The 106,850-nt window shown below is 39.8% G+C and overlaps 1 protein-coding gene and 1 pseudogene across 1 annotated transcript in view; one reads left to right on the top strand and one right to left on the bottom strand.

The window, feature by feature from the left end:
- Positions 1-11,172: 11,172 nt before the first annotated feature.
- On the bottom strand, positions 11,173-96,985 carry LOC127429593 (zinc finger protein neuro-d4-like; annotated as a pseudogene).
- A 4,046-nt stretch (positions 96,986-101,031) lies between these two features.
- Positions 101,032-106,850, top strand: part of LOC127429550 (zinc finger FYVE domain-containing protein 1-like) — a 24,371-nt gene continuing 18,552 nt past the window's right edge. The window contains exons 1-2 of the mRNA XM_051678664.1: positions 101,032-101,221; positions 103,283-103,787. Coding sequence (XP_051534624.1) covers positions 101,108-101,221; positions 103,283-103,787 — 619 coding nt within the window. The 5' untranslated portion in view covers positions 101,032-101,107. The remainder of the gene's footprint in view (positions 101,222-103,282; positions 103,788-106,850) is intronic.

The raw sequence follows: 106,850 nt of genomic DNA, 5'->3' as shown, positions 1-106,850 counted from the left end.
TTTATTGCAAACGGGGTTAGATTTGAGTGGTTTGGTAAATGTGAATGTGGTATTAAAAGGGCTGACTTATTGTGGTTGGTTTGCTCAGGAATTGTGGAATTCAGATTTGAGTTTATATCAACCAAAAATTCAAAAAAATCTGTTATTATTTAATGACTCTCATGTTGTTCCAAACCTGTATGACTTAATTTCTTCAGTGCAACACAAAAGTTGTATCCTTTTTTCTGTACAATGAAAGTGAAGGGTGACTGAGGTTCACATTCTGCATTCAGAACAAAGAATGTGATAAGATTTGGAACATGAGGGTAAGTCAGTAATGATTGAATTTTACATTTTGGGTGAACTATCTCTTTAAAAAAAGGAAATTGAGCATTCATGCACACTCAAACAAACGGAAAGTGAGAACTGTATGTATGAACAGTTTTTTCATTATTAACAATGTTGATATTTTAATAATGTATTAAGTATTAAGACTATGCAGTGATAAAATAAAAAGATAAACAAAAAATAATACAAATAGTGCGCACAAATAGAATGTTTACTGGTTAGTTAATTGCTTTTCTTCAGAACAGGCAGGCAGAAGGTGCAAATATCTGTTTCACAATTCACCCTTCCAATTAAAAACACAGCTTTACAGTACAGTGTGTCTTCTAGATTGCATGTCATGTACCAAGAAGTCTAGCTGTAGGATATAGTGCTGTGTTTTATATTACGAAGAGTACAGCCTAGTTTTGAAACAGAGATCCAGCGAATCTGTGCTTCCTAGTATCCAAGCTGAAAACATCTGTTGACCAATTTGTTTGTCAACATTAAACCGAGTTAAAAAAAGAAAAAAAAAAAGGATCTTACATTATTATAGCTAAACTGAAAAACAGTGAAATACTGTATACTGCTTGATTGTGGCTAGGATGGGTAAATCTCAGAAACGTGTGGGTCATATTTCACCCCAAAACAATCAAAATAAAAAATAACGAATTCAAATAGTTATGCATTTTGAAGATGTTTTTTGTTTTGTTTTTGGCATTCTGACATTTTCATGACTAGGATACGCACATTTCCCCCTCAAAATTTTAATTACTGTAATAAAATAATAATAATCTCATTCTCATAACTGTAATATAATGTGAAAAAAAAAAAAATAGTTCCCAGTAGTGTAATAAAAAAGTAAAAAAAAAAAAAAAAAAAAAAAAAATCAGGCATTATTAAAATCAGCATAAATAACATTTTGTGCAAGAAATACCTGCATGATGTGTACTTACAATTGTGCTTTACAATCAACTTACCTCACAAGTCAACTAATATAAAAATATTATGAAATTCTTAATGGTTCTAAAAATGTTCTTCATTTTATTAGTGTTATATACAGTATATATATATATATATATATATATATATATATATATATATATATATATATATATATATATATAAAATGTCATTTTGGAGTGAAGTATGACCCTTATGTTTCCTTTTTGTGAGATTCACCAAAGTATTTTAGGGTTCCTTTACAGAAAACATCACAGAAGACAAAATCTGATAATAGTACATCTTTAATTTCCTGCTTGTCAAAATGGACAGAAATAAAACAAAGGACATTCTTTAAAATGGATCACTGAGCAGCAGCCATCACAGCCACTCAGTTCCATGTAGGACCACCCATTTCAAGTTCAAAGAAAACAGCTGTATAACTCAGTCCTGAGTCAGAACACACTTTTTTTCTCCATACATCGGTTTTATTTTACAATGAACAGTAACTTACAAGAAAGGAAAACACTCACACGTCCTCTCACACTAGAGTATCTTTTTGTGTGTTAGTAGGGGAAATAAAAAGAAAAAATCTGCAAGCAAATATCACAGCACAACAATATACAGGTAGAGAAGACCCTGTGAAATCAGTGAGACAAAGAGAGAGACAGATGGACAAAAAGAGCACAGATCTCAACTGAGGCTGGATGGAGGACTCTAAATTGGTCCTAGTTGAAATGATTACCATTTGAAACATTTTGGTAAAAAAAAAAAAATAAATAAAAAAACTATGAATGCAAAATTTGTGACACTGCATAACAAGTTTATGTGCCCATGCTCCCTCATCCCGCATAACATAACTCTTACTCTCACATTACTAAGAATACAATCACATCATTTATGACTCCACCCCTTGTCAATAAAGGCCAGTCAGTGTATTAACACTTATTTTCATACAAATCAATCACAGCCCCTCACTCAAACTGGTGGGACGTGAAAAATCATGACAATCGTTTGATGTTCTAGAAAATACTACAGAACATGAAGGTTCGTTTCTAACCAAACATCTCACCAAGGCAGACAACACATTTTTTTACCCCTCTCAACAAGGGTTATGAATTTATAATTTCTCATTTTATTTGTAATTTGTGTGAAAGAGAATAAAAGTCATTGTTGTTGTAGGGCCTCTCGTGTTCATTTCACCAGAAAAGTGGCACGATTCGCACAACAAGCCACACAACACCCCCCCCCCCCACCCCCATTGCATTGCAAAAATGCAGATATAGTAATGTGATTCTATGAGATCAGGTTTGCCAAAGCCACAGTGTTTTGGCTTCGGAAAGTTAACGTACAAATGGCTTACTTGTAGCTGTTTCTGCACATTAAATGGGAATAGGAGAACAGAATCAACACATTCCATTTGTAATTATTGTGTATCGACATCAGCACATGCAATGTGTCTACAATTTCATCTCTGTAATTGCTTAAATTTCACTATGAAAATGCTCTAAGAATGCCCTCACACAAACAATCACACAAACTGTGCAAAATAGTCGTAAGTACAACAAGGAGATCTGTGAAAATAACTGTAGTTGGTTTAACAGAGAAATCAAAATATCAAAATGTGAAATCAAGACTATTTCTACTGAAGACGAAACACTTCTACAACTCTTTTTAAAAGAATTTAAAATATTGCCTAATGTACATATCTGGCTTTATAGTTAACAATGGTGTAGTGCTTGTTAAAACCATAAATTTGAAAACTATACAAAAATAGAAATAACCCAATAACATGGATTAATATTACACTAACTGCGTAGAAAAGGCTGTTTTCACATTTTAATACATTAACGCACATGGAACATTTCACTTGAGTTTATAACATGGACTGATTCTGAAAAGACAGTGCACTTATCTATTTACAGCAAATGTCACGCAACTTAAAGCTCAAGGACTCGAAGTAGAGAAAATGGCAGGCAGTCTTTTCAGTTAGGCCACGGATAAGAGGGGACTTTGGGTATAAAACAGTCACCTCAGCACAATCTCTCACACACACATGCTGCAATCCCCAAAACACTCCTCTGGATTGATTTTGACATTTTTTCTTCTTTTAAGCAGGCTGCAGTAGCAAGTCTCTGAACAGAAAGCAGACTTACAGATAGCTCATTCTACAAAAGAGGCGCAAAATTTTCTTGCCACAAAAAAAGGAAAAATGCCCCTCCAGAGAGACCAGAAATAAAAATGTCTTCAAGCTAGGAAATCAAAACTTGAGAATTACAGTGGCATCTGAAAGCATCAGAAATTTCACAAACTCCTCCCCTTTAACACTCCGCTCACTACAGTCTGTTGTTTACAGCTTCAAAGTTCCACAAGAGTTTTAAAGCGCACATACATACAGACGCAACTTCCCCAGAGAGGGTCACAAACACAAAAAAGTTATTGCAGATTAAGTGTGCTTTCTTCGATTTTTTTGTCCTTAAATTATTTCTTTAAAAACAATACTATTACAACATGCAAGCAAGTCATCATAAAAAAAGAGAACAATCGAACATTTAACGCCCTGTTTTTAAAACAAGGACAGACATTGCCCGATAAATATACACTCTTACAAATGCACCCTGACTGAGAGGGAATTTTTATGTTGGCTTTTTCAGAAGGAATAGGAAGAGGTCGTGGGGAGCATGTTGGAAGTAGCCTACAGAAGAAATCAGCAGATTATTTAATCTAAATTTCTTTCTTTTCAATTATTATTCGGAGCAAGTTTGACTCTGGATGATAGGCATGCACCTCAAACCTTCTTAATAAAAGGATATCTATGCATGAATACAACAATATGTTGCAGAAATAAGACTTAATTCCCTTAGTCAAAAGTTATTGACTTAGACACGGACTAAGTTTGTGATATATCAGTAATTTGAAACCTTTCAATTTAGAGTGATGTGTTAAATTGCCAGCCTGATCTCATGTAAATTACGTGACTGTGGCGACATTTTCGCAAAATGATATTACGTGGTTCCTTACACATTATGCTACTGTGGCAGTTCCAAGGTGAAATTTACACAGAGTGGTGATAAAAGCGAGTAAAATTTTCTCCCAAACATATGAGGTTTTTAAGGTTAATGCTCTATTGAGTTTTAAATTAACAAAGCCTACTTCCCTACCCTAAACCTTAAACCTAACCGATAGTGTCAGAAAAAGCAAACGAGACATGACAAATGCAATTGCTGAAGTAACCACATCATTTTGTTGAGTTTCTTTGACACTTTCAGCTCATGTGTCAACTTGTCTTGCATGCTCTTCAATATAGATGTGCATGGATAGTCGACATTCGGTAAACAGTTCAACGTGCCTCTATTTCAATAGCACAGTCACTATTCTATAATTCTACACATGCAATAGAGGTCTTTAACCCGAGCCGAACTCTACGAGTTCCGACAAACTGTCTGGTTTTCCGACGGGGTTTGGGTCAGTTTTTCAAGTATAGGGCGAGTTAGGGGCTGTTCAAACGTGCTTTTGTGTGCGTCTGCACTGATTTTCTATATATTGTTAACACACGCTGGACGGACGTCTTTGACTGTTCATCGAATCTTGCTGTTTTTTCTTTCAGCGTCTCCTTTGCCGCATTTTTAGACACAGATTAAAGTTAAAAAGAACTTTCATTTTTATAAATGCATCTCAAAACGCCTGCATTGTGCTGTGTTCTGAAGAAGTTCAGGTTGCAAAGAGGAATTTATAGGACTGTTACACCATTTAACGTGATTACAGGTTGTTTTGAACTGAGGAAAGTTTCAGGGCTTGGTTTTAGGAATTGTAATTTATCATTTGAGGATCTATGAATTGTGCTATTTAGCCTCATTGGTCACTGTGCACTTTATTTGCGTAGTGTTTGAGGAAATTCCATTGCAATAAACGTTAGTTATTCCCGCATCCCGACGGAAAAACGATTAACCTTTTGTGAAACCTTGCAGTTTACCAAATGTTAAAAACAGTAACCGTGCACATCCCTACTTTTCAAGACTCAAACTAGTGCAACACTCTGTCAGATAAGCAATCACACAATAGCAAAAAGTAAGTGTGATAATCTGCTGTTCCCTATCTGTCACTCACTCGATATTGTGTCGATGTAGTGACACTAGGGGTCACTCTTGGGAGCCCAAAACACCTCTGGTCTTTGATAAAAGGCCAATGAAAATTGGCGAGTGGTATTTGCATGCCACTCCCCTGGACATATGGGTATAAAAGGAGCTGGTATGCAACCAATCTTCGGAGCCGAACGGTCATGCTCATTGAGCTGAATTCTCATGACTGTTCATTCACCTCTGCTGTATCTGACGGCGCATTTCAGCGGCTTTTCCCTCCTCTGCACTGGTGGCCTGCAGAGAACACCCCTGGGCGCTTCGGCAGAAAAAAGAGAGTATATTTTTCTGAAAGAGTATATTTCTCTAAAAGAGCGGCACACACGGAACATCTTTTTAAAGACGCGTCTTTTTAATGATGTCTTTCCGATTGTGTGTTATTCCGGGTTGCGGTCGTTACCTCTCAACTTCAGATGGTCACGATCGCTGTCTTTCTTGTCTGGGCGCGACCCACATGGTGGCAGCATTCGTGGATGGTTCATGTTCTCACTGCGAGAACATGACCATGGCAACATTGCGGTCACAGCTTGCTTTCATAAGAAAAGTCCGCCGGCTCATCTCACTGCGAGTTTGACCTCTTGTTTGGAGCCTGCGAAGCTGATGAGCTCTTGAGCGCAGCATCGGAGAGCGGGCTTGTCCAGTCGGATGCAGAAGCCTCAGCTGGGCTCCCCCCTTCGGGGTCAATTGCCCAGTCACAGGCTGATGCAGAGATGACAGACATGCTTTCCCGGGCAGCCACGAGCGTCGGGCTAGAGTGGAACCCTCCGCTCTCCCCTGAACCCTCGTGGCTCGACGATTGGTTCCTGGGCTCGCGGCACTGCTCAAAGCAGCCACGCCCCACTCCAGTGCCTTTCTTCCCGGAAGTGCACGAGGGGCTGACAAAATCGTGGGAGGCACCTTTTACTGCCCGGTCCTGATTTCTCAGTTCCCTCGCCCTCACTACCCTCGATGGCGGGGCGGCCAGGGGCTATACGGCGATTCCCCCGGTGGATAAGGCGCTTACGGTGCACCTATGCCCACAGAGCGCTGCAACCTGGCATGGACACCCTAAGCTCCCGTCCAAGCCCTGTAGGTTCACGTCGTCCCTGACGGCCAAAGCCTATAGCGCTGCTGGACAAGCCGCCTCTGCCCTGCACACCATGGCTCTCCTGCAGGTCCACCAAGCCAAGGCACTAAAATAACTGCATGAGGGTAGTCCGCCCCAGATCTGATGCAGGAACTGTGCTCGGCGACCGACCTCGCTCTCCGAGCGACGAAGGTCACGGCGCGGTCTCTCGGGCGGACAGTGTCCACATTAGTGGTCCAGCAGCGCCACCTTTGGGTCAACCTAGTCGAGATGGGTGAGGCCGACAAGACACGGTTCCTTCCTGCCCCCATCTCCCAGGCTGGCCTATTCGGCGACACCGTCGAGGACTTTGCCCAGCAGTTCTCGACGGTGAAGCAGCAGACGGAGGCTATCCGGCATATCCTGCCCCGGCGCGGCTCAAGATCCCACACCCCGTCTGCCCATCACCAAGGGCGTCCCCCTGCGGTGACTGCACCGGCTCTGCTGCAGCCCGCCCCTTCGGCCCGGAGCCCACCGCAGGAAGCAGACACCACCCGTCTCATGGCTGGCCGCTAAGAACCCACGAAGGTCATCAAAGCGCCCCTGAGACGGGCGACCCAGGATAGATGAAACCCATTGCATTGGAGCTGGTAGTAAGACCACTCCATCCCCCGGTGGAGGGCCGGGTGGAGAATCTTTTGTTGCCTTTTTATTTGATTTCACCACATGCCCAAGTGGCTGTGGTACCCAACAGTTCAGCAAAACAGTTCAGTTTCCTCCTTCCCTGGGTCACATACCCAGTGTGCACGGTCGTCATCACGACCACCGTCCACGGGTTTTTCCTTGCAGGATTGGCACTCCAGCGGCGGTCTCCCCACCCCTGTGCGCCCAGCTGTGGCACACATCCGCCCCCAATGTGACAGTCTCCATGGGTTATGAGGACAGGCCTCTTCCTCCCCCATCCCAGGCTGTTCCGGGGGTGGTCACAAGGAGCCAGGTAAGTGCTTCGATGTCCCTAGACTCAGCACGGCCACAACATGGTGTGGCACCTCGATCTCCGCCCTGCTGCGAGGCCCCTCCTGCCGGTATGTCCGACAACGTTGTCCCTTTGGTCCCCCTTGCACGGAACTTGGATGCGTGGCTTGCGCTTTCCAATCCATCACGATGGCTGGTCCGAACCGTCCGACTCGGCTACGCGATTCAGTTTGACAGGCGTCCGCCCAGGTTCAGAGGTATCCACTTCACCTTGTTGAAGGATGAAAACGCTGCTACCTTGCGTGCGGAAAGATCGCTACCCTCCTACGGATGGGTGCGATAGACCCTGTCCCTTCGGCCGAGATGAAGAAGGGTTTTTACAGCCCCTACTTCATCATACCAAAAAAGGCGGTGGGTTGTGGCCAATCTTGGACCTGCAAGTACGGAACCAGGCTTTACACAGACTCCCGTTCAAGATGCTGACGCAAAAACGCATTATGGCGAGCGGTCTGCGCTCTCGTTGTATGTCACAACTCGCCCACCGTCTCCTCCTCTGGAGTCAGCAGCACTTCAAGCCGCTGCGAGCCACTCACATCCAGGGAGACCTCAACACTATAGCGGACGCACTGTCACAGCAGGTTACCCTCAGGGGAGAGTGGAGACTCTATCCTCAGGTGGTCCAGCTGATCTGGAGTCGATTCGGACAGGCACAGGTAGACCTGTTCACCTCCCAAGAATCCTCCCACTGCCCACTCTGGTACGCCCTGACCGAGGCTCCTCTCGGCATAGACGCGCTGGCTCACAGCTGGCTTCCTGGCCTACGCAAATATGTGTTTCCCCCAGTGAGCCTACTTGCACAGACTCTGTGCAAGGTCAGGGAGGACGAGGAGCAGGTCATCCTGGTAGCACCCTACTGGCCCACCCAGACGTGGTTCTCGGACCTCACGCTCCTCATGACAGCCCCCCCATGGCGAATTCCCCTGAGGAAGGATCTTCTTTCTCAGGGGCAGGGCACCATCTGGCACCCGCGACCAGACCTCTGGAATCTCCATGTCTGACCCCTGGATGGGACGTGGAAGACCTAAGCGGTCTACCACCCGCGGTGGTAGACACGATCACTCAGTCTAGGGCCCTCTCTATGAGGCGTGTATGCCTTTAAGTGGCGTCTGTTCGCTAAGTGGTGTTATTCCCAATGGGAAGACCCCCAGAGATGCGCAGTCAGATCGGTGCTTTCCTACCTGCAGGAGAGGTTGGAAGGGTGGCTGTCCCCTTCCACCTTGAAGGTGTACGTTGCTACTATAGCAGCACACCACGACACAGTGGATGGTAAGTCCTTAGGGAAGCACGACCTGATCATCAGGTTCCTGAGAGGCACCAGGAGGCTGAACCCCTCCAGACCGTGCCTCGTTCCCTCATGGGACCTCTCTGTAGTTCTTCAGGGTCTACAGAGAGCCCCCTTTGAGCCTTTGCAGTCAGCTGGGCTTAAGGCACTCTCCTTGAAGACTGCCCTCCTAACTGCGCTCACTTCCATCAAGAGGGTAGGAGACCTGCAAGCGTTCTCTGTCAGCGAAACGTGCCTGGAATTTGGTCCGGGCTACTCTCACGTGATCTTGAGACCCCGACCGGGCTATGTGCCCAAGGTTCCCACGACCCTTTTTAGGGACCAGGTGGTGAACCTGCGAATGCTGCCCCAGGAGGAGGCAGACCCAGCCCTGTCATTGCTGTGTCCGGTGTGCGCTTTACGCAACTATTTGGATCGCACACAGAGCTTTAGGATCTCTGAGCAGCACTTTGTCTGCTTTGGCGCACAGCAGAAAGGAAGCGCTGTCTCCAAGCAGAGGATCGCCCACTGGCTCATTGATGCCATAGCTATGGCATATCACGCCCAGGACGTGCCGCCCCCGGTAGGGCTACGAGCCCATTCTACCAGGGGTGTAGCTGCCTCCTGGGCCCTGGCCAGGGGTGCCTCTCTAACAGACATTTGCAGAGCAGTGGGCTGGGCAACACCCAACACCTTGGGTGTTGCCCAGCCCACTGCTCTGCAAATCCGGAGGTTGTAACCGGTTTCGTCCCAAGTAGTGGCACGCAATACAAGCGGATAAGCCTGGGATAGCCGGCCGGGTGTATCGCATGCACATAGCGCCTTTCACTTCCTCTGAGCTGAAGACGTGCGCCATTAATTCCCAGTAGTGTTCACAAACTATGTTCCCTGGTTGACTTCCTCCGAGCCCTGTGGCAGTCGAGTGTTCGAAGAGACTCGCTGCCGGCCCAGTACACGTGCTAACTAAGAGCCTTGTTCTGGGGTAGGTGCTCCACATGTGGTGGTTCCCTGTAAGGTAACCTCATGCGATGTATATCTTCCGCTAATTCCTTTCCCTGTTGGTAAACTGCATCTTCCTTGGGCAGAGCCCCCTCTACCACAGTCTCCATGTTTGTAGTAACTCCTCCCCCATTGGGTAGGATCTACCATGAGACTCTCCACATGGTCGGCAAGACCATGTGATGTATTTTTCCACTTAAATATCCCCCTCTCTCTTTGGGCGAGGTGTGGTCTCCGCGGTGTCCTCCCCTTGGGAGGGACACCCCCCAACTAGACCTGGCGGCCCAGTCAGATAATCCCCCTTGTTTTTTAGGGAGTGGGAAAAAAGAAGGGGAAAAGAGGCCACGACTGAGTTAGCCTGTCTCTATCTTTTGGGTAGTCGACTTGTCCCCAAAGGGCCGTTCGACACTCATAACTATGTTGGGGGAGGTTACGTGTTGGCCTGGTGCGCTGGCTACGAGGCACACAGTCGTCTGCCCGTCACACATCGCCAGTTCATGTAACACAGTTCAGCCAGTTGCGCCGTTTTGTATAGGGACCCCTAGTGTCACTACATTGACACAACGTCGAGTGAGTGACAGATAGGGAATGTCCTGGTTACTTGCGTAACCTCCGTTCCCTGATGGAGGGAATGAGACGTTGTGTCCCTCCTGCCACAATGCTGAACTACCCACTGAAATGGCCGGACCTTGTCTCGGCTCCTCAGCATAAAACCTGAATGAGTGGTTGCATACCAGCTCCTTTTATACCCATATGTCCGGGGGACTGGCATGCAAATACCACTCGCCAATTTTCATTGGCCTTTTATCAAAGACCAGAGGTGTTTCGGGCTCCCAAGAGTGACCCCTCATGTCACTACATCGACACAATGTCTCGTTCTCTCCATCAGGGAACGGAGGTTACGCAAGTAACCAGGACGTTTTACTTGTGATTTGTATGAAAGGACATAAAAGCTATTACTGTTGTAGCTCCTCTAGTGTTCATTTCACCAGGAAAGTGCAGCAATAAATAATACAAGGCACGTAAAATTCATTTTACAAAAATGCAGGTATAGTAAGGGGATTCTATGAGACCATGTTGCAAAATTGTGGGTAATTTGAAAAAACAAACAAAAAAAAAACAAATGATATTTTAGTAAGGGTAACTAAAAGTTATACCCTGAGGGGTTATTAATCATTGAAGAATTAATTAAACGTTCCAACATAAGTCTAATAGCAAGAATAAGGGCAAATTCAATAACTAAACATGATCAAATTACATGCTGGTGTCTGCTCCGGAACAATAATGCAAAAAAATCAATGGTACGTTGATACCACTTTTCCTCATCACAGCTAAACAAATCAAAAGCTGTGGTGAGATCATGAGAAAAAATCATCTCACTTGCAGTTGGTGCATCATATAATGATGTCATAGAGACTCCTCCTACTGAAGTGCCCCAAGCAAAATGTCTCCTCAATAACAAACAAATTGGCACTACTTGTCTAACCACAGTTGAAAGAGTTAGGCAAGCAGAAAACCCCTCAGTTCCATGCAGGAACGAGTTCTTTGGAGGGACTGTCAGGAAAGGTCTGGTGTTAATGGTTCCAGGTTGAACCCTACATCTTCATTGCAGTTACCAAACAGGCAATGGGCAGATGGAAAAGTTTTTTTTTTTTTTCTCTTTGATGATGGAGGAGTCTCTTTGGATCTGTGATGGTGGGATAGAGGAGGATGAGACTGGTAGGGTGAAGTAGGGCATGGAGATTAGGTTAGTGTGATGTAGGCAGATGCTTTTTCCTTTAGCTGGCGCAGACACAGATGGCAACTCCAGCTTCCTGCAATGGAAAAGCCTCAAATGTCATAAAGCAGAAAGAGGCATACACAATATATTTGGACAAAGTCAAATACACTATTTAAAGATGAAGTGTCTATTCTTTTTTTTTTCTTTCTTTTTTTTTGTTTTTTTGTTAAAGTACTTAATGTTCAGAGATAATGTTATGTAAGTCATTCATAGGTTGATTTCCCCAAAATATATAAGTGCTGTGGTGCTATCAAAATACTGCTCTGTTTGTTCAAGGATCCCGACCAGTCCAACACAGCAACAATGGCTCAACCATTGGTGTCACTTTGAGATGGGACTATCTGTATGTTGACCAATAGAAGATGGTGGAGTGTTAGGGAAAGCTGTTTGAAAACAGTTATTACTTTCACATTTCCATTTGGTGATACTTATGACGCAGAAATAACACACTTCACCTTTAAGTTGCAGTTCTTGTACTTAAACAATAAATACAAATTATATATACAGTATATATATATATATATATATATATATATATATATATATATATATATATATATAGTGTTGAAGTCAGAAGTTTACATACACTTCGGTTGAAGTCTTTAAAACTAATTTTTTAACCACTCCTCAGATTTCATATTAGCAAATTAGCAAAAATGACCATAGTTCTGTCAAGTCATTTAGGACATCTACTTTGTGCATGACATGAGTAATGTTTCCAACATTTGTTTACAGACAGATTGTTTCACTTTTAATTGACTATATCACAGTTCTAGTGGGTCAGAAGATTCATACACTTACTTACACTTAAAGGCACAAGTTAACTGTGCCTTTAAGCAGCTTGGAAAATTCCAGAAAATTATGTCAAGCCTTTAAGCAAGTAGCCAATTAGATTCTGATAGGCTAATCTGAGTCAATTGGAGGTGTACCTGTGGATGTATTTTAAGGCCTACCTTCAAACTCAGTGCCTCTTTGCTTGATATCATGGGAAAATCAAAAGAAATCAGCCAAGACCTAATTAAAAAAAATTGTAGACCTCCACAAGTCTGGTTCATCCTTCCATTGATCATGGTATAATAGTGGGGGGTTGTACTTGCTTGTTTTGATTATTGGGGCGGGGTTACCTCCCCCATATCCCCCCAGAATTTACGCCCCTGCTTGGGAGCAATTTCCAAACACCTGAAGGTACCACGTTCATCTGTACAAACAATAGTACGCAAGTATAAACAACATGGGACCACGCAGCCATCATACCGCTCAGGAAGGAGATGCATTCTGTCTCCTAGAGATGAACATAGTTTGGTGCGAAAAGTGTAATTCAATCCCAGAACAATTGAAAAGGACCTTGGGAAGATGCTGGAGGAAACAGGTAGGCAAGTATCTATTTCCACAGTAAAACGAGTCCTATATCGACATAACCTGAAAGGCTGCTCAGCAAGGAAGAAGCCACTTCTCCAAAACCACCATAAAAAAGCCAGACTACAGTTTGCAAGTGCACATGGGGACAAAGATCTTACTTTTTGGAGAAATGTCCTCTGGTCTGATGAAACAAAAATGTAACTGTTTGACCATCGTTATGTTTGGAGGCTTGCAAGCCAAAAAACACCATCCCAACCGTGAAGCATGGGGGTGCCAGCATCATGTTGTGGGGGTGCTTTGCTGCAGGAGACACTGGTGCACATCACAAAATAGATGGCATCACGAGGAAGGAAAATTATGTGGATATATTGAAGCAACATCTCAAGACATCAGCCAGGAAATTAAAGATTGGTCGCAAATGGGTCTTCCAAATGGACAATGACCCCAAGCATGCCTCCAAAGTTGAGGCAAAATGGCTTAAGGACAACAAAGTCAAGGTATTATAGTGGCCATCACAAAGCCCTGACCTCAGTCCGATATGAAATGTGTGGACAGAACTGAAAAAGCGTGTGCGAACAAGGAGGCCTACAAACCTGACTCAGTTACACCAGTTCTGTCTGGAGGAATGGGCCAAAATTCCAGCAACTTATTGTGAGAAGCTTGTGGAAGTCTTCCCAAAACATTTGACCCAAGTTCAACAATTTAAAGGCAATGCTATCAAATACTACAAAGTGTATGCAAACTTATGACCCACTGGGAATGTGATGAAAGAAATAAAAGCTGAAATAAATAATTATCTCTACTATTATTCTGACATTTCACATTCTTAAAATAAAGTAGTGATCCTAAATGACCTAAGACAGGGAATGTTTTCTACTGTGAAATACAGAGTTTAAATGTATTTGACAAAGATGTATGTAAACTTCTGTCTTGTATATATAGTATATAAAATAGTATAAATATAAATGGTGTTTCTTCAACTTGGGCACATTTAAAACATTTTCATATTCACTTTAGTTTCGCTTTTTCACTTTTTTTTTTCTGAAAGTCATTAAAATTCCCACCACAGTGTCATTTCCAGCATATCTCGAATTTTGCATAGTCTTTTTTATATTTTATTTTATCCCCTTTTTCTCCCCAGTTTGGAATGCCCAATTCCCACTACTTAATAGGTTGTGGTGGTGCTGTGGTTACTCACCCCAATCCAGGTGGCAGAGGACAAGTCTCAGTTGCCTCTGCTTCTGAGACAGTCAATCCACACATCTTATCACATGGCTCGCTGTGCATGACACCGTGGAGACTCACAGCATGGAGGCTCATGCTACTCTCCGCAATCCATGCACAACTTACCACACACCCCATTGAGAGTGACAAACACTAATCATGATCACGAGGAGGTTACCCCATGTGACTATACCCTCCCTTGCAACCAGGCCATTTTGGTTGCTTAGGAGACCTGGCTGGAGTCATTCAGCACGCCCTGGATTTGAACTCGTGACTCCAGGGGTGGTAGTCAGCATCAGTACTCACTGAGCTACCCAGGCCCCCTTTTGCCTAGTCTTTAACAGAATTCTGCAGTGGAAATTACGGTGATTGAAATAACATTTTTAAGGACTTTTAAATAAAAATGGTCGACTGCTTTGTATTACTAAGGCTAATTTCATAGCTAACATTTTAAGTATCCTAGATACACTCACAATTAAATTATATTTTCACACTTTTTGCATAATTACAGTCTGACCCAAAATAAAGCCCCCCCCCCCATTAAATGATGAAGGCCTGCTAAAAAGTTTCCAAGTCAGTTTTAATGTATGTGACCTTCACATAACAAAATGAGTTCAAGAGAAAAAGTTTAATTCTGTTATTTTTTATAATAATCAACCCCTGGGCATGAAAGTGCAGTAAAAACAACACCAAAAGGTAAAATACAGATAGCACATACCCTCCGGAGGCTCCGCCATGGGGGGACTTAGACAGTACATATGATACCCTCTGTCACAATCGTCACAGAATAAAAGCTGATCCTGCAAAAATAATGCAAGTTGATCCTTGTATGCATATTTCCCCAAATGCCAGATCTGGGGTTTGGATTAAATAACTCAGAAACACAAAAAAGGAATGCATTGGAAAGGAAAGCTATTTGGCAGGGGATCCTTACGTCATTCTCTGATGTACCACACAAGCTGCACGATTTGCACTCGATGCACTGCCAGCGGTAGGTCCGCACTGCTGCCGTCATGTTGACGGTGAACTGCAGGCATGACGGATGCCCTACAAGGAAAAAAAGAAAATTAATAAAACCATTCCTAAGCCAAGGAGAGCTAAGAAAGGGTTTGGTCGCACCTGATCGGCCGCAGTCCGCACAAGAAATGAGATCTTCTGGACAGCCAGTTTTCTTAGAGCCTCCTAGACAGAAGTCACAGTAGCCGTTGGGGATGACAGAGCCATCAGCTGCTTTTTTGGCTGCAATGAGACATAGAAATGCAAAACTTAAAAAAAAGGGAACATACACTCACTGGCCACTTTATGAGGTACACCTGTACATCTACTTATTCATGCAATTATCTAATCAGCCAATCGTGTGGCAGCAGTATAATGTATAAAATCATGCAAATATGGGTCAGGAGCTTCAGTTGTTAACATCAACCATCAGAATGGGGAAAAAATGTGATCTCAGTGATTTAGACCGTGGCATGATTGTTGGTGCCAAACAGGCTGGTTTGAGTATTTCTGTAACTGCTGATCTCCTGGAATTTTCACATGCAACAGTCTCTAGAGTGTATAGAGAATGGTGCAAAAAACAAAAAACAACCAAATGAGCGTCAGTTCTGTGGACGAAAACGCCTTGTTGAAGAGAGGTCAGTGGATCCACACTGGATCGAGCTGATAGAAAGTCTACTGTAACTCAGATAACCACTCTGTACAACTGTAGTGTGCAGAATAGCATCTCAGAATGCACAACATGTCGAACCTTGAGGCAAATGGGCTACAACAGCAGAAGACAACATCGGGTTCCACTTCTGTCAGCCAAGAACAGAAAGCTAAGGCTGCAGTGGGCCTACAATTTGTGTACCTCAGCAGAAATCCAGATTTGTCAGACCAAGCGATGTTTTTCAAATCGTCTACTGTTCAGTTTTGGTGAGCCTGTCCCTACTGCAGCCTCAGTTTCCTGTTCCTAGCTGACAGTAGTGGTACTCGGATGGGTCTTCTGCTGCTGTTGCCCATCCGCCTCAATGTTCGATGTGTTGTACGTTCAGAAATGCTTTCACGCATAGCACTGTTGTAATGTGTGTTTATTTGGGTTACAGTCACCTTCCTGTCAGCTTGGACCAGTCTGGCCATTCTCCTCTGACCTCTGTCATTAACAAGCCGTTTTCGCCCACAGAACTGCCACTCGCTGGATGTTTTTCATTTTTCGCACCATTCTCTGTACACTACAGACTGTTGTGCGTGAAAATCACAGGAGATCAGCAGTTACAGAAATCCTCAAACCAGCCCGTCTGGCACCAACAATCATGTCACGGTCTAAATCACTGAGATCACATTTTTTCCCCATTCTGATGGTTGATGTGAACATTAACTGAAGCTCCTGACCCATAATCGTATGAATAAGTAGATGTACAGGTGTACCTAAAAAGTGGCTGGTGAGTGTATACTGTAAGTTTAGTACTTAGGAGCTTGTTTGCACCAACAATCATGCCACGGTCTAAGTCACTGAGATCACATTGTTCCCCATTCTGATGGTCGATGTGAACATTAACTGAAGCTCCCATATCTACATGATTTTATACATTACACTGCTGCCAAATCATTGGCTGATTAGATAATCGCATGAATAAGTAGATGTACAGGTGTACCTAATAATGTGGCTGAGTGATACTGTAAGTTTAGTACTTAAGAGTTTGTTTAAATCCCTAACCATAAGTATGAGCAATAGTTATAGTGATGCTTGCTTTAGCAAACAGCACTGCGTAGAGCTGCTTATAGGATCCCTGCTGAATTGTGTAGTGGGTTTTCTGTCCATATGTTTCCTTTCACAATGGTATATGGGCCTGCTGAAGCATGCAGGTGGTGAATGCTGCATGGAGTAGAGAGGGGTGGGGGGGGACATGTGCTCTCCACTGGGAGAACTGGAGGTCTGTTAAATATTGTCACAGTAAGAGAGGGGAACTGCTGTGCGACAAGAGACAAATACACAGCAGGAGACTGGTGTATATAATTAACAAGTAAGACAAGGATGTCGCCAGTTTGCCCAGTTACTGCGCAACTCTCAGATCAGTCTGTATTCATGGCTGAATGAATCTGTCTGTCAGAGGGATGAATTAAAAACTGCACGGTGAGACTAAGAGAAGAGGATTTTGAGTGCACAAATGTGTGTTTGTGTACATGTAAGTGGAGTTCAAAATTCTGGGATCATATTGAAAATCTGGGATTCAAAATCTAGTTTACACCTGGAAATACTGTATACCAGCTTGATCCAAAGAAAATTACATGAATGTGCTGACTTTTTGCTAAATTATATTATGTGGTTCAATACATGTATTGCAGCAGTTCCAAAATGAAATGTCCACTGTGTGGCACTAAAAGGGAATTATATTTTCTCACAATGAGGTTTTGGAGGTTGGTGCTCTATTGAGTTTGAAATCAACAAAACTTACCTCCTTACCCTAAACCTTAAACCTATCCTACAGTGTCATAAAAAGCAAATGTGAGATGAAAAACGCAACTGCAGAAGCAACCACGTCATTTTGTGCTCCTATGTCACTTTCAACTCATGTCTTGACTTGCGTGCTCTTTAGGACTCGTACCCCAGTCCTATCCATTGCAAGTGCAACACTTTATCAGTTGAGCTAATATGCATATGCAATTTAATTGTGCTTGAACAAGCTCATAAATGTAGTTGGTTATGTGATGCAAATGTTAAAATTAGGGCTGTCAATCAATTCATTTTTTAAATCAAATTAATTACATGGTATGCTGATTAATTAATAGAATTAATCGCAATTAATCGCATATATATTTTTGCTGAAAAAGCCCCTCAAATAACAATAATTCAATATATAATGATTAAATAATTATAAATAGTTGTATTTAAATAATTATAAATAAAATATATACAGTATATTTTAAAATAATAATAATAATTCAGATAAATAAAATGCAATAAATTACTGTGACAGTCAAGTAAAGCATTAAAAAAGATGATACAAAAAGTGGCCTTAAAAGCATTTTTCTAGTGTTCATCTGCAATACTTGCAGCGAGCCATAAAAAAAGTGCAAAAATGTAGGTACAGTAACGTGGTTCTATGAGACCAGATTGAAATAAACAGAAAGTTTAAGGAATTTTATACATTTAAAACAAAGAAACGCTATGACAAACAATGAGTAAAAATATTTGGGATTATGCACTACTGTATTTCTAGGTCCCTAACCAAATGGAAGACAAATTTATGAGCTTGACCATGTTAATTCCCTGGTACAAAAGGTCAGATTTCCTTGCTTCCACTGAAACACACATCTCAGTATTTTGGACCACTCTCAAATCATGCTGAATGATGGATAATTTTTGTTTTTCCATGCCAGCTCGAGTGCATGCTGTGATTAAAGCAAAAGGGGCACATGCCAAAAACTAAGAAATGCTGAAATTCATATAGATTTTTCTATTGAACTTCTCAATTTGAATGTATATACTTAAATATAATTTGTAATAAAGGATTTTTAATTAAATCCGAAAAATTTGGTCTCAGAATTTTTGACCCCACTGTATGTAGTAAAAAAAATATGCATTATGCAACCGTACAACATAACACACACACACACACACACACACACACAAACATAATCAGGAGCTGGTGTGTAACTCTGCCGGGTGATTTTGGAAAGCTCTGGCCCTCTCCAGCGAGGTCATTAATCCACTCCATCCTCTAGAGATCAAATCATTGGGGGAGGGGTGTGTGTGTGTGTGTGTGTGTGTGTGTGTGTGTGTGTGTGTGTTAGAGAGAGTTAGGAGGAATCTGTGCTGTTTTATTCTCTAATCTCTAGAGAAAAAGAGAGAAAGAGAGAGAGGGATGTAGAGGGAGAGAGAAAACGCCTCTGATCATTATAAGAGAGGACGTATAAAAAAATCCAGTGCAGTGGTCACTGTAACAACCTCAGCATCCAGCATCAACGCACACACAAATAATCATAAATTACAAATGCAAGGTTGAGAGGGGAAGAAAAAATAACTCGGGCTCTAAAGGAGAACAGAACAACTGGACCGAATTAGTTTCTAATTCAAGAGAGCATAAAAACATAGACTGTGTAGTGCAATCATGCCACTCATGGTCTATAGCCGTGCATCTCAGTGGAAGGCATTAGGGGCAGTACTTCTAGCCATAGCGGGGGGCCCAGTGTACTCTGACGCTGTCCATGGTCCTTGAACATGCTGCAGTGTCTCCATCTACTTTACAAAGCTGCAAGCATGTGATTAATCCAGCAGAGCCACTTTTAACTATCAACTATTTTGACTATAAATCCTGGTGTACTTTGCAGATTATTCTGACCAAGAACAGCCCACTTAAACCGATCGATATATAAAAGGACCAACTACAGTTGGCTTTTTTGTGACATGTAAGGGCCAACCTGGTCCCATAGAATCACTTTACTATACCTAATTTTTTGCAAAAAGATTTTTACGTGGCTCATTGTAGGCATCAAGCCACTTTCCTGCTACAATGAACAACAGAGGCGCTACAACAATGACTTGTATTCCCTTTCACACCAATCACAACTGAAACAGTGATTATCAGTTCATAAACACTTTTTACCATGTTCCTTACAAAATGCTATCTTCATTGACATCAAAACACTTTTACAATAGTGCATGATTTGTGAGGTAGTACTTATTAATGTTTGCATTACATAACCAATTATATTTAAAACCTTGATTAAGCGTGATCAAATGGTGCAGCAGCTCAACTGACAGAGAGTTGCGCTTGCGATGCAAAGGACCAGTGTATGAGTGCTGAAGAGCATACAAGTCGACACGTGAGCCGAAAGTATGGTCATGGAAGCACAAATTGGTTTCTTCAGCAACTGCATTTTTCATTTCACATTTACTTTTTATGACACTATCGGTTAGGGTTAGGTTTCAGGTTTATGGTAGGGAGGTGGGTTTTGTTGATTTAAAACTCGATAGAGCATTAACCTTAAAAACCTCATATGTTTGGGAGAAAATTTATCTCACATTCAGCGGCACACATTTCACCTCGGAACTGCCACAGCACGTGTAAGGAACCACGTAATATCATTTTGCAAAAATTACGTCACAGTCACTTTTTTTCATGATAACAGGCAAGTAGTCAGGGCCATTTCTAGCTATTAGTGGTATAAGCGACCACTTAGGGCCCCTGAGCCACCAGGGGGCCCTCAAAGCAAGGTCTTTTTTTATTTGTATTTATTTATTTATTTTAAATATACAAAAAGCTGTGAGTAAGACCCAGGCAGCTGTTTTGGCTAAATTAGACAGTTATTGGGGGCCCCCTTGTGGCCAGAGGGGGAAGGGAAAATGTAACTGCAAGAAGAGAGTTGTAGCTAGATGTGATAGGGGCCTCTAAATAGGATTTTGCTTAGGGCCCCCATATGCTTAGAAACGGCCCTGCTGGTAGAGGCAGGAAAATTTAAAATTTCCATGCAACAAAGAGATGCAGTGTTCTCTACAGTTGGGAAAATGAAGACTCTGAAGAAATCAGTATACTGTAAATCAAAAACAGCAACTAGTTCTTTCATAAAAGTACTTATCCACAGTTTTCCTGAGCAACCACTGGGTGGCGCTATGATGATTCTAATTGCCTGTTTTAGGTTTCTGGTCTGGAAAAGTAAGATCTACAGAAACAAGTGACCCAGAAAGAGAATAACAACCATTTAAGTTTTACATTTTTTGGAGTAATAATTAGGCTCAACTTGTGCAGTTGTTGGCTGTCATAACAACTCAAAATACTTAATGATATCAACATAGCTAACCTCGGATCATCGCTTCATGTCATCTACACACTCAGGTGAGGCCCTGTCAATAAAAAATGGTCATCTCGAATCTGTGAAGTATCGGCACTATACAGCCACTTGTTTTTTGAAAATTTTCAAAAATGTAATACCTTAAATTTTTACATTACCCACAAAGAATATACACTGATGCAAGTGGAAACACTGTAGACCGGAAAGTGAAAACAATCCAATCACGGAACACATCCGCGTTCTGGAAAAAGGTGGAATTTAGCAGCCTGGTACTTAATAAACATGACTTTGTTTCCTAGCAGACAGATAAAAACCTGTGCACCCTGACTCCTGGATATTGCATTGTGGTGAGCAGGGTGTGGCCAAGTGGCATCTGGGCAGAGTGAGGCCAAGGAGATAAGTGGTCAACCTGTGCACCACACTGGTCTCCAGCAGTTCCAGTGAGGAGCGGCAGGAGTATTTAAGGAGAAGAGACAGTGGCAGATGGGGAGAGAGAGATGCATGGAACTGCGTGTGTGTCGACGTTATTTGTGCTGCTGAAGAGCAATATGTGTGAGAGACTTTTGAAAAGCAAACCTCTGTGTGTTGATGTGGTTCGTTATGTGTGACACAGAAAAGTGAACAGCGTTTGTGAAATTAAAGTCTTGCGTTGGAGTGTTCACCCGGTCCCCACTTCCTCCTTCCATAGAAAGGCAGAGGTCTGCCACATGCATTTGGCAGACAATTATACTGGCGCTTGTGGTTCTGGAAAGCATTGTGCAAGATATGCATCAGATGGTCAATCAATTATCCAGACTAGCATTCAACAAGCATCCAGTACACACTTGCCATGCTAAATTTTCATTTCATGAAATATGCAAAGACAACTATAAGTATGCAACTACAATATAAATAAGTATAAGTCAGTTGATTCTGCAGTGCTATAAAAAATAGCTCAGTTTGTTTGAGCATCCCGACCAGCCCAACACAGCATCACTGGCTTGACCAGTAGCTTGAGTTTGGGGCGGAACTATCTGTTTTGTTTTGTTTTGTTTTGTTTTTGGCCAATGGACATCATCAACCAACATCATTATTATTGCAATTCATTTGGTGATGCGAGTGGAACAGAAATGACACATTACACATTTAATTTGATCAAATATATAATTAAATGTATAATCTAATTGTAGCAAATACACTAAGGTTATGAAAAATGCAATTCAATAGCATACGGATTAAGAAATGCAAGTAAGGACTAATCCAGTCTGTTTTCTAAAAGTTTGTATACATAAAACAAAAGGCAAAAAAAAAAAAAAATCTATTCTCTCAAAAGCAGACTGTGCTCTTTATTCCCTGTGGAGCGTTAAAACACACATGCTCATACAAGCACACAAACATTTTACACCTAATCACAAAGCACTCAAATACTTCCCTCTGTCTCACATGGACACATAAAAAAAAATAAAAAATAAAACACACACACAACATGTATGTTTACCAAAAGGCTCAAAACCCTGGAGAGTGAATCAGCAGTTTCTAACATGGCTGTGAATGTGAGAGCGGGACTGCACAGTAGCCCGCCTGACTCAAGGAAAAGCCTATCAGTGATTAAAAGCATGCAGTCGTGGGGGGCCTGGGTAGCTTAGCCAGTAAAGACACTGACTACCACACATGGAGTCGCAAGTTCGAATCCAGGGCGTGCTGAGTGACTCCAGTCAGGCTTCCTAAGCAACCAATTGGCCCGGTTGCTAGGGTGGATAGAGTCATGTTGGGTTAACCTCCTCGTGGTCGCTATAATGTGATTCTCACTCTCAGTGGGGCGCGTAGTTAGTTGTGCGTGGATGCCGCAGAGAATAGCGTGAGCCTCCACACATGCTAGGTCTCTGCAATAACGCCCTCAACAAGCCATGTGATAAGACACGGGGATTGACGGTCTCAGACACAGAGGCAACTGAGATTCGTCCTCTGCCACCTGGATTGAGGCGAGTCACTATGCCACCATGAGGACTTAGAGCGCATTGGGAATTGGGCATTCCAAATTGGGGAGAAAAGGGGAGAAAATCAATCCTGGCTTCTCACACACACACACACACACACACATACACTGGTGGCCAAAAGTTTGGAATAATGTACAGATTTTGCTGTTTCGGAAGGAAATTGGTACTTTAATTCACCAAAGTGGCATTCAACTGATCACAAAGTATAGTCAGGACATTACTGATGTAAAAAACAGCACCATCACTATTTGAAAAAAGTCATTTTTGATCAAATCTAGACAGGCCCCATTTCCAGCAGCCATCACTCCAACACTTTATCCTTGAGTAATCATGCCAAATTGCTAATTTGGTACTAGAAAATCACTTGCCATTATATCAAACACAGTTGAAAGCTATTTGGTTCGTTAAATGAAGCTTAACATTGTCTTTGTGTTTGTTTTTGAGTTGCCACAGTATGCAATAGACTGGTATGTCTTAAGGTCAATATTAGATCAAAAATGGGGGAAAAAAAGAATCAGCTTTCTCTTGAAACTCATCAGTCAATCATTGTTTTGAGGAATGAAGGCTATACAATGCTTGAAATTGCCAGAAAACTGAAGATTTCATACAAAGGTATACACTACAGTCTTCTAAGACAAAGGATAACTGGCTCTAACAAGCACAGAAAGAGATGTGGAAGGCCAGATGTACAACTAAACAAGAGGATAAGTACATCAGAGTCTCTAGTTTGAGAAATAGACGCCTCACATGTCCTCAGCTGACAGCTTCATTGAATTCTACCCACTCAACACCAGTTTCATGTACAACAGTAAAGAGAAGACTCAGGGGTGCAGGCCTTATGGGAAGAATTGCAAAGAAAAAGCCACTTTTGAAACAGAAAAACAAAAAGAAAGGGTTAGAGTGGGCAAAGAAACAAACATTGGACAACAGATAATTGGAAAAGAGTTTCATGGATCTTAACCCCATTGAGTTTTGTGGGATCAGCTAGACTGTAAGGTGTGTGAGAAGTGCCCGACAAGACAGCCACATCTATGGCAAGTGCTACAGGAAGCGTGGGGTGAAATGTCACCTGAGTATCTGGACAAACTGACAGCTGGAATGCCAAGGATCTGCAAAGCTGTCATTGCTGCACGTGGAGGACTTTTTGATGAGAACACTTTGAAGAAGTCTGAGAAGTTCTGAATTTTTTTCAAATTATAATAGTAATTTTTCACATTATTAATGTCCTGACTATACATTGTGATCAGTTTAATGCCACTTTGGTGAATAAAAGTAACAATTTCTTTCCATAAGAGCAAAATCTGTACATTATTACAAACCTATATGGACATTAAAAAGGAAATCAGGAGGTGAAAAAGAAAAGAAAACAGATGCTCTATTCCAAAACCTAGTGAGCTGCCGATGCAGCTCGATCTTTGATGAGTCTCCCAAGCGAAGCATTGTTTGTACAGGTGCATCTCAATAAATTAGAATGTCGTGGAAAAGTTCATTTATTTCAGTAATTCAACTCAAATTGTGAAACTCGTGTATTAAATAAATTCAATGCACACAGACTGAAGTAGTTTAAGTCTTTGGTTCTTTTAATTGTGATGATTTTGGCTCACATTTAACAAAAACCCACCAATTCACTATCTCAAAAAATTAGAATACATCATAAGACCAATTAAAAAAAACATTTTTAGTGAATTGTTGGCCTTCTGGAAAATATGTTCATTTACTGTATATATACTCAATACTTGGTAGGGGCTCCTTTTGTTTTAATTACTGCCTCAATTCGGCGTGGCATGGCGGTGATCAGTTTGTGGCACTGCTGAGGTGGTATGGAAGCCCAAGTTTCTTTGACAGTGGCCTTCAGCTCATCTGCATTTTTTGGTCTCTTGTTTCTCATTTTCCTCTTGACAATACCCCATAGATTCTCTATGGGGTTCAGGTCTGGTGAGTTTGCAGGCCAGTCAAGCACACCAACACCATGGTCATTTAACCAACTTTTGGTGCTTTTGGCAGTGTGGGCAGGTGCCAAATCCTGCTGGAAAATGAAATCAGCATCTTTAAAAAGCTGGTCAGCAGAAGGAAGCATGAAGTGCTCCAAAATTTCTTGCTAAACGGGTGCAGTGACTTTGGTTTTCAAAAAACACAATGGACCAACACCAGCAGATGACATTGCACCCCAAATCATCACAGACTGTGGAAACTTAACACTGGACTTCAAGCAACTTGGGCTATGAGCTTCTCCACCCTTCCTTCAGACTCTAGGACCTTGGTTTCCAAATGAAATACAAAACTTGCTCTCATCTGAAAAGAGGACTTTGGACCACTGGGCAACAGTCCAGTTCTTCTTCTCCTTAGCCCAGGTAAGACACCTCTGACGTTGTCTGTGGTTCAGGAGTGGCTTAACAGAGGAATAAGACAACTGTAGCCAAATTCCTTGACACGTCTGTGTGTGGTGGCTCTTGATGCCTTGACCCCAGCCTCAGTCCATTCCTTGTGAAGTTCTCCCAAATTCTTGAATCGATTTTGCTTGACAATCCTCATAAGGCTGCGGTTCTCTCGGTTGGTTGTGCATCTTTTTCTTCCACACTTTTTCCTTCCACTCAACTTTCTGTTAACATGCTTGGATACAGCACTCTGTGAACAGCCAGCTTCTTTGGCAATGAATGTTTGTGGCTTACCCTCCTTGTGAAGGGTGTCAATGATTGTCTTCTGGACAACTGTCAGATCAGCAGTCTTCCCCATGATTGTGTAGCCTAGTGAACCAAACTGAGAGACCATTTTGAAGGCTCAGGAAACCTTTGCAGGTGTTTTGAGTTGATTAGCTGATTGGCATGTCACCATATTCTAATTTTTTGAGATAGTGAATTGGTGGGTTTTTGTTAAATGTGAGCCAAAATCATCACAATTAAAAGAACCAAAGACTTAAACTACTTCAGTCTGTGTGCATTGAATTTATTTAATACACGAGTTTCACAATTTGAGTTGAATTACTGAAATAAATGAACTTTTCCATGACATTCTAATTTATTGAGATGCACCTGTATGTAGAACATTCCAAAACAGTCGCTTATGAAGTTCTTCCAACTTGGTTAGCATGCTACCTTAGGCCACATTTTGAAAATGCATTGATATTAATACAGTTACACCACTCATCCACACAGGAACAATCGCAAACCCTTGACATTTAATCTCATGCAGGATATGAATAACAGAATTCAATATTTACTAGCTAAAACTATAATTCTAGCAATAGGACACTACCAGTGAAAATGCTAATTCTTGATATAAGTACATTTGCACTAGTAAAAAGGTTGAATTTAGTACAAAATTCTTGATATTAAAAATGATGTAATTACTAATGCAAATATAATAACTGATATCAAAAATATAGAGAAGTAATTTCATCCCTGATATCAAGAATTAGCATTTTAACTAGTGAAAATGTAATTGTTGATATCTGCAAGTATAACTCATATCCTGTACGTGATTAAATGGCGAAAGGGCTTGGGATACAGCAACAGTGTTTTTCCTCCACCAAAAACAGAGACTTTCAAAAACCTTGTCCATAATTGCCTAGCAGTGAAAACACTGACGTTAGAAACTGAAAATGGATGAATGTGAATGAGGCCTTACAAAGCAGAAGCCTATGTAGCAGTAGACAGCAATGCAGCTCACTAGGTTTGGTACAGAGCCATATTTCTCAAAAATAAAAAAAATAAAAAATAAAATAAAATAAAATAAAAATAAAAATTTATATATATATATATATATATATATATATATATATATATATATATATATATATATATATATATACTACCATTCAAAAGTTTAGGGTCACTTTATTTTTTATTTTTTTCACATTTTAGAATAATAGTAAAGTCATCACAACTATGGAATAATAGAAATTGAAATATGGGAATTATGTTGTGACTAAAAAATCCAAAATAAATCAAAACTGTGTTATATTTTAGCATCTTCAAAGTGGCCACCTTTTGCCTAGATTTTGCAGAAATGTACTCTTGGCATTTTCTCAACCAACTTCTTGAGGTATCACACTGGGATGCTTTTTAAACAGTATTGAAGGAGTTCCCATCTATGTTGGGCACGTAGTGGCTGCTTTTCTTAATTATTCGGTCCAAGTGTTACGTTGGCATAATTATATTTTTGTCTACAAAACTAATTTCAAACATTTAAGCATACGCCTTCAGATCAAAAGGTTTTTAAGATCATGAAAAACTTTTCTGGCAAGTGACCCAAAACTTTTGAACGGTAGTGTGTATATATATATATATATATATATATATATAAGAGGGTAAGAGACAGACATAAGAGTTTCTTTCCTATCTCTTCCTACCTCCCTATCTCTTTCCCAATGCAGCATTTGTCCAATTACTGGGAGAATACAGGCAGAACAGCACACTTCACAGCTTTCAAGTGTGTCTGCAGTCTCATGGGAATTGAAAGAGAGAGATAGGAAGAGGAATCCTCAAATACCCCTCTTCCCTTATCATCTTTCTCTCTCACTTTCTATCTGAGAAACATACTTCTCTTGCTCTCTCTGCACTTCTTCCAAACGATTCTATAGTGACACGATTCTATTTCAACTAGATCACACATTTCTAATTAGGACACAAATTAGTTGGAAGAGAGAGCGCAGCCCCTGTCTCACCGAAGTATCACCGCCACAGGAAGTACTCTTAAGCACCTGTTCCCATATCCAGCACTCCATAAAAACATGAATAGTCTTCATGAGGCCATCAAACTAGAATCATGCGAAGGTATTTCACAGCACCCCTCAGACTAATAAAGAAGATTCAAATCCATAGGAGTGTCACCACATGCCTGATCTAATTTGTGTACATCACTGTGACTGTGAAATAAGGGTTACATTAAAGCTTGAGGCAGAGACAGATACTTAAAATAGTAAAACAGAGAAGTCAAGCAGTGAGTGAATCACCAATAGACAGCATTCTGCTAGTACATCTTGAAGGATTATTCCAAGTTAAACACAAGTAAAGCTCTATAGAAAGCATCTAAGCCATGCGTCGATTCAACATGTTACTTCCGAATTTAGTGTATATACAGACTGATATTTACAGATAGCAATAGAAAGACTATATATATACTGTATGTAGGTGGATGAACAAACTTCTGGTTATGCATTACTGTTGTAATTCCTGTGAACATACTTGGGTGATAGTTACGTCATGCCCTTTTCTGGATTACATGCGTGTGTCATACGCAGCTTATCAGGTTTACCAGGTTTGAAAGGTAAGATTTCACACAGACAATTTTGATAAACCTTTCTATTACGCCAGTCCAATGCAAACATGTAAAATTTTTAAGTGTTATGGCAATTTTAAAATTGATGCATGATAGCCCCACTGATGTCTACTGTAAGTACATTACTGTGCACACATTTTTTGCATGTTTTACAAACTGAGCAACAAGTCGATATAACTTTCTCTGGTAATCAGCATGTCACAGATGCTGCAAATAGAACTTAACTTATATTTAACCCAGAATATTGATATAGCGTATACCCTGACTTATTCTACAGAAAACCTCACAAATTAGAGTCTCCTAAACGATACTAGCTTTAAAATAGTACATAATATGAGGGACCTCATTACGTTTTGCTGCAGTGTGGATGAATGTGGATTTTATGCAAACAAATTACACATGAGAGAACATATATACAAACCCACCCCAGAGCTCAGTTTTATTACTGGTACATCTTCGCCTCATCAGTCTTTTTTGAGGGTGTCCACATTATGCACCTCAGTTCTTGACCATGATAAATGGGGCAGGCTCCTGTTTTTAATAAACCCCTTTATCAAGCTACCACAGACACATACACACATATCCATGTATGGATACGCATAAACAAATGCATTTGCACTGTTGGACTAAAGACAGACCGATATATTGGCAAGGCAGATTAATTGGCCGATATCTGGCCATTTTGAGATTAGAGATCTTTCTACCAAAAGATTTGTCAATCGATATTGCACATTTTCTATCAAATATAAGAACATCTATCTATCTATCTATCTATCTATCTATCTATCTATCTATATATCTGTCTATCTGTCTGTCTATCTGTCTGTCTGTCTGTTTGTTTTCTCTTTTCTCTTGATCAGCATCAGTAAAAGAAAAACATCAGTTATATTCAACCACTCACCAATCATCATATATCACCATATTTCTTACCTAATCCAAAATGCTAATATATATGAGGAAAGAAAATGCTTTGCAGTAGTACATGGGCCTCAGTTGCTTGTCCAGCAGGCCGAGTTGCATAACAGACCTTAAACAGAATGACATTGCTAAGGGAGAATAGGATGAGCTTTTGGTGCATAATACAACCTGATCTATGGTTGTGGTGCAGTCAGTCCGACCTGCACAAACACACACACATACACACAAACCATGGCTGACATAAAGCTCTCATCAAAGCAAAAGTATGGAGCATAAGATACACAAAGAGTTTCACACAGCCCAACACATATTTCCAACTGATTGTTTGAATCAACTGCATTATCACACCATTCTTTGAATTTGCACACAAAAGCAAGCTAATTTAAAACTGCACTCAATTGTGCATTCAAATGCAAGTGGTAAAAACACATCAGTGTGGCTTTTCCACACACCAGTGGGATTTCAGAGAACAGATGGAAACTGTAAATATTTCTAATTAATATTCTCACTAGAGAACCCTGAGATTATGGATTCAAAACCATCTCTTTTGATACTGTATACAACTTATGATACCTCTAACATAATATTTGTACTCTGTCCCTAATGTAACAAAGTGTGTAATGTTTTAAATAACAGAGTTAATAACCATTTCCTATTCTAGCTAAATGTATAACTATAAGTAAGCCATTCATAGGTTGATTTTTACCCGAAAAGTATAAACAAAGTGGCTCTGTGGCACTATCAAAACATTCCTCTGTTTGCTTAAGCATCCCAACCAGCCAACATAGCAACATAGAGTGCAACAGTCAGGTTAGAAGTAAAAAAAATCCCATTAATTATTTTTCCATAGGGGAAATTATTTTTAATGATAACTTGTAAACCTTTAAAGACAGACCTAGCATGACCTCCAAGGTTGTTAGTCAATGATACAGTATATGCTTCTGTTGAAGTTATTAGTCCGTGTTATTTCAACTTAATTTAAGAAAACATGAACATATTTATTAACTAAATTTGTGGTGAACTACACTACCCATGATCCTGCAGAAAAAGATTTACCAAGAAGAGAATCATGTCAAAGTGCACCTAAAGTGCTTGGCAGCAATCGAGTCCCTACACTTTCAGACTTATATATTTTTAGATATTTGAATAATTTGCAATAAACGTAAAATATATTTAAATTTGTTAACGTTATTCACAATGCTTCCTGTGATTGTAGTTTCATGAAAGACAATAAGTACACAGGGGAGAATTCACACAACTGTGCCACTTTTGCGAGTGGTATTTTAGTGCAAAAAACCTTTGTCTTACACACTAACCACTCACAATCTTGTTTAAGTAGGCGCAAACAGCTCTGAAATTGCGTTGCACTTGAGTATTTCATTGTCATTCCTTTCTGTGCAAACACATCTCCTTTCTATGTACTGTAAATTAGGCTTATTATAGATTGCGCTTCATTCACACAAAAAAAATTACTGGACGCAATTTACATCACACTATTAATCATGTGGTAAAATGAATTTTGTTTAAAAGAAATGTTTGTGTACATTTCTATCCAGCATATCAACAGTAATTCATCAAACAATAATCAAATGATGGAGAAGAGCGTTATATCCTGGCATAGCAGTGTATCCAGATGTGCGGTGTAGTCAAGCGCACTGTCGCCATGTTAAAGGGATGATTCAGGTGTCTGCCTCCCACTGACGCTACACAGTCCCGGCAGTGTCAGATAACGGTGGTCTGCTGCATCATCCACTATACAGTGGACAGAATCAGATGGCAAGATTGGAATTGTGCATTGCCTGATCTGCATAATTCCTTTAGTGAATCGGCTGCTAAACCAGCGCAGACAGAGCATGCAAATAACATGCACTTTTATTGGGCTCTATTAATTCTTAGTGAATTCCCCCCACAGACTTGTACCTTCATCTTGTTGTCCAATTTTAAAAAGAAATTCTTGCTTCAAATCAATGTTTGTAATGTTGTGATTCACCTCGCAGCTGGTTGGTTTGGTCCATGGCTTAGAACTCCTTTGTGAAGGATTTTAAATAATAATGGGGAAAACACTTACGGAACTAAGATGGCTGAAAAAGTGGGAGGGCACTGTTGAGTTTTGGGCGAGACTATCTTTTTCTCCGACTAATAGAAGACGTTTTTGCGAATCTTGTTTAAAAACAGTCATTATTTTTGCAACTCAGTTTGCTGACACTATTGGCACAGAAAATACACACCAAGTATTTGCATTTTTAAAAGAAGGTTATATGAGATGTATATGCACATATTAGCTTGTTTTCTCTTAAGGTGTTAATGCAGCAAAAGCAAATTGTATTTAGAATTTCATAAATAGAAAATAATTACAACAGTAGTTCTCTGGAACTAGATAGTTTTTTTTTAGCATGTACTGTATATATGTACATTTAAGAAGAACAGAGAGCAAAATAGAAACGAGTGGGTATTGAGGTTATCCTGATGGAGCCTAAATTGCAGTCTAGCCAAACAGCCCTCGGCCCTGTTCTTAATACAGAATAGCAAATGAGGCAGAACATAGTATCACTCAATCAACTCTCTGCTGTGTCTGGCCTCATACAGTATATATGCTGAATTCACAAAGTCTCTCTCTTCTCTCTCTCTCTCTCTCTCTCTCTCTGTTTCTATCTGTCTCTCTCTCAGATTTAATGAACCTTTCCCACCCCTCTGTCCTCAAACCTAGAAAAACTCCAAACTCCATTGCCTCCTCCCCTCTTCTTCCTGCACTCGATGTACATATAACAACATATTTTTTATACAGGGAGTCTGTCTTGCCAGTCTCCATGGCAACACCATCACTAGGCAACGGCCACTGCTCTTCCTGCTTTGTTGCGATGCAGATAGGAGTGCAACTGTGACAGGTAGTGACTGAGGCCTAGTGGAGCATAGACAAGAGACAGGTAAACTCATATGGAGAGGTTTTACAATTTGGCAACATTTGCTTGATGCTGCGTGGTGGATAATTATTTAAAGGTGTTTTTAATAAGGCCTTATTGAAACCTATAACATGTCCTGTGATTTTCATCATGCATTTAAAAACAAACAAACACACATGATATTACCCTTTTTTTCTTCTTTTTTTTCGGAAATGGTACCATAGTAATACCGATCATTGGGCATTGATCTAATTAATGATGTTAATACCATTCCAACATTTAAAAATACCTTTTAATACCATGGTACGTCAATATGGTAATCATTCAGTGCAATGAAATACACCGATCAGCCACAACATTAAAACCACCTGCCTAATATTGTGTAGGTCCCCCTCGTGCTGCCAAAACAGCACCAACCCGCATCTCAGAATAGCATTCTGAGATGCTATACTTCTCACCACAATTGTACAGAGTGGTTATCTGAGTTACTGTAGACTTTGTTAGTTCAAACCAGTCTGGCCATTCTCCACTGACCTCTCTCATCAACAAGGCATTTCCGTCCGCAGAACTGCCGCTCACTGGATGTTTTTTGTTTCTGGCACCATTCAGAGTAAACTCTAGAAGCTGCTTTGTGTGAAAATCCCATGGTTCGTGGTGAATTTCACTACACCATGATACAATCAGTGTGCTTTTTTCAAGGGTAATCTTAAATCACATATTCAAATGTACAATATAATATAATATAATATTCATTTAAATAATATTCATTTAAATAAAATTATAATATAATACTATACATGTTAGATGTAGACATATTAATTAGTAATTCCCAGTTTGTGGTATTTTAAACAACATGTTAAATTCCAATGAACTGTCAATGGGATAAAGCCTCTTTGAGACACAGTGCTTTCATAATGCCTGATTTTAAACAAGATCCTGATACTGAGAGCCTGATTTTTCCCATCAGTATATTACAATTGACTGTGTGGATGCTTTTGATAAATTCAGCCTCCACTTGTTCCCAGGTGTGCTGATATGCCATTATTATTTGTGGTTCCTTGATTTAGCCTCACAATCACGATTCCTCTCATTTATACAGCATGAGTGAGTTCATCTAAAGAACGAGTCATTCTGAGATTTTTCAAAGCCATTTGCTTACCAGCCATAATCACCGCAATTGTTCATCAAAAGAATGTGTGATTACTGACGTGCTTGTGTATATGTTACATGAGGAGCAGAGAAACAGAAGTAAAAAAATGTGAAGAGGGAACAGAAATAAACCAGACCTTGTGAAATTTAGGAATTAATATAGTATAAAACATCATTTATCAATGGCGAAATGTATACACAGATCTATTTTTTTATTTTGTTGTCTGCAATGCTGATCCTAAATGCTGCTTTTAAAGCTACCACCAAACTGTGAAATTACTATGAAAATAATCAGGAAAAAAGTGTATATTTAAAATATTTACAAATGAGAATAGTCAGAGGACAAGATTAGAAAAGTTAAACTAAATGTGTCATGACACTTAAATGTATCTTGTATGTCACCATTCCAATTATTGGCCATATGTCGCAAAGTTTGGGAGCTTGTCCAATTATCATATAGAGAAACTGGACTTCCAGGTGGCACAAAAATACATTGATTGAAAGCCTAATTGCCAATAAACAATCAGTTGCTTTTTTCAATGCATATAGGGCTCATAATGTTCTCATAAGTGTAGCATCCAGGTGGGACCCAAAATGATGTGTTTAGAGTTTCTTGTTCAACAAACATCAATCATTTCTCTGCTTAAATTAATGGTACATGTATCTGCTATAGCCACCAACTGAAGCAAGGTTTTGTGGGCTGTGTGTCTATGGAATCTTATTATAATGTAGTTCAGGATTTCCACCCTTTTTAGACAATGAATTTACATTAGTTTTCCAGTTGTTTGTGATTATTAGATATCATACCATTTCAGTGAAAATTGCTGGGTTTATTTATTTTTGTATCTCAGGTACCAATCTTTTGAATTAATGAATTTAAACGACTAATTAAATGTATCAAATAAAGACCTCAATAGACTGATCAACACTGATCATCATGCTTATCATGCTGGCAGACAGGCATGGTTTTCTCTACACAAGCACTACAAAGAGCAACTTTTAACCGAGGAAATATTTTAAAGCAGTTCAAATCTAAAAAAAATCATGGGGCAATGACTTGACACTATAAAGTATATATATATATATCACGGTCTGTGAGTTCGCCGGTATGTTCTGTTTGCTTTGGTTGTCTTTCCCTCGTGTATGTCAGGTGCCACCGGCATATGTAATCAGTGTTTCTATGGGGAAAGTATATACAGTATATGTGTGTATATATATATATATATATGCAGCTCTGGAAAAACACAAACATTTCATCCACACAACAATCATCCATGCGATTATCTAATCAGCACCTTTAATGTGGCAGTAGTGCAGTGCATAAAATCATGCAGATACGGGTCAGAAGTTTCAGTTAATATTCACATCAACCATCAGAATGGGGAAAAAATGTGATCTCAGTGATTTGGAGAGTGGCATGATTGTTGGTGCCAGATGGGCTGGTTTGAGTATTTCTGTAACTGCTGATCTCCTGGGATTTTCATGCACAACAGTCTCTAGAATTTACTCCAAATGGTGCCAAAAACAAAAAACATCCAGTGAGCGGCAGTTCTGTGGACAGAAACGCCTTGTTGATGAGAGAGGTCAATGGAGAATGGCCAGACTGATTCAAACCGACAAAGTCTACGGTAACTCAGATAACCGCTCTGTACAATTGTGGTGAGAAGAATAGCATCTCAGAATGTTTTTCTGAAATGTGGGTTGGCGCTGTTTTGGCGGCACAAGGGGGACATACACAATATTAGGCAGGTGGTTTTAATGTTGTGGCTGATTGGTGTATGTACATATATATATATATATATATATATATATATATATATACACACACATACTCTACTTGTTTTCTGGGCCTTCAAGTAAATAAAGGTAATGTAAATAAAGTAACATGTATAAAGAAAAAAATGTAAGTCTCATTAAAAGTTGAATTTCTTGAAAAATAAATGTTGGCATAAGTAGTTTGCAATAATATTTGATTAATATTTCTTAAAAAACGATAAGCATTAAAACTATTTTGTTTTTTAAATATTATTAAATGAAAAAATAAAAGTTTGTCCACCAAATAAAATTTAGATAAACATTAAACAAAAAGGACCTCATAAGGACAGACCTTTGTGTGTGTGAAGTTTAAAAATAAAGCCTCTTTGAGACACAATGCTTTTCATAATGCTTTTTTTAAACAAAATCCTGATACAGAGAGCCTGATTTTTCCCATTCAGCCTCCACTTGTTCCCAGGTGTACTGATCTGCCATTATTATTTGTGGTTCCTTGATTCAGCCTCACAATCACAAGGCTGAATCAATGAAAAATAAAATCTGATATTTTAACATTTTTATAAAAAGGCACATTTTGTTCAGGTCAAATGAAATAACCTTAAAAAAATTATTGATATTTCTGACAGAAAAATTAATGATACAACAAACATATATATATATATTTTTTAACCTTGAACAATGTTTGAAAACTATTTAAGGTGCATGGAAAAGTATTTTAATACCTTTTATTTGATTTTTACACCACTTGACATTTTCAAGACATTAAACCATTTTATTTTTTATTTATTTATTTTTTATGAGACCAACATAGACACAAATGTTTTTAAAAAACAAAAACGTGACTTTTTTTTTTTTAAACTAGATTTTTAAAAGATTTCTAATTTTTATCACCTCGGACAAACTTATTTGTCAACGACCCATATTCACTATAGTAATTTCCATGACGTTTCCATGACTTTTATTAATTTAAATTTTATAGATTTGATTGATTTCAATGACTTTTCTGAGCCTGGAAAAGTCGCTATTTTAAAATTCTATTATATTCCCAGGTTGTCCATGACTGTGGAAGCCCTGCACACCATGTTGATTTGATCGAACAAGCTTGACAGATGTGTTATTTTACATTTTTATTCACTAAAGAAATTTAAACATACCCAGAGTAGTATGTAATATATATTTTATTTTTACACAGATCACATCATTGCCACATTTTTTTAATGAAATTTTAGGGAAAGCTGTGCAATCTTAAAGCAATTGCCACTGGAATATAGAGAGCAAACAAACAGCCAGAAAGACAGATGAAATCTGACCTTCACCACAATGAACAACAACCCCCCACCACCACCACTACAAAAAACACCAGCACCCCTCCAACTGTCTGCCTGCTGACCCTCTGTCTCCATAAACCTGAGTCTGAATCTCAATCTACACTCCAGGGCCAGAAATGGGTGCACCATGTGTGTGTATGTGTGTATGTACATGTGGGAGAGAATTTTATCTAGAACTCCCGAATCACAAAATCCAATTTTCAGGTGCACGTCTAGAGGGTCAACTTCAAATGCAAACACCAGCCCCTCTACCCTTCTCCCTCCATACTGACACCAGTGCACAGACAGCATCCCTCCCCCACACCTCGCTGGATGGCCCCCAATACCCCCCACCTCCACCCGACTAGCACCACCACCACCACAACACTATACAAAAAAGAATATGAGCAGGCATGAATTTTAATGCAGTCGCTCATCTCTGCCAAGCATGCTGAATTTTGCAGAGGAAATAAATAAAATGTGGAAAAAATACAAAGGAATGATAGATGAATCTTAAATCAAACAGAAAGAGAAAGAGATAGGAGAGAGTGTAAAAAAATAGAGTTGGAAAGACAAAGGTGATGGAAAACAAAGACAGAGAAAGGGATGACTATGAAAAAGTTATTCGTATGTAAAGTGCATACAATACATACATTTCCAGTGTCATCTAGTCTTCAGAGGATTTGTACATCTCTAAAGTTTTCATTCTTCAAAAAGGTGTACATTGTAGATGCTGTCAGTAAGGGATGAAATTTGGGATATTCATGATATCGAAAATTTTGCTTCTGATATAAAATTAAGCAACATTTTGGGGGGAATTTACAAATAATGAACTATGCCCGAAAAAAGCTAACATGCCCACAGAATCTGTGATGAGTGCAATTTGCACACGCAATTCTGATTGGTTCTGAGTGCTATATACCGAAGAATGCAGCTGTCAGGTTTGGTTGAGGAAATGGCAGGACTCAAACACAGAGTAGCGATACAAAAATATAACAAAAACAAACAAAAACTACCCTGAAGGGGGAAAAACACATTCGAGGGCAACAAACCAGCTGACGGGCTGGGCTGGAGCAGGGCTGGAATAAGACAAACCGGACAGGACAGGAACCGACTGACAGACACCTAACCCCGGTTAGGAGTCTGTCAGTCGGTTCCTGTTCCTGTTCCTGTCCTGTCCGGACAGGCTCAAGACAAAAACCACAATGGGGTTAAATAGGGAAGGAAACAAGGAGATAATGAGGAGGGCAAGTGAAAACAATCAACTAATAATCAGACAGATATCAAGGCAAACGAGAGGGCAGGGGAATGAGAAAACACAAACCCAAGTGCATTCACACAGCACGAGACAAAACACAAGTGCCTGGATTCAGCCACAGAGTAAATAAATCAAACCAACCATAAAACAGACATAAAACAGGTACATGTCAAGGCTCTGCCACAAAGTGGGAAAAAAAACCAAAACTAACGGCAGAACCCTGACAGCAGCAGACCACAGCGATCTGGCACGTTCTATTGGGACAGTACAGCATCACTCCACTACTGTGATCCAGACACTTGAATCATCTATTTAACACACTGAAAGTGCACCTGACAACACCGCACATCTGCATATATGTCCGGTTATAATGCCCTTTGCATATAGATGCTAAATGTATCCAATCATCTCTTTTAAATAAAATGTTACATTTCAAATTAAACTTTACGCTTGCTTTCCTCAGGCAGGAATAGCATGATGTTAATTGTGGTGGGCAAATAGCATTGAGTTTTGTGAATAACGATCAATCTATAATGAGCCCAATTTACATAGAAAGGAGGTGCGTTTGCATGGAAAGGAATGACAATGACTCATTATATACAGTATAACTAATTAAATACTCAATATGCAGCGCTATTTTAGCGCTGATTGCGCCTGCTTAGAACTAGATTGCGGATAGTTGGTGAATACGCAGGTTTTTGCACTGAAATATGCAATGAATTCACCCCTGTGAGTATTGTGACAATTTTAATGCACTTTTTATGTGCCCACTAAGTTTCCTTAAGACTGTTTCATCAGATTAGTTTTGGGATTCTTCTTGCGATTCGATAGTAGGAGAGTATTAATGTTAGACAGAGATGTTTTAAAAAGCATCTCTGATTTAACAGTAGCAAAAATGGCATTAGACTTGGCAATATAATTTATTTGCATGCATGCTTCAGTTTCAACTGTCTGTTTTAATGAATCTACTGAATCAACTGTGATTCGATTCATTTGCGCCATCACTCAAGACTGTTCATGGAAGTCTCACCGTGGCATTTTACATACATTAAAAGCTTAAGTAAAGTAAATGTAGGTAAATAATGTCATTTATTACAATGTGTTGTTATATAGGTGCATATGGTTAAATAATTAAATATAATTTTCCTTGTGTACATTTAGTGAGCACAGTGTGGAAAAAAGGTTGAAAAATATTGAATAAATATCATATTTATCACCAGAACTACTGTGATTACATTTATATTTTACATTTCGGTATCTATCAAAATGTGTGAAAATTAATATTTGTTAGAACTACACTTTACGTACGAATACCTACGGATACTAACGAGATCACGCTGGAAAAAGCAATGTAAAAAGGGATGAATTCCCAGACTCGGGGCAGAAAGACAGGATAGAAGAATAGAAAAAGACAGAGAAGAGGGAGAGAGAACAGGAGAGGTAAAATCTCATCTCTTGTGAGAATAATCTGTCATTTATCAAACTGATAGAAAAGAGAGAAGCGAGGAGAGAGGGGTAGCAGTAAAACAAAATAAACGGAGAGGCTAGGAATTTTGGATTTGGTCTGGCTCCAATTCTTTCTTCTCCATCTTGAGTTGCGCAGCTCTAGTTATAATGCCTACGTCTAGATCTTTCTCATTTGGTCTAAATATTGCATGAATAATGCATGGGCCTAGGATTCATTAAAACCCCTCTTATTACTAATATTGCTCATGGTGTAAAATGGGAATGTGGGGTGTGTGTGAAATGAGAAACTGGGAGGGAAGGGGGAAAACGAATCGTCTTGCATATGCTATCGCTCGTGCCTTGTCTGAAAATCCACATTTTAACACACCCATTATTTTCTGCTCTTTTCCTTCTAACCAGTTTTCCAACAGAAAAGCCAGTGGCTGTAAGGGGTAAACAAAACGATGGGCAGGCCAATTCACCTAAGCACTAAGCCAGATAACTCTGGAAGGCAAATAGGCATGATTTCACAAGGACACTGCAATGAGGTCATTGTTACCTTGTCTTTGTCAGACAAAAGGCTGCAGACTGTACACTGCAAAGCCATAAACAAAGGGAGCAAGATCTTATACTGATTATGTCACATGACTTCAACATGTTACTGTGTGACTCCTTTTTGTAATGCATGTCTGTGAGATAGCTAAAACCCCTTTTCCACCAAAACGGTGCAGATGCTGGTGCCGGAGCTAGTGCGTGGGATGTACGGACCTCTCTCAGAATAAACCTGTATGCAGTATACTGTATACTGCATATCCTAATATTTGTAACAAACAAATATGTGCATCCCAGTGTTGTTTACAAGTCTTTTGCTATGTTCATGTTGTGTCTGAATTACCATAATTACAAGATGACAAACCAGAAATTCTTCTCTGACCTGTTAAAGTCTTTGAACTCAGATATTACTTGTTTCATAATGCCAAATAGATCCACGCAGCTTTGTTGTTGATGACAGCCAAATACTTAATTACTATGTCCATTCACCCCAATACCTGGAGGCTGATCACACTGTGAATTCACGTCAATACATACAGAAATTCGAATTACTGCCCACAGTGGCTGAAGCTGGAAGTGTTGTTGAATGTATGGGCAATGAAATGTCCACAGAGTGGCGCTAAAAGCAAATCATTTTTTAGTTGTAAATTATGTGATACAGTCAGCAGAAATGCATATTTTTTTAACTCGACCCCCTAACCTAAGGGTGGGGAACATCAGGCAACATTCGGAAGCAACACGTCGATTTTCCGTTATATCATGTTAAAAATTGTAACTGTAGCGGGTGCTGCCATTTTGGTCCTTTTTACATGCCATCATGAAGTGAGAGAAGTCATAGCTTTCAGAAAATTCTCAGTTTACCACTTGTAACTGTAATTTGATAAAGACGTGAACAGTTTTAACAGGCCGTAAACTAGTAATTACAGTAATTCCAGCATCATGTGAATGCAGCATTTCTCCTAGTTTTGAAAACATATTTTAACACCCAAAGTAATTTCATACTGAATTTATAACTTCAGTCAAAAGTTATTTCAAATATATAACCAATAAAAATTCAGATCAATCAAATCACACAAATGATATTGGTAAATAAAAGCATTTTATTTCAGATAGATGGGGAAAATAAAGTGTCTGGAGTTGCACAACAAAAAAGGGAAAGAAATTAGAACCAAAACAGTCAACTGAAGGTGCGTCGGGTTGCAACACGCTTCATCAGGCATATCCAGTGTCGATAGCTTTTTTTATTATAATGGGAGAAATCTAGTTTTGTCACATCACTTTAGCTAGTTGTTGGTGTTTTGAAATCTTTATGTCGTGATGGCATTATCCCACCACAAGCAGGTTTAAGGGGACAATTTGGAGCCAATGTGTGCAGCCCAGACAGTGGAAATGCGTGGAACTCTGCCAGATTGGGCACCAGCACCATGTCAGTGGAAAAGGGTATGAGAGTGGATAAATAATGTTAGAATAGCGGTACTCTATGGGTTGTGTTATGAGTGCGTAATACGTGGCTGATGCTGGGCTCACGTTTGTGGTTGTTCTTGCGCTGAAAGGGCAATGTGTGCCGTTCTGAGTCTTCCTCACCCTCCTCGTCTGCCAGGTGTGTGTGAGTGTAGTGATAACTCAAACCTGGGCGGTTCTTATAGCGCTTCCCACAAACTAAATATGAACAAACACACAAGCAAACAAAGAGACTGTCACATGACATGATTCCAGGACTCTTAACAGTAATATAAATCATATAATTACAATTACAATAGTATTAACAGTTTTTTAATTACAAAGAACTCCTCCTTACATAAACTAATAACACATTAATTACATATTATCACAAAGTAATTACTAAGATAATGTAATATGGACACTATATAGTGTGACTTATAATAAAGTGATTAAAAATGGTGATCAGTTGCAGGAAGTATGATACACAGTTTCCTTGATATTTTCATATACATTTTAACCTGAATTATTATGTTGAAAAAAGACATGTACCTGTATCTATAAATGCCTGCATGATTGTATACATTTTTCTTTTTCTCACGATGGCTTTGATAATGAATATAGAGTTCTACTTTGTGTTACACACATATGCTGACAGTTATACTCACTGTCACACACATATGGCTTGTCTCTGTCCTCTAGGGATGCTGGTTCCTGTCTCTTCCTCATCCCTCCGACACCACATGCCTAGGCACATCAAAACAGCACACATAAACATGCACACAGATCAATCTGCAGTTGGCAACCAGTCTCTTGTACACAGGTGTTGCTAGAGAACCATCGCTATTTTGGCTTTGTGGAGCCCCCCAACGCACTTCCTTCTTCAAGCTTCAAGCAAATCCTCTTAAACAGCATTAATTACACCTCACACACAATTATCACAGCATCTCTTCTATACACTGCATGATAATTATGTGTGGTATGTGAGATGTTAGAGGAAGTAGTGTGCCCCAATTAACAGCACAGAAGGTGGGACATTTTAGGGACAAGAGCTAAGGCATTTCCAGGCAAAGTTCTGTTTGTTCTCCTTTCATGCATTTCTGCTAGACTAGACAACTGCAATTTGCATGTATTAAGCTGGATTGGCTAGACTACTGAAACTTGCATGCATTTCTGCAGGGGTTGTGCACCATTTAGAATTGAGAATGCCTTTTAAGTTCCATTTAAGGCAGCAAACGGGATGATGAATTGTAATTCGAATATGAATTGAAGTAGTATTAATAAAATGGAATGATACTCAAATAAATGTATATACAGTAAATGCTTGTAGTTTTTAAGTGTAGTTTTTAATAATACATTTAATTTTAACAGAACAGAATGAGTTACCAATAAACATGTAATCATACACAAAACATATGTGGTATTTCTAACACTTTAAACTTAGTTTCAATTTGTTAACATAAGTAAATGCATTAGGTAAATAAACAGTACTGTGCAAAAGTCTTAGGCACATTTGTCTTAAGATGGTTATTTATATTTTCAGCTTTAGTGTGTCAATAGGAAATATACATTTTAGACTCCCAAACATTTCTTTTGCAAATAGAACAGAAGTACAGGGAGCCCTGCAACAGGTGGCATGGTCCCCACAGAGCTCCCCACTGAATACTGAGTCAGTCTGACTCAATTGAGACAGCCTAAATAGATAGAAGAACTGTGGTGAATTCTCCAAGAAGCTTGGAACATCCTATCTGCCAACAACCAAGAAAAACTGTATCCAGGTGTACCTAGGAGAATTGTTGCTGTTTTGAAGGCAAAGGTGGTCACAACGAATATTGATTTAGATTTTTTATGTTTACTGGACTTTGAATGACGTTAATTGATAAATGAAAACGATTTATGACACTATGTTTGAAGACATCCTCACTATGCAACATTTTTCCCAAGTGCCTAAAACTTTTGCACAGTACTGTAAATGTATTAACAATATTTTTACAACATTTGTAAATGTTGGTTGTACAAAACTACAACTGTTCATTGTGAGTTTATAATGCTTTAAATAATGTTAAAATATCCCATTTTACTTTTAAATATTTCTTAATATTGGCTGAAATTAACATAAACCAAAATTAATTCATGTTATAAAAGTATTCTTTATTGATAGTTCATGTTATACTTATGTAGTTAACTATTGTTAACAAATATCACCTTACTGTAAAGTGTTAGCGTTATTATATAGGTTAGGTTAATAATCAATGTTTGAAATTTAACCTATAGAAATTGGTAATATTATATTTATATATACACACACACACACACACACACACACACACACACACACACACACATATAGTATACAGAATATATATACATACATATATATACAGGTGCATCTCAATAAATTAGAATGTCATGGAAAAGTTCATTTATTTCAGTAATTCAACTCAAATTGTGAAACTTGTGTATTAAATAAATTCAGTGCACACAGACTGAAGTAGTTCAAGTCTTTGGTTCTTTTAATTGTGATGATTTTGGCTCACATTTAACAAAAACCCACCAATTCACTATCTCAACAAATTAGAATATATCATAAGACCAATAAAAAAACATTTTTAGTGAATTGTTGGCCTTCTGGAAAGTATGTTCATTTACTGTATATGTACTCAATACTTGGTAGGCGCTCCTTTTGCTTTAATTACTGCCTCAATTCGGCGTGGCATGGAGGTGATCAGTTTGTGGCACTGCTGAGGTGGTATGGAAGCCCAGGTTTCTTTGACAGTGGCCTTCAGCTCATCTGCATTTTTTGGTCTCTTGTTTCTCATTTTCCTCTTGACAATACCCCATAGATTCTCTATGGGGTTCAGGTCTGGTGAGTTTGCTGGCCAGTCAAGCACACCAACACCATGGTCATTTAACCAACTTTTGGTGCTTTTGGCAGTGTGGGCAGGTGCCAAATCCTGCTGGAAAATGCTGAAAAAGCTGGTCAGCAGAAGGAAGCATGAAGTGCTCCAAAATTTCTTGGTAAACGGGTGCAGTGACTTTGGTTTTCAAAAAACACAATGGACCAACACCAGCAGATGACATTGCACCCCAAATCATCACAGACTGTGGAAACTTAACACTGGACTTCAAGCAACTTGGGCTATGAGCTTCTCCACCCTTCCTCCAGACTCTAGGACCTTGGTTTCCAAATGAAAATACAAAACTTGCTCTCATCTGAAAAGAGGACTTTGGACCACTGGGCAACAGTCCAGTTCTTCTTCTCCTTAGCCCAGGTAAGACGCTGTTTGTGGTTCAGGAGTGGCTTAACAAGAGGAATACGACAACTGTAGCCAAATTCCTTGACATGTCTGTGTGTTGTGGCTCTTGATGCCTTGACCCCAGCCTCAGTCCATTCCTTGTGAAGTTCACACAAATTCTTCTATTGGTTTTGCTTGACAATCCTCATAAGGCTGCGGTTCTCTCGATTGGTTGTGCATCTTTTTCTTCCACACTTTTTCCTTCCACTCAACTTTCTGTTAACATGCTTGGATACAGCACTCTGTGAACAGCCAGCTTCTTTGGCAATGAATGTTTGTGGCTTACCCTCCTTGTGAAGGGTGTCAATGATTGTCTTCTGGACAACTGTCGGATCAGCAGTCTTCCCCATGATTGTGTAGCCTAGTGAACCAAAGTGAGAGACCATTTTGAAGGCTCAGGAAACCTTTGCAGGTGTTTTGAGTTGATTAGCTGATTGGCATGTCACCATATTCTAATTTTTTGAGATAGTGAATTGGTGGGTTTTTGTTAAATGTGAGCCAAAATCATCACAATTAAAAGAGCCGAAGGCTTAAACTACTTCAGTCTGTGTGCATTGAATTTATTTAGTACACGATTTTCACAATTTGAGTTGAATTACTGAAATAAATGAACTTTTCCATGACATTCTAATTTATTGAGATGCACCTGTATATATATATATATATATATAGTTGTGCTCAAAAGTTTGCATACCCTTGGAGAATTGGTAATATATGTACCATTTTTAAAGAAAGCATGAGTGAGCAGGCAAAACACATTTCTTTTATTTCGTATGGGATTCATATTCAACTGTAGGTTATAACAGAATGGCACAATCATAAAACAAAACATGGCAACAAAGAATAAAATGAAATGACCCCTGTTCAAAAGTCTGCATACTCTTAGTTCTTAATACTGTGTATTGCCCCCCTTTAGCATCAATGACAGCGTGCAGTCTTTTGTAATAGTTGTCTGTGAGGCCCCAAATTCTTGCAGGTGGTATAGCTGCCCATTCGTCTTGGCAAAATGCCTCCAGGTCATGCAAAGTCTTTGGTCGTCTTGCATGAACCGCACGTTTGAGATCTCCCCAGAGTGGCTCGATGATATTAAGGTCAGGAGACTGTGATGGCCACTCCAGAACCTTCATCTTTTTCTGCTGTAACCACTGGAGGGTCATCTTGGCCTTGTGCTTAGGGTCATTGTCGTGCTGGAAAGTCCAAGAGCGTCCCATGCGCAGCTTTCGTGCAGAAGAATGCAAATTGTCTGCCAGTATTTTCTGATAACATGCTGCATTCATCTTGCCATCAATTTTCACAAGATTCCTCGTGCCTTTAGAGCTCACACACCCCCAAAGCATCAGTGAGCCACCACCATGCTTCACAGTGGGGATGGTATTCTTTTCACTATAGGCCTTGTTGACCCCTCTCCAAACATAGCGCTTATGGCTGTGACCGTAAAGCTCAATTTTGGTCTCGTCACTCCAAATTACAGTGTGCCAGAAGCTGTGAGGTGTGACAAGGTATTGTCGGGCATATTGTAACCGCGCTTTTTTGTGGCATTGCCGCAATAAAGGCTTCTTTCTGGCAGCTTGACCATGCAGCTCATTTTTGTTCAAGTATCATCGTATTGTGCTCCTTGAAACAACCAAACCGTCTTTTTACAGAGCAGCCTGTATTTCTCCTGAGGTTACCTGTGGGTTTTTCTTTGTATCCCGAACAATTCTTCTGGCAGTTGTGGCTGAAATCTTTCTTGGTCTACCTGACCTTGGCTTGGTATCAAGAGATCCCCGTATTTTCCACTTCTTAATAAGTGATTGAACAGTACTGACTGGCATTTTCAAGGCTTTGGATATCTTTTTATATCCTTTTCCATCTTTATAAAGATCTATTACCTTGTTACGCAGGTCTTTTGACAGTTCTTTTCTGCTCCCCATGGTTCAGTATCTAGCCTGCTCAGTGCATCCACGTGAGAGCTAACAAACTCATTGACTATTTATACACAGACACTAATTGCAATTTAAAAAGCCACAGGTGTGGGAAATTAACCTTTAATTGCCATTTAAAGCTGTGAGTGTCACCTTGTGTGTCTGTAACAAGGCCAAACATTCAAGGGTATGTAAACTTTTGATCAGGGCCATTTGGGTGATTTCTGTTATCATTATGATTTAAAAAGGAGCGAAACAACTATGTGATGATAAATGGCTTAATATGATCACTATCCTTAAATAAAATATATTTATTATAAATTATATCCTTTTTTTGCATGATCAGTCATATTTTCAAAATCAATGCCAAAATGTCACAATTTCTGCCAGGGTATGCAAACGTTTGAGCAGAACTGTATATTTAATATATGTCTGCTTTTTTATTTTTTATATATGTCTCTCTATATATACTGTATACACATTTATATTTTTTGTTGGCTGTGTTTATTATTTTGCCAGTACTGAACTTTGTTTAGAAAACAATTTCTAATCAGTTGAGAGAAAAATGTGTTCTGCATATCAGAGCTTAATTAGGAATAATTAGCCAGAATAAATGATGTAATTACATTGTGTCACAAATTTTATTTTGGATTAATAAAAGTCCTCTTTTGTGTGCCAATTTTGAAATTCTTTAAATTGCAATTCAGTAAATTTCTCTTCTTGTCATTTCAATTTCAATCCCACAATTAAATTATACTGTATATCAACTCTTGTTATTTACCATATAACATATTTAAATGTATACCCCTAATAAAAAATAAAAATAAAAAAGAAGTCTAATTTCACTCAAGCACCCAGTATCCTAACTATAAATCAGCAATTTGTACAGTTGTCCTTGTTCAGGTTGTGATCATTCATGGCTACTGCAACTTGTATGCATTTGTGCACAAAACCACACATCTTTTGATTCAAGCCTTTTGTGTGTGGGATTATAATTAAAGATCATCTAGTCATGTTTTCTGTGAGCTATCACACTATCAGGTGATGTCTTTAAAGTGGAATTAAAGGATGTTTTTCATGGGTGTAGGTAAGGAGCAGCTTTGAATATCAACACAAAGCCACTGGGGATGCAATGATGAAAGATGCGCAAGGATCAAACCTAGATAGATCAATGGCTGATGAGTTACAATAACCTGCTTTGTTCAGACACTAGCCTTGAGGAAATAGGAATACTAGATAAAACAAAGACCCCATGGGGATGACTGCAAATCTACAGGTCTGACATAAAACACAATGCTAATAATGCATAACCTCAAATGTGTGTTTTAGGCCTAATCGCTCCCTAGTGTGTGTGTGGGAAATCAGCCTGCCAAAATCCATATGAGTTTGTTGAACATTTAACTTTAAAACCATTGGTTTCACATTAAATTAGCAACTGCAGGTCCAAGCAAATGTTGATGTTGATGAAAGTATTTTACCCGTCCTTTGGTGCGGTTCTTGCGTTTGGGCATGTCCTCCTCCATCTCCTCCACATCCAACTCTTGAGGAAAATCCCCCACCAGCAGCTTCTGTAAACACAAGTAAAAACCGGCACATTTGAAAAAGATTGCACTACACTTGAATCTCAAATGAGCTCGTGAAAGAAAGAGAAGTGGGATGATAACAGGCCCTTAGAAAATAAAATCAATCTAAGAGAAGTAACATGTTTTATATCTGTTTGCTATAGACACTAGTATGTAATAGCACAAAGCAATGCATGCCATGTTACCCAGCGCACAGCGGATTAGAGTTAACTGAATAAACACACAGGAGAACCAGTGCCTAACAATCTTAAAGGCCTAGATGACAACAGCACATAAAAGACAGCAATTTGTCACAATAAAAAAGTAAAGTGCAAAGACAAGACTATTTGAAGAGCCATTGTCACAGACACTAACAACAATAGGACAAAACATCTGAGAAAGAAGGGAACAGAAACCAATCAAAAGATTTTTTTCTGCTGTTTTGTTTAAGAATGGTGTAATAATTCCATTTGCACTGAAAAGTATTTATTAGTGAGTCACGTGACGCCATGCGAGGATCGGATGTGTGAACGGCGAGCTCTGTGCCCTTTGCTAGTTTTAATACCTTTTAATGACATAAACCGGTGATATTTGATACACTCTGTTCCATAACTGTTCTAGGAGGACAATATGTCAAAGAATACAAAATCCTCGGGCTCTGGAGACATTAAAAGACACTTACGTGCTCAGGCTGACACCCCTTAGAAGGCCGCAGACCAGGGAGTCGATTAGGTCGGAGAGTTGCGGGAAATGCAGCAAGTGATGTTGAACATGTCGGCAATGCTGACGAAGGTCATTGCTGACTTGGAGGATCTTGCTGTGATATGAAAAGTGGAATTAAAGAATGTTTTTCATGGGTTTAGGTAAGGAGCAGCTTTGAATATCAACACAAAGCCGATCAATCGATCACTGCCATGGAGGCGAAATTTACTGATGTGGTCACAAGAGTGGGGGATGTCGAGAAAAGGATAGATTATCTGGAGTTATCGTGGAGGGAATTATCTGCTAATCCGCTAGCAACCAAGGTGGATTTGGAGTGTGTCTGGGAGAAGTTGGAGGACATGAAAAACCATAGCTGGCGGAATAACGTCCATATCGTGGGAGTCCCGGAGGGAGTAGAAGGACAGAATATGGTGGAATTCCTGGACGGGCTCTTTCCGAGTCTGCTCGACATAGCAGGCCATAAGCTGGAAATTGAGCAAGCTCACAGGGTTCTGGCTTGGCGATCCGCTGAGGGAGAAAATTCTGGCCAAATTTCTGAGATCATCAGATAAAGATCTTGTGTTACATGAGGCTAGAAGTAAAGGAAGGCTTTCTTGGAAGAACCATTGCATTTTCTTGTTCCCAGATTTTGCGAACTCGACAAGAGAGAAACGTGATCTATTCAAGGAATGCAAGAAACTTTTACATCAACAAAAGGTCGCTTTTGCACTGATATTCCCAGCCAAATTGAAAATAGACACTAAGGATGGCCATAAAACATTCACATGCCCACAGCAAGCGATGTCCTTCATAAAGTCTATGGAGTGAGTGGGTCATGTTGTGGTGCTCACGTTTTGGCCGGTTGGACCGGCTCACTGAACATTCGCTTGACTGTATGAAGATTCTGCGCGCTCTATTAGTGTTAGTTCCATATAGCGGCTGGAGTTTATTTTGTAGAGCAACACATCTTCGGGACGGTTTTGTGGATGAATCTACATGCTCTTTGTGCTTATTCGGCTGAAGTTTATTTTGTGGAGCATTTCTTGGAAAGTCATTGAAGTGAGTAAACAATTTGCTTGTACTCATGTTGCGGCCGAATGGACCGGCTCACTGAACATTCGTTTGACTGTCTGAAGAATCTGCATGCTCTTTTTGTGCTTGAGTTTATTTTGTAGAATAATACACCTTTAGGACAGTTTTATGGATGAAGCTACACGCTCTTTGTGTTTATTCTGCCTATTGGCTGGAGTTTTTTTTATAGATTATCTTGTGCTGTGTAATACTGTCTCAAAATTTTTTTATAGAATCACCAGACTTGGCAAAGTTGTCACAGAGGTTCTCATAGGCGTTCATGGACTGTTTGAGTTTGGAGGGATGGACGCCAGCTGGCGCTGTCGTGTGCTGGGTTAATGCACATGTTTTTTTTTCTGTTTGTTTGGTTCTAGGGAATATTCGGGGTTTGAATGTTGCACTAATGTTGGAATGTGGTCTTTATAATCCTGTTTTTGACACACAATCTATTTCTGTGCTGGTTCCGCATAGTGGCTAGAGTTTATTTTGTAGAGCAACACACCTTCTGGATGGTTTTGTGGATGAATCTACATGCTCTTTGTGCTTATTTGGCTGGAGTTTATTTTGTGGAGTATTTCTGGCAAAGTCATTGGAGTGAGTAAGTTATTTGCTTACACTCATATTGCAGCCGAATGGGCCGGCTCACTGAACATCCGCTTGACAGTTTGAGGAACCTGCACGTTTTTTTTGTGTGCTGGTGCCGCCTATCAGCTGGAGTTTATTTTGTGGAGCATTTCTTGGAAAATCATTGGAGTGAGTAAGTCATTTGCTTGTACTCATGTTGCAGCCAAATGGACCAGCTCACTGAACATTCGTTTGACTGTCTGAAGAATCTGCACACTCTTTTAGAGTTGAGTTTATTTTGTACAATAATACACCTTCAGGACAGTTTTATGGATGAAGCTACATGCTCTTTGTGTTTATTCTGCCTATTGGCTGGAGTTTTTTTATAGATTATCTTGTGCTGTGTAATTCTGTCTCAAGAAATTTGTGTAGAATCACTGGACTTGAGCAATCTGACGGCAAAGTTGTCGCAGAGGTTCTCATAGGCATTCATGGACTGTATGAGTTTGGAGGGATGGACGCCAGCTGGCGCTGTCATGCACGGGTTTAATGCACATGTTTTTCTTTTTCTCTTTGTTTGGTTCTGGGGAATGTTCGGGGTTTGACTGTTGCACTAATGTTGGAATGTGGTCTTGGTAATCCTGTTTTTGACACACAATCTATTTTTTCTTACATGTCAAAATGTCAAATGTTAATATGAGTGGATTGTCTATCTCCACGTGGAATGTGAATGAGTTGGGGCACCCCATAAAAAGAAGGAAGGTTATTTCTCTTATTAAGCGTAAGAAATATGATATAGTGTTTCTTCAACAAATGCACCTTTCCCTGCAGGAAGCTGAAAAATTTGGAAAGATATGGGGTGGGCATTTTTTTTAGTGCTGGCTCGAGTAAGAGCAGGGCAGTCATTACACTGATAAGTAAACATCTACATTTCAAATGTCTCAAACAGAATAAAGATACATTAGGAAGAGTCATTATTGTTTTAGCTGAAATTCAGGGAAAAGTCTTATTCTGGCAAATATATATGCGTCTAACGTTGATGATCAGGGCTTTTTTATAGGTCTTGAAAGGATGTTGCAAGCTGCTGGCACCCCTCATGATATAATACTGGGAGAAGACTTTAATCTTTTTATGGACTCAGTCCTTGATTATAGTGAAGCAAAAGTGTGCAAGCCCCTAGAGCAACAGTGACGCTTCACAGGACGTGTAAAAATCTTGGTCTTACAGATATTTGGAGACTTTTGAACCCATCTGGTAGGGACTATACATTTTTTTCTTCAATCCATTAGATTTACACTAGAATAGACTAGAATAGATAGAAGTCCCTCATTTCATCTGTTGTTGATTGCTCAACTGGAAACATTTTAGTCTTAGATCACGCCCTGGTGTCTTTAGAGGTGTTGCCACATACGGAGAAAAAGAAATCATATAGTTGCCGCTTTAATGTATCCCTTTTGCAAAATCCTGAATTCCAACAAATGCTAAAGGCTGAAATCAATGTCTATATGGAGACCAACTGGTCCTCAGTATCCTCTGTGGGCATGGCTTGGGAGGCACTTAAGGCGGTTCTTAGGGGAGACTTTCAGAGACCATCATACAGTATGCCTCATTCACCAAAAAATCCAAAGCACAAGAACTCGTGGAATTGGAGGGGAATTGTCACAGTCACCGTTGTTCTAAGGACTCTTATTTTTAAATAGTTTTTGTCTTGTCATTAGTTTCCCCAAACTACATTTCCCAGGATGCACTGCCCTCATCACAGCCATCTGTTCCCCATCTCCCTCACCTGTTCTCCATTCTCTCATCAGCACCTTTTTGTATAAATATCCTCTAGTTTTGTTCCATGATTGTCAGTTCTTGTTCATTGTTGCATGTCTAAATGTTACCACAAATGACTGTCTCGTTTTGTTACCATCATCATCATCTTCTTTGTATTCTCATCTTCTTTTGATTGTGGATTAAAGGATTGCTGCACTTAGATCCTTCTCCCTAGCCTCATCTATACAAAATGTGACAGAAGAACTGACCTACAAAAATGGATCTAGCGGCTGTCAGGATTCTCCTCCTTGAGCAAGGGGACTGTCCAGTTGAGGATCATGTCTGTGACTTTCTTGAACTGGCAAATTTAGTGCACTATGATGAGCACTCTCTAGTGATTTACTTCTGGGTCGGTCTGAATAGTGCACTAAAGGAACTAATTCCTCTGGCTGATCCTCACTGGACACTCTGTGAGTATATGGAGAAGGTTCTAGAACTTTGCGGTTACCCTTACACTGTGGGATATGGCAGGAACCCCGGGCCAAAACCTGCAACCAAGCCTCCCACGGCTCCTTGCTCCAAGCCTCCCATGGCTCCTTGCTCCAAGCCTCCCACGGCTCCTTGCTCCAAGCCTCCCAGGGCTCCTTGCTCCAAGCCTCCCAGGGCTCCTTCCTCCAAGCCTTCCACAGCTCCTCCCTCCAAGCCTTCCACGGTTAACGAGCCAGCGCCCATGCCTGCCACGGTTAATGAGCCAGCGCCCATGCCTGCCACTGTTAAGGAGCTAGAGCCAATGCCTGTAGCCTCGACCGTCCCAGAGCCAATGCCTGTAGCCTCGCCCATCCCAGAGCCAGTGCCTGTAGCCTCGCCCGTCCCAGCACCAGTGCCTGTAGCCTCGCCCATGCCCAGAGCCAGTGCCTGTAGCCCCATCTGTCCCAGAGCCTGCTCTCGTGGAGCTAACAGCCCTAGAATGTATTTCCACACATGTGCCCACCCCGAGCACCCTTCCTCCTCCGCTGGTTCTGTCCAGCCCCTCTACTCCACTGGTTTCGTCCAGCATCATCGACTCACTGGTTCCATCCAGCACCCTTGCCCTTCCTCCTCCGCTGGTTCCGTCCAGTACCCTGGCCCTTTCTCCTCCGCTGGCTCCACCCAGGACATCGGCTCCTCCTTCTTCTGATCAGCCGGTTCCCTCCAAGTTACTGGCTTGACCATTGCCCCTGGGGACTTCCCAGACTATGGGATCTGTTGACCCTCCAACTCCACCTTGGCCGTCCGATCCCTCAGTGTCACCTCGGCTCTGCGTCCCCTCGTCTCCGCTGTGGTCCTCCAGACTATCAGCATCACTGGGGTTCCTCGTCCCTCCAGCTCCGCATTGGTCCATCGGTCACCTTCCATGGCTCTGCCTCCCATGGCTCCATCCCTCGAGCCTTCCATGACTCCGCCTCCCTTGGCTCCACCCCAAGCCTTCCCTGGCCCAGCCTTCCTTGGCTCCATCCCTCGAGCCTTCCATGGCTCCACCCCTCGAGCCTTCCATGGCTCCGCCTCCCATTACTCTGCCTTCCATGGCTCCACCCTTTGAGCCTCTCATGGCTCCACCTTCCATGACTCTGCCTTCCATGGCTCCACCTCCCATGGCCCTGCCCCTCGAGCCTCCCACAGCCTCGTCCCTCGAGCCTCCCACAGCCTCCCAGGCCTCCCGATCCTGTCCCTGCACTGCGGCCACCTCCCAGGCCTCCTGACTCTACTCCTGTCCTATGGTCACCTCCCTGGCCTCCTGATCATCCCCAGACTCCTCCCTGGCCACAGGATCATCCGCCAATCCTTCCTGGACTCCATAATCTTCTTCCTGGATCCTCCTCTTCACCTGTTTCCTCCACCTTTAGGTGCCAGGAGTCGCCTTTTAAGGGGGGACTCTTATTTTTAAATAGTTTTTGTCTTGTCATTAGTTTCCCCAAACTACATTTCCCAGGATGCACTGCCCTCATCACAGCCATCTGTTCCCCATCTCCCTCACCTGTTCTCCATTCCCTAATCAGCACCTTTTTAACCCTCTAGTTATGTTCCATGATTGTCAGTTCTTGTTTGTTGTTGCATGGCTAAATGTTACCACAAATGACTGTCTTGTTTTGTTACCATCATTATCATCATCTTTGTATTCTCGCCTTCTTTTGATTGTGGATTAAAGGATTGCTGCACTTAGATACTGCTCTATAGCCTCATCTATACAAAACGTGACAGGGATATTAAAAGTGCCGAGACAGAGCTGAGGCGCCAAATGTCGCCTAATGGCCTCAGAGAATTGACCCGATTGAAATACAGATATAATACTATTTTGTAGCGGAAGGTGGAGTTTTGGCTATTCAGGGCAGGACAGTCATACTTTGAGTTGGGGGACAAAGCTGGGAAGCTTTTGGCTAGATATATAAAACAGAAAGAGTCTTTTTCTACCATTCCCTCAGTGAAATCTGCTGGTGGTGAAATATTTACCTTGGCCATTGATATTAATAATGCTTTTAAAGAATTCTATCTTGATCTCTACAGTTCCATGTCTTCGTCTACTGATGAAGATATTAGAAACTTTGTGGAACCATTAGAACTTCATAAACTGACGACTGAGCAATAAGTCTGAGATAACCTTGGACGAGCTTTGAAAGGTAATAAAAGCCTTTCCTACAGGCAAGGCTCTGGGGCCAGATGGCTTTGCCGCTTAATTTTTTAGATCTTATGCTACAGAACTGTCTCTTAACATCTCACTTGATGCCAAAAAGGCATTTGATATGATAGAATGGGATTATCTTTTTAATATTTTGGAAATATATGGGTTCGGAATACTTTTATTGGATGGATTAAGTTATTTTGTAGACACCCGGTAGGGGCGGTACAAACAAATTGATTAATTTCAGATTATTTTACTCTGGATAGGGGCACCCAGCAGGGTTGCTCTCTTTCCCCATTATTGTTCTGTCTTGCCCTGGAACCATTAGCAGCCGCGAAAAGAAAGTAAGATGATTTTCCAGGGGTGGTGGTGGGAGGTGTGGCGCATAAGCTTTTGCTTTATGCAGATGATATTTAGGGGCCTGGGTAGCTCAGTGGTAAAATACGCTGGCTACCACCCCTGGAGTTCGCTAGTTCGAATCCCAGGGCGTGCTGAGTGACTCCAGCCAGGTCTCCTAAGCAACCAAATTAGCCCGGTTGCTAGAGAGGGTAGAGTCACATGGGGTAACCTCCTAGTGGTCGGTATAATGTGGTTTGTTCTCGGTGGGGCGCATGGTGAATTGAGCATGGTTGCCGTGGTGGATGGCGTGAAGCCTCCACACGCACTATGTCTCCGTGGCAACGCGCTCAACAAGCCACGTGATAAGATGCGCGGGTTGACTGTCTCAGATGCGGAGGCAACTGGGATTCATTCTCCGCCACCCGGACTGAGGCGAATCACTACACAACCACAAGGACTTAGAGCGCATTGTGAATTGGGCATTCCAAATTGGGAGAAAAAGGGGAAAAATCCCAAAAAAAATAAATAAATAAATAAACATATATGCAGATGATATTTTATTATTCGTCTCTAACCCTACTAGATCTATGCCTTGCCTCCACAGAATTATTCATTCCTTTTCTAAGTTCTCAGAATACAGAGTCAATTGGTCTAAATCCAAAGCTTTGGCTCTGACAGTGTACTGCCTAATAACGGCTTTTCAGCCAGGCGCCTTCCAGTGGCCCAAACAGGGCATTAAGTATTTGGGCATTTTATTCCCAGCAAATTTGTGTGATTTAGTTAGAGTTAATTTTGACCCTTTAATAAAAATGCTTGAGCGATGTGGGCAGGTGGGCTCCATTACATTTATCTATGATTGGGAAGGTTAATGTTATTAAAATTAATTGTATTCCAAAATTCAACTACCTGCTACAATATCTCCCTGTAGATGTCCCTCTTCATTTGGAATGGTAAACGTCCCAGATTACATTTCAATAAGTTACATAGGCCTACCCAAGATTTTGTTTTATTATTATGCATTCAGTCTCAGACATTTGGCTCATTGGTCGCTTCCACCTGAGAGAGCCCCTCCCTGGTTTTTTATTGAACAGGAAGTTCTTGCCCCTATTTCGCCATTGCAGAGTCTTTCTATTAAACTAATCGGAGAAGTTAAGTTGCACCCCGTTATCTCGCATTTGCACTAGGTATGGACAAAAGTGTTTAATTCGGACATCTATTTAAATGTTGCTTCAAGCATATGGCTGGGCCCAAAATTATGTATTAATAAATCCTGACCCCAGCTTAGCTGGGATATGTGAAAAAAAAAGAATTTCACTGTATATGTGCAAATGTATAATGTGTGATAAATAAATAAAATTATCAATTAAAATTATTAATTATTAATTATTAATTAATAAAAATTATTAATTATTAATTATTATTAATCCCCTTTCTGCTGGTCAGAGTGGATTGTGAGGGAGGTTAATAAACTCGGTGACCTATAGGAGAGTGGAGTGTTGAGATCCTTTGAAAATATGGTTCAACATTTTAGGATTCCCAGATCTCAGTTCTTTAGGTAGTTACAGCTGTGGCACCTGCTCTGTGCCATTTCTGGGAGTAGCATACACCCCCCTAAAGCGGCAGATACTCTGGGAGTGGTGATTACTGCTTTTGGAAAAGGTCATGAGGCATCAGTGTATGACTCCCTGCTAATTCAGAGTCTGGGGAACGGAGCTTCAACTTCTCTCAAGAGACTATGGGAGAAAGATTTAAACTTGGTATTGGAGGAGGGAGTTTGGGCTAGGATTCTAAAAAATATCAAGTTTACATCTAGAGATGCAAGAGTGTGCCTTATGCAATTTAAGATTTTACATTGATTCTATTGGACCCCCTCTAGATTGTATAGGCTTGGTCTTAAAGACACACCCATCTGCTGGCAATACCAATCAGAAGATGGGGACACAACCCATGTTTTTTGGTGGTGTTTTAAGATCCAAGAATTTTGGTTGAGGGTTCAGAGCTTTATGTGTGAAGTATTGGACACTCAATTTTCATTTTGCCCCAGATTCTGTATCTTAGGTGATGGGGCGGTCATTAATATAGTGGATAGACACCCCTGGTGTCGCGAGTTCGAATCCAGGGCGTGCTGAGTGACTCCAGCCAGGTCTCTTAAGCAACCAAATTGGCCCGGTTGCTAGGGAGGGTAGAGTCACATGGGGTAACCTCCTCGTGGTCACCATAATGTGGTTCACTTTCGGTGGTGCACGTGGTGAGTTATGCGTGGATGCCGCGGAGAATAGCGTGAAGCCTCCACACGTGCTATGTCTCCGTGGTAACGCGCTCAACAAGCCAGGTGATAAGATGTGCGGATTGACTGTCTCAGACGTGAAGGCAACTGAGATTCGTCCTCCGCCACTCGGATTGAGGCAAGCCACTATGCCACCATAAGGACTTAGAGCACATTGGGAATTGGGCATTCCAAATTGGGGAGAAAAAGGGGTGAAAATCGAAAAAAATAAATAAATATAGGGGATTGATATATAAAAAGTTGGGTCCTAGCCGGAGTTATGATCAGCAGACGAATCATTCTTAGGGGATGGAAGTCAGCTGGAGCACCCTCAATTCAGGAGTGCTGCACAGAGATGGGCAGGGTGGCGGCATTCGAGGAGGTGACATATAGAAGTCTGGGCAAATGGGATTTGTTTAATAGGAAGTGGGGTAGATATTTGGCCTTTTTGAAGGGTTCTCAGCGAGGGGCAGTGGAGAGGAATTTGTAGTTTTAAATGTTTTAAAACATGTTTTTTGAAAGTCTACTTATGTTTGTTTATTTAATTTGTGAATGGAATCAATAAAAATTGTTAATAACAAAAAAAAAAAATTATTATTGGTGCTTGCTAAGGCAAGTATCACACAGAGTTAGGGATTTGAACAAACCTTTAACCCGAAGTATTAAACTTCATTGTGTAAACTATGGCACACCTTTTGTGCTACAGACATAAATGATACCTCAAATCAAGTGGCTTGTTGAGAAGAGGTCTGTTATAACATTTCCAAGTGACTGAATATAAGATTTTTCCTTGTGGATTATTATTTATTTTATTTATTTACAATTTGTAAGAATACATGTCATATGCAAAGCTTAGGACTCAGTGTGCCTGCAGCTGTACAGCTGTACACACTGTTCTTACCATGAGCACTCCAACTTAACAGAATATTTCAGCAATCTTGACGTGTCCAGTATTTCTGTCAGCTGTGTGGAATCAGAACTAGCAATGCCAGATTCACAAATTCTTTTGAGTCGGTTCTTTTCAGTGAATTGGCCAAACGGGTTAGCAAAATTATTTGAATTGATTTGTAATTTAGACAGATTCATTCAGTCTGCTCCCTCAACGAAATCATTTGGAACGGTTTCTCACTCAGTAAAACAGTATCGGATACGAGAATAAACAGAGTGTTGGATGAAGTGGATATTTACCAACAGTCAGTTGAAGCAAAATGCCACTACTAGAGCTGCAACTAGTGCTGTGTCATGTGAATAAGGGAAAATATTGCTTTTTTTTAGTATTTTAAAACTTGTAGAAATGAAAGTAACATTGACAAGATAGCAACATTTACCCACTGAGGTCAGCTACTTTCTCAAAAAAATGCTGCCATGTTCCTTTTTACCATTCAGACATGTTCGGTTTAACTCTGAATGGCTTCTAAGTCTTTTAGAAATGGTTTAGCCATACTTAAAATATTCAAAAATGTGTAAAAATGCTTCTCTCAATGTCACAAGAATTTAATGGTTTAGTGCTGTTTTTGCCAAAAAATGTCAGTTTTACCCGATGATGAAATCCTGCAGGTGCCCCTAACTATAGCAGTACCATGGTACTGCGATAGTATCAGATTGTAATACCATGGTAATTTTATAAACACTATGGTACTGAATGACCTTATTCATGTACCATCATATTTTCAAGTCACTCCAAGGTCCTTTAAAGATACTACTACCATGGTAAATGTAAAAAAAAAAAAAAAAAAACTGTATTATCGAGGTAATATGTCCAGATGTGTTAAGGCCAAGGAGAATTGTCAATGGAGCTGGAACTGGTAACTGATAAGTTGGCTGTAAGCTGGCTCCAAGTGATTGGGAATTAGCTCCCAAGGGTCAAGGAGAGAAACATTTCCAGATAGAACCTGGACAACCATAAACCATTTGTCTGAGGATTTGGGGAAGTTAGCCAATTATAAAAGACAGTCTTCTTGGGTGTACAAATTTGTGGAGGAGTGAAGGTAGCAGGGGGCCACACCATTAGCTGTGTTTTGAGTTTAATTCTAGCAGTTAGTGTTGGAGCAGAGGCGTAGCCAATCTGAGCAAAGGCGTAACGTGAGAATTTGCAGAGGACTTGTAACAAACTGGAAAAAACAGGTAGGTCGGTAAGGAGTTTGTTACAGTAGTCTAACTATGAAATGTCCAGAGCTTGAATGAGGAAAACTGCACAACTGCACAGATGGTGCAGGAGTGAAATAATGAGACTTTTTGTACTGGGGTGCCCAGTATCGCATATGGTTAATTTCTCACCTTACATTATAAGCTAGATTTTTACATTTTCTGAAGAAAATTTGAGTGGTGCTTACCTGTGCAAAACTCGACCATAGTGTTGTGGGTGGTTGCCAGGGTGTTTGCAACAGAATCTCATGACAACTTGTAATAATTTGCATGAGAAGGCAAAAAACAAACACAAATGTATGTCATTAACCTGTATTACACTTCCCTTGTCACATTTCAAACCCTGATGTTTTCTTCATTCTGTTGTACACAAAAGGTATTTTCCTATTAAAATCATGGTTGAAGTTAGGGATTTGGGTAAGAGGTTTAGACTTTCCATGGTTAGGTTTAGCGACTGGGGTGTATGGCGCGCTTAAACCTAAACTACACCCTAAAGCTAACCATGATTTTAAAGGGATAGTTCACCCAAAAATGAAAATTCTCTCATTATTTACTCACCCTCATGATACCCCACGTGTGTATGACTTTCTTTCTTCACCAGAACACATTTGAAGAAAAATAGAACATTTTCTCAGCTCAGTATGTCTTAAAGGAATAGTTCACCCAAAAATGAAAATTATGTTCATTGTTTACTCACCCTCAGCGATATCCCAGGTGTGTCTGACTTTCTTTCTTCACCAGAACAGAATTTGAAGACAAATAGAAAAATTTCATTTCAGGCTCAGTAGGTCCTCTAAACAATGCAAGTGGATGGTGACTCCGATTTTTTGAAGCTCCAAATTTCACAGACAGGTGCAGCATAAACGTTATCCATATGACTCCAGTCTGTTAAATGAATGTTCTTCTGAAGTGCACACGATCACTTATTGCTGTGAAAAAGATACAATATTTAAATACATTTTTAAACTGTAAATCATTCGATTCCAGTACATCTCTGTAACGCGCGCTCATGCGCGTGATGACGTAAGCTCGTTGTTGCCGTTACGAAACACGCGAAGAACTGACGCAAGAAGCGCATCGCTGTTTACAATAGAAACTTAGCACAGAGCACGGACCACGTGCTGTCACAGTAGCTTGATAATTTTAGTGTGATGTGTGTGTGAGTTATTTGGAGATCATGTATTAATCTGTTTCATATTACTCTGACAATGGTTGTGTTTATGCGGCGCTGATGGATCGTCAACCGAGTGGAGGATGTGAGATTACGTCTGTATCATGGCAATCAGGATAATACGTCATCGACAAGAGTCCAGCAGTGGACTCCACGCCTCTCGTGAAGCTATACCAGGAGCAATGATTTAGAGTGTCAAAAGTACTTAAATATTTAAGTACTTTTGCACACCAAATCATTGCAACTGGTATCGCTTTACGAGAGGCATTCATTTAACTGCTGGAGTCATATCGATGACATATTATCCTGACTGCCATAATACAGACGTAATCGAATGTCCTCCATTCGGTTGACGGTCCATCAAGCGCCGTTCACAAACCACACCAATTGTCAAAACAATATAAAACAGATTAAAACATAATTTCCAAATAATTTATTCACATATTGTTTTGAAACAAGTTCTAGCTGTGACAGCATGTGTCTGTGCTCTGTGCAAGTTTCTAACTTGTAAACAATGACGACGCTTCCTACCTCCGTCCTTCGCGTGTCGCGTGACCGTACCAACGAGCTTACGTCATCCCTCGCATGAGCGCACGTCACAGAGATGTACTGGAAGCGAACGATTTGTAGTTTAAAAATGTATATAAGTATTGTATGTGTTTCTCAGCAAATAATCAATCGTTTGCACTTCAGAAGACACTTTATTTAGTTGACTGGAGTCGTATCGATATCGTTTGATGCTGACTCTCAATATGCAATTTGGAGCCATCAAAAAATCGGAGTCACCATTCACTTGCATTGTTTAGAGGACCTACTGAGCCTGAAATGAAATCTTTCTAAATGTCTTCAAATGTGTTCTGGTGAAGAAAGAAAGTCATACACACCTGGGATATCGCGAGGGTGAGTAAACAATGAAATAATTTTCATTTTTGGGTGAACTATCGCTTTAACTGAAATTTCACTGTTGTGTACCACAGAAGAAAGAGAAACATCAGGGTTTTGAACGTGTTCTTACGAGTTTTGTTACTTTTAACCCCAAACCCCAGTCCTAAACCTAACCATAAAGTCTAATCCCTTACCCAATCCCTAAACCCAAGTATGAGCAGTAAGAATAGTGCTGCTTGCCTTAGCAAGAAAAACAATACAACTGTACTTAAAATATGTGGTTGCATACAGTGTGAGAAGGGAACATAGGTAGAAGGGAGGCACACAGGTTTCTAGTTCCTGCAGGAGCCCGAGGCAATGCAAGCAGCAGGATCACAGTTCCATTCCCACAGAACGAAGCTCTCTAAAGAGTCACTCTTTTTTATTTATTTATTTTTTTATCCCCTTTTCTCCCAATTTGGAATGCCCAATTAGTAGGTCCTCGTGGTGGCACCATTACACACCTCAGTCCGGGTGACGGAGGACAAGTCTCAGTTGCCTCCGCTTCTGAGACAGTCAATCCACACATCTTATGACGTGGCTTGTTGTGCATGACAAAGTGGAGACTCACAGCATGTGGAGACTCATGCTACTCTCCGTGATCCATGCACAACTTACCACACGCACATTTGAGAGCGAGAACCCCTAATCGCGACCACGAGGAGGTTACCCCATGTGATTCTACCCTCCCTAGCAACCGGGCCAATTTGGTTGCTTAGGAGACCTGGCTGGAGTCACTCAGCACGCCCTAGATTCGAACTCGCGACTCCAGGGGTGGTAGTCAGTGTAAATACTCGCTGAGCTACCCAGGCCCCCCTAAAGTGTCACTCGTAATTAAAGTGCTAATTGGTGAGCTGTCCACCCCTGGGTGGCTGCCATATTGTGTGCAAAACTGAGACAGTGGAGAGACCAGTGATAGCTCTATCAGCTGATGGACTGATTCATTAGGATCTACACAATCAAACATGTATACCTGCTTACCTCAAGTTGTTACATATGTCTAACTCCTCTCCGCAAAATCAGTACTACAGCTTTGTCAAACATACTCACATACTCGCACAGACACATAAACAGTTAAACACACACTCAAACTCACAAGCAGACACACACTTTGTGGTTAACAAGAAACTCTGCCAGTGGGGGCAAGTCAGCCCTAGAGGGATTTGTGTCACTGCCAAAAAAAGACACAAATACCATAGAGAAAATCGCAAGGGAAGAGGAGAGAGAGAATGAGGGAGTGAGAAAGAGTAAAAGACAAAAAGACTGTGGTAGAAAGAAGACAGAAAGATTAAATGGAGTTGTGGCAAGAGCATTTGTGTGTACTTCAGGGTTAAGTTTGGTAAAATAACTCTATTTTCTTTACAGTAGAGTGTATGTTTTAAGATTCCGGAGAGAACAAGGATAGTTTTGGAGACATTTTACCTGGCACTCGCTCATGGGTTCCTCTTCCTTGGTCTCAACCTTCTTATCAAGCAGTTCTCCACTGAGGAGAGACTCTAGCACTGGACCCTCAGGAACACCCCCTTCCTTCTTTAGGGCTGCCTCATAGTCTAAACACACACACACACAGCCACTTAGACCTGAATACGTATCTCAATAATGACACAAACAGTCTAGATTAAGTTGACATAAACATAGTTAAAGGAAAAGTTCACCTAAAAATGAAAATTCTGTCAGACTGCCTACACTCATATTGTCCTGAATCCACATGAATTTCTTTCTTGTTCAGAACACTACAGGTAAAATTTTAATGAATATATTGACCCATCTATTTAATATAATGGTACTTGATCTGTTAGCATATCAAACAATTCAAAAAGTTTAAACTCGCATGTACCCGCGTGCCACTGTGAATGAACGTGCATCAGATATCAAAATAAAAAATAAAAAAAGACTTAAATTCTGTATTGTTTCTCACCAAAACTTTTTTGACAGATTTTTTATTTTTGGGTGTCCTATTACTTTAATATGACTGAATATCTTTGATAAAATTATGCTACACCAAAGAAAGTAATATGAAAGAAAGTGTATACATGAAGTCATTAACAAACATTGACATAAAAAAAAAGAAAAAGATAAAAAAAAAGATCAATTAATTATTTTAAAAACTATTTCACCTTAAAGTTCTTACATTTTGGGTTGTTTCTCACCAAAACAACCCAAAAACCAAAATCGTATGCCTTTAAATAAGACGCATGAGTCACATGGACTACTTTTGGGCCCCTTTTTAGCTTGAAAGTGAGGCACAATCCACTGCCATTGTATTGAAAGATGGGCTGTAATGTCCATTAAAACATCTTATTTGTGTTGATCTTAAGAAAGAACGTTATACTGGTTTGAAATCACATGAGGGTGAGTAAATAGAAAGATCAGACACTTCCAATCTGAGCATGCTACACAATTTCTTGTCCAGGCTCTTGTTATATCTAGACTGGACTACTGCAATGCTCTTCTGGTAGAACTTCCTGCATGTACAGTCAAACCTCTGCCGTTGATTCACAATGCAGCGGCTCGATTGGTCTTCAACAAACCCAAGAGAGCACACATCACACCTCGACTTCATCGAACTGTCTGGTTGCCGATGGTTGCTTGCATGAAGTTCTAGGCACTTTTTCTCCCTTACAGAACAACAACTGGCTCCACACACCCTATCTGTACACTCGAAACTTCAAGTATACATGCCCTCCAAAAGTTTACAATCAGTGGGTGAGTGGTGACTTGTGGTGCCATCTTATAGTTGCCCAAAATCACTTTCCTGGAACTTCACTTTAACTGTTCCTAACTGGTGGAATGACTTACCAAACCCCACCCGAGCAGCTAAATCTCTAGTCATTTTCAAGAAACATCTAGAGACGCATCTCTTTCGTGAGCATTGACTCAATCCTACTAATATTGTCTTCTTTCTTCTTTTTAAAAAATAATCTGTTAATTCTTTCACCACTGTCCCTCACCTTCCTCTCTATGTGTGCTTCTCTGAGCAATTTGCAACATTGTATTATAGCACTTCTCTTATTACTGCCTCCGTAGGATAAATTGCTTCTGTTGCATTCCTCATTTGTAAGTCACTTTGGATGAAAAACTAAATGAATTTTTAATTTTTTAATGAACTATTTCTTTAATTCCTCAGTTTTTTGTAAATATCATTAAATGGCTCTCACCGATCTTAAACTCGATGGGTCCAAGACGTGGATCCTCTAAGATGTTTAACCGTCTCTTCTTTCTCCAACAACGTGCAGGATAAGTATAAAGCTGCCCTGGAGCAACACCTGGGTCAGACAAAACCAGAGGCAGTTATGTAAAACAGCATAAATATTGTCTCTAGCTTAAGCTTACAGCACAAACCTTAGATGAAAATCACATGTGCAGTACCATAAACACACACCTGGCCCTCGGTGGGTCTTCTCCATCCATATGTAGCAGTTACTCTGTGCTACGCCTGTTTGGGAGTCGAGGAATGGCAGACGCATGGAGCGTTCAGCGCAAAGTCGAGCATTATAACTGCGGCAGTGCTCGATGGCCTCACGGTAGAACTCCTCACCAAGGCTGGAAACAATACAAAAGATGAGAACATGCTTTTTTCACAGACATAAATGAACAAATATTGGATTAATTTTACTGCTCAACAATTAAGGAAAACTATAACCTTTGCTAATTAAATTTCCAGGCATTTGGTGCTATAAGCAGAGAACTTTTTGAACTCAAATTTAAGTATTCAAGTTAATTATAATTACAGTGTGGTAAGTAAATGAAGAGTGAATTGGATTCTTGGCTGGCATCTGCATGGGAATCATAAGTTTTATTTCCATCAAAGTTCAAAGCTCTGTTATGTGTGAATAATAAATTTATTAGAAATTCAATAAAGAATAATAGACATGAGGAGTTGTTTTGCAGGAAATGGGATGATATGAAGATGAATTTAATTATTATTTGACATTTTAATAATATGTGACGATAATTTGGCCTACACAGTAAGAAAAATATGTTTGTCAAGTAACCCAAAAATGTGCTTCATGAGGAATCATACATTAAATTAATTGGTTTAATTACTTTCAGAAAGTGATGTTTAAAAACACTGCACCATGAGAACATTGGTGAGCATTTATTGTTCATGTGAAAAAAGCAGAGTCAACCGTTCTGTCCTCAGGAGCATGTTTGCATGCTTAAAACTGGCAGGACAAAGGTACTGAACAGTGGTTTTACTGCTGAGACTGCAGTGAGATACCCTGCTCAGCAAACTGCTGTATATTTAAAACTCTTTTAAGATTAGGATGACACTTTATATAATTCTCATCACTAAGTCATTAGCAAATATTGTGTAATGCTTAACAGATCAGTAGTTTATTTACATTCAGATATTAAATATGTGGTTTTTTATCTGTCATATTTTTAAGTATGTGGATGTATTAACTAATGATCTAGTACACATTCTATAATTTAAGTAAGGGAATAATAAGTAATGGAATTGGATAATGTACAGTCAACCTGTTATTATTGCAAAATAAACCCTGACAGGGTGATCAGGATCTTGTATCTTTACATTACTGTACATTATCCGGCTTATGACTATTTACCGAATAAAGAAATAAAGAAATGGACATGACATGAAATTGATTTGAGCTGAATTTATTTTATTATGTCAAAAGAAGAAAAAAAACAGCGTTTTTTTACAGAAATATTTGACCCCAGAATTCCACACTTTGCCTCAGAAAAAAAAAAAAAAAAAACTCCAGTGAGTCGTGTAATTAGGTTTTACATTTACACTCACAAAGCACTTTATTAGGTACACCTGTACCCCTACTTATTCATGCGATTATCTAATCAGCCAATCTTGTGGAAGCAGTACAATGCATAAAATCAAGCAGATACGGGTCAGGAGCTACAGTTAATGTTCACATTAACCATCAGAATGGGGACAAAAATGTGATCTAAATGTTTTCGATCGTGGCATGATTATTGGTGCCAGATGGGCTGGTTTGAGTATTTCTGTAACTGCTGATCGCCTGGGATTTTCATATGCAACAGTCTCTAGAATTTACTCCAAATGGTGCCAAAAACAAAAAACATACAGTGAGAGGCAGTTCTGTGGACGAAAATGCCTTGTTGATGAGAGAGGTCAACAGAGAATGGCCAGACTGGTTTGAGTTGACAGAAAGGCTACGGTAACTCAGATAACCACTCTGTACAATTGTATTTAGAAGAATAGCATCTCAGAATGCACAACAAGTCGAACCTTGAGGGGGATGGGCTACAACAACAGAAAACCCTGCACGTCGGGCACTTTATTAAGACTGTTGTGTTCCTAATAAAGTGCTTAGTGAGTTTTTATAGTTAATACAGTATATGGCAACACTTTACAATAAGGTTGTATTTGTTAACATTACTTCAATAAATTAGTTAATATAAAACAATGAACAATACTTTTAAAGCACTTATTAATCTTGGTTAATGTTAATTTTGACATACAGTATAGGCTACTAATATATAGTAATTTTTTTTTATTTAAAAGTTGTATATGTAAATATTAGTCAATGCGCTATAAACTGTTATGAACAAACAATGAACTATTGTATTTTCATAAATTAACATAACCAAGATTAATACATTCTGTAGAAAATATTTTTTATTGTTAGTTTGTTAACTACTGTCAATGAATAAAACCTTATTTTAAAGTACTAACTAACTAACTAACTAACTAAATAAATACATTGCTACCAAATTAAGTGTAAATATTTTTGATTCAGATCAAGTTTATTCAGCTTTGAAGTTCAAACTGAGCTTTTTTCCCATTGTTAATACAAGGAAAGATCAAAAGAGCAGAAATAGGAGATGCTTAAAGAGTCTTGACAATACTCTCTTCAGCCTTGCTTTCCCTCAATTGCTTTTCTTCTTTCTTTTCTTTATTTGTGCAAATCATGCAACAGGCTACATAAATAACTGCAATTTTCTTTCTATGCACTATGATTTTGATTTCATTTTGATAGTTTCAGAGGAAATTAGAGTATAAGCTATTGTAAAAATTAGCCCAATCTAACTATTGGTGATACCACTAAGGGGAAAGGAGACCAGTGAAACAGAAGAGAGCTTTGGGATATAGTCAGATTGGTTTCAGCAGATGTGACAATCGTTTCTTTCGCTGTAATCAAAACCACTGGGTCTGTAAGCAAGAGTGAGGAATGGGGAAAAATTGCATCATGCAACAATGACTGCATCCCTGAAACAAGCCTGGATAACAAATGGACAGAGGCTTGAGGTGATGTTGATGATGTAATTGTAAACCCATTGTGATTGGTGAACTCATCCATTTCCCACTGCAGGGCAATGAAGCCCAGTGGCTCAACACTAACAACTCAGGCTCTCTGAAATAAATAACCCTCATTTCCAAACAAAACTGTGGTGACCAAACCAAAACCAGACCAAATAATAATTCTGTCACAAATTTGTTTATCACACATCACTTTCTGTCCAATTTGGTCCATATTTGAATAAAACAAGGAAATGCAATCTACAAGGGGGCGTTACAAACTGCTATTTCAGTATTGGTTGGAATCCATCCTCAATATGTGTGCTGAAAAACATTTAAGTTTGAAGGGGGAGTAAATTACAGAGCATGGAATGTCATATGCTCAGGTGCACCAGAGGGGAAATATTAAGTCCTGTGGTGAAGTGCTGCAGGCTCCATTAAAACACCTCTACACTCAGCAGATACTCAGCCTGCAGTCAGTGCTACACAATGAACCAGAAATATCTAAAGATCAGTGTGTGAGAAACAACAAATTTGGAGTCTCTGTGTTTACATGAGCAAACTGTGATTGAGAGAAAAAAAAAAACTGTTCACATGATGTTTGAAGAAGTCTCTGTTATCTGTCATTTCTGAAAGGGTTTCTGATCAGACTTTGTTTTAAACAGAATACTTTGTATTGGTCATCTCTTCATTGAACAATGTGCTGGGGATCCAACAGATTGTTCAATGAAAGTTCAAGAGAGTCGGGCATTAAACAGCATCTCCCTCAAGAATTTCATGGCGGTGCTTGTTTTCATGTAAAGTGTAAAAATCCAATGAGCACAATAAAAAAGCAAACTTTAATCCCCAAAACATACTCTAAGCAAGTACGTGAATGCAAATGCTTCTAGCTATGCGAGCTTGATTTTCAGTGTCTTTGCATTCATAACACAATGCAAGTGCACACTGCATACTGTACTTCGCATTGCCACAAGGGGTGCTGTAGCAGGCATTAGTCCTTTTTTACGGTCAGTTTTCTCTTTCAGGTCGATAACTGTAATGGCAAAGAAACAGTTTGGCTGATCTTGCGGAGTAAGATATTTAAACTGTTGACATGTTTATATCTAGACTGAAAAACAATATTTTGTGGTGAAGTAAATATAGCAGAAAATATTTAGTACTTTCTATATTGAGTTAGTTAGTTCAAGCGTAAACTTGAAAATATTAAGTAAATTCTGCATTTGAACTCAATTCAAACATGTGAAAATTAATACTCTAGCTTACAGGTAAATATATTTTATGATTGTTTGTTAACAGGGGGCCTGGGTAGCTCAGCGAGTACTGATGCTGACTACCACCCCTGGAGTCACAAGTTCGAATCCAGGTCATGCTGAGTGATTCCAGCCAGGTCTCCTAAGCAACCAAATTGGCCCGGTTGCTAGGGAGGGTAGATTCACATGGGGTAACCTCCTCTTGGTCGTTATAATGTGGTTTGCTCTTGGTGGGGCGCGTGGCGAGTTGTGCGTGGATGTCACGCTATGTCTCTGCGGTAGCACGCTCAACAAGCCACATGATAAGATGCACGGATTGACAGTCTCAGACACAGAGGCAACTGAGATTCATCCTCCACCACCCAGATTGAGGCAAGTCACTACACCACCATGAGGATTTAGAGTGCATTGGCAGTTGGACATTCCAAATTGGGGAGAAAAAGGGAGAAAAAAAAAAAAAAAGAAGATGATTGTTTGTTAACTTTACAATGCGTCATCAAGTATCAGTCCTATATCAACCTTGTCATATTTATTTGCTGATTTTTATAAATTTCACAGGTAAATAAGCTGGTGTTCCCAGCATGCACTGGACTTGAATAATTAATGAGCTTGCATGGTTTCACTGTTTGCAGTACGCACGCATGCTCACACACGCACTGGAACCACCTGGCTGCATCCGAGACGCCAAGGCATTTTAAGGACACAACATCGTTTGAGGTAAGTAACGTTAACTAACGTTGCAGAATCCACTGCAGTTATCCAATAGTCCAAACACAATTTTATCATTATCAATATACGACAGCAAACAGATAACGTTACTGCAGAAGTTATCATTGATAATTAACGCTAATCTAACGTTAGCTAAGTTAGGTAATGTTAACGTTAGCTAACGATGTTAGCTGTCATTCTCCTCACTTATGTCGACTGACATATCCGGCTGCTTGTCGTAAAAAAACAATGTATAACATATGTAACGTTATATCTAGCTAGCTAACGTTAGCTAATTATCAAACATTAACGTTATTACCAGTGGCTCTGGTGATCTGGTAATCATCACCATTCATATCTATACAACCAATGTGTTTATGATTCAATTACTACAAGAGCACAATTTTTTTTTACAAGTTCTTCATAGATCTAGCCTCTTAATTTTGCTCTCAAAGTGCACCAGATTGATACATTTAACTTTGAAATCTACAAAATGTTCTTCCGGGAGAGCATGCACCTGGACCCCTCTTTAGGGTCTGAAGTCCATCCACCACAGTCTCACAAAATCCTGTGGGAAACACTGCTTCTTGTTTTGTGAAGTCTTAAGTTAATTTTCTACTCTAAATTATCCATTCATGATCATAACAATTGTTATTGTCATCGTGTTTTGTGCATCAAGTGTTTGGGTCTGCATGCGCACCTCTAGGTCTTGTTTCTTAAAGCAAGGTGATGCTGTCTAATAGACTACATAGCATGCATTAAGGTTCCTTGTGGAAGGCTTCTGTGTGTCATGTGGTACACAACAAGTACATTTAAAAAAACACATTGAAATGCTAGTACGCATTTAAAAGCCTGCCTTAATTCAGATCTACATTGTTTAAGTAAACTGTACAAGCAAAGAGTGAGTAAAATTAACAAAGTAAACTTTACTTGAGAATTTCTAATTAAAGCCATCAAAAATTGTGTGTATCCTTGATTTGAAAATATGATCTGTTAAGTTTACTAGCAATTTCTGCAAGGAAATTGTTTCCTAGGTTGTTGTTTTTTAAGTAAACCCCACTCCAAATTTTTTTCAATGTAGTTGGCCAAGCTTTCGCATGTGTGTTTGCGTTCTTGCACTGAGTATGTTTCTGTAATTAATGTTACCTCAAGTAAGTGTATGTTGCCTCAAAATCCCAGGCAGGAGGTTCTAGCCAAACACTAAGTGATCTGGGTATGACTATGCACCAGTGAGGAGTAGGGGGATCCCTGTATGGAGTTTAATAAGCATACCTGTTCTTTATGACGGTTCCACTTGATTGCCTGGGAAGAAATGAAAGAGACAAAGAAAGACATAAGTGAATGCAAAAAATATGATTCCAGGCTGATATCCAGGCAATATACAGTATAAGGTTATGGAAAAATGGTGACCACTATAACAGAAATCATAAAAGTTTCCATAAAAATCATGATAAATTGACAGAAAAATCACCAAACATTAACTTCAAAATGCCATGCCAAGAACTACAGAAAAAGAGGTCAACCGATATGGGTTTTTCAATGGCCGATGGAAATTTTTTAAGAACAGGATTGCCTATGACAAATATTATGCCCTTATACAGTATATGCATAACACAAATTAATGATTGGAAATTAGAAAATGCTCAAATGAAATGAACTAAATTTTTTAAATAACTTGGATCAGAATGTTTTTTTTGCTTTTAGTGGATTTAGGAAATGACACAGAGACTTCTATTAATCGGCCAAGCAGCACAGACAGTGCTGAGATCTATGATGAAACTCGTGCATCGTATTTTAAGTCTTCTGATAAGTTTTGTGAGATACAACTCAAAATGCAAGTAATTTTTTCAGTACAAATATTGGCAACTGTTACACTCATGAAGACTCAACAGATGTCAAGATTTTCACTGGAAAATTACTTTCCTATTGCATGCTATCAGAAGCCTTGGACTATGATGGACTTGCATGCTTTTATGATACTTTCGGGTCCTTAAAGTGAGGCACTATCCACTGAAAAGATGGGCCGCAATATGTATTAAAAAGAAAGTCATACAGCTGTGGAGCAACATTAAGGGGTGAGTAAATTATGACTGAATTTTCATTTTTGAGAAAACTATCCCTTTTAGAGGATCTGAATTTAGTATCTGTATACCTTGAATGTGTTTTCTGACTTGCAACATTATCAGCATGAGGCAGCAGTATGCTGCAGTTTTACAGCTGACACCGAAAAACAGTTTCAGGTATAGAAATGAGAAAACAGAAAACGCTACTCATTGCATCTTTAACTACATTACAGAGAAATGCATTATGTCTTTGTATTCAAGCTGTAAGAAGGCTAAAAAAAAACATATTAGGTATCTTGGAGGAGAGCTGACAGAGTGGAGAAATGGGTGAGGTTGGCTAATATAAGAAAAATCAATAAGATGAAGCAAAAGCCTGAAGCAACCAACCAGTGTTTGGCTTGTGTGCTTGGAGAGCTGGCAAGGAATGGTATCCATGGGGGAAAGTGTGCATGCCAGTGTACCATGAGGAAGGGCACCTCTTTGTGTGCTTAGAGGGAGTGAAAGGTCAGATCTGTGTGTATGCAACTGTATATGTGAATTTGATTTTAGCCTTCAGATATTGTTGAAACTGAATGTTATGATCTCACTCCGATCTAACTGACCAATGAGAGCTGAGCAGAAGAGAAATGTGGACATCAGTTTCAATGTGGTCCCTGCTGACAAGACAAGTTTAAACCAGCCTAATATGTCTGGCCAGGCTAGGTTTTAGAAAGGTTTTCACATGTCAGCTGGTCAGGCTGGGAGATCATCTGGCAGGCCAGCAAACAAGTTGAGGACCAGCTTGGCCAGGCTTGGAGACCAGCTTGACCATCTTTAGACCAGCAAACCAGCTTAGGATGGTTTAAGATGGTTGTTTTTTCAGCAGGAATTTCAGTTTTACACACTAACAAAATCATAAAAATAGTACTATGGTACAGCCATGTTTTTGGTATCATGGATATACCATGTTTTTTGGGCATCTATGTACCATGGTATTTTTTTTTCTTCTTTTTTAAACATGGTACATGAATATTACAGTCACTCAATACCATGGTATATCATAATATTACCATCTTATATCATTACTGCACCATGGTACAGTCATTGAACCACTTTGTAAGGGTACCAGCTACTATCTTGCAAAGGCACAATGTGCACATATTTATTTGTTTAAAGAAGCATTTGAGACACACACACAAACAGATAGACTGCACACAAGTCTTTTCAAATAACTGAAAGTAAAAGTAACTGTATTGCGGACTTAGGCGTGGACTTGAAAGCCTTAAAATGCTAATGGATTGTGAATAAGACACAAATGCAAAGCAACTCACACCTGAGGTTCATCCAAAATGCCCCCTCCCCCCTCTGTCTCTTTATAGTCTGAGCACAGAGCCATCAAGCCCCATTCTCCATTCCATCACCTCAATTCTGTGTGTGCTGCAAGAGGAACAAGTCTGGCTTTCAGTAATAAGTTGACAGCTGTAGAAAATGGCCGCTCTCAGTTTGTTTGCCTTTTTTTAATGCAATCTCATTATGTTATGCTGTGGCGGTGGCCTTGAAAAAGCTGTGAAATGTGTCTTGCTGGAAGACGAGGGAAAGCCAGCCATATGGAATATACTTTGAAAGTAGGCCAAACTCAGAGAACTCTAATGCACTTGATCAAGAGTTTTCTCTGCAACTGAAAGGGACAGTCATCTGAAAAGTGAAAATTCTGTCATCATTTAGGCTACTCACCCTTATGTTATTGCAAACCATATTACTTAGACTATAGAAACTAGAGGTAGACTGATACATCGGTTTCACTGATTAATTGGTCCTGATAGCTGCTGATACTTTTTGGAACTATCAGTTACCAGTAGTTGCAGATAGTTCCTCTGTGTTTCTCTGTGGCCGGCACTGGTGGATTCTACTGTTAGAAATACTGGTAACAGAATATAGAGCATTCTGTAATTTCAAAATAAGAGTCAAAATAATTTGGGTATTCCTGTATTTTGGCTTCGCTATACGCAACACATAATTTAAATGAATTAAAACCGGCTGAATACTGTTTGCAAGACTCTAAACTGTCATTTAAGGGTTAAATTTCCAACAAAAGTCCCTCTGGTAAGAAACCCCTTTAAGTTTTTTGACTGAAACATATTTGGTTGTAAAAAGTATCATCTCTAGTTTCGTTTGATATGCGGTTTTAAAAAATCAGTTCATTTTTCACGCATCAGCGTACTGATAAGCATGATGTCCACATATGTTGAAATTAGTACCATGTTCCCTCAAAAATTGAAAAAATATGTTATTTTGAATATTTTTCAACATCTGTGGGTCAATTAGCTTCATTTTATATACATTTTGTTATTGTTTTATTTTGTTATCACTGTATAATATGGTTCTATTCATTAACATTAGTAGATGCATTCCTTTATATTTACTGTGCATTTTCACATTGAGAATAAACGTATTCATGCAAAAGCTGAAAAATTTTATATGGAGTTAGGATGAAAATAAGGTACATTTCTAACTGTTCTGAGACCAGTGCAGACAGATAGCACACTGGAGGTTAAGTCATTCACTAAATAGGGAACAAGGGAGCAAGGGTGCATCCTATAGCTTTCTATTCAGTTAAGTGCATTCACTTCTAAAATCCGACCAAAAGTTCGGTTTCAGGCTGCAGATGATGTTTGGGCTGCTCAACATGTTTGGCAGACATGGGACAATGATAATAATCAGAACATAGATTCAGAATTATATAATGTATAATTTTATTTGAACATGGTTGGCAGTGATTTGATGATGCTGGCAATTACTTTTAATAAGAATTATTAATTCAGCTTTATATAAAATCATCTGTAATGTCTATAACATCTCAAAAACATTAACCAACACTCCTGGACACATAATAAACTATTTGATGAAAAAAAATCTGTCTTTCTATAGCTTGGTATTACTTAATTTCACAACTTAGTCCCACTGTCCACATATGTGGACATCAATTTTTATGAAAATTATTTGTTCTAGAAATTATTATTATTATTTATATGTTTCTTGTTTATTAGGTCCTGCTAGTTACAAATAAAAAAGGGAAATTGAACATGCACACAGCAGTCACACAGGGGTCTCAGGAGGTTATAGTTAAAAGTCTTGTGTCTTGCACAAAATCTTCATATTGTCTTGTTATCATTGGGATTTTGGTTGCACAATAAAGTGCATCTGGGATTTTGTTAATTTTAAACTCTGTGCCCATCATAGTAAGGAAAGACTAAGAAAAATGTTTAACATTCAAAATATCGATTTTAAAAACTATCGGCCGATTAATCGGTTATCTGCTTTTTTCGCCACCTTAGTTATTGGTATCGGCAAATCCACTATCGGTCGACCTTCAAAAAAAAAAAAAACATAAAAATGTGCTTAATGCTGTAACATTTAAATAACTGCATTAATGCAAGTCAAAAATGTTAATTTGTCCAACTAAATCAACCTGACAAATTAGGTTACAGCAACAAAAGTCATTTTTGTAAGTAGAAACAAATCCTTGATATAATAATAGCAGGTTACCACTTTTTTCAGTGTATTTTTTATTGTTAAGAGTTTGGAAGACACCTTTAAGGCCAGACTTCAATTTGTCAGCATCGCCAACAAATGTAGCACATATCTAATCAAACATATCCGAGGTGATTACTCTTGTGTTTTCATTACATTTGAGTTTGGTGCACCCCATAATTCAAAATCACAGAGCACACAAGTGTTGTTATATTGGCAGCATATTTCAAGGTGGCTTTGTGCAAAGTCTAATGAAAGAAGACTGTCCAAATGATAATTTACTTTCTGAGAGCTATTTCTGGCACTTAAGGGTCCTTTCTTTGCAGCTAAAGCCTTCCAGGAGAATTGACAACATGCAAAATCCTGCAATAAAATGTGTTCAACATTGATAATGTACTGTGTGCATGTTAAAATATTAATGCATACATGTAATAACCACTCTCACACACAATTTTTACAAAGAAAACCCGACCAACACAAAAACACCCTTGCTAAAGAAAGGAAATGCAGCTGCCTTTTCCCCAAACCAAAGAAAAAAAGAAAAAATTGATTCGAGAGGAGCAAATAGCTTCAAGCATCCACACTGTCACTCTTGTGCAAAGCTCGACTGTGACTCTCAAAAATAGAGCAACCTCCAGATTTAGCTCTTCTTCTGTAGCCTATTTAATTTAAAGAAGCGAGGAGGCAGAGGAGACGGTGTCCAAAACTGTCTTAAAACTAATTTGTGGTTTCCTCATTATGCACACTACACCACCAAACAGCTCCGCATGCAATGCCAATTAGTCTCAATTAGCAGTTTTCCTTTAGAAAAGAAACAGAGAGCTCCCTCTAGAGGCTGCCTTGTGTCAGTTAAAAAACAGTTACCATATGAACTACAGGTAGAGAGCTCACTTCGAATACTGTAACATTTTATCAATAGTAAAATAACATAATGAACTAACCTTAGCCAAAAGCATTTTTTTGGTTGGAAATGGTGAAAATGCTTGATCATCTGCAATATAGCCTACATTTAGAAACTAAAAGATAGGATAATAACATTTATGGAAACTCTTGGATTTTCAGAAAACAGCAACTAATACATTGATAATGTATTTCTTAATTTTTAAGAGTGTATCTACTAATTTGAATATGCCATCTTTAAACAAGGTGAAATATGAATAACGTATAAATACCATATTCATATGGTATAACATGGTATTTATATGGTACTTGCCATCAGGGCCATAGCTAGTGAGGTGAAAGGTGGTAACGATTCTAGGGGCCCAAAGGTCCAGGGGGGCCCACAACAAATTCTAAACTGTATTTTTTAATAGGAAAGGGTCCCAGAGCAAGATACAGCCAGGGGGCTTAGATTACCTTGCTACGGCCCTGCTTGCCATGCATTTTGATCAAAAAAGAAAAGAAATTGTTAGTACAATCTACCATGGTACTTTTTGTGTTAGTGGAGCTTCCCTTACAAAAAATTCTGTGGCAGTAGTATCATGGTAATGAATGATAACCATAGTCAAATTCCATGGTAATTACAATTGTATTCCAAGATATTCCAAGAATACTACAGTATTCCCATCGTAAATGTCCAAACAATGGTATTTCTATCAGCAAGACTCGCAGTTTTGAGTGAAATTCAAGATGACATTTATTTGATGAATATAAAACAGAAATGTAATGTATCTCTTTGGCGTAAGCCCTGTCTGGCGGTCCGAAGAAGTTGTACTCGGAACCGTCATATCCTGCCGGAGATAGGAGGCAGGGGCGAGGAGCCTACCCCAAAAGAGAGAAATAAAATACTACCCCCAAAAGAGAAGATCCACTCAGGTTACGAACCAGGTCTTGTGTTTGGTGTTCAATCTAGAGAAGAGAAAAAGGAGATGTGAAGATCTAGAATTGACACTTGGCATGAAAAATTCTGTATCCCTGGCATGGTTGTGCAACACCTTTGCAGTAGGAAAAGCCGTGCTTACGTTTACGGATGCTTTTATGATAGAGGGTTTTTTTTTCTCCTTGAGTTTGATTTTGTCCTTGTCCTTGAGTGCAATTTTGGGCCCTCCATCAAGGAGCCCCTGGTTGTGCAGAATTTTTGCCAAAGATTAACAACGTGGTATGAGGCCATACAATAATGGCAACATTGCGTGCAATATCCTTCGTTGAAAGAAAACAACATTTGATTATGAACCCTCCGACAAGGGCAGCGTTGTTTGAGATATCTTTGCCGAAAGATGAACAACGTAGCATAAAGCCATACGATAATGGCAACGTTGCGTGCAATACCTTTCATTGCAAGAAAACATTTGATTATGAACCCTTTGATGAGGGAGGACATTGTTTGATGGTTATCTTTGCCGAAAGGTTAACAACATGCGTAAAGCCATTCGATAATGGCGACGTTGCATGCAATACCCTTCGTTAAAAGATATCCCATGAGGCTCGAGCCCTCACGAGGGCAGACGTTATTTAATGGTTATCTTTGCCAAAGGTGAACAGCATGCCTAAAGCCATATGATAATGGCGATGTTGTCGTGCGATACCCTTGTTGAAAGATGTCCCATGATGGTGTGAGCTTTCCGGTGAGGGTGAGCTGGCTTGTGCAGTACCTATGCAAACGAAACCTTGCTTGAGATTATGGAAGCCCTGGTGAGGAGGGTAGACATAGTTATGCGTTATCCTTGTGAAACGATGTATGTGCTTGAATTGAATCATTGTGTAAGGAAAGATGTGATGAGAGAGAGCCACCAACCACCACCAGATAGGTATGAAAACTTATGGCTGAGGAGGCTTGAACATGTGTAATGATGGGTCAAGAGGGTTGGGTCAAGTATATTTCTGGAGGATGAGGAAGACCAGTGCCCGAGCATCTGATTGTGGGTCCTGGTAGTCAGCCATGAGCAGCTGTTGTGGCCGCACCAATTCTGATAGAGTGCCTCTAGGGGACTAGGGGAGGGGCTGCAATATTTGAGGGATCAGATGCGAATTGTGAACTAGTTTTCCAAATATGCTGGGGCGGGGGGGGGGTGGTATCGGGCAGGAGGAGCTGGAGGTTATAGATAAAGTTAAGCTACAACCGCATCCCAGGTGGTAAGTTTAGGAGTGTTAGAGAAAAGAGGTGAAATGAGCATGGGCTGGGCGAGTCCTTTCTGCATGAGTTTAAGCAGAATCTAAGGGGAGGAATGAGGGGCATATACCGGCAGAAGGTTCGAAAGGTGTTCGAAAGGGGCAGAGAATAAGTGGTATGCTGGCGAATGGACATGTCAATGGAACTCCTGAACGAGATAGAGAGTAACGATGAATTGAAAACCTGTGAATGTGCTTGACTGAGGAATGGGGTTCAGTTGGAACTCTGCCATGTCAAGTGTATCAGTAGGGGCTAAGGAGCCTAAAGGAGGACAGCCTTGATACGACGGCAGTAGTTGAGTCTCAAAATGATGATACGTTTGCGTGCCAGTGGGGGACCCCATAATGCGCTGGCGATGACGATGGGGTGATTCCGAAGATGCGGATGAAGCTGGCGTGAGTAAAAATTTTGTCTGGCCATTTCCCTCCAAATCATGATCCTATTCGGTTGCCTCAGGACCTTCGGAGGGTGTGCATGCATGAAAAGGGAGGTTTCAGGGTATTGTTATGGAAAAGGGGGAAACTGTTCCAGTGATAAGCCACAGGGATCAAACTGAGGTACGATCAGCAGCGGTACACAATAGATACATTGTCAGAGTGTATTGACGAAATGCTAGTGTGAGGCAAGAGATGAAGTGGCCTTGATGAATGATGCGCATGTGAAATGAGGTGGCCCAAGGGGGTGGGAGATTGAATGTGAAACTGGAACTGCTCAGAAAGGAGGAAATGTGAACTAATGATAGGTCTAGTAGATAGAGAGGTGGGGAAGCTTGCATCTTGTGGGAAATAGAGCATAATGGCAAAAAAATTGAGGACGTAGAAGTTTTTTCTTATTTTTTTTTTTTTATTAGCCCGTAAGACCAGCAGACCATGCATGGTCCATGACATGCAGCTCCAGTGGACTGAATTTCGGTATCTGCTTCAAGAACACCAATCCGGCACTGTGATGTCCAGAGGAACGAATCCTACTGCCTACTGCTAGACAAGAGCTGCCCTGAATGCAAAAATGTTTATATATACATGTATATATATATGTATATATATATATATATACAGGTGCATCTCAATAAATTAGAATGTCGTGGAAAAGTTCATTTATTTCAGTAATTCAACTCAAATTGTGAAACTCGTGTATTAAATAAATTCAATGCACACAGACTGAAGTAGTTTAAGTCTTTGGTTCTTTTAATTGTGATGATTTTGGCTCACATTTAACAAAAACCCACCAATTCACTATCTCAAAAAATTAGAATACATCATAAGACCAATAAAAAAAACATTTTTAGTGAATTGCTGGCCTTCTGGAAAGTATGTTCATTTACTCTATATGTACTCAATACTTGGTAGGGGCTCCTTTTGCTTTATTACTGCCTCAATTCGGCGTGGCATGGAGGTGATCAGTTTGTGGCACTGCTGAGGTGGTATGGAAGCCCAGGTTTCTTTGATAGTGGCCTTCAGCTCATCTGCATTTTTTGGTCTCTTGTTTCTCATTTTCCTCTTGACAATACCCCATAGATTCTCTATGGGGTTCAGGTCTGGTGAGTTTGCTGGCCAGTCAAGCACACCAACATCATGGTCATTTAACCAACTTTTGGTGCTTTTGGCAGTGTGGGCAGGTGCCAAATCCTGCTGGAAAATGAAATCAGCATCTTTAAAAAGCTGGTCAGCAGAAGGAAGCATGAAGTGCTCTAAAATTTCTTGGTAAACGGGTGCAGTGACTTTGGTTTTCAAAAAACACAATGGACCAACACCAGCAGATGACATTGCACCCCAAATCATCACAGACTGTGGAAACTTAACACTGGACTTCAAGCAACTTGGGCTATGAGCTTCTCCACCCTTCCTCCAGACTCTAGGACCTTGGTTTCCAAATGAAATACAAAACTTGCTCTCATCTGAAAAGAGGACTTTGGACCACTGGGCAACAGTCCAGTTCTTCTTCTCCTTAGCCCAGGTAAGATGCCTCTGACGTTGTCTGTGGTTCAGGAGTGGCTTAACAAGAGGAATACGACAACTGTAGCCAAATTCCTTGACACGTCTGTGTGTGGTGGCTCTTGATGCCTTGACCCCAGCCTCAGTCCATTCCTTGTGAAGTTCACCCAAATTCTTGAATCGATTTTGCTTGACAATCATAAGGCTGCGGTTCTCTCGGTTGGTTGTGCATCTTTTTCTTCCACACTTTTTCCTTCCACTCAACTTTCTGTTAACATGCTTGGATACAGCACTCTGTGAACAGCCAGCTTCTTTGGCAATGAATGTTTGTGGCTTACCCTCCTTGTGAAGGGTGTCAATGATTGTCTTCTGGACAACTGTCAGATCAGCAGTCTTCCCCATGATTGTGTAGCCTAGTGAACCAAACTGAGAGACCATTTTGAAGGCTCAGGAAACCTTTGCAGGTGTTTTGAGTTGATTAACTGATTGGCATGTCACCATATTCTAATTTTTTGAGATAGTGAATTGGTGGGTTTTTGTTAAATGTGAGCCAAAATCATCACAATTAAAAGAACCAAAGACTTAAACTACTTCAGTCTGTGTGCACTGAATTTATTTAATACACGAGTTTCACAATTTGAGTTGAATTACTGAAATAAATGAACTTTTCCACGACATTCTAATTTATTGAGATGCACCTGTATACACACACACACAGTGAGTGGAGCGAAAACGAAAACATTGATAACTTTAAAATCAATAAAGCATTTGGCAACATAGTTGAAGAAATAACATAAAAGCATAGGAGGGAGCTATGACTTACCAGCAGCAACAGAAATTAACAGCAGCAAGATGAAAATGAGTTTTGATTCAACACAGGTTTTATCCAATGATTGCCAAACGTGCTTACCTGCTACTAAATGTAACGTCCCCGACCACGGTGCATTAAAAGTGAACAACATCATACTGAAATGTGTTGATACTTAAATAAAATGTAATGTAGTAGGCTGACATGACTGTTAAACTCTTGAGCTTTGAAATTTGGAACATTGATAAAGCCCCAATGCTTGAAGATCCCCATAGACTGAAACATGGTCCGAACAGAGATGAAAGTGAATGATTTATGAAGACACATAAGATACAAATATCTGCACTTTAATGATGCCTGAATGAGTAATAAAATGTAAATATGCCGTGAAAATACGAATCATCCCCTGATGACCTGATCATATAAGGCGCAAAATGCATTACGCTGGTAATGAAATTATCTGATGAATAAGGGAATGCAGTGTGGAGCCTACCGCTATGTGTCAGAGGCGTGCCACAACAGTGGTGCTTATGATGAGAACGTGGAAGTAGATGTATAGAGTAAGAAAACACTGCATTTTCCAAGCGGCATTAATGCACCCTTGAAGGTGCTCGGTTAGGGAACGCCGCTCGAAATATTGTACCTAACAAAATAAGTTAATTATTTCACGAAGTACCCTTTCACAAGACTTTAGTGAAAACTACATTTAAACTGTGATTCCATGCTCCCTTCAGAGTGCCCACATCATGAGCTCTGTCTTTCGTAGTAAGTAGGGCATAGGGATGATACCTTGTATTGGAATTCGCCCGTTACGTGGTTTAGAGCGAAGAGCGACCAACAAAACAGGGATATCTTACTGAATGGAGTGATGAGACCCCGTACAATGAGCACTGTACATAATGACATGCCTGAATAATGATCTTAATTCCCCGATGGGGAACACTCGGGCATGCAACATGGTGAATGACATGTGAGTGAACCTTGACCGAGTTACCCTCATGTGATTACGCTGTGAACGTATGATTGCCTGCCGTTAATATGAGAGTGAATGCGCTGTTAACATTAAATATTGGCTTTTGATATTGATGCAGATGTGTTATGATGAACAGACAGCATAGGCAACAGAAGGCCTAGACCCATGACTATAATCTGAATGCATTTGATGGATATGATTAAGAACTTAGCTTATTTCTGATGGAAATCAGTTGCGGCCTGGCCAATGATTTTGACAGATTTGCCGGGGAGCGCACTCCTTCCGCACCGGGTCCTGAATTCCGATTGAGGTGGATGCGGTGGCTCGATTGAGGGAGATCTCCTAAGTGAATGAGATATGGATAAAGATCCGGGTTTGCTGATTGTTTACTCCTCATGGGTTTGATGTGGGCAGAAGTTGAGATGAAGTGACGGTGTCATTGGGAAGGGAAGGAGGCTTTCAGAGATGTTCTGTGCACTGGTTCGCCTGTGGCCTGGAGAGGTCGGAACATGTCTATTATCATTCCAAGAGGGCGCGATCCCACTGAGAATTCGGAATTTTGCAGACGTGTGTTGGGCAAGGAGCTGCTGATTCTGGATAAAAGGTAAGGAGCAGTGAATAAGTCCGTGTCCATAGCTGGACGTTAGCTAGTCGGAGAGTAAACTGGACTTGACGTCAGACAGTGCTATAGAATGATGTTGCCGTGTTAGCACACTGAAACAGCAATGTGATAGATTGTGAGCAGACTTATAAAGCAATGGTTTACATGTGATTGGCTAGGAGTGCAATGATGTACAGCTGCTAGTCTTCCCGCTAGAACTACGCTGCGCTTACATTTACCGTGATGGTGCCATGTCCAAAAAGCTATGGTACTGTATTACCACGGTACTTTTTTGTTGTTGTCAGCATCACACCTGGATGAAAAGAACTTTTAACCATGCTGATATGCTGAAGTTGGTGCCAATGTTGGTACACAATGGACTACATTGCTGAAGTGACCCCCAGAGTTTCCATGAGCTCTGGTCTGTTCAGAGAGGATATTGGCATTCCCATCCCCCATCAGTACCACTGTAGATTACACTGATTACACTGTGTACTGTTTGTCATCCTCCGCCCCACCACCCCTCTCTCTCATTTACACTGCACTACCCAGTCAAATGATTGATCTCATTTCTTTCCTCATCTCCCTCTACAGATGTGCTGGTGCAGCCTGCCGAAGACAGCTATAGCCTAGTGAGGACTGGAAAAACTGCAGAACATTTCAAAACTGCATTAGTGAGGTCAAATGTTACATCTACTGTACATTTACGTTATAGGCAGATATTATATTATGAACTGCACAATGCAAAATAAAGTGCATTTAATGTGTTTGGCACGATTATATCAGTGGGAAGCTAAGTATGCAGGTTAATGTTAAGACTAAAGATTAAAGCAATAAACTAAAGCAATCTAATGTGAAATGAGTAGTTATATAAACAATGAAAGATGAATCCACCATTAAGAGAAGAGTTCGATGATTGGGGTGGGGGGGCGTAACGGTTATTGTTTATAATTTACACTAACAGAGGCGTACCATGGTATTACCATGTTTTTCGGGCATGGTGTCATGGTAATATAATGTTGTTTTGGATATGTGCAATAGCAAAACCATGGTATTCTTTGAATACCACTAATGCTGTAAATTTTGATATTTAGATAAATTCATTAGATGCTAGCTAATATACAATAAATTAGACTCTGAAAACAGTTAACCTGCGAGTCTTAGATTTTACCCTCAACCACTATCAGAGCAAAATGTACCCTGGTTCACCAAGCAAAAAGCCAAGGTCAACCAGCATGAAATTAGTTCCATATTCATCAGCATCACCTTGGAGAGGAGTTTAGATTTCAAAAGGTGTCAAAACATCTCATTTGTATGCAGAGTCAAATGAGCTATTTGAAACATTTTCTCTAAAAGTGTTGTTGAAGATGCTTGATGGATTTTCAGAGATTATCTTCCTAAAACACCTGCGTTCACCGTGGTCTTCGATCACAGATATTCACACTTGTATGGAATACCCAGGATCCTTAGCTGCAGGACAGAACCATATATGCTCAGAGGCATTTGTCGACTATATTGAATTGCACTGCTGTTTTTGCTGGCACATGCTATGTATTCACATAAAACGTGGCCTGTGGTGTAACATGGACCTGATGTCCTGCTGCATGTTCCACTGCTTCTAGCCATTGTCCAAAACCAATTCTCAGTTGCATGTTGATCACCGTCATAAAGTCCCTTTAAGGCAAGACAGTCCACTTGGTTGCCACAGCTTGGTAATGCCCCAGGGCACCTATTTTTATAGCTAATATTCAGAATTCTAGAATTCAAGTAGAGCTCCTGCCTACTTGAATGGGGAATGACTGAAATCTTCAAAAATGTTTGTTAAGATTAAAGGTGCATTTAATTATATTCTTGTTTACAGTATGTTGTGGTGACACCTGCAGAAGTTACCAATGTCATTGTAAAAATGCGCAATTCGCAGTCAGGCATGATTAATTAATACTGCGAGTGAAAGCATCCAATTACAGGGGATTATCGAGATAAAATCAGCAATATATGACTGGTCATATGATCTAAACATGGCGGCGCTCATGTCTGCCCAGCACCATATGTAGAAAAAGCAGCCTTTTCTCTAAGACTGATGTGACTAGAGTCGTCATCTAACATGCGTGTACATCATTCTAAACATATTTTTTAAAATAGTATTCTACTATTACTACATCTTTCTGTTTAAAAGTTTAGCCATTAGCAAAAAAAAAAAAAAACTGAGTGCACATTTGAATTCCAAAAACATATGTCAAAATAGCAAAAACTGCATTTTCAGACTGGTCCATTTAATGTTTATGCTCGATCTAGAGTAAACAAACTCGAGGATTGCCTTTTAACTGAAAGGAGGGACTTCCGTACAGCCACCATAGTGAGCATCACGATTACATTTTCTACAAGTGGCCCATCTCCTCCTCCCCTACGATTTTGATAAAATGCATATTTGGGCAACATGATCACACAGGAAATTGACATGATGCTTCTGAATATGGGTTCTGGTCCCATGGAAACCAGGAAGTAATCACGTTCAAATAAACAATGGTGAGCATAATTCGGAGGTTGCATTTCGCTATAAAATTACCTTTTAAATGAAGGTTAAGTTTAGTGTTAGGGTTAATTAAATTTGCATTAATTTTGACTTAGAAATTACATCTTTTATCTTTTGGTGCCTCTCTGTGGACATTTCACTTGAAAACTTGAGCTCACACATGCCCATACATTCAACAACACTTCCAGTTTCGGCCACTGGGGGCAGTGATTTGCATTTCGGTAAGCACAGACCAAATTCAGCAGCAGAATTGTCAACCTTCTGTCGCTGAATTCACAGCAAGATCAGTCTGATTTGGGAACTTGGAACTTGTGATCTGATTTTTGAACTATTCACTGTATACACTATAACATTCTCTCCACCTTGTTTTTCTTGCGTGATCCATTCACATCATATATAAGCCATTATGTTTCTGTGGTGGTGGGGGCGTGGTTAATGGAGAGCGAGATCAGGAGATGAGAACGGTAAGGATCATCACCTGGCAATGATTGTCTCTAACAGATGTTTGTCATTGCAGTGAGAGTGGAGACGGGCTTTAAAAGTGAGCCAGACGCCAGTCAGAGGGGGAGAGTTACGAGACCTGAGTTGGAGAAAGACTGTATTGTTTTATGTCTGCTGAAAAGTGTAGTTTCTGAGTGTGACCGCTGAAAAGTGAAAATATTGAGTTTAAAGGAAATAAAAAGATACTGTTTGAGTTGGATTCGACGTCTCCCACTTCCTCCTTTTCTGTGAAAATGTTTTACACTGGTGACGAAACCCGGGATAAAGGGAGGAAGAATGCTGCCATGGATCCCTCACCTCTGAAGGGCGTGGTCAAGACCCTCACCAGCATCCACCAGACACAGCATCAGGCCCTCCTCAAGCTGCGAACCGAACAGGAGCAGCGATTCAATGCACTCCTCCAGGCCCAAGCGGATTACCGGCAGATGTTCTGGAGGAGGGTGCTGCCGCTGTGACCCCAGACCCCATGACTGCCCCGCCCCAGGAACCGCTAGTCAAGATGGGCCCCCTAGACGATCCAGAGGCCTTCTTGGAGCTCTTTGAGTGGACGGTGGGGGCATGCCGATGGCCGAGCACCCAGTGGGTGGTCCAGTTAATTCCACTGCTGTCCGGGGAAGCCCAACTCGCGGTGCAGCAGTTACCAGCGGAGAACCTCCTGGTGTATGCTGACTTGAGAACAGCCATCCTGCAGTGGGTCGGCCGGACACCTGAGCAGCAGCATCAGCGCTTTCGCTCCCTGACCATTGGTGAGCATGGCCGCTTGTTCACCTTTGCCCAACAGCACCGGGATGCCTGCCGGAGGTGGTTGCTGGCTGAGCAATGCGACGTCGGAACTGTCATCGATCTGGTGGTACTGGAGCAGTTCATCGCTTGACTTCCGAGAGGGATGGCGGAGTGGATCAAGTGCCACCACCCAGCATCGCTCCAAATGGCCATACAGTTGGCAAAGGACCATATGGCAACATATTCGTGAGCCCCAAACCCTTTGTGTTGGTTCTGGTGGACTACACAATGCGATATCCGGAAGCCGTGCCTTTGCACAACATCTTAGCACGTAATGTTGCGGAGGCACTCTTCAAAATTATGTCTGGAGTGGGCATCCTGAAAGAAATCCTCACTGATCAAAGCACTACTTTTATGTCATGTACACTATGTGAGCAGTATGAATTATTGGGCATTAAATCGATTTGGACAAGCATGTACCACCTGCAAACGGATGGCTTGGTCGAACGGTTTAATAAAACCTTGAAAAACATGATTCGTAAGTTCGTGCACGAAGATGCTCAGAATTGGGATAAGCGGCTTGAACCCCTGTTATTCGCAGAGTGAGAGGTCCCGCAAGCCTCCACAGGGTTCTCCTCATTTGAATTATTGTATGGGCATAAGCCTTGCGGGGTCTTAGTTGTCGTGAGGGAAAATTAGGAAGAGGGATCTTCAAACAGCAAAAACGAAATTAAAGATCAAAACTCCACACATTGGGGCAACTATCACAGGAGAATTTGCTACAGGCTCAAGAATGTCAGACCTGGCTGTATAACATACACTGGGAGATAAAGTCCTTATATTACTACACACATCAAGCTCTAAATTACTCACAAAGTGGCAAGGGCTCTTTGAGGTCACACAGCGAGTCAGGGAAGTCAATTATGAGTTTAAACACACAGATGGGGCGGAGCATGTCAGATTTACCACCTCAACCTCTTAAAACTGTGGTGGGAGGTGGTCCCTGTGGCTTTGACGATGGTGGTACCGGAGAGGGAGGAGCTCGGGTTGGAGATTAACTTAAAAGCCAATCGTGGCACTCTGGTCACTTGCGGAGACCACCTCTCACGGTCGCAAATCATGGATGTTCTCGCCCCTTCCTGGTCATAAGAACCTCATAAAACACCATATTGAAACAACCCCAGGGGTAGTGGTATGCAATCGTCCACAAAAAAAAAGGGGTTCGAGAAGAATTAGAGGACATACCAGATATGGGGGTAATAGAATAATCCCACAGTGACTGGGCCAGCCTGATGGTGCTGGTTCCGAAGAGCGACGGCTCAGTGCGGTTCTGTGGGGATTATAGAAAGGTCAATGCGGTGTCTAAATTTGACGCATATCCAACGTCTCATATTGATGAACTGCTTGATCGGTTGGGCGCAGCTCGCTTTTATTCGACACTGGATTTAACGAAGGGTTATTGCCAGATCCCCTTAACTCCAATGTCCCGTGAGAAAACAGCCTTCTCTACACCGTTTGGCTTACACCGATTCGTGACCCTTCCGCTCGGTTTGTTTGGGGCCCCGGCTATGTTTCAGCGCCTTATGGACCGAGTACTCAAACCGCACTCTGCGTACACCGCTGCCTATCTGGATGACATCATTATATACAGTAATGATTGGCAGCAGCATATGCAGCATCGGATGGCGGTTCTGAGGTCGCTGCAGTGGGCAGGATTCACGCCAAACCCCAAGAAGTGTGCAATTGGATGGGTGGAGGTAAAGTATCTGGGGTTCAACTTGGGTCACAGTCAGGTGTACCCCCAAATTGATAAGATCACAGCGGTTGCAACCTGCCTGAGACCCAAGACCAAAAAGGAGGTGAGACAGTGCCTGGGGCTGGCTGGCTACTATAGAAGGTTTGTGCCTAATTATTCGGACGTCACCAGTACCACTGACTGATCTCACTAAAAAGGGAGCCCCAGACCCGGTCCAGTGGTTGGAGCCGTGCCAACAGGCTTTTATGCAAGTGAAAGCTGCGCTTTGTGGTGTGTGTTGTTACATGCTCCTGATTTTTTAAGTTCAAGGTGGTCCAGACTGGGGCGCAGATGGCTATTGCGGACTTTCCAGAAATGTGGGGGGGGGGGGGTACTGGGCAGGCCAGATGGCTCCCCGACCTGAGTCGGGCAATGGGGGTATGTAGTGGTGGGGGCGTGGTTAAGCGGCAGTTTGTAAATGGAGAGCAAGATCAGGAGATGAGAACAGTAAGGATCATCACCTGGCAATGATTGTCTCTAACAACTGTTTGTCATTGCAGTGAGAGTGGAGATGGGCTTTAAAAGCAAGCCAGATGCAAGGAAAGAAATAAATTTTAAATTTTATTTTAAAGGAAATAAAAAGATACTGTTTGAGTTGGATTCGCCATCTCCCACTTCCTCCTTTTCTGTGAACGTTTGTTACAGTTTCCCTCTTGGACCATCTATGGATTCCTCTAAACGAGTGTTCTTATGGCTCTCCGATGAAAATGGCTAGTGGGACAGTTTGTCTGGAAGAGAGATGAATTCTTCACTTTTTGCACTTTAATAACATCTGAGATGTAGGGAGAGGATCTATCCACCAAATAACAGCGAAAGAGGGAGAGCTATAAATCTCATCTGATGAATCCACATTTAGCAATGGACCACGCCATGCACTGCTGTTCTGCTCCAAACGCATGGCCTTTTTCACACTGTCACACACACTAACTCTCAGAACACAGTGTACACAATCTCAAAAAGCACAAGATGCCCATGTAGACACAAGATTTAAAGGAATAGCTTTGAAAATGAAATGAAAATTGTATCATTTCCTCAGGCTCACCCTCATGCTGTTTCAAACCTATATGACTTTCTGTCTACTGTGGAATTTGGGCTAACATTCTGCCTAATATCTCCTTTAGTTTTCCAGAGAAGAAAAAAAGCAATATGGGTTGCAAACAACATGAGGATGAGTAAATAAATAATGACAGAATTTTTCTTTTTGGGTGAACTATCTCTTTAAGACTGAACATTTGCACAACGATATTTTAAAAAATTGCATGGATTGACAGCATGCAAACATTGGCACACCACAAACTCGGATGGATTATTCCATATGATAGGCAATCCAATCATACAGATTCTATAGACTACTGGACTGTAAACCACTTCCAAATGTAGAGGCCATATATAGAGTATATGAGGAGTTATGGACATTTCTAGTTTGTATATACTGTAGTACTCTAATATTGTAATTTGCTTTGAGGCAGTATAAGGCAAAACCATTATTTGTTTAACAGGCTGCCCTATGCGCAATTGCCAGTCCCTGATAGTGTTATGTGTAAACCATGCAGACCACCAGCTCAAAACCCCAACCCTAAGCATTAAGCCTCAGCGCATTAGTCATCCCACAATGTTTGTGCTACAAAATGATACCTCACATCATGCAGTTTGTTGAGAATAGGTGTGATATTACTTTTTTAAGCTACCAGACTTACAATTTTCGCCAGGCATACGACAAAACAGGCAAAAAAAATCCCATTGATTTATGTTGAAGGAGGAACCCCAGCCATATCTGGGGACCAGAATATCATAGACACCTGGGAGTGGGCTCTTTTGGCTTGGGCCAGTACAAAACCATCCAGAATACTCTGGCAACCACATTGTAATATGCTATAGATCACCTTAGCAATTGCAATGGCTGTTCTTGTGTCTTGCATGGGCAAGCACCACTCGAAATTATAATGTTTAGTCACTTTTGCATAGCCAGGTCTCATTCCTAACTACTTTACTCAGATGTTCACACTGACAAGTCTGAATCATCAGGAAGTGATACCCTCCCTCTGTCAAGTTCTCGCTCTGTCCTCAATCCACCATTTGATGATCTTCCCACAAGGTGTCTCACCTCCCTGAAGCAGAGCGAAGTTCAAACACCATGCTCCAGTATCCATCTAAACAACCACTGAGTTCAAGTGCAACTCCACATATATTCACATACTGGCTATAGGTGCCAGTTGCACACAATACGATCCGTGAGCAACAGTGCGATGACTGACAATGAGTTAGGTAGCATTGGAGAAATAGGTCATAGAGCTAAAAATACCTATCTGTGTCTCTCTCTCTCTCTTCATGAAGACAAAGAGAATCTCTCTGGAAAAAAAGTGAGTGAAATGAGGAGAACAACCCACAAGTCTCGGAAGAAGATAAATGTCCTTATAGAATTGTGACTGCTTATGTAAACAAACATTAAAAGGGGCCGAGTATAAGGATATGGAGGAATGATCTTAAACAGGGTGACAGTCTTCGGCTTAAAGAGCGACAGTGTGAAGAACTCTATCAAATTCAATTTTCTCAGATCAGTGAGGCAAAGTGGAATAACTATCCAAGAAGTCTCCATTCCGTATCCTGCGAAATGACAGGGAGAGACAGGACACCATCACTTTAGAAGACCGAGGGAGATGGTGGAAGATTGTGGAAAAATGGAGACAGTAAGTGAGCCTGAGTAATTACCAGAGAGATGTAAGGACTGCTAGGACCAAAGGAGGAAGAAGAAATAGAAATAAGGGAAGAGATCAGTGTGGAACCAAATTCAGTCAGGAGCCAATAAATGATGAAGTTGTTGAAGTGGTGGGGACATGTTACTAAATAATGAAAATAAATAAAAAAAATTCTGAAGGTAAATCTTGCAAAATTGGATATTTCAGTAACACTATTGTCAATTTGGCCCCTGAATGCGCTGCACGCTGTGCTGTGCTTATGTGCGCAGCTGTTTTGTCTGTAGTGTGTAGTACTTTCTTAAATACATCTAAACGAGGTCAGTTAGTGTACTGTATTACACATGTGTTTTCAGTGCTTTCAGACCTGTTCTGTGCTCGATATACACAAATTCTATCTACTGTATCTGGTGCCTTGAGTGACAGATGTGCTCTGAGTTCAAGTATGTATAGCTGCAGGCCGGTGACCTCCAAACGGGGGCAGAATCTCCAAAAGGGGGCGGGGTTACTCCAGAAGGGGGACTGGCTACTCCAAAAGGGGGCATCACTTCCACTCACGTTTAAGGTTAGGGAAAGGTTTAGGTAAGTGGCCCGGCTCCCCATATCTATAATGGCGGTTTGGAGCTTCCGCCCCTTTTTGGAGCAATGCCTGCAGCTATATTTTACTCTCTGAGTTCAGTTTGGTGTGCTAATGAACACTATTTAAAGCTGTCCAGATTTACTTTTGTTTCACATTTGAGTATTTTCACATATTTTTGGCCACTACAATTTACTATACAAATCTATAATAACCCCATGACACTGTATTTTTGTGGACCGAAAGGGAGACGAGATCTTGTTACTGCATTAAAAGGTTGTCAACAGAAACTTCCTTCAGTTTTCCACCAAAATAAAAGCTTCTGCCAAAATAAAGGCTTGAGGGGTTAACCACACTGCATAGCAATGCCATGAACAAATTACTATTGAATAAGTTATTATTATTATACCTGACCCTTTCACAAACTGGACAAAAAATGTACACAGTCTTTCACTGTTTCATATACAGTCTATATACCGTTTATATATTCATTTGGTTTGGTTCTTTTTAAGAGAACTCAAGTGTGAATACCCTTAAGGAATCACTTACACTTCTTTTTAAGTTTATCATTTTGCAGTCAAATCGCAATATTTTTTTCAAAATAATCACAATTTGATTTTTTGTCCAAATCGTTCAGCCCTTAATTCTCTCAAAACCTGTCAAGAAAATCAACACTAAAAAATAGAAATTATTCTTTGCATAAAGAAAATGAAGCATACATTTAGGACCCTTAAGATTTTTTGCATTGTTATTCATGACACTGTAACTTTATTTTCATGACACTTCAGTACATTTGCAGTCCCCCCATTTTACTATTCCCATTGTTTTCAATGATGATTCTCATTGTTATAACACAATTGTTCTTTTGTTAATGTTGTTGTTTTGATTTTTTGCTGTTACAGAAAAAAAAAATGCTGTTATACAATGATTTTTTATTAAAATCTGGCAGTACCAAAGGAGAAATTCTATGATGCATAAATACTTACAAATATATCTCTATTTTTTCTTGACATTGCAGTAATAAAAATATCATTATGATCATCTTTTTTAAATTGCAGTAATGAAAACTGGGGAGTAAAATGTGTGCAAAACTGTCATGAAAATAATATCACAATGTAAAATGACTTGTGTATAATAGCAGCAATAATAGCATGTCACCAAAGGATACAAAGAGATAAAGTTAAAAATAAATTAGGTGGGACTTTTAAATTATTAATAATGATTTAAATATCACATAAACCCAATTAAGATACCACATGACAAGTTAGATCACTTGATGTAACATTAAAGAATAAATTGTTGCCTCTTTGATCTTTGCATCTGTAATGGTGACCTATGCAGCCTGGGTGTGAGTGAGTTGATCACCATGGAAACAACACTAATGACAAGTTCATGCACAGCAAGGGGCAACTATAACATTTCTTGTGACCCGTGGAAAAAAAATCTCTTTCGGTATGGATGCAGTTTGCAATGGGGATGGAGGAGTTCCAGTAAAACTGTGGGGGACATAACCACCGTTTTTTTTAAAGTGTTTGTGTGTGTGTGTGTGTGTGGGGGGGGGGGGGGGGGACATGTCCCCTATGTCCCATGCACATGCTATGTCCTTGAATGGCTCAAAGATTCCAAATGAAACGCCATCATTTTGGTGAAGGCATGCCAGTTAGCAAATAATCAGCAATCTAGCCAGGCATAATTTAATCACCATCTCTTAAAAATGTTTGATTTATAAAAGCCAATAATGGAAATTAGATTGGATCCTCAACGGATATCTCCTCATGGCTCCTGAAGTACCACACTTTCACTTGGATCTTTGAAGAGGCTTATTGAAGAGTGTAACATCACAGTAATTCAGACTTTGCAGCCCCTCATTACATTCATGTTTCCCATGCAAATATCTCAAAAGAACAAAGATGCACCTGACCTTGCATATGTCTCAAAACATCATCAAGTCACAGCTCACCGACATTTATTGAGTCAAAGATTAGGCAGAGAACCCTTAGAGCTACTCCAGGAATTTTCATGTCTGAGAATAAGTTTTTACACGAGTCACTGACATTCCATCAGTTTACAAAAATGCACTGTGTTGGTATAATGGAATGATTTTATCGGATGGTAATACCATGGTACTAATGATTACTACTGTCTGTAATTTCTATATTCATGTACTGATACTCCAAGGTACTTTAAAAAATGCCACCTCACTATATGACCAAAAGCCATGGTTTTACCATAGTATCTTTTGGTATTTTTGTTACTGTTACTGTCCATTGCCACAACTGTAGTCTCTTTGACAACTTGTTCACCCAAAAATAAAAATGAAAAATGAATGGTGACTAAAATTTGAAGCTCCAAAATGCACATAAAGGCAGCATAAAAGTAATACAAATGACTCCTGTGTTTTAATCCATGTCTTCTGAAGTGATCCAATCGGTTTTGGGTGAGAACAGACCAAAATATTATTCCTTTTACACTATAAATCAGCAATCTCCTTGGCGATCATGATTTCAAGCTTGGTTACACTTACAAGCGCCATCTAGCGCTCTGTGCATGTGTCAAGCACTAGGAAGTGTAATCGAGCTTGAAATCATGATCATGCCTAAAGACTGCAATGGCAAGATGTACAATGGAGTTATAGTGGAATTATAGCCAAATAATTGTTTGCAATAAGTGTAAATAGCATTGGGCACACAGCCCAGCTATATGCACGCCAGTAGTCTGATGGAACCTGTCAAAACTATTAAAAATATTACATTCGCTTTGAAGAAAAAATGTGGAGCGATAAGTATGTGAATTTGACCATTTCCAGCCTAATATCTGATGTGGCAATATTAGTAAGACAATTGGTTAGTTGCATGGGCGATCTGAGTTCAAGTCCACCTTTTGCCAATTTCACTATCCTGCCCTTATCGGTCCATGTAATCGAGAACAGATAGTACACGCCATCAGAAATTAATTTATTTTAAATAAAAATGAATAGTTTGTGCAGTGTAGAGAAGGGGGGTAGACGGGTACATGCACGTCTTTACCGGTCTGAAACATGTGTTTGGTGGCTTTTTCTTGCACATTTTCTAGTGGCTCAGCATCTCACGGTCCAGAAAGCGAGGGCTGTGGTAACCGTTTCTTGGACCGGAAGAGACCGCTCTCTCTCTAAAGCCATGCTCGGCATTTGAAGACAGCAGTGATGAGGTACAATTATTACATGACACACCAGGTGCGTTTCGTCTCGCTGCCAGCGATTTAGTAAAGTTCCATTACAATACTTATTAGATTAAATACTGTTTTATTATACACCAGGGTGCAAATAGCATATGCCACTATTTACAGTAAGTGCAAATATCATCTACTGTAGGCAGGGTTGGGAGGGTTACTTTTGAAACGTATTCCACCAGATTACAGAATACATGCTGTAAAATGTAATTTGTAACGTATTCCGTTAGATTACTCAAGGTCAGTAATGTATTCTAAATACTTTGGATTACTTCTTCAGCACTGGTAGATTTTTTCACTTGTTTTGACTATAAAAACTCTGCCAGTACAGTAAGACAAAATACATGTTAAAAATACATTCTCTGAAAAACCTAAATATCTTATGCAGTGTTGTTTCTAAAACAAGATCAATCAAATTGATCTTGTTTTAAGGATTTTTAGATATTTTTACAGGAAAACAATACAAAAATTATTATCAAGAATACGATTTTTGCCCTAATATCAAAGGTCTTACTAGTAAAATGTCTAGAAATAACATTTTTGCTTAGTGTAAAGCTGACAATTTACACAAGGTTTATTTCTATTTCTTCTTCTCCAAACTTACTTCAAACATACTTCTCTGTCTGCTCGTATGAATGTAACACATCATAAGAAAGTGTTTCACCGATGTTCAAATACACTATGGATCGCATCATTTATATGTATAAATGTTTTCCATCTGAAAGGACTAAATATTAAATGACTTAATGAAACAAATGACAATAAAATGCAAAGTAATCTCTTCAGAAATCAAAATACTTTTTGAATGTGACTGTATTCTAATTACCAACGATTTAAATTGTAACTGTAGTGGAATACAGTTACTTATATTTTGTATTTTAAATACGTAATCCCGTTACATGTATTCCATTACTCCCCAACCCTGTTTATGGTGGGCTCAACTTGCTATTAATGTAGATGACTCTAATTATACTGAAATTATACTGCATTTATACACCCACATGAAATATTTCAGTTTAATTTCTTAAAAAAGTAAAAATAAAAATACTCTGGTATAGTGAAGATATCAGATGGCAGGACCATGACACTTGGTATCCATTGTATACCGCCATAGTAGGCTACTAAATGGTTACCATTTTCATGTGCATTGTAATATAGCTAAATGCTATAATTATAATTGCTATAATGTCCTATAGCTTGATAAATAAGTTATGGAATAAGTATGGGCACTGAAGTGATACTGAATGCCTGTCTATAACTCTCGAGGATTAGTTACAAGAATGGCTTCCACTGTGCATTTGGAAGGGCCATGCGAAGCACGTACTTGGACAGGTGCATAGGCTATTCATTCCGAGAATTTCATGAAATGTCGCCGCTCTCTTTAGGTAAAACCTACATGGTGTCAACAGCGGCTGCGTTCATGCATTCGTATTGCTGCCTCTGTGTCCACTGTCCAGGTACTGTAGTAGGCTTTCGTGGTAGTTACGGAGGAGATACAACCTCCCAGATTAAAACCGCCACAAGTCGCATATCCCTTTTATCAGATATAAAACCTACAGTCGCATTCATGGGAAATACAAACATGCGTCTGCCATACGGAATGTCTCCCGTTTCCAAAGCAGACGGATGTAAAGCAATTCGTTTGGCACTGAGCCCGCGCGACGTCTGCGTGCCGCACGCCGAAAAATAGTGTCAGTCTTCACAAAGGAATCCAATGGAAACTTCATAGAAACGGCGCATAAGATATATCAACATGTTACATTTCTACAGTCATGACACTGAAAATTCCACGTTTAAACATATGGATTTGGCACAGAAACACACTATAATAACAATTCACGATATATACTTTAGGCAATCAAATTTACGGTCGGCGCGTGAGATGTAAACATTTTAATTTTATTTTCCAGTTCATGCCGTTTGAACGCATGAATTATCTCAGATATTCAATGTTATCCTATTTTAGAAAGCATAATATTTGTATATATAATTTTATGCACACGTGTAAAATAATAATCAAAAATATTCAAGGGTCGCTGTTAATTTCGGTAACTAGTGAATCTTTCTTTTCCAATACCAGCAACTCTAAGTTCCCAGAGATCGATGTTGACCAGGGATGCCGGGTCACGTCAACTCTCTTTCAACATTCCTCCATATCACTGTGCATATGCAGAAAAGATGCATGAGAGTCTGCTGCACTTTACAACATGATGCCACGTTTCTCCAGATGCCAAAATGTCGTCGCGTGCATTATGGTTTATTATATTGCAACATGCATTTCGCAATTTAAACCTCGCCCGCAATTTATACTTTTAAAGATGTTTGCAAATTTGTGCATTGAAACAAGCGCTCGTTGTTGCATGGCATTTATACCGGTAAGCATTCAAATATAAATATTTTTTTACTTACGATTTCAGAGGATTTTGGACCGCTGTGGCCATTTTGATATAGAATGATACAATGTAAGACTGCAGATCCCCGGTATTGTACATGTAATATACCAGCAATTTCAATTTCATTCATTCTCTGGGGCTGCGGCTGAAGCAGCCAGCCAATAGGAGCGAGACTTTCGGATGCTAAGTGCTGGGAAATGTAGTTTTTTATGCCACGCTGCCTTTAAGAGACTGTAGAGCCTGTACTACAACTACCACATTACATTGCTGGTAACTGTATACTAGTCCCGCCTTGAAATTGTATGGATAAGTCAAAACATCTACTGTAAATACAAGGTTGGATTGCTGGACTGTCAGTCTGTCAGTATTTTTGCTCTCATGTAAGTTAGCTTCTTTGACAAGAAAATGGAAATATGAGGGCGAAGGCTGAAGCTTTCTTAGACAAAAAGGCATGCTCTGTCATATATGTATTCTTATAGCTAATACGTACTTAAATTAGAGATAACCATAACAAACGTAGGCATTGCTCAGTATACTGAGCAGCTTTGCACTTCCCACATACACGGCATTCATTATGTGGAATACTTTGCTTTTAAAGTGATGAAATGAAAATTATCATGCCATCCCAGATGTGTAAGACTTTCTTTCTTCTGCAGAGCACAAAATGAAGATTTTTAGAAGAATATTTCAGCTCTGTAGGTCAATATAATGCAAGTTAATGGTGTTAAAACTTTGAAGATCCAAAAAGCACATAAAGGCAGCATAAAAGTAATCCATACAACTCCAGTATTTAAATTAATATCTTCAGAAGCAATTTAATGGGTGTGAGTGAGAAACAGATCAATATCTAAGTCCTTTTTTTTTTTTACTATAAATTCTCCTCCCCATCCAGTAGGTGGCGATATGCACAAATAATGTGAATCGTCAAAAAAAAAAGAAGAAGAAGAAGATGAATATGGAACTGAAAGTGGAGATGTAGGCTGAGTTCGGAATTGCATAAGACATATATTATTTGTACTACTTCTGCCACATCTGTCTATGGCAGAAATAGAAAGAGTAGGATGGTAGTATGCAATTCCGAACTCAGCCACATAGTAAAAAAAGGACTTTAATATTGATATTAATATTAATATTGATATTGATAATATTGATTTTCCTAATATTTGACACCTTTCATATCACTTAAGACAAATACTGGAGTCATTTGGATTACTTTTATTCTGTTTTAATGTGCATTTTGGAGCTTCAAAGTTTTGGTCAACATTCTCTTGCATTGTATGGACCAACAGAGCTGAAATATTCTTATAAAAATCTTTGTTTGTGTTCTACAGAAGACAGAAAGTCATACACGTCTTGGATGGCGTGAATTTTCATTTTTGGGTGAACTGATCTTTTAAGTAGTTGGATTCTGTGGCAGCACCTGAAGCAAAGATCTGATTGAGAAGACAGCTGAGTTTTAATCTGTAGCTTTTCACCAATGAAAAACATACAATCTGCCCTTAAAACATGACAGTGCAGAGGAAAAGGCCATTATAATAGTAGCATGACACTTATGTTTTTCTTATGCATGAGAATTCATTCAAATACTAAGACAAGAGGACAGACTGACCTCTAAAGAAAGGGAAGTGACTATAAAGGGCTCTCCAGTCCAGTTAACTGCAATGGCGCCACTTTGAAGCCATTCTGTGACATGTGATATTTATAGATCGTTGCTAACAAATATTTAATGAACCTTAGCAAGCTCTATGGAATGACTCTGTACAGTGAATGTCCTGTTGATTCCTATGGGATCTTTACATGTGCATTTTTTTAAAGGGATAATGTTTATCTAACCTTAAATTTTCAAAATATTCTACAACAAACTTTTCACATCATATTATGCATCTACAAACTAGTAAAGAGCACTCTCAGTGCGGAGTTTCAAGCTTCAGCATCTTACAATAATTCAGTTATTTCCGAATTATAAGATGATGAGCTCAAGTGAAAGCTGATTTTATAGAGACTGTATTTCTTGACCTGATTGCTACAGTGTTAAAGGGATAGTATCTTTTTTTGTGTTCCACTGAAGAAGAAAAAAATCACAAGTGTTCATAACAACATGAGGGGTGAGCAAATGATGACAGAATTTTCATATTTGGTTCAACTATCCCTTTAAACCTATGTATTTGCACGCTCAGAACAGAGACTATTTAGCCTGAGACGGAGCACTTGGAGAAATTGGAACACCCAATATGGCGGATGAAGAAAGAGCCCTGCTACCAAGTAAGCCTACAAGGTTAGCAACAAAATGTATAATAACATGGCATTCCCATAGACATTCTACGGGCAGTACACTGGCGAGGAGACCAGTGGCCGTTATTTTTTAGTGGATGTCTATGGGGGAGGTGCTTCAGTGTACTGAATAAACTGCTTTTGTGAGGAAACAGCCCATCATGTATAGCTAATCTTCATACCTTACATGTAAAAGAGCCAATCACCTTTAAGATAAAGAGATCACCTGTCAGGTAACTTGACAACGCGCATGTGTTAGATGGATTAGTCGGGAAAATATCGTTTTTATTTTTTTATAAAAATTTTTTATAAAAAAAGCACATTTTATAATCCCATTGTTGTGAGATTTGACTGCTGATTTCAGATATGTTACTTGTTAGTAATCTTGACCAGCCGTTTTGGAGATTTCGTTCTTTCCCCATTTAAGGAGATAAGTTGTAGATGTATGCGCCCGGAAGCGTTCACAAGATGACCGAGTGGACAGACTTACCTTGAAAGGGACTTTGCACTTATGACTGCTTGAAGAGAATTAATCAGAATGGCCACTAGAGGGCGAGCACAATAATAGAGCGCATCAGTGACCGCCCACTTTTTCAGCCATCTGGGTTCCGGAATTAATTTCCCCATTCATTTCTTCCATAGACTTTTTATAAAATCCTTCATAAAAGAGTTGTGAGCCATGAACCAAAACAATCAGCTCCGAGGTAAATCACAACATCACGCACTTTGTTTTGAGGCAAAAAAGTATTTGAAAATCAGACATAAAGACAAAGGTACAAGGATGTGTACTTATCGTGTTTCATGAGGGCACTGACTACAATCCCATGGAGCTTTGCGAATGATGTCATTGAATAACGATGGGAATATATAAAACTATTGATATAAGTATGGAAATTATATATTGTACGTTTATTGCAAAATATCCCGATACGTACAAATATATATATAGTTTAAGGGTGAAGAGACACTGATGTCATAGGATTGGGCGGTCGCTCCGAGGCACGTAGCGCGGGTTTTGTTGGCCACGGTTCTCTGATTGGTGGATCTTCCTCTGTTGTACCATGGGTACTGTAGTTGTTTACCATGAATTCTGCTATCAAACACGATTTTTAATCAATGAAGTTGAGATAATGCAGACGGATGGCTTCAACGGAAGCATGTACCATCAATGAACAACCTCGAAACTCATGGTAGGTCTGTCTTTAGAGCGGAACCAGACTGTTGCGCTCTATAAACTGTCTCATTTGGAAGGCTGCGTCCTCCGGAGGTCGAATTTGTCGGCCGCATACGTCATCGAGGCTGTCTCGTTTCAGAAAAGCGAGTAGGACACTTCGAATGCAGCCTTCGAATGCGACCTTCTTTCGCGGGAATTAGGAGGATGCATGAGGTGTATCCTTTGTGGGCACTCACAACCCACAATTCTTTGCTTCAATGGAAATGTCTTAAAAAAATTACACCAATTTGCCTGTAAATATGATGTTCAAACGCAAGGAATGTTAATTCCTAAGTTGAAGTACCTCAGTAGATGGGTGCAGAGTATATAATATGTATTATTATATTAATATATAATTAAAATAAAGTATTAGACTAAAAGTACACATGAAAAATCTATTTCCTTTTCTCTTTACATCATTATAACTCACCTAAAATGTACCTCATAAATTCCCTTCTAAAGGGACTTTGTTCCCTTCTCACTCAACGTGCTCGCGCTTGTTAAAGAGTGACGTGCTGTCATAGCAACCATGTTACGTTCCGTTTCCGTTTGTCCTACGAAGGCCATCTCGTATAAACGAGACTTGTTTAAAGGAGGACACTCGGTATACTGCAGCCTTCAAAGGACGCGTCCTACCTAGCACGCAGCCTTCGAAACGAGACACAACCACTGATGAAGCTGATCGAGCAGCAACAGCGCCGTCTTGTGTTCATTCAGAAAATCAACCAACGCCCGGCAGCAGCAGCAGCAGCGTAATCCACCTATCCATATAGTTGTGATGGTGTTAAATCTTTAACTATGTCCGAAATGCTACTGAAAGAGATGGAGGAAATTTCTCTCGGGCCGGTTAAAACAGAGGAGAGGGAAAACGGACGGAGTTTTCTGCTAGTGGACGAAAACGAAAGCCTGCAGGTTTGTTTGTGTTAGCTTGAGTGTTAGCCATCAAGCTATCAAGTATACAGTCAGCACATGTAGTTTCTTTGTTGTTTTATGCACTTTGGTTGATTGTTCGTTTAGTAAGAACGTCCTTGTCAATCCCCGTGGCTGCTAAGGTAACAATTGTAATATGCGTAATATAAATAATATGCAGACAAATTTACCCTGAGCTGTCAACGTGACTGAATCACTACGAAGTTTTCAAAAGCTTTGTCAACATGTCATCTCACCTTTGACCTCGTCTGACTTTTACTGATCGATCATCATCATCGATTATTAGTCAAATCCACTTGAAATGTCTTTTTGTCACTTGCATTGAATTCATAATATCAGGTTTGTGTTGCTGTAGGGCCATGTGCTGCAGAAGAAAATTGTACTCCTGTCAACACAGTGTGGCCTAGTCTGATTTACAAATGTGATTCTCAATTCTTCATTAATTAGCTTGAAATGATGATGATGATGATGATGATGATGATGCTATAATGTGACTACGTTCATTAAAACGCGTTTGCCATACTATGGTGACAAACGGTTTTGTTTATAATTTTGTTAACTCCCAACTGATGCTTCTAGAATTGTTACCATTTTTGGCAATTTCGGCAAAACTTCATCAATGTTAACCAGCTAGAACGTTACCTTAGTGAAATATTTATATCTGCAGGATAAACAACAACACTGAAAACCAAATCCTTACATTTGCAAGGCATAAAAAACATGTATGGCCTTAATGTAAAAAAAAATAAATAAATAAAAAATAATTCACCCCAAAATGAAACATTTTCATTTACTCACCCTTATGTCATTCCAGATGTGTATGATTTTTTTTCTGGTGTTGAACAAAAAGATATTTAGAAGAATATTTCAGCTCTGTAGGTCCTCACAATACAAGTGAATGCTGATCAGAACTTTGAAGCTCCAAAATGCACAAAGACAGCATGAAAGTAATCCAAACAACTCAAGTGGTTAAATCCATGTCTTCAGAAGCAATATGATAGGTTTGGGTGAGAAACAGATCAGTATTTAAGTCATTTTTTTTACTATCAATCTCCACTTTCAAACATCCCCCTAAGGGTTCTTCTTTTGTTTTTGGTGATTCGCATTCTTTGTGCATATCGCCTCCTACTGGGCAGGGAGGAGAATTTATAGTAAAAAGGACTTAATGTCACCATGAATTCAAAATGGATAATTCTTATTTAATTTATTGGATGTTGCTGCATTTGTTATAAATGATTTATCTGTGCACGTTTAAAAGAAGAAAAAAAATTATGGTTTGCCCTCTTAATCTTTAATGAAAAAACAAAGTTTGAAAAGCTGGTCGGTATTGAGATAGCTTCTTAAGTTTTCCCAGTAAGTGACTCTAAGCTCAAGAGCAGAATGTGCATGGTTAAAGGGATGTGCGTGTGGCTGTAAACAAGGCTATTGGCTATTTAAAAAAAAATTGGACGAGTCGTTTGACATGTCCCGCCCCCAATTCCTGTTCCAGTAGGAAATACGTCAAAACAGCGAGTCGAAACAGGGCTCATCAAGGCACTTCAGTGCGATTTTAAATTTGTATCTGTTTCTCACCCACACCTATCAGATCTTCTCTGAAGGTATGGATTTACTATAAATTCCAATCCCTGTCCAGTAGGGGGCGATATGCACAAAGAATGTGAATCACCAAAAACAAAAGAAGAAAAATCCTTAGGAGAGAACTGCACTCATGAGGGGTGTTTGAAAGTGGAGATTGATAATAAAAAAGGACTTAAATATTGATCTGTTTCTCACCCACACCTATCATATCGCTTCTGAAGACATGGATTTAACCACTGGAGTCTTATGGGTTACTTTTAAGCTGCCTTTATGTGCTTTTTGGAGCTTCAAATTTCTGGCCATCATTCTCTTGCCTTGCATGGACATACAGAGCTGAAATATTTATCTGAAAATATTTCTGCAGAAGAAAAAATAGTCACACATCTGAGATGGCATGAAGGTGAGTAAATTATGAGAGAATTTTTATTTTTGATTTTGTTCTCTCATACTCTTTCTCTCTCTCAGGTGAAGAATGAGGCCAATTTTTTGCAGAGGTTAGGCTGCAGCGCTGCCCAAGGAGTCAAAGTGCTCTCCATCTTTGGCAACACGGGTGACGGAAAGTCCCACACTCTCAATCACGTGCTCTTTGATGGCGAGGAGGTATTTGCCACGTCTCCTTCTCCGACGTCCTGCACAGTGGGTATATGGGCCGCTTACGACCCACACCTGAAGCTGATAGTTCTGGATACAGAAGGCCTGCTCGGCGCTGCCACTCAACAGAACCGCCGTATGCGTCTGCTGCTGAAAGTTCTGGCCGTATCAGACGTGGTCGTGTACCGCACGAGGGCAGAGAGGCTGCACAACGACATGTTTCAGTTCCTCGGCAGTGCGTCGGCTGCTTACCTGAAGCACTTCACCCCTGAGCTGCGAGCTCTCTCCAACCGCTGTGGTCTGGACGTGCCTCTGTCCAGCCTTGGGCCTGCTGTTATAGTTTTCCAGGAGACCCTGCGTACTCAGCTGCTGGGCCAGGGTGAGTGAACAACAGTTGAGCATGCAGTGCATTGTTTACAGAGCCTTCAGCGTTTATCAATATGAAGGCAGCATTTTTCTGATACATGTTGTTGCCAAAGGTTGTTGTTTGACTAGCCTAAGGGAAAGGCATTGTTTCTTAAACATGGCTCTGCAGGCTCTCATGGGGCCCATACATATAGCCAGGGGGTCTTTGAAATTTTTGGGGGTTTTAAACTGGTGAAGAATCTTGCAGGGAAACTTGCTCATGCAAGTTGCCAGTAAAACAAAAAACAGCATTTCAAGCTGTTGTTTATCATCCTTGCCTTGATTTTTCTATTCTTGGAAATGAGACATTCAACTTGCTTCAATATGTAGTTTAAATCCATTGTTTTTTGTTTATTTGAATCAGTAATACACACAGCACACAGAAAACAGAAACCATTTCAGCATGGCAAATTATGAGGTACAAACATGAACAAATCACAATATGGAGACATCAAAATACTGTTTGTTAATCTTGTTGATGGGATAACCTTTATGTAGAGTTTAGGTCTACTGAATCATAATTTGGAAAACACAAGGTTAATTTATGAATAGAAATATGTTGAGCCAAACCTTTTCAAGCAAACCGCCGCCATCTTTTTGTTTGGAATGCATCATTCATCAGATTAAAGACATTCACAACAACAAAAAAGAAAGAAAGAAAGAAACAACCTTTACATTAAATCATTTACTATATGCTGTCTTTGAATTCTTAATTGAATTGTTCCATTTGATGACAACAGTAAATCAATACAGTGAATCACTTGATATCAACAAAGACAAAATCTATGAACTCTACATGTGCATCAAATCAATCAAATGACATGTAATTATCCTTAATATGCATTGAACATGTCTTGTGGCTTAGTTATATAGCCATAATTTTTACTTTACAAACACCACATACAAATGAACAGAATTTAACATTTAGTAATAATAGATTGCATTAATTAGCATTATATCCACGTATTTCCATGAACTGTCAGTCCTACGTGGATTTTTTTTTTAACATTTTTATTTTTTATTACTGCGACCCAAAATGACTGAATTTGCAGCGGCTTTTCTCAAAAATTGCTATGCCATTTGTGGCTTTTTTGTGTGTTTAGTTGTGCTCTAAAAGCTTGTAAATAATCATATGCTGCATCCGAAATTGCGTACTGTCACAGTATGTAGCCTATATTTGATGAAGGACGCACTTATCTGCCGCCAAAACAGTACATTCTTTTAGTTACTGTATGCATGTGAGTAGTATGAATAGATTTCGGACATACTTCGTCTGGGGACTTGGGCATTGACCTGTGACGTAAATGAAATAATAAATGAAAATGAAATAAATGACGTAAGAACAACAACCATTGAAATGATCTGCTCTGGTTTTGTAAAACAAGCACCATTTAATCACAAGAACAATTATCTAGGTACTGTACTGTATATTTAGCACTTAAGTTAAAAAGAGCCATCTGACTTGCGGTTCACTGCCGTTCTTAACAGTAAATCCAGCGTTTTGAACGTGACGTTGACTCAGCTCCCGAGGGATTATGGGATCGTTGAGTGTCCAGTCGATCCGCAGTTCAGAATCTAACGAGAAATAGTAGGTCATCTGGGTATTTCTAGCTTACTGCTTCATGAGTACTGTGGATTCGGACATACTACTCCATTGGCATACTGTACTGTTTTTGGCATACAACTGTTTATAGTAGAGAAGTATGGATTTCCGGATGCAGCACAAGTATTCTCACTAATTTGGGTAATTGATAGTAGAAGTACAAATACCTTTAATTATTAAAAAGCATAATATCTGAATATGCAGTAAGCAAGTAAATATGATACACACCAACATTTCATACCAGTCCCTCCAGGATTTTGCGATCACAAGAATGTATACATATTCAACCACTTTCTGCATTATTTGCAGTAGCTTGTGATTTTTAACAATTTCCGAATTGTTAAACAAATTTTCAAACAAATGTTCTGATTACCATGAATCAGAGGTAATCCAATCGCATTTCTCCATTATTGACAGCGGCAAATCAAATGCTCTGAAAGCTTTACACTGTTGTGACATGTCCAACTGCACTGCCTCCATTTTTTCATCTCCACATAGGGTTGCCAACTGTCCGGTATTAGCCACGACATCCCATATTTTGGTCGAAATTATGACATCCGACTCCATCCATACTTTAGGGCCAAAACGCTCATGAGGGGATCCTGCTGCATTTACTTTGAAAATTCTTGACTGTAGACAGCGCATGTACATCACAGCTAGTGTTTAATCATTACATGCTAAAATGTGATAAGAAATAATCACAGTTGTCTCAAATAATCATGGTTGGATATAATTATCATGTTCAGGTGATGTAATAATTGCAACAAGCCTAATTATTGAATCCTCATTTGTTTTTATTTATGTTGTCTACTATTTTAACCTTGCCACTGCCAAAGATTACTTGCATTTTCTTGCATATAAAAATAATTAAGTCTCTTTCATTGAATCAGGGGTTTCTCCTGTTAAATGTCTGGGGTATTTCTGTGTGTATTTAGAATCTTTTGCTTGCTAACTGCATATTTAGTTACGTACTAAAATATTTACAGGCAACTATACTTATACAGTCATTGACACAAATAACACAAGTATACTATGATTATTTATGAGTTTTCCCTGCAAAAAAAAAAAATGCAAATCAGGGCTTGACATTAACACTTGTCTGGGACAAGTGGATTTTTGAGGGGGCAAGTGAAAGAGAAATTTACTTGCCCGACTGGACAATCAGACTGATTAATACGTCAATAACAAAAAAATAACTGGCTATATATGTGATATTCTAGGCTGTGTCACTTATTAGAAAGTTCATATTCTTATTTTGAATTTTATAATTCTCTAGTGATCAAGTAACAGCTGCGTCCTGTTTGATTGACAGGCGGTGTATGTGTGTGTGCTGAACATGCACGTGTGCTCCGAAAATGCTCACGCTAATGTGCACCTGAACGGTCAAATACATTTCAAATTCCGCCAAAATGCCTGTCTTGGTGAGGTATTCAT

This window comes from Myxocyprinus asiaticus, chromosome 39 (genome assembly GCF_019703515.2).
Source record: "Myxocyprinus asiaticus isolate MX2 ecotype Aquarium Trade chromosome 39, UBuf_Myxa_2, whole genome shotgun sequence".
Lineage (NCBI taxonomy): Eukaryota > Metazoa > Chordata > Actinopteri > Cypriniformes > Catostomidae > Myxocyprinus > Myxocyprinus asiaticus.
Note: the sequence above shows the minus strand (reverse complement) of the source record. Positions and strands in the feature narration are given on the sequence as shown.